The sequence below is a fragment of the Oryctolagus cuniculus genome, chromosome 3 (assembly GCF_964237555.1).
Source record: "Oryctolagus cuniculus chromosome 3, mOryCun1.1, whole genome shotgun sequence".
In the NCBI taxonomy this organism is placed as follows: domain Eukaryota; kingdom Metazoa; phylum Chordata; class Mammalia; order Lagomorpha; family Leporidae; genus Oryctolagus; species Oryctolagus cuniculus.
The window spans coordinates 40,161,253-40,305,431 of NC_091434.1; the positions used below are offsets into that span (position 1 = coordinate 40,161,253).

Below are 144,179 nucleotides of genomic sequence, written 5' to 3' on the forward strand. Positions count from 1 at the left end.
ATCCTGGCTTTCATCACTTACGAATGGCATGAATATAGGCTGGTTTATCAATCATGCTGTGCCTCAGTTTCCCTATCTGTGAAATGAAGATCATGATAGCACCTATTAAAGGGTTTTTGTAAACCCCAAGAATGGTGCTCCGTACCAGGAGGTGTGAGTTAAAGGATAGTTGCTGTTAATCTATGACAGTATTGCCTCCTGAGGACCAACGTAGTAGCATGGTAGTAGCATGGCATCTGAAGGCCTAACCCAGTGCTTCCCAGCAGTCCACAGTTTTGCCTCATACGGGACATTTGGCAATGTCTGGAGGTGTGGTTGTCGCGACTAGAAAAGCTTCTAATGAGTAGATTCCGGAGATATTGTTAAACATTTGATAAAGCGCGGTCAGTGCCCCTACACAAGAACTATACAGTCTGAAACTTCCCTAGTCTGAGGCTGAGAAACCCTGCCCTGAACTGAACACCCATGCAGAAGAGATTAGCTTTGCAGACATGACGAGGTGCCACAGTGAAACTCTACTGGGAGTGTAGGGCAGACAATAAACAAGAAATAGCTTGATTATAACAACAACTTGGAGACAAATGAAATCAGATGGTGGGATGCACCAGGAAGCTGGGTGGCCAGGAAAGTGTCCTTGTGGAAGTGGATCTTACACGGAAACCTGATTCACAGGAAGTGACCAGCGCTAGGGGCTTAGAGGGAAGAGCGTAGGTGGCGGAGAGAAGGGTTTCTATAAGAAGCCAAGACAGGGGCAACTTTGAAGTGATCGAGGAAGCAAACGCAATGGGAGGTGAGAGCGTAGGAGGACGGAAGGAGATGGGGAGTCAACTACAACTCCAAGGAGGCCCCCAGACGGCTTCCTCTGCACGAATGCTGCTTCTTAACAAAACCGCCTCAGAGTGCTCGACAATGAGTAAAATATGTGACTTGTGTGGGACAGTTTTAAATTGATTTTAGGGGTGTGGGTTTATTTATTTATTTATTTATTTTTTTGACAGGCAGAGTTAGACAGTGAGAGAGAGAGAGACAGAGAGAGAGAGTTATAGACAGTGAGAGAGAGACAGAGAGAAAGGTCTTCCATTGGTTCACTCCCCAAATGGCCCACTACGACTGGTGCTTCGCCGATCCGAAGCCAGGAGCCAGGTTCTTTTTCCTGGTCTCCCATGTGGGTTGCAGGGCCCAAGCACTTGGGCCATCCTCCACTGCACTCCTGGGCCACAGCAGAGAGCTAGACTGGAAGAGGGGCAACCAGGACTAGTATCCGGCGCCCCAACCGGGACTAGAACCTGGGGTGCCGGCACCGCAGTGGAGGATTAGCCAAGTGAGCCATGGCACCGGCCTATTTATTTATTTTTAAAGATTTTTTTAAAATTTTTATTTATTTGAAAGACAGAGTTGCAGAGAGAGGTAGAGACAGAGAGAAGGGCAGGGGGTCTTCCATCCTCTGATTCACATCCCAAATGGTTGCAATGGTTGGAGCTGGGCTGATCCGAAGCCAGAAGCCTAGCACTTCATCGGAGTCTACCACACGGGTGCAGGGGCCCAAGCACTCAGGCCATCTTCCACTGCTTTCCAAGGTGCATTGGCAGACAGCTGGATTGGAAGTAGCGCAGACGGTACTCAAACCAGCGCCTATATTGGATGTCAGTATGCCAGGACAGGGCTTTAACCCGCTGCACCACAGTGCCAGCTCCTATTTTTTTTTTTTTAAATCTTTTGTGATTTCTGCTTGTTTTCTTGAAGAAGCCACAACAAGGAGTCTCTTTCCTACCAGTGAATAGTTCACGAGGTCAATTATTGGATTTGGCTACGTGGATCTGAGATAAAACCACACTGTGACTTCCTGTGCTCTGGAGCACAGTGGGTCATTCTGATGTGGAGCTGTAAGAAGGAAGTTAAAAACAAAGGAGAGCAGAGCACAAGCCCATTTTGCACTGTTGAAGCATTTTAGCTGCCCTACGCATCATAAAACCAGGTTGCAGTGTGCTGGGGAGGGCAGGCAAGGTGTTCTCTTAAACCCAAACTGCTCTGCCCGTAGCTACCCTGCAGCCGCAAAGTCGGAGCAAAGGAACGAGTCATAAAAGAAACTGATTATCTAATTCTTCCACTGTTCCTAGTGGATTTCTCTACACTACACAAAGGTAAAAAGAATCACAGGCTACGTTGCCTACTTCTCCTGTAAGATAGCAGTCGTGAGATAGGAGGTAAACAGAGGATAACCACGCCTACATCCCACATAAAAGAGAGCTGGAGATGCAATTTATTAAGGAAGTAAATTTTTATGGAATGTCCAGTAGATTTACTGGTTTATAAAAGAGGAGGAGGTGGAGGAGGAGGCTTCTTATACACATGGTCCTCCAGGAAGGAACCTGTACATGGTATAAATAAGCCACAGGCTATGAACCTCAGGGTTCTGGACAATACCATTTAAAAAAAATCCTTAAATAGTTCTGGAGTCAAAAATTTTCTCTGGGTTCTCTATTCCACTTGAATTTTAAAAATTAGCTGTGCAGGGGCCAGCATTCTGGTGCAGCAGGTAATGCCACTGCAATGCCGGCATCCCATATGGGCACTGGTTCAAGTCTCAGCTGCTCCACTTCTGATCCAGCTCTCTGCTAATGTGCCTGGGAAAGCAGCGGAAGATGGCCCAACTGCTTGGGCCCCTGTACCCACCTGAGAGATCCAGGCTCCTGGCTTTGGATCGGCTCAGCTTCAGCCATTGCAGTCATTTGGGGAGTGAACCAATAGATAGAAGACATTTCTCTTTCTGCCTCTGCCTCTCTGTAATCTGCCTTTCAAATAAATAAACAAATCCTTTAAAAAACTAGCTGTGCAATATTGAGAACTATTGCCAGATTCCAGTTACAAACTAGCATGTGGTCTCTGAAAGTTGGTTCTCAGTCCAGCGAGGAAAAGCAGGTCTGTTTATCAAGGCCACACCGGCTCAGGACTCAAGAAACCAGCCCACTGAGGGAAATTGCTGGTTTCCTGTTCACTTCTCCTTAGTTTTAGATCCTCTAGTTTTATTTGAGGGCAACAGAATGTACCCAGCTATAAGAGTGACTCCAAGTCCCCCTTGCAGTTATGTGTGGTTATATGATGGATTCGAGGCCAATAAAATTAAGTGGATGTATGTTGTATGATTTCTAAGAAATCCTCTTAACAGACAGTTGATGTATACACCCTTTGCCCACCCTTCCCTTCCATCTGTTCTGATGCCTGGAGTATGGATATGATGGCTGGCATTCCGTCAACCACTTTGTACTATGAGAACAAGGGTCATACCCTAAGAAAAGCAGTTATGACTAGAAGGAGCCTGGATCCCTGGGATTCTGTAGAATGGGTATACCAGCCCAATACATTGTCTCTCTGGACTTGTGTTAGTGTAATTCAATAATCTACATTATCTAAGCCACTATTTTTTAAGGTTTCTGTTTCATGCATTCAGAACTAATCCTACTTGATACATATTTGCATAATTAAAGTCTGATTTTATCTAAGTTTCTGAAAATTATTTTGAGGGTGCTGGTGCTGTGGCTCAGTGGGTTAAAGCTGTGGCCTGCAGTGCCAGCAACTGTTATGGGCAACCAGTTCAAATCCAGGCTCCTCCACTTTTGATCCAGCTCCCTGTTACTGGCCTAGGAAAGTAGTGGGGGATGGCCCAAATCCTTGGGCCTTTGCACCCACATGGGAGACCCAGATCAAGCTCCTGGCTCCTGGCTTCCACCTGCCCCAGCCTGGGCCTTTGCATCCATTTGGGGAGTAAACCAGCAGATGAAAGACCTCTTTCTGTTTCTTCCTCTCTCTCTTTGTGACTCTGCATTTCAAATTTAAAAAAATTATCTTAAAGATGAACAGGTTATAATAAGGCTGATATTACATAAGGTTTTAGTTAACCAATGTTGACTTTATATAGTGTCCCCATTAATCTAAGGAATGTTTTAATTCACATTGGTATATCTCATCAAATGAAGACGGTGGAACTCAAGTTTTTCATTTAAAGTGAGTTTAAGACATCTGCAATCATTGGCATACAGTAAGAATCACATCTTCAGGGTACTGTAGTAACAGAGTCAATCATTCTCAGCTGGGGCTGGCACTGTGGTATAGTGGGTAAAGCCACCGCCTGCAGTACTGGAATTCCATATGGGCACCGGTTCAAGTCCCTGCTGCTCCTCTTCTGATCTGGGTCTTTGCTATGGCCTGACAAAGCAGTAGAAGATGGCCCAAGTCCTTGGGCTCCTGTTCCCATTCGGGAGACCCACAAGATGCTCCTGGCTCCTGGCTCCTGGCTTCAGACCAGCCCAGCTCCGGCCGTTTAGGCCATTTGGGGAACGACCCACAGCATGGAAGATCTTACTCTCTGTCTTTCCCCCTTGCTCTGTAACTCTTTCAAATAAAGAAATAAATAATAATTCTTAAAAAATATTCTCAGCCAGTAAAATATAACCAAAAAGTCTAGAAAGTTCTTCCTTCTGCCGAGTTTCCTGTAGCACATTCAGCCTGGCTCTAATGCAGCAGTTCCTAAGGTTAAAACAAGAGAAATGGTTACTCTTTATATGTGGTAATTGGTATTGCTATTAACCAAATACTTTTCACTGTGCTTTCCAGAAACATGGTAGAATCATTCTTCCTGGATTCTTGTGGTTAAGTAGGGATTCTGGCCAACAGGTTGTCTTCTAAATTCAGCAATAGTCGCTCCCAGGAGACCCTTCGGAGTTGCATTTCCCATTCGCTCTAGTTTCCTGTAGTGTCTTTCCATCTCCTGTGCCTAGGGAGGAAGATGAGCCGCCACTGAGCTGAGGCTTCATGCGTCCTTCATGTAGGATTAAAAAAATAAAAGCCATTTTGTTTTAATCTAGTGAAACTCAGAGGTTGTTCATTAGTGCAGCATAAACTGTATTTTTTTTTATTTGACAGGTAGAGATATAGACAGAGAGAGAGACAGAGAGAAAGGTCTTCCCTCTGCCGGTTCACTCCCCAAATGGCCGCCATGGCCAGCGCTGTACCGATCCGAAGCCAGGAGCCAGGTGCCTCCTCCTGGTCTCCATGCGAGTGCAGGAGCCCAAGCACCTGGCCATCCTCCACTGCCTTCCTGGGCCACAGCAGAGAGCTGGCCTGGAAGAGGAGCACCAGGACCAGATCCCAGAGCCCACATTGGATGCCGGCACCACAGGTGGAAGATTAACCAAGTGAGCCATGGTGCTGGCCCGCAGCATAAACTGTATTAACCTGAGTAATGCGCCACACAATCCAGGAAAAAAAAAAAAAAAAACTGTGAACAAAAAACCTATGGTTCCAGCAACAAAGGAGATATGGGCAAAAGTCTCTCCCAATTTGCCCTTTGCACATAAACCTTTAGTACCAGCCAATTATATTCCTAAAAACTTTTGTGGAGCAATTCCCATCAGCTACTTGCCTCTATGCAGGAAAATCTGTCAGTAAGCAAAGCCATCCTCCCATTCCTTAGTGACTTCATACCCTATCAAACTCACTGCCATGTCTGGTATTCAGATTCCACGCACAATAGCTCCACCGTGTGGTACTTAGAATAAATGACATTTATTATAGGACCAAAGAAGCATGATTACATAACCAATAACACCATACCTTGAGAGGAGGACTGTACGTGATAAAAATCACATCCAGCTTGCTAGAGTGTCAAGCCAAAAGCAAGAGAAAGAAACCTTTCTATCATGTGAACTAGAAAATTCAAGAGCAACGAGGCTCTCTGATTTATTTATACATTCAATTAATATTTACTGAGTTCCACTGTATATCAGACATTGTTTTAGACCTTGGGAATACAGCAGTGAACAAGAAAGACAAATTTCTATCTTAATTGAAAATATAGACAATGGGACAAATAAACAAAATGATATACATTAATATCAGGTGGTGGTAAGTGCTATAAAACACAATAGATGAGGACTGTGGCACACAGAGTGATGGAGGAGGGGTTATTTTAAACAGAATGGACAGAAGGAAAGGCAAAGAGCCCACACTGAACTCTCCCAAAATTCCTGTGGATAAATTTCCAAAATTCTCAAATACTCATAATCTAAAACATGAATACCCTCCTACAGACATGCAATGTGAAAACACCTCAAGATGCTCATATTGTGGTCTCTAAACTACTTTGCCCTGAGAAGAAATCAAGATGCCTTGGAGAAATGACTGATTCCAGGTGTGAGACATGAAGTGGACCAAGATCCTGGGATGAATTCTTACACTGGAAAATACAGAAGCAATCAAAGACCAACATCAGTTTGACACATGTCTGTAAGGTGTCTGGCGTATAACAGATCTTCCCAGGCAGATGAATCAGTTAATTCACAGGCTTTTATTGGGGTTCCGCTTCCGGGCGAGGTTCCCCGGTCCCAACAGAGCAACAGAGCGGGGGCTGGGGAAGTCGCACGTCAGAGATTGAGAGAGCCCCTTTTATAGATTCAGGGCATGGGGGTTAAAGGTTGAGGCGGGTCTGATCCTCATTGGTTGACCTTTAGGCACCCGCACGGACCTTGACAAGGACTTTTCTTCCCCGGAAGTAGGCCTCTCCATTCCCGGAAGTGTAGGTCTTCCCTCCTTGCGGATCCCAAAGCTACCAATGTCAAAGACCCTTGCTTATTGCTTCAGAATTAGTGTAGCCTCAGCTAATTTAGTTAAAAGCTCTTCAGATCGGGTACTAGGAACATCTTTAAATATGATAGTATTAGATGCAATACTGTTAAAATAGTTAATTAATTAGTTTGAGAGGCAGTGAGATAGAAAGCTCCCATTTGCTGATTCACTCTCCAAATGACCAAGGGTTGTCGGCTGGTACTGAAGCAGGGAGCCTGGAATTTAATCCAGGTCTCTGCTGTGGGCAGCAGGAACTCAAACCCTTGAGTCATCAATACCTACTGTCTCCCAATCCCTTTCTGGATTACCAGGAAGTTGGAGTCAGGAAATGCAGTTCAATTCTTATTCTGAACTGAAAATACCCAATGTTTTTCTACCAATTAATTAATCACAACACTGTTATTTTTTCTTTATTAGTTTAAAAGAAACTCTATTACCCTTACCAGACATAAAAGAAATTCGTGATAATCATTTCTGTAGTTCAAGAAGTGCCTATACTTATAATAGATCCTTTTTCTTTTTTGAATATTTATTTTATTTGAAAAGCAGAGTTACAGAGAAAGACGGAGAGACAAGAGATCTTCCATCTGCTAGTTCACTTCTCAAATGGCTGTAGTGGCTAGGGCTGGGCCAGGCCAAAGTCAGGAGCCAGGAGCTTTCTCTGAGTCTCCCACGTGGGTGCAGGGGCTCAAGGACTTTGGGCCATCTCCTGCTGCTTCCCCAGGCACACTAGCAAGGAGCTGGATGGGAAGTGGTGCCCATAAGGGATGCCTGCCCTACAGACGGTGGCTTTACCTGCCACACCACAGCACTGGCCCCATAATAATAGGTCTTTTAAATACCCCAAACCAAAGTCAGACTTAATATAGTTTGCTGAAATGTTTTATATTAATAATGAATAGGGAAAACATAAGGCCAGCTTTGCAAGTTGCAGTTACAGAGTTCAACTTCCTCCCAGATTCCATATAACAAAATGTTCCCATTTTAAATTGTTTGATGAGTCACAACTGAATAAATCCATAAATCCATATAACCACTACTGCAATCGACACTTATACAATTTGTCACCTCCCCAAACCTCCTTCATATAGCCTTGTAGTCCATGTCCGACCCCTCAACCCACCCTCTGCCTCAACTACAGGCACTTTGCTTCCTGATAGTTTTAGATTTCTAGAATTACACAGAAATAGAATTATGGATTAAGTAAAGTAAGTGCTCTTATATCTAGCTTCCTTGTTACTTGTATATCCACTCATTGACTGAACATTTGGGTCTTCCAAGTGGGAGTTGTTAAGAAAAAAAAATTGCTAGTAGTATCCAAGAACAAGGCTTTATGTGAATGTTTTCACTTCTTTTGGGCAAATACTTCGGAACAGAACTGCTGAGTCTTCTGGTACGTTTATAACTTTATAACAAACTGCACAACCATCTCCAAATGGCTGTAGCATTTTGCATGCCTACCAGCAATGTATGAATTCCAGTTGTTCAGTATCTTCATCAACAGTTGCTATTGGCAGTTCTCAGTGTTATTTAAACCATCCTAGTGGTCCTGTATCTTGTTGTTTTTGTTTTCCTAATGACTAATGGTGTTGATTGTCCTTGGTAATTCAAATGCTAAATAAAAATCTATTCAAATCTTCTGCCCGGTTGAGCTATTTGACTTCTCACTATTGAGCTGTAAGAATTATTTATATGTTCTGGATATAAGTGCTTTGCAGATACACGAATTGCCAATATTTTCTCCCAATATATAAACTGTCTTTCAATTCTCACACTGGTTTCTATGAAAGGGCAGTTTTAATAAATGCCAGTTTACAAGTTATTTCTTTCAAAGTTCACACTGTTAACATCCTAAAAAATCTTTTACTATCCCAAGCTAGCAAAGACTTTCTCTTTTAAGAATTTCTAGGTTTCACTTTTGGTGAAGTCTATGTCCCAATTCACAATCTAAATTTGTATTGAAATTGTGCATGGTGTAAACAGTTGAGGTGCACTTCCCAGATTAATGAAGTTAATCCATTTGTTCAAAAGACTATCTTCCTCATCGCATTACTTTGGGACCTTTGTTAAAAATATTGTCTACATATGCACAGGCCCATTTTTAAACTCTATACTGTCCATCAGTTAAAAAGCATGTCCTTTGGTAACAAATTCTCTCATTTATTCCCTGTTTGAAAAAGTTTTTTCCATCTTCACACCTGAAGGGTATTTTCTATGGAATATAGACTTCTAGGTCAACAGGTCATTTTTTTTTTTTTTAATCTTTCAACACTCTAAAAATGCCATTCTATAGATTAAGAAAGAAAAAAAAGGTCATCCATAGCTTGGTTCCTGTATACGGAATGTCTTTTTCTTTTTCTCCAGTTGCTTTTACATCTTGCTCCGGTTTTCAACAGTTCCATTATGATGTACCTTGATGAGATTTTGAAAAAATTTATCACTTTGCTTGTTGGATTACTTGCATTTGTGGGTTTATAGTTTTCATCAATCAGGAAAAATTTCAGCCATTATTTCTTAATATATTGTTTTTGTCCCAACCCCTACTTCCAGGACTCCAAATAGAAGTATCTTAGAATAGTTGTGGTTACCCTTCAGGTGTCAAGCATTGCTATATTTTTTTCCCTCTGTGCTTAAGTTTGTTTTAAGTTCACTGATCTTTAGTTCTGCAGAGACCAGTCTGCTATAACTGTCCACTCCTTCTCACCTGGGTAGAAACCAAAGAGGATCAAACAGCAGTAGTGAAATAAATCTTACATTAATGTTACAGATGCATTGAATACAAATAAAATAATTAAATATTGGTAACTCAGAAATGTGTAAGAGCTGGCATTGTGGTGTAGCAGTTAAGCTGCCACCTGCAATGCCAGCATCCGCTATGGGCGCCAGTTTGTGTCTCAGCTGCCCCATTTCCAATCCAGCTCCGTGCTAATGCACCTGGGAAAGCAGTGAAAGATGGCCCAAGTTCTTCGGCCTCTGCACCCAAGTGGGAGGCCTGGATAAAGCTCCTGGCTTTAGCCTGGATCAGCCCTGGCTGTTGTGGTCATTTGGGGAGTGAATCAGAGGATGGAAGATCTCTTTGTCTCTCTCTTTCTCTAACTCTGCCTTTCAAATAAATAAATAAATCATTTTTTTAAAGAAACGTGCAAGTAGCTTTTAAAATATCATCTTTATTATGACTATAAAAGTACAGATTGTGTGTGTTGTGTACATAATACTAGAAATGATATTAAAAATGACACCAACAATGTGTTGTTACTGTTTCTTTTACTTTGATCTCTTTTAAAGAAGGTAGTAACAGTATGTGGAAAATGCTTTACTGTATCATATCAATATACTGCAAGAAAGTATTTCACAATAATATAAAAGTAACCCACAGACTTAATTAAGTGAAGATCAAATGACCCAAATACTTTTCTTTCTCAGTTTTTCACAGCAATTGCTCAAAGTCCATTAGCTGGTTTTTCCAAGAAAGATTATTCCAATAATTTTGGGTGTTCAATCCGTGCAATGGTCCAGTTGGGCTTTACTCCTTGTGTAAATTCTCTCTGAAATCTAGGAGAAATATTATAAAGAAAACTTTACATCAGCCCAAATACTTCTTGATAACTATATAATTTGTAAGGTTAAAAGCAGCTTTTAGCAACAAACTAATGGTTAATGGCATATCAAAACAAAATAAAGTTTAACCAACCAATTCAATCACAAAAAATGTATCCACGAAATTGAAGTGCATTTTTAACTTAAATGAGTATTTTAATAAACTGATCTACATTCGATGTCTTCAAGCTTCTGGGAGAAACTTGAACATTATTTTGTTATTAAATACTGGGAATAGGGGCCGGTACTGTGGCATTGTGGCTAAATCTGCCGCCTGCGGTGCTGGCATCCTATTTGGGCGCCGGTTTGATTCCTGGCTGCTCCACTTCCGAACCAGCTCTCTGCTATGGCCTGGGAAAGCAGTAGAAGATGGGTGAAGTCCCTGGGCCCCTGCACCAACGTGGGGGACCCAGAAGAAGCCTCTGGCTCCTGGCTTCAGATCAACGCAGCTCTGGCCATTGCAGCCAGTTGCGGAATGAACCAGTGGAAGGAAGACCTCTCTCCTTGTCTCTCTCTCTCTCGGCCTCTCCTTCTCTCTCTGTGTAACTCTTTCAAATAAATAAATACATCTTTAAAATAAATAAATAAATAAATAAATACTGGGAATAACACATGCTTTATATGAGGAACAGTAAGTTGGACTATTGATGTAAACAGAACTTCAAATATATAATTTATAGAAGATACTGTTTTTCAAATAATACCAACTTAAGACTAAATAGTGGAATTTGATTTATATATACTTATTAATCTTGAAAAAATGTTTATGAGCTATCTATGGTCTTACTGGAAGATCAGAAGAGACTTAGTTTAGTATTACTGATAGTAATCATTAATTATGAACAAAGTACTAAAAAAAGAGAATTCAGGAATTTAAATTAAGTAAGTATTTATACAGACTATTTTGAGTAATTACAAATGAGGCAAAATTTTAAAAACACCCATACTTCTTTCAAGAAAACTGAAAAAAAAAATGAAGACATAATTCCCTTTTACTTTAGTGAGAATATATTTTCTTTTTTAGGTTATAAGGTTTTTTTTTCTTATAACCTAAGAAAGAAAATGGAATTTATTATTTTACAGAAAATCTATATAACCGGCATCATAACAATGGTATTGTCTTTTAAATAAATATTAATTACTTATCCACTGACTTTTCCAGTTGTTCACTTTTCCAAACTTTAATAGCACAAAAAATACAGCACAATGTCTCTTCTAAATAACCTGCTAACCTTCTACTAGACAGCATCTCCTCAAAGGCCATGTCCCTTCAGTTTTGTAACTGAACCTCGACTGGTATAAGGGAAATGTGTCTAAAGAATGAATGATCTACACGGTCATCACAGCAGACTGTAGTTTCCAAAGAAGGCCACAACCACATCTCCTATCCCAGGTGCTCTTAGGCAATGTGGCCTTGCCATATGTTGACCCAGAAGGTGGTGGAATCTCTCCACAGACTTTAAACTGTACAGGGCCTGTGACTACTTTGACCAATAGATCCCAGCAGAAATGAGGTTACTCTCATTCTGGGCAAAGCCCTTTACTGGTCTAGGAGCTTCCATTTTTTTGCTTGTTGGAATCCAACCATGTAAAAGATGCGACTAGTCTGAAACCACCAGGAGCCAAGCCAGAGAAACCGTGGAGAATGAGAGGTTGTGCAGAACCCTGTGGGCACCAAGGTGCCACACAGGAACGAAGACACCATCACGGAAATGAATCCTCCAGCTGATACCAGGTGGAGCAAAGCAAACCGCACAGCAGAGCCTTTCCAAAGCCCCTGAGCACTGCAACAGCAGGAAACACAATGGGTGTTTGAAGCCTCTGAGTTTTGGGGTAGCCTGTGATGGACAGCTGACAAACCATTTAAACTCAGCAATATTACCTCTTTCTAACTTCCCAATACTCCTGTTCATTTCCACTGTGTCTTTATGACCTTTTCTCTTTACAAATAATGTGTGCAGTTTCAATTCTTTTCTTCCTAAAGCTCCCTTTAATGATGAGCTCACACTATCTTCCATTTTCTAGACAGAGGAAGTAAGGAAATATAATTACACTTACTCATAGCTTGCACTAAGAAGTTGTTTAGTTTCCACATTCTGATCCCCCAACTTAACTTGGAATACACTGGCTCCACGTATAGTTTCATTGGGGACGTTGGCACTGGTTAGATACCAAAAGCACATCAGGATGTTAACAAACTTCCTTCCTTAGAGAAAAAACACACAGACACATGTACAAAGACAAATCATATTAGTCTATCATTCATATATACAAAATGAAATTGGTAATTGGTAGTGGCTATACAGTTATTACAGATAAAATTCTGTACTTATTCTGGTGTAACTTAAGATATCTGTAAATTTTTTACTTTTAGAAAATTCTCTTAGGGTTTATGGCATCAGTAATAAAGTTACTATTTACTAAGTACAGACTTTAACAAATTTTAATTTGTGGCATTTTCTAAAGTTACAATAATATAACTGATATCTATTGTCAAACCAAAATTGAGGAGGAAAAAAAATCTATTTTTTGCTGCTAAGTAATTAACTTAATCCAAGGGCCAGAAGGAAGAACTGCTCCTATTCTATTCTAATTCTTTTTGCTATGCCTGGTGATTCTGATTCTATCCTGTGAAAAAATCAGTTTGTGTGACGACCATGGTGTGGTCATGCAAATAAACATATTAGAGGAGGGGGCAGGAGGTTGGCCCACCAGGTAAGATGCCGCTTAGGAAGGCTGTCTGCGCCCCCTAATGGAAGGCCTTGGTTGAGTCCCAGCACTGGCTCCTGATATCCTGATAACAGTTGACTGCTAATCTAGACTCTGATGGCTGAGGTCCTCAGGTTCCTGCCACCCCTATGGGGGACCTGGACTCAGTTCCTGGCTCCCAGCTTCAGCCTGGGCCAGTCGTAGATGCCATGGGCATTTTGGGAATGAACCTGTAGATGGGGGCTTTCTAACTGTCTCTTTCTTTCTGTCTCTCTGCTTATCAAGTAAAAATAAATAAATGAAACATTAGAGGAAAAGAAACTATTTATTACTAAAAATATCTTTACAAATATTTCAAACTGATGTGTATAAATAATTTTTGGGGAGGATTTAAAAGCAGAAGTTTAATTTCTCCTGTATCTGGCACAGAAAACATTTGCAAATATGTGTAGAAGGAACAAGTCAAGGAATTTTTAGGAATGCTATAGGGAAATGTATGCACTGGACAACAGAACCAATTCCTTCCAACTTTTTTCATTATCTCCAAATAAGTTCAGCTTGGGAGTTCTGCAATTAGTCTAATTTTCATACCACTCTCTAGCTGATATAATCTTATTTCCTTTTACTCCCACTCTTTCCATCTAACAGGTAGCTGGTAATTTAAAATGCTCAATTGTTTCTTTCAAGTTAGAAAATATGAAACATTAACATTTTCAGTTTAAGACATAACAACAACTAGTCCTAAACAGACTATATTATTATCACTTTTAAGTAATGATGTTCTCTCTTGTGAATTACATAGTAGTAGGAAAAAGTTCTCGATATCGAGGTATTAGAGGAATGGGAGTTTGACAAGCCGTTACTGCATTCCTTATTGGAGTTCCTGGGTTTGAATCCCAACTCTGCTTCTGCTTCTAACTTTCTGCCAGTGTTGCCCCTGGGAGGCAGTGGATGATGGCTCAAGTACTTGGGTCCTTGCTACCCAATCAGGAAATCCAGACCAGTTCTGGGTTCCTGGTTGTAGCCTGGCCCAACTCCTGCTGTTGTAGCAATTTGGAGAGTAAACCAGTAGATGGGAGATTTTTCTCTCTCTGCCTTTCAAATAATAAATTAATTTGAAACTTAAAAAAATTTTTTTAAACAGGGAGGCATAAAAAACTATTTCCATATCTTAACTCTTTTGGACTTAGGTCTTTAAAGAATTACTATATAATTTATTCTAAATTCTCTAAGTATCAACTATATACTTGTAAGTACATACTTAGAGAACCTAACTATTTTGTGACTATCCTCTACTTTAGCTACACCAGCTAACTGTGGATCTTCTACAGAATGCTCCAGCATTACCTTTCTCATCATAGTAAATGGAGATGTCTCCTGTTGATGTATATACAATTTCATCTATGTCAGCAGCAAGGGCACTTTTATGGTTATCAGGTAGAGAAGTAACCTTTTCTTTCAATACATGTAGCACCTATATTTGGAAAAAGCAACCCATTAGTTCACCAATTCAATTCTTAAAATCTTTTCTGAAAGTGATCTTTATCATGAAATAAATTTTTCTAAGTATTTTAAAATTTACTACTGAATTTATTCATCGTCAGAAGCAAGGCTGACAGGCATCTAATCATTCAACTAGATGACTCCTAACAGAACATTCTATGTAAGAGGAACAGAAAAACATCACTTTTACTTACTTATATGCTAAGCAGCAGGAGTCATTTCACGGTTTTGTATGAACCAAGTTACCCATTGGACAGATACACTAAACAGACTACTTTGGCTGCTGGCACACAATTTTTAAGCACAAATATGGAAAATGCTTATTATTCTACTGCAAGAGTAATGCCTTTATTTTTAAAGGAAAATTAAAGTAATACTTTACCTCTTTGGCCACAAGTTCTTCCAAAAGATCAAATTTACACTGTGACAGCAACTTGGATACATAAGCAAAAGCCTTGAAAAAAAATAGTGGGAGGATGGTGGCAATTATTATTTCAAAATACCACAGGATACTCATACTTAAATGGTCAGGTTTCTCAGACTATTTTGTAGTATAGATGATAAACATCAAGTACTCGTATACCAATGTCAGGCATTCTTTCAAAATTGGCTAACTTTCCTTTTATGGCCTTCCCACATAGTAATAATTGAGCTGACTGCTAATTATTTATCTACTCTTAGAACCTGGGGAAGGGCTGGTGCTGTGGAATAGTGGGTAAAGCTGCCGCCCACAGTGCTGGCATCTTATGTGGGTGCTGGTTTGAGTCCTGGCTAATCCATTTCCAATCCAGCTCTCTGTTGATGCATCTGGAAAAGCAGTGGAAGATGGCGCAAGTGCTTGGGACCCTCACCCACATGGGAGACCCAGAATAAGCTCTTGTATCCTGGCTTCAGTCTGGCCCAGCTCTGGCCATTGCAGCCATTTGGGAGAGTGAACAAATGGATGGAGGATCTCTTTCTCTCTCTCTCTCTCTCTGTAACTCTGGCATTCAAACAAAAAGAAATAAATCTTAAAAAAAAAAAAAAAGAAACTGAGAAACCTGGTTGTAAACATGAGATGCCTCAATAAAACCCTCCTATAAAATGATGGTAAGCAGCTGACTGTTACATAACCCATGCGTAGATCGCAGTTGGGCAGCAGGACAGTCTAGACTGTACTGGAAATCTGGAGATGTGGGTTGTAGTCTGAGACTCATTAAGAGAGATAGGAGGGGCCGGTGACGTGGCTCACTTGGTTAATCCTCCACCTGCAGTGCGGCATCCCATGTGGGCGCTGGGTTCTAGTCCCGGTTGCTCCTCTTCCAGTCTAGCTCTTTGCTGTGGCCCAAGAGGGCAGTGGAGGATGGCCCAGGTGCTTGGGCCCCTGCACCCGCATGGGAGACCAGGAAGAAGTACCTGGCTCCTGGCTTCGGATCGGCGCAGCGCCGGCCGTGGCGGCCATTTGGGGAGTGAACCAATGGAAGAAAGACCTTACTCTCTGTCTCTATCTATAATTCTACCTGTCAAATTAAAAAAAAAAAAAAAAGAGAGAGAGAGAGAGGGAAAGTGGGAGGCAAGAGAAAAAAGTTTTTAGTCTAAAACTCTGTGGATCCCAACTTTGAAATATCAGTCTCATCTTAAGTTGGAGGGAGGACTAAACTACAATTCTCTACATTCCTAGCAATGGGAAACGAAAGTGTGAGTTAAGAGATAACTGGAAGTTTAACACTTAGAATGGGGAGGAATGCGATGATTCACGGGTACACAGCAGAAGCCTCTTCACCCGATCTGGGAGGACCACAGAGGACTTCCCAAAGGAAGGACTGGCAGGAGAAAGGAGATGCCGAGGCGCAGCAGTCATGTGTGTGTAACTGTTACAAGCTGAAGTGTGCTCTCCCGTTCACACGCAGAAGCCTTAGCCCCCAGCACCTCAGACTGTATTTGGAAACAGAGCTGTCAAAGAGATGATTAAATTGAAATGAGGTGGTGGGCTTTAGTCCAATCTGACTTGTGTCCGATAAAAGGAGGAAGTTTGGGCACACAAAAATAAACCAGGGGCAAGACTGTGCAGGGACACGGCAAGATGGCATTGGCAAGACATGGAGAGAGCTTCAGGAAAAACAGCCCTCTTGGCAACCTGACATTGAAATTTCTGTTGTTCAAGCCACTGAGTCTGTAGTCCTTTAATATGGCAGCTCCAACTAATAGAATTATGGAGTTGAGTTTTAAGAAAATGCACAAATCCGAATGGATTCAAGGATCCTTTGTACAAACACTTCAGAGCATTCAGGATTCAGATATGATGTTTTGGTAAGGCTTCATATATGGAAGATGGATGAATATTTGCACAAAAGAAACAAAGACGGTTAGATTCTCCTTTGCAGGGCCAACAAAGATCAACACCAAGTAAATTAGCCTAAAAGATGATTATGAATCATGAAGGGGCTGTCCCAGTAAGGCCTTGATGACTTAGGGGTGTCCAACTTCCAAAGACTTCCAAGAAGCAGCCTTCTTTTTGGTGGAAAAGGTTAAAATGTACAAGGAAGATAAAAGAAAACAAATAGAATATGGTTTGATGGTTACAGGGAAAATCTCACGTCATACACACCTATTACTTTCTGTAGCTAATAAACACCTGTACACATTAAATCACCCACTCCCCTCTCACATAACGAACAGAAGCTTGCCTGGAGTGCATTTAACTGTCTCAATCTCCGGTAATCTGGAGGACCAAGACTGCTCGTGGTGTGAATCACTGAACAGATCACTTCACCTGTCTGAAACGGATTCATTTGTAATCGAGGACTAAGCTATAGGTGTCTTTTCGGTTTTCAGGTTCAATGGCTAAAAATAAAAAATCTTGATGGATATGATCTAATTGATATTCACAGTCCAAGGTAACATCTGATGGCTGAGAGTAGCCTAAGGAGAAAGGGGAAGTGGAGTCGAATGAGAATAAACTAGTTGATGTTTTTACATGAGATTATTCCCAAGTCCTAGAATTATACCCACATGGGGGAAGGTACAGTTGTATCATGACAGGGAAGTTTTTGGCTGTGTCCTTTAATAAGGACATAGGTGTTTAAGAACTGATCTGCCTGATCTGAATGGCACATTCAAGTAACCGCTGTTTTAAGGGAATTGCTCAATATTTGCCATAGCTGACGTCATACAGAAGTCAGAATAGTTAACTGACCAAAAGTTGCCTTACACAAGCAGAAGTGCATATAGATTGGCAGATGGAATGGAGGCACTGCTTAATATCAAAGAGAGAGGCTAAAATAGGCAATAGCTGGAGAACCACTAGAATCAGAGAGTGACCTCCCAAAAGTCCCATGCTCCTCTGTTCAGAGCAAACAGGGAATGCGGTCTTCCTCCTGCTCAAGGTGTTGAGGTGATTTCCATTCCTTACTGACACAGAAATGAGCTGGTACAGTCACTTATGTGTTATGGGGTAGACAAACTCAAATGTCATCAGTGAACACTGGAGAACGGTAGGACCCCACCAATTTCCCTCCGCATGGATGAAAGATTTTGAGAACTGACATGAGTGGAAGTTTACCCCTTCGTTATGATGTTGGGTTGGACATTTTAAGCAAGCTTGCCCTTTGCTTTTAAATTTTTTTGTATAAAGTCATACAGGCGTCAACAGTCAACTCAAGGAAGCAGGAAGGTAACACCGACTACATCAAGTTGAAAACATTTCATTTACAACCAATAGGTCACATAAATACTCAGGGCTGTGATTACAAAAATAACCTGAAGTAACTTAAGAGTGAAAATATCAATGCTAGCATTGTGAAACGATCCCACAGATGGCATGCTCTTAGTGTAGGTGGAGGTATGAACTGGAAAATGCACAGTGGCTTCTACTGTTTATCAAAGCTCTGCAAAGTTTGGGAATGGCAAACTCTCTAAGAACGTCCAAAGAGATGGCCCCTCATGCTAGCCGAAATGCATGTACACGGCAAATAATATCAGGACCCACAGCGACCATTAACCTGGCACGAGGAAGACAGAGCAGCTGGCCATTCGGAAACAGGGACATAACTGGCAAAAGTCAGGGCTGCGAATTACCAAAGCCTGAGCTCTAGTTTGGTGACTCGGGGTCTCAGGAAGAAACCTCGGTGCTACGCACGTCTGCACGTGAGGCTGCAAGCGCATGCGGCGGGCGGGGCAACCACGGACATACCAACCTGCTTCGCCCCCTCCGAAAACTCTGCGATGCTGAACTCCTTGTCGAAATACGCCCAGATAAGGAAGGAGTAAATTCGAGTCCGAACCCAGTTGATGGGGTTGGAAAAGCCCAGAATGATCATCTTGGTCTTCTGGCGCGGCTGCGGCTGCTGCTCGGTGCTGTAGCTTCGCCCCGCGCGGGCAGGGAAAGCAGCCAGGGCTGCAGGGAGTCCCGGGGAGCTCGGGCAGGGCCGCCGGGGGCCCCGCGCGGGCAGGGCCGAGGCCAGCGAGGCCCGGGCGCTGCGAGGAAAGCGGGCCGCTCCCGTGCCGAGGCGGCGGCAGCAGAAGCAGCAGAGTCCGGGCAACGGCCACCTCACCTCGGCAGCGCCGGGAGTCCGGGAGCCGGCGGCCGCGCCCGGGAGCGAGCGCGAGACCAGCAAGCGGGGGAGGACGAGGCGAGCGGCTAGCGCCATGTTTCCGACCTCTCACCCCTCGGCCGGCCTGTGCTGGCTGAAAAGAAGGCCGGCTAGAACCCACCTCAGCCGAAGCGGACGGAGAGCGCCTGGAGACCCACGTGAGGCTGTTGCTGCCACTCCTGGTGAGTCCGCCCCATCCCGCGCCGCAGCACACAGCCCATGCGCCGGGCCCTTTTCTCCCCGGGTCGTGTTTCCGGGCGGAGCGCGCGCCGGGGAACGCGTTGGAGCATGGGAACTTCCCAAGCTTTGAAAGAGGGCAGGCGTGAGCGACCATGGCGGGCCAGCAAGTCCCGGTACCTCGGCTCGAGGGTGTCTCCGAGGAGCAGTTCTTGCGAGATCTCTACCCACAGGTGAGGCCCTCGCGCGAGGCCCGGGGAGACCCCATCCTTCCTTTGCAGGTGGGGGGGCTTCGAGACCTGTTAGGGTAGGGAAGAGGCGATGGGCCGCAGACGATGGATGGTTGTCGATTGAAAAATTCCAGAGGCAACATCTCCGGAGGAGAAGGAGGAGGATGGCCGTGGAGAGCTGAGTGCGCGAGGCCTTTTTGCCCAGGCTCTCTGCACGCTGCGGAGAGCCGTGCTGGGGAGGCTGTGCCGTAACTGCGGCAGCGATGCCCAAGTGTCCCCTTTGGCTCGCGTCCGCAGCTTCTGCCGAGTTTCTTGACATTTCGTTCAGGATTCGCGAACGTTACCTGTCGGTTTCCGGATTTGGAGACGCAACTTTGGACTCCGCCGAGCCAGCAGGGAAGACAACGGGAATCCCCCCCCCCCCCCACCCCGAAACTTCCACTGGTCTTGGATTTTCAGCTAACCTGGGTTCACATGTCGGAAACTTTTATGTGCAGTTCGAATCAGGTGGAAAAGGGAATTTTTATTTATCTCGCTTTGCAAGGGAGGAAAACAGACCTGCGGAAAACAGGAGGAGGCCAGCAGGTTTAAAGCAAGAAAAAACCAAAAACAAAAAAAACTACAGGACTACAGTTTATGGTAGAGAAAAAACCAGCAGTTTTCTTACGTGGTGTTTTTCCATCTGGGAGGGTGATCTGAGTGTTACGGAAGTCAAGGATGCAGTTTCTCTTTCTTTCAGTAATTAGCAGCCTACAGAAGATTCAGACCTTCTCTTATTTGCGGGCCTAGCGCTGAATGGGGTGTGCTTGACCGTCAGAGCCCCTGTCTCATGAGATGTTAGTCATAAAGTGTGTACTGGGCAGTTTTGTGAAGGTGGAGTGATATATGTGAAAGTGTTTAGCAAAAATATTTTCTGATTTGGGCCGGCGCCGTGGCTCAATAGGCTAATCCTCCACCTTGCGGCGCCGGCACACCGGGTTCTAGTCCCGGTTGGGGCGCCGGATTCTGTCCTGGTTGCCCCTCTTCCAGGCCAGCTCTCTGCTATGGCCAGGGAGTGCAGTGGAGGATGGCCCAGGTGCTTGGGCCCTGCACCCCATGGGAGACCAGGAAAAAAAGCACCTGGCTCCTGGCTCCTGCCAGGATCAGCGCGGTGCGCCGGCTGCAGCGGCGGCCATTGGAGGGTGAACCAGCGGCAAAAGGAAGACCTTTCTCTCTCTGTCTCTCTCTCACTGTCCACTCTGCCTGTCAAAAAAAAAAAAAAAAAAAAAAAAAAAAAAAAAAAAAAAATTTCTGATTTAATCTTCCCAAAGCATCACCAAGTTTCATAAAGTAGAGACTTACAAAACAATAGTCTTTGATCATAGTGCAATAAAATTAGAAATTAATAACAAAATGGTTTGAAAAAAATGCCTTCTACCTGGAAACATTAAAAAGAAAAGTGTGAAGGGGATAGGCCTATCAGGTTTTTTTTTTAACATGTTCTAATAACATAGTTAGCTCTATATGTGGTAAAGATTATGAATAGACCTAGAGAATAAAATAGAAGATCCATAAAAATGTCTCACAGTTGTATATGTGTGCATATCCAGAAACACATATATATGCATATCCAGAAATAAATTTCACACTATTTCGTATATAATGAACTTGACTTCAAAAACCACTGGGTCAGATATTGACCTTTTTAAGTAGACTGCTTTCAGAGCAGTTTTAGATCCACAGCTAAATTGAGCAGAAGATATAGAGACCTCTCATATACTTCCTGCCCTCACACATGCCTCCCCTACTGTGTTCTCAGTGTCACCCACGGGAGTGCTACCTTTGTTACAGTTGAAGAACCTACGTTGACACATGATTTTCACACAAAGCCTATAATTCATGTTAGCTTTTACTCTTGGTTTTGTGCATTCTGTGGGTTCAGAGACATTTATAATGGTATGTATCCACCAGTATAGTATATAGAGTAGTTTCACATTCCTAATGGTGCTGGGGCAACTGGATAGTCATTTTTGAAAATTATAAAATTAGATTTGTATGTCACACTATACATGAGAATAAACTCCAGTGGACCAGAAGTATGATAAGAAGCTATACAAGTACTAGAAGAAAATAATGGGTAAATTCCTCAATAATCTAGGTCTAAGGAAGTCCTCTTTTTTTTAAAGATTTATTTATTTACTTGAAAGGTGGTTTTACGGGGTGGGGGAGGGGAGAAGGACAGAGATCTTCCGTCCACTGGCTCACTGTCCAGATGGTCCCAACAGCTGGAGCTGGACCTGTGGGAAGCCAGGAGCCAAGAGTTTGCCAGGCCTCCCACACGGGTGGCAGGGGCCCAAACACTTGGGCCATCCTCTGTTGCTTTCCCGGGAGCATTAGCAGGGAGCTGGATTGGAAGTGGAGCAACCGGGACTTGAACCAAGCACCCATATGGGATGCCAGTGGCACAGGTGGCAGCTTTATGGGTTGCACCACGACTCTGGCCCTGGAATTTCTTTCTAACTGTGACTCAAATTCAGATATAATAGAAGATTTGCATGACAAAAACTGTCAACAAATTGGAAAGAAAAACAGAAATTGGAAAATATTCACAATATATATACAGAGAAGTAGAAATTCGCATACAAGAGTACATAGAACAAAAGGGTATCCTTTTAAGATTTTTTTAAAAGATTTTATTTATTCATTTGAGAAGTAGATTTACAGACAGTGAGAGGGAGAGACAGAGAGAAAGGTCCTCCCTTTTTGGTCACTCCCCAAATGGCCACAACAGCCGGAGCTGTGCCAATCCAAAGCCAGGAGCCCGGTGCTTCTTCCTAGTTTCCCACGTGGGTGCAGGGGCCCAAGCACTTGGGCCATCCTCTACTGCCCTCCCAGGCCACAGCAGAGAGCTGAATTGGAAGAGGAGCAGCCGGGACCAGAACCGGCATCCATATGATGCCTGCGCTGTAGGCGGAGGATTAACCTGTGCCATGGCACAGACCCCAAGATTTTTTAAAATAAGGAAAGAAAAAAAGAACAAGCCGATTCAGGACTGGAGAGAGGGTGTTTGATGATTTCCTATTCACTAGCAAAATTGCTTTTGTTTAATGAGCAGAATGAGTAGGAATATTGCTGTAATGAATGTTTGCTGAAGCTTTCTTTGGTATTCTACTAAAATTTTAGATAACTTTCTGAAAACCTTCTCAGAAACAAGCAGATTGTTATTTTCTTTCTCTCCCCTCCTCTGCTGTGTCTTTCTTCAGTCCTCCAGAAAATCAGACAAAATAGTTTTCTCCCCCCTCCCCTGCTGTGTCTTTCTTTAGTCTTCCAGAAAATCATCCCAAAAAACTGTTGCATACCACTTCTACCTCTTGGTAGCAATAGCTTTGGTTGTGCTTTGTCATAAGGATTATAATGATAAAGCCATGTTTCATCTTCTCTTCCAGCTCTTCCAAGAAATGTTTCAGGATCTTGATCCTATTCGTTAAAGATTTCTCTGCTTTTGTCTATAGCTGATTGGGATTCAACAGTGTAGGCACCTGTCAAGAATAAAGTTGACTGAACCTTAATTTTTCAGTCAGAATTGTGTAAACTGAACCAGTGGAGATTGTTAGCAGAAAAAACAAAGGCCCAGGCCACTTGTTACTTGAAAGTCAATACTCAAGAAATAAGCGTTCATGCAAAGAAATCAGTTTTATTCAAGAGGGTAGCAGATGGGGCAGGTGGACTTTCATTGCAAAGACCTTCCAAATTCTGAAATTAGTAGGAGGGCTTTTTCAAGAAGAAAAGGGGAGTTGAAGGTTAGGGAAGACAATGGGCTTAGTAGGCTATGGGCAGATTTCAATGGTCAGTTGAAGTAATTATTTGGAATTTTGCCAGGTAGTAATCTGTTATGGGCCTGATATTTACAGCTGGTGGTCATAAATCCTTTCCATATTTAAGGTCCTGCAACTTTAGGTGACTTCCCTGACATCAGTCTCTGGAATTCTTAAGCAGTATTATTTACCTGTGAAGTTAAACATTTAAATCTGATTAAATAGCAAAGTCAACTGTTAGATTTTGTTAAGCAGAAAATGGAGTCACTGGAATTCTGGATGCATCTTGTCTGTGGTATTGACTGTTTCTAGTTTGATCACCAGTCCTTTTCATTTGTGGCATGAAGTTTTTTTTTTCAAACAATTTGATGTAGATGGTTCGCTGCTTTGACCTTTACCTTCAAAATTATCTCATCCTTCGTCCCTTCTTGAAGTGAATTTTCCTTTTGTGAACTGCTGAGTTATTGGGGGCCTTGACCTCATAAACTTTTCATGAAGTATTAGTGATTTCACCATTCTTCCAACCAAGTTTTAATATAAAATTAATGTTTGTTCTTGCTTCAATTTTAGCAGAATTCATGGTGTTCTGAGAGGGACTATTTTCAAACTGATGTTTTATCCTTAATGCTTCAAACTATATCCTATTCAGACATGTTATTATGACTTAGTATGAATTTGTTTTGGTGCAAAAAAACCTTGACATCCATGTATAGTTTTTTTTCATAATTTTCATTTTCCATTACCTTTTATAAAGACCCCCCTCATAATATGAAGATATATATATATAATTTATCAATTCATATATAAATTTATAAAGGACGTGTGAGTGTGTACTCATATTTGGGGGGAGGTTGTGGACACATGCTTTCATATATTTCCCAGTTCTGCCCACTGAGAAGACAGAAATAATGATGTCCCTTTAATCCTTGCGAGAAGGAGGTAGTGCTACTTGAATAAATGACTAAATGCACGGCTGGGAAAGACAAAGTATAAAATGAAAGCACTGGATTGTGTTTTTTTTACCTTAAAGTAAGGAAGTACTCAGGTTACAAAGCCACAGGAACCAGGTTCTACAGGCCAAATATGGGATAATTTAAATATCAAAGTATTATTGCCTGATTATTACTCAGGGAATAAAATAAATTGTCTAGAAGTAGAGTTCACTTTGACATTATGATACCATATAGGCATCAGTTTGTGTCCTGCTGTTTCTCTTCTGATCCAGCTCTCTGCTAATGGCCTAGGAAAGCAGTAGAAGGCGGCTCAAGAACTTGGGCCCCTGAACCCGTATGGGAGACCTGAGGAAGCTCCTGGCTCCTGGCTTCAGATTGGTTTAGCTCCAGCTGTTGTGGCCATTTGGGAAATGAAGCAGCATATAGAAGACCTTTCTCTCTTGTCTTTCCCTCTCTGTTTGTAAATCTACCTCAACATTTTTTAAAGATTTACTTATTTATTTAAAAGGCAGAGATACAGAGAGGCAGAGAGAGAGAGAGATTCTTCCCATTTGCTGGTTCACTCTCCAAATTGCTGCAACAGCTGTAGTTGCGCCGATGCAAAACCAGAAGCTTCCTCCAGGTCTCCCATGTAGGTGCAGAGGCCCAGGGACTTGGGCCATCTTCCACTGGTTTCCCAGGCCACAGCAGAGAGCCAGATCAGAAGTAGAGCAACTGGGTCTTGACTGGCACCCATATGGGATGCCAGCATTGCAGGTGATGGCTTTACCCACTATGCCACAATACTGGCCCCTCAAATAAATAATTTAAAATATAAAAAAATTAATAATATGTTTCTCTATATTCACATAGTAAGAGTGACAGCAAGTGATAAAACAAATAGGCAAAATGTTAAATTAACAGTTGATGGATCAAGTTAAAGTGTATATGGGGGGCTGATGCTTTGGCATAGCAGGTAAAGCCACCACAGCAGTGCCGGCATCCCACATGGGTGCCGGTTTGAGTCCTGGCAACTCCACTTCTGATCCAGCTCTCTGCTCTGGCCTGGGAAAGCAGTAGAAGATAACCCAAGTCCTTGGGCCCCTGCGCCCATGTGGGAGACCTGGGAGAATCTCCTGGCTTCTGGGTTTGGATCGGTGCAGCTCTGGCCATTGTAACCAACTGGGGAGTGAACCAGTGGATGGAAGACCTCTCTCTGTATCTGCCTCTCCTCCTCTCTCTGTGTAACTCTGACTTTCAAATAAATAAGTAAATCTTTTTTTTAAGGGTATATGGAAATTCTTTGTAATTTTTAAGAAACTTTTTATGAGTTTGAAATAGTATCAGAATAAAAAGTTATAAGAAGTAATTGACTATAAAATACAAATTTAAGTTGTATCTACTTTTTTGAAAAGATTTATTTATTTGAAAGGCAAAGTTACAGAGAGGCAGAGGCAGAGACAGAGAGAAAGGTCTTGCGTCTGCTGGCTCACTCCCCAAATGGCCTGAATGGCTAGAGCTAGGCCAATCTGAAGCCAGGAGCCAGAAGATTCTTCCAGGTCTCCCACGTGGGTGCAGGGGCCCAAGGACTTGGACCATCTTCTGCTGCTTTCTGAGGCACATGAGCAGGGAGCTGGTTCGGAAGTAAGACACCTGGGACTCTAACCTGCACCTATGTGGGATGCTGGTACTGCAGATGGCTGCTTTGCTCACCATGCCACAGCGACAGCCCCAATTGTTTCCATTTTAGTCATGAAAATACTTTAGTATTCAGATTTCTCTTTTGTATTATTTATTGATGATACTGCTATTCTGTTTTATTTTCCTAACCTTAGAATTTTGTTCTCTGTATAATACGTAGGTCCTCTTCCTGTGTTAGTGACAGCATAAGCTATCAGAAGCTTTGAGTCTGATCATTTTGTAATCTAGACTCAAATCCTTTTATTTTCGTCCCTCTGTTGCAGAATGCAGCTCCTGATGTATTACCGGTTTTGATGAAATGTTTTCATTGTGTTTCCCCTACTTACAGAGAAAGCCCCTGGTGTTGGAAGGAATCGATCTGGGGCCCTGTACAAGCAAATGGACAGTGGATTACCTAAGCCAAGTCGGAGGGAAAAAAGATGTAAAGGTTCACGTTGCCGCAGTTGCACAGATGGACTTCATTAGTAAGAACTTTGTGTATAGGTATTTTCTTCTGAGGTTTATTCTGGGGATACAAATATTAAAAAAAATTTTTTTTGTATTATATAAAAACCATGAGGCATTTCTTCTTTTGGCTAGCTTGTGATATAATCAAGGAATAGCTTACTGATGTTTAGAGTAGCTTTTTTTTTTTTTTTTTTTTTTAAGGATTTATTTTATTTATTTGAAAGAGTTACAGAGAGAGGTAGAGACAGAGGGAGAGGTCTTCCATCTGCTGGTTCACTCCCCAGATGGCTGCAATGGCCGGAGCTGTGCTGATCCTAAGCCAGGAGCCAGGAGCTTCTTCTGGGTCTCCCACATGGGTATAGGGGCCCACAGACTTGGGCCATCTTCTACTGCTTTCCCAGGCCACAACAGAGAGCTGGATTGGAAGAGGAGCAGCTGGGACTAGAACCAGTGCCCATATGGGATGCCGGTGCTTCAGGCCAGGGCTTTAACCCACTGTGCCACAGCGCTGGCCCTTAGAGTGGCTTTTAAAAAATAAGAATTCTAAGTTTACATAATTATGCAAATGCAAAGACATTTCCAAGGACTATTCTTATTATTTATTTTTATTTTTATTTGAAAGGCAGAGAAACAGAGACAAAGATCTTCCATCTGCTGGTTCATTCCCAAAATGCCACAGTAGCCAGGGCTGAGCTCAGCCAAAGCCAGGAGCCTGGAACTCCATCCAGTTCTTCGATATGTTGGCAGGGACCAGCATTTGAGCCAGCACTGCTGCCTTCTAGGTGTCCATTAGCAGGAAGCCGGAATTGGAAGTGATCTGGGATGCAAACTCAGGTGCTGTGATAGGAAATGCTGGTAATCCCAAGTGGAGGTCTGACCTCTTACCACACACCTGACCCTTTGGGTTTAAATTTATTTATTTATTTTTTCATTTTCACTTGAAAGCAGACAGGGAAGAAAGTTAGTACCTTCTGAATTCATGAAAAGAAGACAACTTCTGAAGTGACTTAGATTATATCTGAAGTCAGGTATTCATTCAGTGCTTGATTAATTGAACATATCACATTAGTAACTTGCCTAGTGTAGGAAATTGTAAAAATCTCATGTTTTCTTTTTCTTCCTTCAGAAATTTAGGACAGATCTGGTTTGTCAAGCTTTTATCAACTTGAATAACTTTGAAAAAGAAGACAGTTTTCTCTTGATAAAATAAACCTAAATATCTTTAATTTTTCTCATGATAATCATTTAAAAGTATTATAAGAGATAATCAAAAGCTGCTAAATGGTGAAACTTGAAAGCTTTCAATGCTGTCATCTTGCAGATTTCGTATGCTGTTTGTTCCCACGAGTTTCATTAAAAAACAAACAGCTTTCAAATTCTTAGCACTTGCAGTTCCCAGCAAATTCAGTCTATTGAAAAACCCTGTAGTTCACAAAAGACTTCAGTGTAGAAATGATTTAAACAGAGCTTGTAATGTCTGGGGCCATTCTTTTCTCATTAATTTTCCAAGCCTATACAGCATCTGCCAAAGCATTTCTTAATTTTTGATCCTTTGGATAGTCACCATTATAGTTTTTGTTTTTAATAGGTCATGAATAGAATTTAATTGCTATAATTTTTCCAGGTATAAGGACTTTTCATTTTTTATTACATCAAGAAAGTATGAGTGCTAGAATGATGAGTGTTTTTCTTCCTGCAATTAATGATGTTTATTTTCTAGAGAGTCCAGTGCCATAACAAATGGGTACTGAAACTTCATCTTGAATTGCCCTGTGATATTTTTGACACATCATCTAAAGACTTGTTTTTAGAACACATGCATTATTATGTAATAGTTCCTATCCCAGCTTCCTCCAAACCGTTCAATAGAGCTACTAAAAAACTGCAAATATTTTTAATGCAAGGAAAAAATATTTTAGTTACTTTTTATGTTTACCAAGCAATAGGAAATAAGAGGTATGTTGAACAGACTAGAAACTGAGAAATCCTACATGCACATATAATTTTTTTTAAAGATTTATTTTATTTATTTGAAAGAGTTACAGAGAGAGAGAGGTCTTCCATCTGCTGGTTCACTCCCCAAATGGCCACAACAGCCGGAGCTGAGATGATCCAAATCCAGGAGCCAGGTGCTTCTCCCAGGCCTCCTATGTGGGTGCAGGAGCCCAAGGACTTGGGCCATCTTCTACTGCTTTCCCAGGCCATAGCAGAGAGCTGGATTGGAAGTGGAGCAGCCAGGACTTGAACTGGCACCCATATGGGATGCCAGCGCTGCAGGCCAGGGATTTAACCTGCTGCGCCACAGTGCCAGCCCCGTACATATAATGTTTTTATCAGTCTGGTGTTGCTTTTTTGCTTTATCTCATATCTGAAAATTGATGAATAAGTATTAACTTTGCTTATTTCTTGATAGCTCTCCCTGTTGATTCCAGAGTTAAGATTTATACAGTTAAGAGAACTTGTGTGGTGAAAGGATGTTGTTGGTATTCTTCTGGTCATAGATTTAATTGTTTTAAAAAAATGACACTCTGAATCTCATAAACATTTTTTTAAAAGATGAGGAAGAGATAGAGAAAAAAATCTTCCATCATCTGATTCACTCTCTAAATGGCTGCAACAGCCAGGACTGGGCCAGACCCAAGACAGGAGCCTGGAAATCTGTTGGGGTCTTCCATGTGGGTACAGGGGCCCAAGGACTTGGGCCATGCCTTCCCTGGGCATAGCAGGAAGCTTGATCAAAAGTGCAGCAATCAGGATGTGAACTAGTGCCCAGATGGGATGCTAGTGTTGCAGGCAGTGACTTAATGTGCTACCACAACCCCAGTCCCAGAATCTCATGAGCTTTGCTGCTTCTACCTATCCTGTTGTGTAATTCGTATCATCATCTGGCTCTCATATTTTCATTAAATGAGTCTTCACCTTGATTTTGTAAAATAACCTTTCCAGAATGGAAAGGACTGTAGAGCTTTTTTCCTACTTATTTTAAACATCATTGACTACGTGCATGCTGCTAAAGAGTACATTAACATTGTTGTGATCCTCACCATTTGTCCTTTACTGAACACTTATTGTATGTATACCAAACCCTGTGCCAAGCATTCTTGATTATATTACTCATTTAATCTTCAGTCTGCGAGGCAGATCTTATTTATGGTCATTTCAGTTATAAGAAAATAAAGTCCTAAAAATAGTTAGTAACATTGAAGCTCACATTAGTTAAAATGATGAAACTCAGAGTGTATACTTAAATTGCCTGACTCCCCAGAGTCCATGATCTTAACCCCTCTTTGATACTATCTCCTGTCGCTCCCCCTCTTCGTGGAGGAGCGACACTAGACCCTGCCTAGGTTTCCTATCCGAGTCACGGCACCATTATGCCTCCTAGGCTTCCTATCCGAGTCACGGCACCATTATGTCGCTCCCCGTCTTCGTGGAGGAATGACACAGGACCCTGCGTTGTTCTTTCGTCTGCTCGGCCCTTCCCGGGTTTGCTGCTGGTTCTTCCCGGGTTGGCTACCGACACTTCCACCTCCGTGGAAGGGCGGTTCCCCCTGCCACTTTCCCCACTTCCGCGGGGGAGCAGCACACCGCCGGCCGGCTCTCTCGGGGGCTGCTCAGGTGTTCCTTCAGATAGATGTTCCTGGTGCATGTTGTCTCTCTCCTCCTTTATAGTCCTCTTCCACCAGTCCCAACTCTGCTACCCACACACCAAGTACGCTGCTCTCCTCCAATCAGGAGCAGGATCAGCTCCTGCAGGTCATCACTCAAGTTGGCGAGAGACAGCTGCGTAGAAGCTGTTGACTCCTCTCCCAGCGCCATATTGTGGGAGAGCAGATGCATAGAATAAATCTTAATTCGAGTAACTTAGTCTAATCTGAGTTGTTCCCCACAATCTCCCTTACTGGTCTGAATGCCAAATGGTATTTTCATAGCAGATGTCCTACTTTTTGAAGCATGTGTAGGATATTTAAAACCTCAAGGCCAAGGAACTTCCCCTCCCCTGGGTCTAGCAGAAGCTCTGATAGGTATTAACACCTAGAGGAGAAGGTTGCTGACATCACCCCGGTTCTGCTACTCTGGACTGTCTCTACTCTTTGGGGATCACCATTCTGCCCTTTATTTGTAAAGGCCTTGAAGCATTCCTGTGTTCTCCCTGGTAGGAAAGCTAATGTGGGCAACTATAGCAGTGACAGAGGTAGCTGTGGACCAGAGAAGCTTCCCCACTGGCCCAAATTCTACAAAGATGGCTTGGTAGGAATGAAGGTATGTGATGAGGTCTGAGATGGAAAACGTTAAATATGAAGTTGCCAAGTAAATTATGTTGTATTACAGTTGTTCAGAAATGAAAGTGGTAGACTAACAGAACCCTGCATTAGTCTGCATAGTTAGCAGACTCCACCTTTCTCTCCTGCGGTGCTTACTCCACATAATTACAGTAGTGGCTCCACGTTCACGTTGACACTCAACACCCAGATTACATGCCTGTCCGCAACCTAGCACAGAGTCACTTAGCTTTGCAGGATACAAAGCAGGAAATAGCATTCTAGCAGGATAGTGTCTGTGGAAATCTTTATACAAATCCAAGGCCCATTTTTTGACTCACCAAGCCGCAGCTTTATTCTAAGAGAACAAGACTATGGATGTGGTACAGAAACCCCCTAGCTAAGGTAAGCCACATGATCCACAAAAACCAGTAGCTTGAAACAGTCCATGAACTTAGCTTCTAGGTTCCTTCAAGGACCATACTGAGTTCTGAGAGTTACACTGCACACAGGAAAGCCAAATCCTCTGCTTCCTAGCAAGTATTTAATAGTGCGCTCAGAGGCCTTCTGGTGCAAACATAGTTAACCAATCCAGGGTCATTTTAGGAATAAGGTTGCCTGATACAGTTGACATTCCTCATTTATCTACTAGGTGTACTTCTAAGAAAACTGGGAAAAGCATCTAGCCCAAGGTCACCTCATGGAGAAGGAGAAGCTAATTTTGCAGAATCTTTCTAGTTCCTCAGTACAGGTTTCAAGTAGGAAGATACTCGATAGGAAGACGGAAACCATTGCAGCTGTTACTCAGATGTTCAGAGGCTGGAGTGCAGTGGGGAGTAGATAGGAGGGACCTTTGACAGAAGCTTTTGAGTACTTCATGTTCTTGTTACTGATACAGTGTCCTCTGCATGTATATAATAGTACTTTTGTGTTCAGAGCTGAAGAGAGAAGATGGTACTTGGAGAAAAGATAGCCTTCTAGGCTCAAGAGTGGGATGTAAAGGAAAAAAAAAACCTTGCTTCTACATTGTCTAACACTGTTCTTTAGAATGGAAGGACACAGCTATTTGGGCAGAAATTTTGAAGAAAAAAAATTGGTCACTTTGCTGAAATTCTTTTGGGCTATTTTTCCTCAGAACTTTAAAATGACAGGGGATAATGTGGTTAGATGCGAGCCATATTGCTGGCTTCTGGGTTCTGGTGTTGCAGAGGCATGAATTGGTATAGAAAGATGAGAATATTGGAGGAAGGGGAGGGCAAAGGACAGTATTCATAGGGCTTTATCTTCACTGGGTCTTTTGCCCACTGTCTCTTCTGAAGTAGCATTGTTTGTCTCATTTATCACAAGATATGTTTTTGCCATGACACTTGAAAATAGGGAGCAATCAGAGCCTGAGAGTCTGTGTATTTCCAATGGTAATCAGATATCATAGGGAGATTTTTCTATCAATAGCTTGGAATAGAAGCGTATTGAGTCATAAGGACCCATTTGTACCATAGATTTAAAGCTCTTTATTTCCAAAACATCAGATAACTGAGGTCAAATAAATATACTGGTAAATGAATTTTAAAAATTTAGAAATCCACATAATAGATCATAATAAAAATTAGGATACTCTGAAACAAAAGTCATTTCCCACTCAACAAGCCTATATGTATAGCAATTAGATTAATACTAGTTTACCTGTTACTAAGTCCAGGTACTCTTTTTTGTTTATTTCAGAACATTACCTTTTGATGAGTTGGTCCAGAGAGCAGCTGAAGAAAAGCATAAAGAATTCTTTATTTCAGAGGTAATTGCTTTTACCAGTTTTTAAAAAAGTTTTATTTATTTATTTGGAAAGCAGAGTGACAGAGAGAGGGGAGCAACAGATCTTCCATCTGCTGATTCACTTCTCAAATGACTGGAATAGCTGGGACTGACAAGGAGCCAGGACCTCCATCCAGGTCTCCCATGTGGGTGACAAGAACTCAAATTCTTGGGCCATCGTCTGCTGCTTTAGCGGGAAGCTTAATCCAAGCAGAGATGGGACTCAATATTAGGTACCCCAATATGGAATGCAGTATCCCATGTGGCAGCTTAACCCATTGCGCCACAGTGACCGCCCCTTAAATAATTTTTTTAAAAAAGCATTATATGTGTATACTAAATAGATTTTTGTTTAAAATAATATTTTAATTTTTTTTACTTTTATTAATATAAAGAGAACAGATTTCATGTATTTCAAAGGTACAATTCTAAGAAGATAAGCATACTTCCTCTCTCCTTCCCTCAATCCCACTCCTTCCTTTTTTCTTTAATCTTTGCATATACATAATTTCAGTCCAATCTATAATCACAAGTTTAATGCATCACTATCCATAATACTCTAAAAGTAAAAAGAATAAAGACCACAGTTTCCCAGGAGTATACATAAGGGCTAAAAACAACTATCAAATCTAAAAGAAAGGCCGGTGCTGTGGCTCAATAGGCTAACGCTCCGCCTTGCGGCGCTGGCACACTGGGTTCTAGTCCTGGTTGGGCGCCGGATTCAGTCCCTGTTGCCCCTCTTCAGGCCAGCTCTCTGCTGTGGCCTGGGAGTGCAGTGGAGGATGGCCCAAGTGCTTGGGCCCTGCACCCCATGGGAGACCAGGATAAGCACCTGGCTCCTGGCTTCGGATCAGCGCGGTGCGCCTGCCGCAGCACGCCGGCCGCGGCGGCCATTGGAGGGTGAACCAACGGCAAAGGAAGACCTTTCTCTCTGTCTCTCTCTCTCACTGTCCACTCTGCCTGTCAAAAATTAAAAAAAAAAAAAATCTAAAAGAACATTTGATTTACAAGAGCCATTGCATTCTCTGATAGCCATTCGTAAGATTTGGTTGGATGCACCATAGGTTGTAGCTCTGTTGTTCAGAATTAGCTCTCAAACCTTTGCCAAATTATTTTTATGAGCCTCAGTATCTAGAAAATGAGGGTAATAATAGTACCTGTTTCATAAGGTTTTTATGAGAATTAAATAAAATCTGTGAAGTACTGCTGTGTGATATGTAGAAAATCATTAAACATTAGCAATTAACATTACATTCTTTGAACATGCTTAGTCTGATATGGCAAATTTAAATGCTATTGGAGAACTTTATTTTTACATATATGTCTTTTACTATTGGACTGCTTTCATAATGTTAGCTGTTAATAATGATTCCTACTATGTGTGTTGCTGTAACATTTGTTCAGTATTAAGTACAAAAGAATTCTAGTTATTTTACATTATAGTCCAGCTTTAAGTAATTTGGCTTACATACCTTGAGATAGGCCTTCAATATTATAGTTAAATACATTTTTAAAAAATATACTGTTGAGGCCAGCATTGGCATAGCAGGTTAAATCTGTGCCTGTGATGTGGGCAATGGACGCTGATTCGAGTCCCAGCTGCTCCACTTCTGATCCAGCTTCCTACTAGTGTAGCTGGGAAAGCAGCAGAGGATGGCCTAAGTGCTCGGGCTCCTGCACCCACATGGAAAACCCAGAAGAAGCTCTAGGCTCCTGGTTCCTGGTTTCAGGCCCAGCCCATTTGGGGAGTGAATAAATGGTCGAAGATCTCTCTCAGTAACTCTGACTTTCAAACAAATAAATAAATAAATCTTTTTTTTAAAGTGCACTATTTTACCTCAAATGCACATTTTAAAAATAAGCTGCTTTTTTCAGTAAAATTGTTTGCATTTGAGTCAGCTGGGCCTGAAAGTTTGGTTGTAAAAGGTGTTGCATTTTCACAGTTCTCGATAGGTAATGGTAATACTAGATTACTACCAAGATCACTATAAACTCTGTATGTCTATGATTTTGTATTACAACTAGAGTCTTTTTTTATGAAACTAATTTTAATCTGTTCCTTTTATTATGTCTTTATACAATTCCCCCTCTACTATATAATCTGATACAAAAGGAATTTAAAACCCATTCCATTTTTCCAAGTTAAAAAGACGTAGACATTTACCATCTATATTCTTTCTCTGAACTGATTCCATTAGCTGTGCTGGAGAACTGGATTTTGAACTCATAGCCATGCTTTGAACATTGTGTCTTCAGTGGCCCTTCAAGACTTTCCTAAGGGTAATGAGTGGACAGATTCCATGAAATAGGAAATGAAGCAAAAGAGACAGGTTGAAAGATTAAAGTTGAAAAAATATGGAAAGTATGTAAACAAGATGAAGATGGACCATCAGTTCAGTCCTCCAGGAAGCAGACACTGAGATGGAATTTAGAGTGCAGAACACTTCATAGAGTCATACCTGTGGAAGGAAAGGAGAAAAAGCTGCATCGGGCAGGCAGGAGCCCTCAGAAATACAGATCTGACAGTCTGCCAGGTCATTGTGGAACTCCTGAGCAAGACTGCTGGTCAGAGGAGCACTGCTTACGGTAGCAATGTCTAAGCCATTTACCATCTTACTCAGTTATTTGATGAGCCCACCCCAAGAACATGACCTGGGTTCAAATGCTAAGATGGAGCTGCAGAAGTTAACAGCTCGCAATTTTAAGTTAATCACACTCCTCTGACCAAATAGTGGGTCCTTTCTTCAAGGGGAGGCTGAGCAGTACATCTCTGTCTTTGTTTAAAAGGGGCAGAATTCATATTCTTGAATTGGATTCGCCTTTTATTGACCCAGTCTATCTGTGTTCTCTAATTCTTGTAGAAAATGCAGGCAACAGTGAATGTATTATAATTCAGTTTCCTATTTAGCTTTGAGTAAGGTACAAAAGCAGCAGTTTAAGTTTACGATGATGAAATGATATGTTTCTGATTTATACATGAGTTGACTTTTCAGTATTGGCATGAGAATTTATATGGTCAAGGATAGACTTAGCTGGGTAAAATGTGATGTTTCAGTTTAATACTTTGAGATCATATGTGCTATGCAGTTGTGAATTATTTTATTAAATGTTAAGATACTGTTAAGAAAATCTAAGTAATTTAGAGTATACAGTCAGTCATTGTGACTCTATATACAATTTGTGGATCTGGTTATTATAAGCATCATATGAGCATTTCTTCATATGGCCACCAGAGAGCATTAGTAGAAAGGGTAAAATAATTGAACTTTTTAGGAAACTAAGTAACTGGGTCATATTTTAAGAGTTATTTCCTTCCTACTTTATCTCCTAATATTTTTAAATGAATGCTGATGTTAATTTTTCTTTGCAATGTTTAAGGATGAGAAATACTACCTACGGTCACTTGGGGAAGATCCGAGAAAAGTAAGAATTCTGGATTTTAAATAGTTGCTTAAAACCTAAATAAGTATATACATTTTAATTGACACTGTAAGTTTTATACTTCTTGCCTGACATATAACCTGTTTTTTTTTTTTTTTTCATTCTTTTCTTGATGATTTGTACACCTGAAAAGCAGGATAATTTTTTTTAAAGATTTTAGTTATTTATTTGAGAGGTAGAGTTATACACAGTGAGAGGGAAAGAGAGAGAAAGGTCTTCCTTCCCTTGGTTCACTCCCCAAATGGCCGCAATGGCCAGAGCTGTTTCAATCTGAAGCCAGGAGCTTCTTCCAGGTCTCCCATGAAGGTGCAGGGGCCCAAGGACTTGGGCCATCTTCTACTGCTTTCCCAGGCCATAGCAGAGAGCTGAATTGGAAGAGGAGCAGCCGGGACTCGAACCGGCACCCATATGGGATGCCGGCACTGCAGGAGGAGGATTAACCTAGTGCGCCACAGTGCTGGCCCCAGAAGGATAATTTTTAAAAGTTGATTACTGGCTGGCGCTGTGGCTCACTACGCTAATCCTCTGCCTTGTGACGCTGGCACACCAGGTTCTAGTCCCGGTCGGGGTGCCGGATTCTGTCCTGGTTGCCCCTCTTCCAGGCCAGCTCTCTGCTGTGGCCAGGGAAGGCAGTGGAGGATGGCCCAAGTGCTTGGGCCCTGCACCCCATGGGAGACCAGGATAAGTACCTGGCTCCTGCCATCGGATCAGCGCGGTGCACCAGCCGCAGTGTGCCAGCCGTGGCAGCTATATTGGAGAAGGGAACCATCGGCAAAAAGAAGACCTTTCTCTCTGTCTCTCTCTCTCACTGTCCACTCGGCCTGTCAAAAAAAAAAAAAAAAAAAAGTTGATTACTTAGTTTACAAGAAGAATCATAGAATCTTAGTGTTAAAGGTAAACTAAACTCTACACAATAAGAAACCTCTTCCATTGTGTATTTCACAGATAACCATCCAGTTAATAAAATACTGATCTAAAATAATTTTTTAAAATCCTAAATATCTCATTGTACAAATTTTGACATCTATTCAAATTAAATGGCTGCAGTGTTCCTAAGGTGATCAAGAAAGATTGCATTTTTTTGCTTAAGTCACTATTTAGTTCTTTGCCCTCTTTTTTTTCTCCCTCAATAGAACCCATAGATTTTTACATAATTGATGAATTTCAAGGTATTGTCTCCTGAATTTTTAATACTTAGTATTAAAGTAAATAGCAGTTGTGTAATTGTTGCCTGAAGTGGAAAGAACCTTCATATTAATGAAGCACTTTGAGGTTAACAATAGTGATATTTTTATCACAATAGTGAATTTTTTTATTTTTTTATATATTTTTTAATTTAATTATTTTATTTTATTTTTATTTAGTAAATATAAATTTCCAAAGTACAGTTTATGGATTAAAATCCCCCCCCATAATTTCCCTCCCACTCGCGCCCCTCCCGTCTCCCGCTCCCTCTCCCATTCCATTCACATCAAGATTCATTTTCAATTATCTTTATATACAGAAGATCAGTTTAGCATATATTAAGTAAAGATTTCATCAGTTTGCACCCACACAGAAACACAAAGGGTAAAATACTGTTTCAGTACTAGTTATAGCATTACTTCACATTGGATAACACATTAAGGACAGATCCCACATGAGAAGTAAGTACACAGTGACTCCTGTTGTTGACTTAACAATTTGACACTCTTGTTTATGGCGTCAGTAATCTCCCCAGGCTCTAGTCATGAGTTGCCAAGGCTATGGAAGCCTTTTGAGTTCGCTGACTTTGATCTTATTCAGACAGGGTCATAGTCAAAGTGGAAGTTCTCTCCTCCCTTCAGAGAAAGGTACCTCCTTCTTTGATGGCCCGTTCTTTCCACTGGGATCTCACTCGCATAGATCTTTCATTTAGGTCTTTTTTCCCAGAGTGTCTTGGCTTTCCATGCCTAAAATACTCTCATGGGCTCTTCAGCCAGATCCGAATGCCTTAAGGGCTGATTCTGAGGCCAGAGAGCTATTCTATGAGTCTGCTGTATATCCCGCTTCTCATGTTGGATCGTTCTCTCCCTTTTTGATTCTATCAGCTAGTATTAGCAGACACTAGACTTGTTTGTGTGATCCCTTTGATTCTTAGACCTATCAGTGTGATCAATTGTGAACTGAAATTGATCACTTGGACTAGTGAGATGGCATTGGTACATGCCACCTTGATGGGATTGTATTGGAATCCCCTGGCACGTTTCTAACTCCACCATTTGGGGCAAGTCTGATTGAGCATGTCCCAAATTGTACATCTCCTCCCTCTCTTATTCCCACTATTATATTTAACAGGGATCACTTTTCTGTTAAAATTTAAACACCTAAGAATAATTGTGTGTTAATTACAGAGTTCAACCAATAGTACTAGAACAAAACAAAAAATACTAAAATGGATAAAGTATTACATTGTACATCAGCACAAGAGCTGATCAAGTCACTGTTTCTCATAGTGTCCATTTCACTTCAATAGGTTCCCCTTTGGTGCTCAGTTAGTTGTCACCGATCAGGGAGAACATATGATATTTGTCCCTTTGGGACTGGCTTAATTCACTCAGATAATGTTTTCCAGATTCCTCCATCTTGTTGCAAATGACCAGATTTCATTGTTTTTGACTGCTGTATAGTATTCTATAGAGTACATGTCCCATAATTTCTTTATCCAGTCTACTGTTGATGGGCATTTGGGTTGGTTCCAGGTCTTAGCTATTGTGAATTGAGCTGCAATAAACATTAATGTGCAGACAGCTTGTTTGTTTGCCAATTTCATTTCCTTTGTGTAAATTCCAAGGAGTGGGATGGCTGGGTTGAATGGTAGGGTTATATTCAGGTTTCTGAGGAATCTCCAGACTGAACTTCTATAGTGGCTTAACCAGTTTGCATTCCCACGAACAGTGGGTTAGTGTCCCCTTTTCCCCACATCCTCTCCAGCATCTATTGATGGTAGATTTCTGAATGTGAGCCATTCTAACCGGGGTGAGGTGAAACCTCATTGTGGTTTTGATTTGCATTTCCCTGATTGCTAGTGATCTTGAACATTTTTTCATGTGTCTGTTGGCCATTTGGATTTCCTCTTTTGAAAAATGTCTATTGAGGTCCTTGGCCCATCTCCTAAGTTTGTTGTTTGTTTATTGCTGAACCTGCAATCTTGTTATATAGTCTATTATTCCTTCATTATAAAGATCATGTGTTGGGGCTGGCACTGTGGCATAGTGGGTATAAAGCCACCGTCTGCAGTGCCAGCATCCCATATGGGTACGGGTTTAAGTCCTGGCTACTCCACTTCTGATCTAGGTCTCTGCTATTACCTGGGAAAGCAGTAGAAGATGGCCTACGTCCTTGGGCCCATGCACCTATGTGCAAGACCTGAAAGGAGCTCCTGACTCCTGGCTTTGGATTGGTCCAGCTCTGACTGTTGTGGCCATTTGGGGAGTGAACCAACAGATGGAAGACCTCTCTCTCTCTCTCTCTCTTTCTCTCTCTCTCTGCTTCTCTTTGTCTTCCAAATAAATAAATACATCTTTTAAAAAAAAGATTATGTGTTGGAAGATGATCACATCATAGTGTTTCTTTTTGTTTTTTTTTTGTTTTTGTTTTTTGAAAGAGTTACAGAGAGAGGTAGAGACAGAGAGAGAGGTCTACCATCTGCTGGTTCACTCTCCAGATGGCTGCAACGGCCGGAGCTGTGCCAATCAGGAGCCAGAAGCTTCTTCTAGGTCTCCCACATGGGTGCAGGGGCCCAAGGTCTTGGGCCATCTTCTGCTGTTTTCCCAGGCCTCAACAGAGAACTGGATTGGAAGAGGAGCAGCTGGGACTAGAACCGGCACCCATATGGGATGCGCTTCAGGCCAGGGCTTTAACCTGCTATGTCACAGCGCCAGCCTCCACATTATAGTATTTTAAAGCAGTAAACAAAAATTTTGCTTTATTTCTTCTCAATATCATGGTTTCTGTTGGCAGCCTTAGATAAAATACGTATTATGCCCATATTGTGTTTATCATCAAAATTATTTCCTGTTTTTTTTTACTCTAACCTTTTTCTTTTCTGTTTCTGTTAATGCAGGATGTTGCAGATATCAGAAAACAATTTCCTTTATTGGAAGCAGATATTAAGTTTCCAAATTTCTTTAAAAAGGATCAGTTCTTTTCCAGTGTTTTTCGAATTAGCTCATCAGGATTACAACTTTGGACTCACTATGACGTATGTTACACAAATGAAAAGTCTAAAGCTACGGTAGATTTTTAGCACTTATAGATTTAAAAATCATGGTTTCTGTTGGCTACCCTAAATAGATCTTTGCTGTGTAATTTGCTGAAGCATGAGTTTTAAAAATAGGTGTTCTGTAAGGCAGTGATCAAAGATGAATTATTTAGCAAAGTCTGGTTAGTTTTTCACATTTCTATTTCTGTGGTTTTATTCTTGATTCATTGCACACACACACACACACGCACACATAGACACACACATCAAGTTTTATGAAGTTTTTTTTTTTCCTTTTGCATGTGAGAAACAGATGATGGGGGAAATTTTTTAATTGGAGAAAGTGGTATGCTTGTGGGATGAGGACACATAAATGCTACACATGACTCTAGCCACCCAGAGTTTTGTTCTTTATGAGAAAGAAGCTTATAGAGTCATTTCCAATTGTAAGCAATTGAGGATATCAGAAGCTCTTAATATATCCATCCCTTGAGAACATCAAATGTCTGCTGTATTTATAGGGCAGTAAGATGTGTGGAATATTCATCTTGATTTATTTTATGGCATTATAATTGTTTTTGCTTAAGTATGTGAGTAGATACATAAGTATTTTTAAAATGTTTTAAAAAACTAGTATGTGATTTGGTGTTGGGAGATGGAGAAACATAGGAAGTTAAAGCAATACCTAATAGATTTCCAAAGATAATAGTATTTTTTAAAAACTTCTGAGTAAAATTATTATACTTTATACACATACTTTATAATTCAGTTGAAGACCCACTGAAGAGGAATTTTACATAGGAAATCTAATTAAATGAGATGGACTTGAAATCCTAGCATATTCTCTTTTTTAAGGATCTACATGAATGAAAATGGTGAGATACTGATATGATAATTTAAAATACATTTTTCACTAAATTCTGTGACTTTTAAATTTTCCTTGTTACAATTGAATATATAAAGCTGTTCTTAAAAAGTAAGTTAAAGAAATGCTAGTTTAATTCCATAGTTACAGTTTATACATATAAAGGAGAAATGCTTAGGTAGAAGTGATATGTAAATCATCATGAATGTGTCTTGCTTGGTGTATATCTCAATTTCTTCACTGAGAATCATGTGGCTCTACCATTTAACATTTTTCACAAACTGTACAAAGAAAGTGTATACTTGCATACATGGAAGAAGTTAAGATTGCTCCATTAATAGATATGTTAAGGAGCACGCATTGTGGGACAGCAGGGTAAGCTGCCACTTGGTATGCCTGCATCTCCTATTGCAGTGTCAGTTTGAGTCCCAGCTACTCTGCTTATGATCCAGCTTTCTGCTGATGCCTCCTTCCTGGGAGGCAGCAGATAATGGCTTAAGTACTTGGTTCCCTACCACCCACGTGGAAGACCTGGATGAAATTCCAAGCTCCTGCCCTCAGCCTGGCCCAGCCCTGGCTGTTGTGGGATTTTTGGAGGGTGTACCAATGGATTGTAGACATTTCTGTCTTCTCTCTCAATTTCGCTATGCCTTTCAAATAAAGTCTTAAAAAGGTAAATATTTAAAAATTATATTAAGAAAAATGTCCAAGTTATATTCCTGTACAAATTATTTGAAAACCAAGTTACCTATAACCAAATTATTATTGGACGTATATTAAGCACTTTGTATTTTCCTTACACCTGATGTTTCTAAGCGCTTTGACTTTTTGTCGAACGACAACTTTCTGTAATATTCGTTGACAGATAAACAAAATAAATATTTACCATTGGGGAGCCTCAAGGTTTAACTATCCTGTCAGTGGTGGGGAATAGGTAAATAGTTCCCTAATTTCATATTTCCTAATTTGTTAATTTTTTCCACTTTATGCCAGTACTGCAGAAATATCTCCAATAGATGCACAGTTATATGTGGGATACAAATATTTTCATTATTAGATTTGGGTGATTATGATAGTTTTAAGTAATATTAAGTCCCATTAAAGGATAGGGTTTACAGTTAACTGTTTAGAATGCCATTGGTTCTGTTTATTTGAATTTTAGATACTGCTTACCCATAAATGTACTATCTGGTTTTCAGGTAATGGATAACTTCTTAATACAAGTGACAGGAAAAAAGCGTGTGGTACTGTTCAGCCCTCGAGATGCACAGTATTTGTATTTATCAGGTATGGGTTTTTTTTTAGGTCTATATTTCTAGAGTCAATCTTTTTGAGCAACCTCTATTCTCATAAAAAAAAAACCTTTTAGGACTTCTTCCTAATTATGATGTATTGTATTTTCTATTATGTGTGTGTATACATGTAATGATATGCTATATGAAGAATAAGATTTTCAGATCCCCTTAATTATATAACATGGGTGTCAATGGTCATAATTAAAGAGTGGGTCATTGAAAATTGTCTTAGATTTCAAGAGAATGGTAATTATTCTCACAGTGTGGGTACAGGAATTCTATTGTACTAAAAAGAATAAATTTTCAAATTTATATTTGTAATTTAAAAAAAAATTCTAACAGCCCAGTCTATATAATCCCTTTTTGGAACTTTGCAGGTACTAAATCGGAAGTGCTGAATATAGATAATCCAGACTTGGCTAAATATCCACTCTTTTCCAAGGCCAGAAGGTATGAATGTTCCCTTAAAGCTGGTGATGTATTATTCATTCCTGGTAAGCTTTTTAGACTTCAGTAATGTGCTGTTTATAAAATTTATATTTTTTCATTCATTCTTTCTGTGATTTTTTAAGTACAAAAGTATATTTGTTATATGTATTCTGTCTTATATGATATTTTTATATATGTGTGTTCATGCATCTTTAAAGTATGCTTAGACAAACTCATAAATTTAACAGTCCTATTTTTAAAGGGCAACTTACAATAAATATAATATTGTACTGTAGATTATTTTAATAAATTATGTCATTAGACATTTTATATCTGGAAAAAGATTATTCCTGATTGTTTTTGCTAAAACATTTTTATTGTCACTTAAGTATTTACCAAGAAATGGTATGTTTCAAAGCCAAAATAGATTACAGAGTTTTTTAAATATCAAAAATATAATACTCTCAATACCTATGATGTCTTTTCTGTACATTATCTTTCTATATACAGTCTTAGTTTCACTGACTTTGTTTGAAAGTTCATTAAATTTCCATATTGTTAGTATGCACTGCAGTGTGTAATTAAATTTGTTCAAATGTTTAAAAGTGAACACTTGAAAATTATAAAAGTCACAATTAAAATGAAAGTGGCACATTAAGAAATTTTATTTTTATAGTTGTATTTCTCATATCTAAATTAATATATTGATTTTCAATCAGTAATGCCTCTCTTCGGTGACAGAATTAAGAAAAATATTAATGAGTTTTAAAATATGATTATCGCATTTGGAGCTAGATTAGAAATTCCTTAAAGACAAGGAATGTCTGTTGATCTTTGTATTCGTGAAAAGGCCTGATACAATGACTTTCATATAACTGGTCATCTGTAAGAATTAGATGCATTGACTTGTTATTCTTGCATTCATTAAAAACAGCCAGCACATTAATCTTTTTTTTTTTTTTTTTTTTTGGACAGGCAGAGTTAGACAGTGAGAGAGAGAGGTCTTCCTTCCATTGGTTCACCCCCCAGTGGCTGCCAAAGCCAGGAGCACATTAATCTTCAAATCCATTGCCATTTTAAAATTTCTATTTAACTTTAAAAATATTTTTATCTTTGGACCTTAGAGAACATGGTTAAAGGCTGAGTAGTTGTCCCTTTTTCTATATACAACTTTTTGAAAAGAAAATTAGAAATTCTTAACATATGCATTTTGAAACAAAAGCGAAAGCTCCATCTTTGGCATTGAATAAAATATTCTGAAAGTAAATCATATTTGAAAACTAGATCTGCAAATCAAAATATTTTTAAGCTTGTTTTTCCTTAAGCCCTCTTAAAATGTGTTTGTTTCTAAAATTTTAATTTCCTTTTTTCCAGTATTAAACATTTTTTATGTGATTAGTATTCCATCTTTGTCGTTTAATGGTATTGCTTTACTATTCCTATAGCACCTATATTTTAATACTGTCTAGACTCAACTGAAAACAAAGAAGTGGACTTCTAGAGAAAGTAAAAAAAATCAGTTCGGTATACCATGTGATAAAATTTACTCATCATCTCTACCACCATAATACATGCTTCCTTTCATATATTTACTATGAGGAGCTGCAAGAAATGTAATTGCATTAGAAATATGAACCTGAGGAAGCCACAATGAATGCAAACTTAAGCAAGTTAGAAAACTAAATTGCAGCTTGAACAGGAAGTCTTTAAGAACAAAAGTTCTGTACTGAATCAGAAAAGGTCAGAGTTATTCCTCAAATAATTGAAATGTTCTGTGTACAAAAAAAAAAACAAAAAACAAAAAACAAAATACCACTTTTGATGTGGTTATATGACTCAGGAAGTGTAAACAAGTAACACGAAACACAGTCCCAAATTAGACAGCTAAAAAACAAATATAATTTTATTATGTCTTTCAAGTTAAAAGGAAAAATTGCTATTTCTAAAGGTTTTAAAAGTAAGGGTTGTGCTATTGACACTTTAAATTTGTTGGCAATTCATAAAAGTTAAAATGATTCTGTTAAAAGCTGGGAGTGTGCTAACGAAGGGATCTGGTTACAAGAATTATTTCTTACATTGGCTATATGCAATTCGTGATATTTCACTGACATTTTGGGCTTTTTTTTAAACTGTAGGTTTTATTTTTAACTTGTTTTTTAAAACTTTATCCAGCTTTATGGTTCCATAATATAATTTCTGAAGAGTTTGGAGTGGGAGTGAATGTCTTTTGGAAGCACCTTCCATCTGAATGCTATGATAAAACAGATACCTATGGAAACAAAGATCCTACAGCAGCATCAAGAGCTGCACAAATTTTGGACAGAGCCTTAAAAACACTGGCTGAATTACCAGAGGAATACAAGGATTTCTATGCACGGCGAATGGTCCTACATATTCAAGACAAAGCCTACAGCAAGAACTTTGAGTAAAGAATGAAATGAATAGAAGGAATATAAACATTTTCATAAATTTAGCACAAATATTGGGAAACTATAATATATATTTTAAATTTTAGAGATTTATGCTTTGTTAAAATAGGGAAGATAAATCAATCTCACATTTCCAGATTAAATAAGTTAAAGGGATGTTTGCATGGTCTCTACTTGATACAGATGGTTATAAAAAATTCTGTTTTGGGACTCTTCTATAGTTCTCTGGTGCAAATAATGAAAAATTCAATTGTAGAAGTACTTAATACAAAAATGTATGTTTCACTTCATAATACATGAAGTCTACTGATAGTATAGGCTGCAGTGTTTCCAATCCAGTGATTCAGTAATGTCATCAAAAAACCTCAGGATTCACCCCCCCCCCCCATCTCCCCCTCACTCCCCTTTCAACCACAACATTGGCACCAACCTAAGGCTGGCTACCCTCGTGGTCATGGGATGATTGCCAGCCGCAGTTGGGGCTTTGTGCATCTTCATTTATATGCAATGGAAGAGGCAGGCTAGATGCCAAGGGCCCTGTGTTAATATGAGAAAGCTTTCCCAGAATTCACTACCAAATCTTGGGTCACTGCTCTAAAGTGACTCAGATTTGTCCATCACTGAGCCAGTTAGGTCTGTGGAGCTGGGAGTAGAATCCTATTCCTTTGAGGCACATGAATTGTGCAGCATACGGCTGGAGAATGGATAATTTGTTTAAATAAATGTACTGACAGGAAAAAAGGTATGCAAGCTGCAGTATATACCACATTTGCCTAGAATCAGAATCTTTTGAGGAACTTTGTTAAAAGATGCAGATGCCTAGTCTAGCCTTGTAGAGTTTGATTCAGTATGTTAGATTTGGTTTAAGTACCTAATGCACCTCACAGGGTTCTGGTGCATAATCAGCACTGAGAATCATTGGATTTGATGACAGTGATTTGGATTACTTTGTGATTTATTCTAAACATTTAATCTGATCCTGGTTTTTCTGCCACCCATTATGTCAGATGTGTCCCATTTTTTCATTTTCCAATCATAGAAAACAAATTAATACCTATATTTACACCTTAACCTAACTAAAAGCTTTTCCCCACTAAATTTTTTATATATCCCCTTTTAAAGAAAAAATTATTTTTAATTTTAAGGATGAATAAATGAGTGATCCTATAATGTTGTCATTTAAGAAATGACACTGAGAAAGATTTAAAAATATAAAAACCAAAGACATTGAGTCATTGAGAAAAAAACAAATATATTTACTAAAGACAAACGTACCCAAGTAGAGCAATTTCTGACATCAATTTGGTAGATTAATTAGAGATAATAATTTTCTCTAATGAAGATAATCTTATCCTCATGTACTATGGAGCTAGATTAATTTTAGGCATAAAAAACTGTAGTAAACTACAAAGGAAAAATAAATAAAAATTCTAAATTTCCTAAGCATCTTTGGGAAGATATGTTGAAGTTACTGAGGACAACAGAGGGGAAAAAAGTCTTGCAGTAAAGAAATTGTTTTAATATATTAGCCAGAGCTAATGATCAGATTTTGATCTTTGGTAACTTTTAGCCCAAGCAAAATATTTTATTTAGTGTTGCTTTTTCCATTACGAAATGAAAAAGACAAAACCACTTTCAGGTTGCACAGTATGTATATATATGTGTGTGTGTGTATTTACATATATATATATATAAAAATATGTATTTAACTTTTAATGAGCTTTGTTTTTCTCTTAACCAGTAAGAGAATCAGGGTAAAGTTCAAATCCAGAGTCACATAAGAACAAGTATACTTGGAAGTGAAATGGATTGCAATTTGCCCATTTTATTTTCACTTAATTTAATAAGGAAGCAAACTGGGTGACCTTAAGCAAACTAAATAACCTGTTTAATAAACTGTTTTACTAATTTTTAAAATAGTTGATCTATACTGTACTTCCTAGGGTTGCTATAAAAAATGCAGCTAATTCAAGGGTAGGTAACACAGTTGATGACTGCTAGTTACTCCATTTCTAGTCCCTTCTTACTGAAAGATTTGAAGTAACTCCTGCTGCACTATTAAATTACTACATTTAGGAATAGGTGTTTGGTTGCTGGTTGAGACACTGGTGCCTGACATCAGAGTACCTAAGTTCAACAGCCTGCTCCAGCTCATGATTCCAGCTTCTTGCTAATGCAGACTGTGGAAGGTAGCAAGGATGGCTCAAGTAATTGGGTTCTTGCCACCAGTGTGGAAGACCTAGATTGAGTTCCCAGCTTCTAACTTTCCCAGCCTAGTCTCTCCATTATGGGTATTTAGAATGACCCAGCAGTTAGAGGGCTTGCTCTGTCACTTTGCCTTTCAAATAAAAAAAATGTAAAATTAAATTACATTATTTAGAAAGCTGGAACTGGGAGGTTTTAAAGTTACTTTCCTGGTCATAATTGTAATGTTAGGGTCTGTTTATTTTAAATACATACTATTAATCTTTTTTGTCTGCTGAGTGAAGACCAAATGATATGTTTGCTTGTACTGTGTAAAATAACAGATTGTTAGTTGCAGCTTCTCAATTTTATTGTTGAAAAGATTTTGGAAACCACTTCATCAACCCAGATTGAATAGGTTGGTGTCCAGGCTTGCACAACTGTGAGTGACAGAAATGGGGATTACAGTTGAAGTTATTAGATCAGAAATTCTTCAATTTTTTTTTCCTTTATGTGCAGCACATCTCACAGATGCTTCTGAATACATAGCTCTTCTGTGGCTTAATAGTCTGGGGGCTTGACCCAACACAGAAAAGGAATTATTTCCTTCTTCCAGCAAATCACCTCACTACACTGCTTGCTATACAGACAAGGCTTCAAAGTAAAATTAATGAATACAAGTGGACATCAGTGTAATACAAAAATGGAATGTCACCCACAAAGAATGAGGCAGAGGAATATGTACTAGCATAGGATTTTCCCAATGTTATTACATGAAAAATAGGCTTGAAATTGGGCTGCCATTTGTTTAACAGGATGTGCTGTGTGTAAACATTTATATGCATATGCACAGAATTATATCTACAACAATACACGAGAAACCACTCATAGTGGTTGCCTCTAAAAGACTGAATAGCTAGGTGGGACAACTGGAATTTGCTATTTTTTTTTTATTGGAAGTTTCTTTCACATTAGTTGTTCAAAGTAATTTTCAAAATACTACGTATGGAGGGGGCCGGCGCCGTGGCTCACTTGGTTAATCTCCACCTGCGGCGCCGGCATCCTATATGGGCGCTGAGTTCTAGTCCTAGTTGCTCCTCTTCCAGTCCAGCTCTCTGCTGTGGCCTGGGAGTGCAGTGGAAGATGGCCCAAGTGCTTGGGCCCCTGCATTCGCATGGGAGACCAGGAGGAAGCACCTGGCTCCTGGCTTCAGATTGACATAGCTCTGGGTGTAGCAGCCATTTGGGGGGTGCATCAACTGAAAACCTTTCTCTCTCTCTCTCTCTCTCTGTAACTCTACCTGTCAAATAAATGGAAAAAAAAAACAACAGAAAAACCACGTGTGGAGAGTAATTATTAGCATTTCAAATTAGCAGTATTTATCTTGGTACATGAATACACTAGAATTATTTTTATTCAGGAGTCAATTTTAAACTTCTCAATTTCATGAAATATCAAAACAAGCAAAACAAAATGAATAAGGCTTGTATCCTTCATCCATTTGAACAACAGCTATATGAACATTTGGGAAGAACTTTAGTTAATAAGCCTTGCTCTCACCTATAAAAAGTTGCTAACAGACACTGAGGCTGAATTTAAAGAGTTGACCAAAAAAATACACAGGAAACTGGATGGCAGGTCTGATGGAATTGGAGCTGTGCTGTATGACTCCTTTCCCCACTGCTAAAAAGCAGAAGGAACTAACGTAGATTGGCAGTCACTTACACAGCTCCTGTGTTACCTTTCTCTTGTTTTGAGCACATAAGCTTAGGTGTCTTAAATACACCTAAGTTATATCCCGTTGTTGTTTTTTTTTTTTTTGTTTTTTTTTTTTTTAACAAAAACCAGGTTCACTAAATGGGATACTAAAAAGACCATTTTAAGTCATTGCCTGCCTCTTCAACCAAGAGCTTGCTAGGCCTCTGCCTTTTTAGAGAAACTCGAGTTTACAGATGAGGTCAGTCAACATCACATCCTCTGTTGCATATCTTAAAGGAGCTTAAATTTATGAATACCTCTTTTTGCTTCATATTTTACTTGAACCTTTAATCCATTACATATTTCATATTAATTAACATGCTGGGACTTTGTGCTGTACTGTCATGGTCTAAACCATGACAGGTACTGAGAGGTACTGAGATGCTACATGAATGAAGTAAAGAATAGATCACAGGACATTCTCCTTAAGAGCTAAAGAAATGCAGATACCTGAGTTCTCTAAGAAATTCAGCAGAATAAAAAGGATATAATGCAAATTCTATGGAGCAATTTAAAAGAGAAAAGAAATGAATTCATTTGGGAAAAAAAAAAACATGTAAAGTAACAAAAACATATGGACACCCAAACTGACAACATGGACACAAATCGCTTCCTTTCAAATAATGAGCTGAACTTTTTAACACTGCTAATAATATAAAACACATCCAAACAAATGTGGATTATTACTTTTAATACAATTATACATTCATGCTTTGGGGGTAACAACTTTCACAGCATTTGTAAGACTACTTTTCTCAACTGACTCACAACAAAGGCACAATTCAAAAGGATACACTAACAATTACAGTAACAATTTTAAACAAAGGTGGAGAAAGGACCAGTTTGAAATGTTAAGACTGAAAACATCTGAGTATTGATCAACTTGATATATATATATTTTTTATTTTTTTTTCCAGAAAATAATTTTACTTTCCCTTGTTTTCTTATTTTGAGATGATGGAAGTTCTGTATTCTCAGTGAGTTATTCTTAATATCCATTCAACATACAAAAATTGTAATTAAGCATTCACAGGACTGGATAGCTGAAGCACCCAGATTTTTAAATACCTGAAAATTTTTAAATGAATGTCCTCTGAAAGTCCTGCCTTTTCATTTGTTAATTCTATGAAAATAAATGTCCTTCCTTCCCCACTCCATAGAACAGTCAGTAACTCAGCTATTTTACATTAGAAAAAAGAACTTAACCTAGGATTATTAAATTGAAAAAAAGCCATCCAATCATAGTGCTTTGAAGGTACAATATGCTAAAATCAGGCTGACTTGATAGAAATATTTGGTCTCAAAAGAAACAGCAGGTATTTAAAGAAACTGAAGTAATACAAAACTATTTTATCTTAAAAAATACACTTCTGTAGTGTATAAAATTATTAAAACACCAAAAAGATTTTTAAGCATTTGGTAAGAATCTTATGAATCTCTGAATACTTGGAATGTATGTATAGAGTCATTAAGTGTAATTCTGAGAAGAAACCAAGAAGTTAACATTTTTGTTTTATGTTGTTTTGTAAATATAGGTCCTCTGGATTAAAAGTAAGCCTCAGTGTATTTTTTCTCAGTCCTAAAGCAGCATGTTACTTCCCTGCTTAGTTACCTCATGACTTGCAAAAGCTAATTATTAATAAACAACAAAAAAGTGACTGGTCACCTTTTATTGTAAACATACTACTGTTTCAAAGTAGGCTGAAATTCATTAGATCTTGGTTTCTCAAAATGTATTTATCTAGGTCAAGAAAAACGGGCAGAAGGAAACTTCCCCCAAATTATGTAGCAGTGTTAAGCAAATTCAGTTTTTGAGCCAAAACTAAATCATTTGTGTCTTCAAACTTTCCCTTATAACTTTTCTTATAGCAATATAATTTTGCATTTTGGCCAAAGAGAGCTATTTTCTTTTGGCAGACAAAATCATGCTTCTAGAGGAACATTGATTTAGGTCTGTGGAATCTGTCTCCTTTTCAATGGAGCACTAACAAATACAGCATTATATATTTACTTTACCAAAGTTGATCTCTTTCAAAAGATTGATATAATGAAAAATCTGAAATCTGCTCTGTAGTATATTTTTATCCAATATACATAATTATGCTCAATTTAAACCAGTTTTTCCAAAACAACTGGTTTTTGGCCAAGATTCAAGAAACCCCAAACTGTCTTATCCAAAATAATAAATTAAAAATTGTCAATTAAAAATTAAGCCATGGGGTCAGCAGCTGGCCTAGAGGTTAAGTCACTGATTGAGATATCTGTATCCCACATTGGAGTACCTGGGTTCAGTGCCTGGCTCCAGCTCCCACTTCTTCTTTCTACCAATTTAAACGCTGAGAGGCAGTGGTGGTGGCCCAAAAAATTGGGTTCTTGCCACCCACATGGGACACCCAGACCGAGTTCTGGGCTCGCAGCATCAGCCTGGTCTGGTTGCAGCAGCCCCACGCTTTTGGGTAGTGAGCCAGTGATAGGAGCTCTTTCCCTGTCTCTCAAATAAATATTTAAAAAGAAAAATTAAGCCACAGTACTGAGGTGTAATATTAAAAAAAAAAAAACCTTTACACTATTGCACATTCTTAGATATTTGTAATCAAATATATTTTGACTCTCAAGAAGAAAAAAACACAAAACACTTGGTGACACATTAAGACTGTGTCTTGAGTTAGGTAACGCAAGAGGCAGAATAGTTAATTCCAAAATGATGGGAAACTGTGCTTTGCTTTGTTTGAAGAGAAAGGAAATATTCTTAAGTTTCTGAGCTAATACTGTTTTAATGTCATCAAAATTAGCTGAAAGCGTTACTCAGAAAATCAACTAATTCCAACACAATGTTAGTTATCTTTTCAAGGGACTATTTAATAACTTTGTTTTATATTTCCTCAAAGGATTATCACAAACCACTTTTTTAGATTTCAAATTAACTAATTCTAACCCAATCCAAATTTAAAACTGCTCACATTCACAAGCAAAGAATACTATTGCACATAACACTCATATTTTAGGAATGTGTGCTTACCCCATCCCCAAAATGACAATGTACCTATTATCATTATCTGATTCAATGCATCTATATATTATATCTCATCTGAATCAATGCACTTATGAATTATATCTCATTATCTGAATTTTTAACACTGAAAGTGCTTATGTTCTTCCACTAAGTTGAGTACATGAGTGTACTCGAAGTCTCAAAATACTTCATGAACCCTAAAGTGATTTTCTATGGAAGGAGTTTCCTTTGCAAAATGAATTTGGCTAGTCACCTGCATACCAAAATCCTCAAGTATCTGAACAAATTTCTTGTGCTCTTTTCCAATCCAGGATCTCATGGGATCACGTACTTGGTAAGGTGTTACATGGGTGTGAACAATAATCCCTGTTTGTGCAAATTCTTTCAAGACTTCTGGATAAGTAACCCAAGTATTGCTTCCTCCAGAGTGACCACCATCCAACCAGTACATCATTCTTATGCTTCTGATGAAAGTATCTATATTCTTGTCTTTCTTGGCTTCTTTCAATTCAAAAAGCAACTGATTCAGAACAACACAACCTTTACTGAATCCAATCAAAGTAAAAGATGCACCATTTAGTGAAGGTGGATGAAAACTCATGGCAGACTCATCAAATTTTTCACAGGTCCTCTCTGTTTCTCCCTGGCAGCCATTAGTAGTAGTAGAACTGGATCTACAGTTAGATGTTTTGGAGTCCTTCTTCCAAACATTCACATTCTTCGATAATAAACTGTTATGACTTAAGTTAAAAGCATTAACTAATAAAGAATAGAGGTGTTTAAAAGCTCCAAAGTCAGTATTGTGTTCTGGAGCACCAAACATGTTGCTTTTCACAAAATTGTCATAGCAGCTGAATTTGTGCAAATGCATTCGGGAACATTTTATTACCCAAATGTAACTATTGGGGAATCGGTGGGCTAAAATGGTGGCAACATTTTCTAGACTCCAGTTTTCCCACTGGTAGTTCTCAGGATGATGAGTCATAATTTCATGATAATTCTGAAAGGCAAGAAAAATGAAACAGGCATTAAGTACACATTTACATAAAACTATTTCCACAAAATACCTTCACAATTTTATTGTAGGGAAACTTAGGGTGCTACTATGACCTATGGTTAAAGCACTAGAAATAAAAACTATAAATCTGTCATTATTTTATCAGATTTTAAAGAAATCACTTCTTTAGTTTAAGCCTCAAATCCAGCAACAGACAGGGTAAGACATCCACACAGAATAGTAAGAATTTTAAAAATAAAACAATCTGCAAAGATTATATATAGTCTTTTAAAAATGCTGTTTAGTATAAATATGATCAACTTTCCTATCAAGTGAAAATATAAATTTGGTTCATCAGACTTGTTGCCAAACAGAATTTTAAAATATTTCCCTTTTATTAAGCTGCCGTCCTGCTCTACTCCCTTTTAGATTCCTTCAGCAACCTGAACACTTTGATTTCAGTTTTAGTATTACAAACTAAAGCTACAATGAACAATATAGAAAAATCTTTGTATGCAATTGTGATTACATCTTTAAATGTAAACTCCTAGAAGTAGAATAACTAGGCCAAAGACTATTCATTATTTAATGGTAATGATATTTAATATAATACTGCCTTCAACAGAGCTATGTCTAAATTCTGTTAAATTTCATAGACAATAGGATAACATTGAAATATGGACTTACTGAAAATTAGAATAAAGTTGAAATTGTGTTCATTTATTAGCCATCTGGATTTCCACTCTCATCCAACTATATCCTTTGCCTTTTTGTATTTGGATCTTATTTATGGTAAAGAATTATATATATATATATATACACACACACACATACACATACATATATGTAAACTTTTTGTTTCGGTTCTAGGGCATACAAATTTTGTTGTTTTCATTTTTATCCATACTGCATTTTTTTAAAGGAACAATTCATTCAAATTTATGCTATCAAATTTACTGGATACTTCCTGATTGAGCAGGGAACAGGACAAATTAAATCTCTGCCCACATGAAGCTTACAATCTAGTGCAGAGATAAACAATAACTCTAGAAGTAAACACAGCAGCATTGTCCAACAGAAATATGAATCATACATAGAAGTTGTTAGGAGCTGCATTTAAGAAGTAAAATTTGAACAACTGAAACTATTTTAATAATATATTGAGCCCAATTGCCATTTTAATGGCTAATCAGTATAAAAAGTTACTGGGAGATTATTACATTCCTTTTTTCTTACTAAGTCTTTGAAATCCAGTGAGTGTTTTACACTTACAGCACAGCTCAATTTGGATGCTAAATCTTCATCGGAAATACTTGATCTGAATTTAGATTTCGTAAAATTTGCAGTTGAAAAAGCAGATTCGCATACCCAAGTTGTTCCAAATATACTAAGTTTTCCAGGAACTGAATTGAGTATCATTTTTAAAATTTAAATTGACTGAAATTAAATAGAATTAAAAATTGAGTTCCTCAGTTACGCTCACAACATTGCAAGTAGCCAATAGCACAAGTAGCTATTTTACTGGACAGTATAAAACATGAGATGGTTTTCAGTGCAAGCAGGGGAAGGGAGTGTAAGGTTTTGGAGAGGATGGGGAATTAGTATTTTAACATATAATGGTCAGGAAAGCCTTCTCCAATAAGGTGATAGTGAATACTGATGAAGGAATCAAGGAGTGAATCACGAATATGGAGGCAGAAGAAACTGCAACTGTAAAAGGCTCTCAGGTAGAAGCACACTAGACACCACCACAATGTAACAATGAGGCCAGTGAGGCTCTGGTGAAGTGAGCAGAAGCAAAGTGACCACCACCAGGGCAAAGAGATCACTGAGGACAGGAAGGCGCTATTAACTCTATAAGACACTATGAGGACTGCAGCTTTTGTCCTGAAAAGGGATGGAGCAGAGGGCTGACAAGATCTGTTCTGAGAGGATTACTCTGGCTCCTTGTAGGAAAGAGCAACAACAAAGGAGAGGACTGGTAAAAGGGAAGTGAAATACAATCCTGGTGATAGAAGAAGGTAGCTTAAACCAGGGTGGCAGTAAAGTGAGGTGCTAAGAAGCGGTCACATTCTGAACGTATGATGGAAGTAGATTAGCTGATGGATTGGATGCAGACTGTGAAAAAAAAGAAAAATGAATTTTCCTTGTTTCAAACAATTTACAGTATGTATCAGCTTTGCATGTATCTCTCTTTGACCTAGCAATTCCACTTCTAGGAATTTTATCTGATAGAGCTGCATATATGCATAGATAAATATGTATAAGGATATTTATTTTTGCTTCAGAAGAATGAGGCAGCTCTACAGGGATTCATATGTGTTGTAAAATAAGAACTAAAAAACTCTGTATGCTATGGTACCATATATGTATTTTTAAAAAATTGCATAAGCATAGAATGTCTAGAAATATACACACATACATATTAGTGACAATGGTAGCCTCAGGCAAGGGAAATGGGAGGGAACCTGGAGAGTATGGGGTAGATGAAAACTTACTTTTCAAAAATAGAAAAATTATCCACAAAACCACCAATTAGGAATCATCATTAGAGTGTTGGTGTCTAGCAGTACAGTTTTCTTTACATAAATATATATATATGTAAGTATTATATAAAGAACACTGTCCAAGAGGCAACAATAAGTTTATATGTACTTTTCACTTAATGTTACAGGCATGATTCCATAGTAGTATAGATTTGCATTCATTTCAGATATCAGTAAGATTAATACCAATTTAATTCCTACAAGTATACAAGAGTGCTTATTTTTCCTCATCCTTACAAATCCTTAATGTTAATGACCATTTGCACTTTTAAAAATCTTTGCTCCTATGATAAAATGATGTCTTACTTTTAATTTACATGCTGTTTCCTAATTAGCTTGAGCATTTTTTGTTTACTGGTGATTTGCATCTTTCTTTTAATTCTCTGTTCATGTTCTTTGATAATTTCCCCACTATGAAGCCCAATTCCTTACAGGTGTATTTCATTGGCATTAGAGGCTTGTCAGATTTTTTTTGTTAAATGACTATACCCAGAAGGTCCTCATTTGACTTTATGTGGAGCTGTTGCCTCTGCACATCCAGAATTTACACAAAATTATCCTAAAATCAGAGGCTTAACTCTTGAAGGGCTCATCTAAATCTTTTTTATACTTAAGAAACCTAATGTCTTTCTTTATATTAGTTATTTAGTTAATGAGCCAAAATGAACCCAGATTTTATGACTCTTAGTTTAGTTTCTACCACAATAGAAGATGCTCTAAACTCTAAGAATTTGGTGTTACCCTTAATTAGCCCATTAAATGATGGGGGGAGGAAGTGCTTATAACCAAAAAACTGTATTCTAAATGTAAAAATGAAATTGTTACTGTTGTGTCAAAGCCCAGATCTGAGTACTTCCATATTCTAAAAAGAGGCACCAAAGAGTCTTACAGGATTAGCCAAAACTTGTTCTGCACTATTATCCATGGCCAATCTACAGAAAAAACTTGACCCACACTATGATCCATGGCCAATCTACAGAAAAAGTGCAAGACTGCCAGAGAAGACTAAAGCTGTAACACACATACTATCCCTTCAAAGGACAATGGGTGAAGGCCTTGCTTCTGCTCAGCGAGGCAGGCAACAGTGCAATCTCCTGGAGATTAAGCAGCGCTACTCCTGTGAGGTGAGATGCTTGCTTGACCTGTAAAAATTTACAGGCCCACACTGTACAAAGGATTTCTAGGGAAATGTTACATATGTCATCAAGAGTTTGGAAACATTCACAATAAAGATTTAAGCTAGGTGGTCTACTCTTAAGAGTGGAGCACTGAGAGCCATTTTGGGGTATGAAATGCATTTTCATCAAAAATGGGGCAAAAAAAGATATCTTCTCTGAGCATAAAGTAGACATCCCAAGTAAGCAGGTTAGCATGACCAGAACAGCATTTGGCCTAAAAGGAGTTGCCAGATACAGCATGCGAAGCCCTGAGATTCATGACTCGTCCAAATTATTTAGAGTATGGTACAAATAAAAGTACACACACAAACATACAAATGACATATCCATAAATATAATAGTACTTGGTAATAAAAAGGAACAAAATTAAGGATGAATTTCAAAACCATTATTCTAAGCATAAGAAGCCTAACACAAAAGTCTACAAACTATATGATTCCAAATTAATGAAATTCCGGATGAGGCAAAACTATAATGAAACAAAGCAGGTCAGCAGTTGCCTGGGAAAAAAGTTGACTGCAAAGGGGCACAGGCACAAGGGTGCTTTTTAGGTTGCTGCTCTATAACATGATTGTAGTGGTTACACTTGTCAAAATTCATCAAATTAAACCCCCACACTTGCGCCAGTGCTGTGGTGTAGCAGGTAAAGCCGCTGCCTGCAGTGCTGGCATCCCATTTGGTACTGGTTTGAGACTCGGCTGCTCCTTTTCCAGTCCTGCTCTCTGCTGTGGCCTGGGAAAACAGTAGAAGATGGCCCAAGTCCTTGGGCCCCTGCACCCCCGTGGGAGACCCAAAAGAAGCTCCTGGCTCCAGATTGGTGCAGCACTGGCCATTGCAGCCATCTGGGGAGTGAAACAGCGGATGGAGGACCTCTCTCTCTTTCTGCCTCTCTATAACTCTGCCTTTCAAATGAATAAATAAAATATTTTTTAAAAATAAATAAACTACCACACTTTGAAAAAAGAGTTGTGTGTAATTCCATTCCCTTCAAAAAGTAAAATAACTCCAAATTAGAAAGCATCTACATAAAAATATTCCTGATCCCTCTCCGAAATCACTGATGGATAAGACAAATATGAAGTGCTACCTAAAGAAATAAGAATCTCAAGTTTTCCTGTCATTAAAATGATAAAAGTTGGGGCAGGCATTCTGCCCTAGCAGGTTAAACTGTCTGCAATGCTGGCATCCCATATGGGCGCCAGTCCCAGCTGCTCCACTTTGGATCCAGCTGCCTACTAATGTGCCTGGAAATGTGGCGGAAGATGGACCAAATTATTGGGCCCCTGCACCCACATGGGAGACCCAGAAGATGCTCCAGGCTCCTGGCTTTGGCCTGGCTCAGCCCCAGCCGTTATGACCAATTAGGGAAGTGAACCAGTGGATGAATAGAAGATATCTCTCTGTCTCTCCTCCTCTTTATTTAACTCTGCCTTTCAAAAATAAAAGATAAAGGGCAAGACAAGTATAGAGTTAAAAAGCAAAGGATAACAACAAAAGATAACTACACAAAAGGAATATTGAGAAAGTAATAGTAATTAGAGTTAAAATTATATGGACAACCATTCCACTTAATGACAAATAATGAATTAGTGTCAAGAGGAGGCAAGGCTGCTAATGTTGTTATTATTATTATTTTTTTTTTTTGACAGATAGAGTTAGACAGTGAGAGAGAGAGAGAGACAGAGGGAAAGGTCTTTCTTCCATTGGTTCACAACCCAAATGGCCGCTAAGGCTGGCGTGCTGCGCCGATCTGAAGCCAGGAGCCAGGTGCTTCCTCCTGGTCTCCCATGCGGGTGCAGGAGCCCAAGCACTTGGGACATCCTCCACTGCCCTCCTGGGCCACAGCAGAGAGCTGGAGTGGAAGAGGAGCAGCTCGGACTAGAACCCGGCGCCCATATGGAATGCCGGTGCCACAGGCAGAGGATTAACCAAGTGAGCCACGGGTGCCGGCCCCTGCTAATGTTCTTTCAAAGTTCTGTTTGGCCCTCATCTGTCCAATATTCATTCAAATAGAAAATACAAATATTAAAAAAATTTACTTAATCTACATGGTAGAAATAACCATTCCCAAAAAATCAACATAGTAGATAAACAGGTGGCATATAATAGATAAACTTTCATAAGGGTAAGTATTAGGTTCTAAAGAATCAGGTGCAAAAATACTTATAAGGAAATCTGACTAGCATTTTATATAATGCCAGTCAACACATATTAAGTACTTCACACACTGTTCAACTATGTAAGAGGGCAGTTCAAAATGTTCAGGGAAAATGGAATTAGAAGCATTGAAATCCATGCATATATGAGTCTTCTACATTTTCCTATGGACCCTTGAATTACCTTTGTATATGCATTCATGCAACAATTAGCATGAACACTTACTATGTGCCAATCATGAAGCTTCAGATGTATCAGTGCATGAACAGACAGGAGCTTACATTCCGACATTTTAGTGGCAGAAAACAAAGCCAAGAATGAAGCATAACTAATATAGTAAATGATATGGTTAAAAATAAAGGAAAAAAGTTGACAGGGAGCCTGTGTATGCATGTGATTATTAAGGGAGACTCTTGTGCAGACCTGAGAGAAGTAAGATAATAAAACTACAAATATCTACAGGAAGGCTGTTTGGGTAGTATGTGCAAATCTGTTTTAAAACTTTTTTTTAAATCATTTTATTTGAAAGGCAGAGAGACAGAGATCTCTCATTTGCTAGTTCATTCCACAATAGCTGGTGTGAGGCCAGGCTGAAGCCAGGAGCTGAGAACTCAACTTGAGTTTCCCACGTGGATGGCAGGGACTAAACTACTTGCACAACCATCACCTATTGCCTCCCAGGGTGAACATTAGCAGGCAGCTGGAATTAGGAATACAGTTAGGACTTGAACCCAGGCACTTCAATATGGGACACTATATGCATCCCAACTGGTGCCTTACACCTACACCAAAAGCCTGCCTTGTATCTGCAAATCTTCTGAAGTCAAGTGTGCCTGACTTATTTGAGCAACACCAAGATGGCCAGTGAGGCTGGACCAGAGTACAACAGAAAAAAGGAGACAAAGTCAGAGAGGTAACAGGATGTGGCAAATGTAGATGGCGAATGCCTTTCAGGCCCTCTTAAGGACTCTGGCTCTGACTCTGAGTGACACAGGAAGCTACTGGAGTTTTACATGTGGTATGGCATGATTTGATTTATACTTTTAAATAATTATTCTGATCATTTTAGATTCACTGAAGCCAGTGGAGTTTTTGATGGATTAGCTGTGAAGTGTGAAGGAGTGGCCAAAGGTATGACTTGACTTGAGCAACTGAAAAGGCAGTTTCCATGAACTGACAGAAGGAAAACTGCATAGGGATAACAATCCAGAGGATTTTAGATCTACTAAATATTCTAAAGGAAATAACTGTGCATATAACTGGTGCATGTGAAGTTTGGGAATACACTTAGGATAGATAAACAAATGTTAAGGGCTGTCAGGATATGGGGTAGTAAGCAAAGTCAAGAGATTGAAACAGATCACAGAGTGAAGGTAGAGGAAAAAGTTCAAGAATGTAATGCTAGGGGAAGCCAGTAATTGAAAAAGTCACTAGAAAGACAAGACGGAATCCGAACCTTTTGAGTATTCACATATTTAATTCCCATTGATACTCTAAATAAGCTATTACTCCCATTTTATAGTTGAGGTAGCTGCAATAAAGAGAAATATAACAACTGGCCAGAGATTTCATAGCTAAAAGTACAGAATCAGGGTTCAAACTTAAGCAATCTGGCCTCAAAGCCTCCTGATGTATTTTGTTCTATTTCTTCTCTAAAAGACCTAGGGTTTTTAAGAGTACTTCATTGGGCGGTGCCACGGCTCACTAGGCTAATCCTCTGCCTGCGGCACTGGCACATTGGGTTCTAGTCCTGGCTGGGGTGCCAGTTCTGTCCCGGTTGCTCCTCTTCCAGTCCAGCTCTCTGCTGTGGCCCGGGAAGCCACTGGAGGATGGCCCAAGTGCTTGGGCCCTGCACTCCCATGGGAGACCAGGAGGAAGCACCTGGCTCCTGGCTTTGGATCGTGCGCAGCGCCGGCCTTAGCAGCCATTTGGGGGGTGAACCAACGGAAGGAAGACCTTTCTCCCTGTCTCTCTCTCACTGTCTAACTCTGTCAAAAAAATAAAAATAAAAAAGTACTTCATATTCTGCATAAATCAACAGCATATCACTGTCCTAAAATGTAATAAATTCAAGAGCTCCTTAAAGCATTAGATGATCTAGGATCAAAAGGAGGTAATACAGGCTAAGTATCCCTTATCCAAAATGCTTGGGACTAATGTGTTTTGGAGTTTGGAATATTTGCATACACATAATGAGCTATCTTAGAGATGTGACCCAAGTCTAAAATATAATTCATTTATATTTCATATATATTTTATATACACAGAATGAGAATCATTTTGATAAAACATTGTTAATAATTTTGTATATGAAACAAAGTTTCATGATGTAGAATTTTCCACTGTGGTGTTACATTGGCCCTCAAAAAGTTCTGGGTTTATAGCATTTTGGTTTCAGATGCTCAATAAATGCTCTGGAATGCTCATTCTAAGGAATGCTCATCCTGGACTCAAAAAATAGGTAGAACATTATCGACTTCATCCAGAGACTTGTATCTGGCTGACTTTAAAAACACTTAGCTGCTGCTCAACAAATGTTACCAGCAGCAGGCATTGGCCAAATGGGTATGCTGTCTGTACCTCACATCAGAGTTCATGTGTTAGATTCCCTGCTCGGGCTCTTGGTTCCAGCATCCTTCCATCTGCTGCTGATGCAGACTCTAGGAGGCCCCAAGTGATGGCTCAAGTAGTTTGTTCCCTGCCACCCAAGTGGGAGACCTGGATAGAGTTCCTGGCTCTTGGCTCGTGCCCAGTCCCAGTCCTAACTATCGTAGGCATTTAGGGGAGTGACTCAGAAGACGGGAGAGCCTGGTATCTTTCTCTATCTCTCAAAAAAAAAAAAAAAAAAAAAAAGGAAAAAAGTTGTCATTACTATCATAATCGTTATTACATTATTACAGACATGCCTGTCATAGTCGATCCATAAATTCCCCAAAGTTATGGTCAGAAATTCTACACGCTGTTTTCCTAAGGTGAGCACAAGGGTACCAATGAAGTAATTAAGTTTCTTCCTTCAACCTAAGCACTATTTTTTTTTCATAGTTTTTATTAGCAGGCAACTAGGCCAGTTACTTTAAGTACAAGAAAAAACACAATATATTTATATTATTTGACCCTGTGAATTTATCATTTTAAAGCATCAACTTCAAAAACAGTAAACGAATATCGTTTCATGGGTAAGAAACACACCTAGCTACGTTCCAGTTTTAGCTTTAGTGCTAACTGAACTTCCTGTGACGACTGAAATGTTCTAAGTGCTGTCCAATACAGTACGCACAGCCATTTGCAGCTACTGAGCACTTAAAACGAAGCTAGTATGACTGAGAAACCAGGCTTTTAGTTTTATTTAGTTTTAATTCATTTAGATAGTCACATATGGTTAATGGTTACTGTATCAGACAATGCAGTCTTAGATTAAGAACCAGCTTCCGGGACAACCACTACCATGGAAATATGCCTGCAGCTATTAAATTGATAATAAAGAAAATCACACACAAAAACAAAGGTACAGAATTTGGGTGAGCATCAAAATATTGACAAGTTTAGTAATAACTGCCCCTTTTGTCCCACCTCCATTTTTTTTTTAGGGTTACAGAATAGCATACCTTTGCAATGGGTTTTTTTGTTGACTTTGCTTTTTAATCACGATCAGCATTTTCTGGACGCTACATGCTAAGTTAATTTAAAAGCCATTTCTCTATCCCCAGTCCAAAACACACACACGCAGTTCACTTAAAAGACCAAGCTACGGAACGAGTACGCATTGTATGCCTCATTCCCTGTCTCAAATCCCAGCCCCCGGAAGCCTGGACAGCTGGCCCCAAGCCGTGCCCGGACACTTTCCTCTCGGGGTTCTATGGGGAAAGAGTCAGGGCTTGGGATCTGGTGGAGGAACCGACAGGGCCACCGCCGTGAGCTGCACGGGTAGCTATGTCCAGGCGAGGCAAGGGACCGGCAGCAACCACAAGGGAAAGACCTAATGGAAGCGCACACGCACAAGTGGAGGGAACAGGTGCCCAGGCAGGCCTCGGGTTACCTGCACATCCCCGGGGAAGTAGAGGACGTGATGCTGGGGCGGCGGCTGCGGCTCCTCCTTCGCCGGGTCCCCTGGGAGGCCCCGCCGCTCCCGTCCCTCCCCCGCAGGCGCCAGCAGGAGCAGCTCATTGCTGCGCTGCGGCTCCGCTCCTGGCACCGTGGACAGCTGCAGGCACTGCCGGCGGCGCCCCTCGGCGGCCGGGGAGCATCGCGCGCCGCCGCCGCCGCCGCCGCTGCCGCCCGAGTTCATGGTTCCGGCCTGAGAGCAGGACGAGGCGTCTCCGATCCCGAGCTGCGGCAGCAAGAGCAGCAGCGGCGGCGACCGCAGGAGTCGTAACCCCCACATGGGTCGCCGCCGCCAGAGCGGTCCGGAGGCGGGGGTCCTGAGGGAGGGACTTCGGCGGCCCGGCCAACGGTCGGCGGGAGCGGCCCGGGCGGGAGCCGGCGCGGGGGCGACGGCGGCGTCAGAGGCCGACGTCCGCGCGCAGCGTGCGTCAAGGGAGGGCGGTGCGCGAAACTGGGCTCGGGTTCCCGGAGAGGGCGATGGGGGGGCGTGGCCCGGGGGAGGACGTTTGTGATTGGTGGGTTCTACTGCGACCGGGAAGTTCGAACGGAAGTCTGGGGAAAAGCCGGGGAAGAGCAGAGGAAGAAGAAACGGTGGAGAGCATGACTTCCAGCGCGAACTGGCGGCGGTTGTAGCGCATGCGCACCGGCGGGGGCGACGGGACGGTTGCTGCCCAATAGTCGGCAGCTGTGTAGAGTTTTGAGTAGACACTGCTGCTTGTTCCGAGAGATTAACCTTTCAGGTGAGGTTTATTTATTCCGAGTCTTAAAAAAGTCCCCAAGATGTAAGAATGATTCTACCCTGAAGAGAAGGCGGTGGGAAGGCTGCATTCCTTGGTTGAGGGGACTCTGTTCTCCTGCCCTGAGTTTCCTGAGGAGAACGGGGCAGCTACAGAAGCGTCCTACTCCGGGAGGAATTTGTGGTTAGACGGGGACTCTCCTCCCTCTCAGCCTGGTAGCAGGCAGCGGGGCTCAGGGCCTGCGACCGAAAGGGAACTCGGCCTCATTAGTTGACGCATGTTCTGCGAGGGGTGGTTGCAGCCAGGGGCGTTTGTTATTTTAGGGTTTTCAAGAGCCACTTTGAGCAGTCCAGTCTTTCTGTCTCACACCTTATTCTTGCAGTCAGCCGGTTCTGTAGGAAGATGTGTCAGAATGTATCCTGGAGACAGGGAAGGGGGGAATCTAGTATTTTAAATATTATGTGAGGCAAGGGACTGGAAGAGTGTCTGGAAATTATCGAGGATTACAAAAATTACACTAAGTAAACATTTTATATACAGCTATTCTGTTTATGCATGTGTGTGTGTTTAAGCAAACATGCCATTTTCTTTGCTCCACACAGGAACACAAATGAGCAAATGATAAAATATAATTTTCTTACATATACAGTTACTGGTTTCACAGAGATAAGATGTAATGTGCTAATGTTCTCTAAATAATTGGATTCCATTTGACATCATAGTATTGTAAGTAACCAAGAATTATTCAATTACAGTTACTAAGCAGTATTAGTAATTACAAAGAAATGTAGTTTGGGGCTGGCATTGTGGCATGGTGAGTTAACCACTGCCTGCAATGCCAGCATCCCACATGGGTGCTGGTTGGAGTCCTGGCTGCTTCACTTCCTATCCAGCTCCCTGCGGATGTGCCTGGGAAACAGTGGAGGATGGCCCAAGTGCTTGGGGCCCTGCACCCACATGGGAGACCTGGAAGAAGCTTCTGGTTCCTAGCTTGGGCCTGGTCCAGTCCTGACTGTTGTGGCCAATGGGGAGCAAAGCAGAGGATGGAAGATCTCTTTCTCTGTCTCTCTCTAACTCTGACTTTCAAATAAATAAATAAATCTTTTAAAAAAATAGAATTTGATTATATAACCATAGTTAAGCAGCCAGCCTTCATTCTGTTTTGCAAATTGCATACATGTTACTTTCCCTCTTTAGAGGATTCCTGATACATAACCTAAAAATCCAGACACATGCATATATTGCAAATGCAGTTTTTGATTTTTGTAGTCTGGTTTTTTAGGTTGACTTTTAAGTAAAATCTATCTCTGTTGAAAGGAATGCAAGCTCTTGTGTAATGCAAAGAAAACTATAGCAAATACTAAATACAAAGTTTTCTCAATATCTCTAAGGAAATTGAAGTCTTTCAGAAATGCCCATAAAGATTCAAAAGGGTACAGAAATAGACTAAAGAAAGCACACTTTTCTCCCCCCAATGAGGGATTTGTACAACCCTACAAAAGACACTTGGAAAGAGAGTCACAGCTCAAATCAGTTAAGGTGTTTATATCATTCATTGGAAGTCACTGACACTGTACTTCCTTTTTATAGATCTCTTGATATCATGGTGACATCTGTTTTCTTTGTCTAGCCCCTCTTCCTTACAGGAGAACAATTTTGTGAAGTACCGCTTTTCTAATAACCCTGGACACGATGACCCAGCACTTCACCTTCCACACCCCCCACCCCATCCAATTTTATTCTCTTTCAGAGCTGGACTTTCCATCCTAGCAAGAGGTCTTACATGTATAAAGTTACTGTAACTGGTGGTCTAAGTTTCCCCCTCTTTTCTGATAGTCCTGTAAGGTGATGAGAAATATTGTTATGCTGTTCAATATAATATAATATTTTGCAAAATTAGAAGGAATCATAGAAAGGCTAATTTACATTTGGAAGAACAGCATTAAAAGACAAAAGCTCCAGAATCTACAGAGGCTTTATGTGTATCACTAAAAGTATAATTTATTATATATATTACAATAGGGGGTAGGAAAGACTGGTGGACCATATTTATTTTCTCAATAAAAATACTCAGTTGGACAAGTCATATTTCAAAAAGGCAGTCACCGTTCACTATCAGTCAGTTGTAAAATTAATGGTAATAATCCTTCACCTAAATAAAAAACTTTTGATGTTTCAAAGGATACCAGTAAAAAGTGAAATGACAGTTCACAGGATGAGAGAAAATATTTGAAAATCACGTATCTGATAATGGACTTATAAAAAAGTATAAAGGATTATTACCATTTTATAAAAAGACAACCCAATTTTTTTAATGAACAAAGGATCTGAATAGAAAAAAAAAGACATACAAATGTACAATAAGCTCATGAGATAATGATCATCATGATTAGCCACTAAGGAAATACAAATTAGAATCAAAAGAGGAGGCTGGTGTTTTGACACAGCAGGTTAAGCTGCTGCCTATGATGCCAGCATCCCATTTGAATGCTGATTCTAGTTCCTGCTGCTCCACTTCCTTTCCAGCTCCCTGATTATGAACCTAAGAAGGCAGTGTTTAGACCCCTGCCACCCATGTGGAAGATCAGTATCCAGTTCCAGGCTCCTGGCTTTCTCCTGGCCCAACCTTAGCCTTGCAGCCGTTTGGGAAAAGGAAGTGCAGTGTCAGTGACTTCCAGTAAATGATATACAACTCAACTGATTTGAGCTGTGACTCTCTCTCCAAGTATCTCTTGTAGGGTTGTACAAATCCCTCATTGTGGGGAAAAAAGTGTGTTTTCTTTAGTCTGTTTCTGTACCCTTTTGAATCTTTATGGGCAAAGGATGGGAGATTCTCTTTCTCTCTCTGCCTCCATCTCTATCTCTCTCTCCAATTGTCATTCCTTCTCTGTAACTACCTTTCATAAAAAAATGAAATCTTTTAAAAAAATCACAAGAGATACTACATCATATTTGCTAAGAGGGTTATAGTTTAAAAAAAAAAAAACAACAAATGTTGACAATGATGTGGAGAAGTAGGAATCCTCATGTGTTGCTAGAAAGAATGGCATACCTGCTTTACAAAACAGTTTTTCAAGATGCTAAACATGGGTTTACCACGTGATCCATCAGTTCCACTCCTACCTGTATATTCAAGAGAAATGAAAGCTTATCTACACAGCAAGCTGTTCACAAATGTTCATAGTATCATTATTCAAAGTAACCAAAAAGTGAAAACAATCTAAATTTCCATAAACTAACAAATTGATAAATGTGATGAAATTATGCAATGTAATATCATTCAGTAATATAAGAAATGAAGTACTGATACATGCTAACACATGGATGAACCTTGAAAGTACACTAAGTGAGAGAAGCTAGCCATATATTGTAGGAGAGGTCCAGAATAGCTTATCTATAGAAAAATAAAGTAGATTAATAATTGCATAAAACTGGCATTGTATGAGACTAACCATAACATTTACCCTGAAAGAATTAGGGAGCCACTTAAGAATTTTAAGTAGGAAAACTCAAGGTTAGTTTTATAGCACTATGGAGAAGAAACTGAAGGAGGGGAAAATGTGCAAGGGAACCCAGTTAGACATATTTCTGTACTACATATGTGTGTGTATGTATATATATATATATTTATATATATGTATGTGTATATATAATATGAAGAGGAGGGAATATATATAGAAATAATTATCTATATATGTATCATATATATCATCTATTGAAATAACATGGTACAGCAAATTAACCTACTGGCCTATAATAATAGCATTTATGTTGCTCTTGAGTCTGCTAGTTACCTGGGCTGATATGCTAATTTGAGCCAGCCTCAGCTGATGTTGATTGATGTCTGTATTCCTCTAGACTAATGGCTGGGGGATGGCTCCTCTATGATAGCTTCAATTGCATATCTGGGGACTGGCTATTAACTAAGGCAACAGGGTTGACAAGGCTAAGTATCTCTTATCATCCAGGAGACTAGACTAGGCTTTTTGTCATGGTGACAGGGCCTAAGAAAGTGAGCAAAAGTAAGGCCTAGACAATGGAACTTGCACAATATTATTTCTAGCACATTCAAGTTGTCATGGGCAGGAAACAAATCCAGCCTAATTCAAGGGGTGGGGAAATAGATTCCAGCATTTAATGGAGAAAACTGCAAATTCACAAAGGACAGTGATATAGAGAGGGGTGAAATACAGCTATTTTTATAATCAACCATAGTCCACCCTCTGACCACAATTACTCATATCAAATGAATAAATAAATCTTAAAAAAAAAAAAGAATAAGGAAGACACCATGAACCCTTCCACAAAGGAACACAATGAAATTTCAATATTAGAATGTGAAGATGAAGAGATGGAGAAAATGCCAGAAATAGAATTCAAAAATTTAATAATAGGATTACTCAAAAGCAATTAAAAGCAAATCCACACACTAAAGAAAACCATACATGACATGAGTGGAAATGTTTCCCCTGAAATTGAAGCTTTAAAGAGAAATCCAAATGAAATATTGAAATGGAGAATTCAATAGATCAAATAAAAAAATGTGATGGAAAGCCTTAACAGCAGACTTGGCAAGGCAGAAGAAAGAATATCAAAACTAGAAGACAAATCTTTGGAAATACTAGAATCAGACCAAAAAAAAAAAAAAAAAAAAAAAAAAAAGAAGAAGAAGAAAATAGAAAAGTTAAAAACAATGTTGGAGATTTATGGACTACAAGGCCTATTTAGTGAACTAATTACAGAAAACTGCCCCAATTTGGAGAAACAAAAGGATATCCAAGTAGAGGAAACACATAGGACTTCTAACATACATGCCCAGAGAAGATCTTCATCACAACACTTTGTAGTCAAGCTTTCCACAGTAAAACATAAGATTCTAAAATGTGCACAAGAGAAATGCCGGATTATTTTCAGAGGACCTCCAATTAGATTCAGGGCTGACTTCTCATCAGAAACCCTATAGACTAGAAGGGAATGGTAAGATATAGTCTAAGACTTCAGGAAAAAAAAAAAACAAAACTGTCAACCCAAAATACTGTACCTTGCAAAGCTCTCATTTATGAATGAAGGTGGAATAAAGACTTTCCCTAACAAACAAATTGAAAGAATTTTTCACCACTCATCTAGTCTTAAAAAAGATGCTTAAGTATGTGCTACACATAGAAACACAGAAACATGCTCATCATTATGAAAGAAGGTGAAGACAAAAAAATCTCCCAGTAGAAGTACAAGAGAAATCCAACATAAACAGGGATATTTATGAAAAAATGGCAGGGCCAAATTTTTACTTTTCAGCAGTCACCTTGAATGTAAATGGCCTCAACTCTCCAGTTAAAAGATATGGGCTGCCTGAATGGATTAAAAAATGAGACCCATCTATTTGCTGCCTACAGGAAATGCATCTCACCAACAAAGATGCATGCAGACTGAAAGTGAAAGTGAAAGGATGGAAAAAAAAAAAATTCCATGCTAAGGGAGACCGAAAAAGGGCAGGTGTTACCATCATAATATCAGACAAAATAGAATTTAAAATAAAAACTGTTAAAAGAGACAAGGGCACTATGTAATGATTAAGGGACCAATTTGACAGGATATTGTGACTATAGTTAATAAATATGCACCCAATCACAGGACACCTGGCTATTTAAAAGAAATGTTAATAGATCTAAAGAGAGATGTAGACTCCAATGTAATAATAATGGGGGAGGCATTGTAGCACAGCTGGTGAAAGCCCTGGCCTGAAGTGCCAGCATCCCATATGGGCACCGGTTCTAGTCCTGGCTGTTCCTGCTTTCTATTATGGCCTGGAAAGGCAGTAGAAGATGGCCCAATTCTTTGGGCCCCTGCACCCACGTGGGAGACCCAGAAGAAGCTCCTGGTTCCTGGCTTCAGATGGGTGCCGCTGCAGCTGTAGCGGCCATCTGGGGGGTTAACCAATGGAAGGAAGACCTTTCTCTCTGTCTCTCTCTCTCTCTGTCTATAACTCTGTCAAAAAATATAGTAATGGGGGCTTCAACACCCCACTTTCATCAGTAGACAGATCTACTAGACAGAAAATCAGCAAACAACAAAGCTAATTACACTATAGACAAAATCAACTTAAGTAATATCTACAAAACTTTCACCCTACATTTAAAGAACACATGTTCTTCTCATCAGTGCATGGAACTTTCTCTCAGATAGACCATATGCTATGCCATAAAGCAAGTCTTAGCAAATTAAAAAAAAAAAAAAAGACATACTGTGCATCATCTCTGACCACAATGGAATGAAGCTGGAAATCAACAACTCAAGAATCTTCAGATCATATGGAAACACATGGAGACTGAACAGCATGTTCCTGAATGAACAGTGGATTCTAGCAGAAGTCAGAAATTTCTGGAAACAAATGAAAACAGCAGTACATCATATAAACACTTATAGAACACAACAAAAGCAGTGTTAAGAGGAAAGATTATAGCAATTTGGTGCCTATGTGAAAAAATTGGAAAGACACCAAATAAATGAGCTATCAATGCATCTCAAGAACCTAGAAACAACAAATCAAACTCCAAATCAGTAGGAGGAAAAATGTAAATAAATTAGAGAAGCAACAAACAAAATTTAAACAAAAAATACAAAAGATAAGTGAAATGAAGAGCTGGTTTTTTGAAAAAATAAAATTGATACAGCAATTGTCCAACTAACCAAAAACAAAAAAAAGAAAAAGAAAAAAAGAGGGAGAAGACTCAAATCATTACACTCAGATATGAAAAAGAAATGTAACCACAGATACCATAGAAATAAAAAGAATCATCAGGAATTACTACAATGAGCTGTATGCCAACAAATTGGGAAACCTAGGAGAAATGGGCAGATTCCTAGACACATGCAATATACCAAACTTGAGTGATGAAGACATAAAAAACCTGAACAGACCAATAACCCAAACAGAAATTCAATCACTAATAAAGACACTCCCGATAAAAGCCCAGGACCAGATGGCTTCACTATTGAATTTGACCAGACATTTAAAGAAGAATTAATTCCAAGCTATTCAAAATAATTGGAAGGGAGGGAATCCTCCCATATTCTTTCTATGAAGCCAATATCACCTTAATTCCTAAACCTGAAAAAGATACAACAGAGAAAGTGAGCTATAGACCAATATCCCTGATAAACATAGATGTAAAAATCCTCAACAAAATATTAGCTAATCAAATCCAGCAACACATCTGAAAGATCATTCACCCTGACCAAGTGGGATTTATCCATGGTATACAGGGATGTTTCAACGTTCACAAATCTATCAGTGTGTTATATCACATTAAGAAACTGAAGAACAAAAACCATATGGTTGTCGCAATAGATGCAGAAAAAACATTTGATAAAATACAACATCCTTTCATGATGAAAACCTTAAGCAAATTGGATATAGAAGGAATATTCCTCAACAGAAGGCAATTTATGAGAAAGCCATGGCCAACATCCTATTGAATGAGGAAGAGCTGGAAGCATTCCCCCTAAGATGCAGAACCAGACAAGGGTGCACACTCTAACCACTGCTATTTAATATAGTCCTTGGGGTTTTAGCCAGAGCCATTAAGTGAGAAAAAGAAATCAAAAGGATACAAATTGAGAAGGAGGAGGTCAAACTATCCCTATTTACAGATGACATGATTCTATGTATAAGGTATCCAAAAGACTCTACCGAGAGAATATTGGAAGCTATAAAAGAGTCTGTTTAAGTGGCAGGATATAAAATCAACGTGGAAAAATCAATAGTCTTTGTTTACATAGACCAAATCATGGTTGAGAAAGAACTTTTAAGATCAGTCCCATTCAAATAGTTCCAAAAAAAAAAAAATTTAAATAGCTTGGAATTGAAAAACAAATAATGTCAAAGACCTCAATGATGAAAATTACAAAACACTACAGAAAGATATAGAAAAAGACATTTAAAAAATGGAAAAAGCTTCCATGTTCATGGATTGGAAGAATCAGCGACATCAAAATATCCATATTACCAAAAGAAATTTGCAGGTTTATTGTGACCCCTCCAATCAAAATGCCAATGATATTCACAGATCTAGGAAAAAAAATGATTCTAAAATTCATATGGAAAAACTAGAGACCCTGAATAGCTAAAGCAGTCTAATACAACAACAAAGCTGGAGGCATCACAATACCAGATTTCAAGAGATGCTATGGGACAGTTATAATGAAAACTGGCACAAATACAGACTTGTAGATGAATGGAACAGAATAGAAAATCCAGAAATCAATCCATGCATTTACAACCAACTTATTTTTGACAAAGGCACTGAAATCAACCTCTGGAGCAAGGACAGTCTCTTTAACAAATGGTGCTGGGGAAACTGGATCTGCACATGCAGAAGTATGAAACTAGACCCATACCTTACCCCTTTCACACACACACACAAAAACACTCAAAATGGGTCAAAGTCCTAAATCTACAACCCATGGAATTACTAGAGAACATTGGAGAAACTCTGCAAGACCTTGGCATAGGCAAAGAGTTGTTGGAAAAGACCCCACAAGCAATCGAAGCCAAAATTGGCAAATGGGATTACATCAAACGTGCATCTGCACCACTAAAGGAACACTCAGCAAAGTGAAGCGGCATCTGACAAAATGGGAGAAAATATTTGCAAACTACACAACTAATAAAGGGTTAACATCCAGACTCTCTAAAGACCTCCAGAATTTCAACAAAACAAACTATCCAGTTAAGAAATGGGCAAAGGACTTGAACAGGTATTTTTAACAGAGGGAATTCTAATGGCCAACAGACACTTGAGAAAATGCTGAGGATCACTAGCCATCAGGGAAATGGAAATCAAAACCACAATGAGGTTTCCTCTCAATCCAGTTAGAATGGTTCTGTGGGTAAAAAGAAAGGTACCATGGTCCACTGTTGATGGGAATGTAAACTGGTGCAGCCACTGTGGAAGACAGTATGGAGATACCTTAGAAATAATTTAGATCTACCATATGATCCAGCCAACCCACTCCTGGGAATTTACCCATACCAAAAGGAATCATTATATGAGTCATCTGTACCTCCATGTTCATTGCAGCACAATTCACAATAGCAAAGATATGGAATCAACCCAGATGTCCATCAACTGTTGACTAGATAATGAAATTATGTTATATGTACACTATGGAATGCTACTCAGCTGTAAAAAAAAGAGAGAGAAAGAAAAAGAAATGAAATCCTGTCTTTTACAACAAATTGGATGCAATTGGAAACCATTATACTTAGTAAAATAAGCCAGTCCCCAAATGACAGATAACATGTTTTCACTGATCTGAGGTAACTACTAGAGTACTTGAAATGTAATTTATTGGAGGGGCCCATGCTGTGGCATAGCAGGTGGAGCCACCACCTGCAGTGCCAGCATCCCTTATTTAGGTACCAGTTCGAGTCCTGGCTGCTCTGCTTCCAATCCAGCTCTGTGCTGTGGCCTGCAAAGACAGTAGAAGATTGCCCAAGTCCTTATGCCCTTGCACCGTTGTGGGAGACCTAAAAAAATTCCTGGCTCCTGACTTCCGATGTCCCAGCTCCAGCCATTGCAGCCATTTGGGCAGTGAACCAGCAGATGGAAGACCTTTCTCTCTCTCACTCTCTCTGCCTCTCTGTAGCTCTGTCTTTCAAATAAAAGAATAAATAAAATAAAAAAGAAATGTAATGTATTGGAGTGAAATAGACATTTTCAGATTTGATGATTGTTTACAGCCCTGTCTCTTCCATTGAGGAACAGTTTATTTTTTCTCTTCATACTATTTATTGAGCTCTTTTACTTAATGTAGGGTTAACTGTATGTCATTAAGTAAACTGAGAAGAGTTCTTTTTAAAAACTAAGAGTGGGAATGTACGAGGGAAGAGAAGGAAGAGTTGGAGCATGAGTGGGAGGGAGATTGGGGGGGAAGTGTCACTATATTCCTAAATCTGTATATATGAAATACATGAAACTTGTATAACTTAAATAATATTAAAAAAAACACATGGATCAAAGACCTAAATGTAAGAACTAAACTATGAAATTACTAGAAGTAAACATAGTAAAACACTTCTAAACCTTATTGTAGGTCATGATTTTTTTTTTTTTCATAAGACCTCAAAATCAGGCAGGAAAACCAAAACTAGACAAATGGGATTTTATCAAATTCAGAAGCTTCTGCCTGGAAAAGTAAGCCATCAATAGAATGAAGAGACATCTTGAGGCCAGTGCTGTGGCGCAGTGGGTAAAGCCACCACCGACAGTGCCAGCATCCCATATTGGTGCCGGTTTGTGTCCCAGCTGCTCCACTTCTGATCCAGCTCTCTGCTATGGCCTGAGAAAGCAGTGGAAGAAAGCCCAAATCCTTGGGCCCCTGCATCCACGTGGGAGACCCGGAAGAAGCTCCTGGCTTCAGATCGATGCAACTGTGGCCATTGTGGCCAAATGAGAGGTGAAAAAGTGGATGGAAGACCTCTCTCTCTCTCTCTCTCTCTCTCTCTCTCTCTCTGCCTCTCCTTCTCTGTGTAACTCTGACTTTCAAATAAATAAATCAAAAAAATAATGAAGAGACATCCTACAAAATAGGAGAAAATATTTACAAGCAACTTATCTGACAGAAAATTAATATGCAGAATTTATCAGTAACCAAAAACCTCAACAACAACATAAAACCCAATCCAGGTAAGAAATGGGTGAAGGACCCGAATTGACAGTTCTCAAAAGAACAAATAAGAATGTCCAACAAATATATCAAAAAGTGGTTAAACTGTGGGGAAAATAATCTACAAGGAGGATTTTTGTGAGTGAGATCCCAGTGGAAGGAAGTAGCCATCAAAGAAGGATGTACTTCCCCTTTGCTTATGGCCTTGTCTAAATACTGATGGAGTTTATGGATCCAGAAGGTTTCCATAGCCTAGGCAGCTTATGTCAAGAGCCTTAGGTGGTCACTGATGTTCTACATAAGTGTGTTAATTGTTTAACAATAGGAGTCACTGTGCACTAACTCCCCATGCAGGACCTCCGTCCTCAGTGAGTTGTATTATAAGAGTTAACTGTGATACTTGTTCTCAACAGTTTGTGTGTGTGTGCTTGTGTGTGCAAATTGTTGAAATCTTAGTATAGAGTTGGTCTTCTATGTACAAAGTACTAGAAAGGGGAGAGGGAGGAGTTGGAAGGGTGGGAGTATGGGTGGGAGGGCTAGTATGATGGGTAGAATAACTAGTTCTTAAAATTGTACAATAAAATTTGTATTCCTTAAAAAATAATTAATTTAAAAAATTACCTAGAGCAGTGATATTTCTTATTTAGTTTAATCCTGCTGCAGAAAGGTAGAGATAGTCTACATTTTCCACAATTTAACATCTTTTTCTCAATAGACTTTTAAATACACTTGGACCTATGGACAATTGGGATTTATTTGAGATCAGTGTGTTCAATTTTAATCTATATTAAGTAAATATATATATAAAGAAATGGTGAAAAAAAGTGGTCAGTATCACTAGCCATCAGGGAAATGCAAATAAAACAACGAGATATCACCTCAACCCTGTTAAACTGGCATTATCATAAAGATAGAGAGTAACAAATGCTGTTGAGAGCATAGTGAAAAGGGAACTCTCATACACTACTTGGTGGCAATGTAAATTAGTGCAACTGCTATGGAAAACAGATGAGTTTTGTTTTTTTTAAAAAAAGCTAGACATGGAACAGCCATGTGATCCAGCAGTACAGCTACTTTATATATTATATATATACATATATATATATATATGTGTGTGTGTGTATGTGTATCCAAGAGACGTGAATTCATTTTATTGGAGATAACCTGCTCCACTATGTTTATAGCAGCACTGTTCACAAAAGCCAAAATACAATCAACTAAGGTGTTTATCATCAGGTGAACGTATTAACAAAAATTTATATATACAAAATGGAATACTATTCAGCTACAAATATGGAAATCTTATCATTTGAAGTAAAATGGATGAGCTGGCGGACATAATGTTGACTGAAATAAGTCAGACACAGAAAGACAAATACTGCAATGTTCTCTCTGTATATGAAGGTTAAAATTAAAAAAAAAAATTCAACCTGAGCACATAATGTTGACTGCCAGAGGCTGAGAGGAGTAAGAGGGCTAAAAAACACGAAACAAAATAGGGGAAGCTGATGTGGTTTATTAATTGTGACAAATACATTAATAGGGGAAGTTGGATGAGTAGTACATGAAAACTCTGTATTGCTACCTTACAACTTTTTGTTTTGTAAATTTAAAACTATTCTGAAATAGTGTTAAAAAAAGGAAAAAACTGCATGAATTTCAAAAATTTTTTACACCCAAAACTTAAATTTTAGATTTTTCATGAACTTTTTGAAGTCCTTTTATATATAATTAAATTTTATATATTTAAATTTGTTCTGTTTCTCTGGAGAATCCTAAACTTTTCAAGGGTTACTGTTTTCATTAATTTATTAAATAGTAGTCAATAATTTTGGTATAATATTCCATTTATAAATATCTGCTTTTTTATTTTTATTTTTTGACATGCAGAGTGGACAGTGAGAGAGAGAGACAGAGAGAAAGGTCTTCCTTTTTTCCGTTGGTTCACCCCCCCCAGTGGCCGCTCTTGCGGCGTGCTGCAGCCGGCATACTGTGCCCATCCAAAGCCAGGAGCCAGGTGCTTCTCCTGGTCTCCCATGTGGGTGCAGGGCCCAAGCACTTGGGCCATCCTTCACTGCACTCCTGGGCCACAGCAGAGAGCTGGACTGGAAGAGGAGCAACTGGGACAGAATCCGCCGCCCCAACCAGGACTAGAACCCAATGTGCCAGCGCAGCTGGCAGCAGATTAGCCTAGTGAGCCGTGGCACCGGCCCAATATCTGCTTTTATTTCAATAACTTTTTGGTTATATGCAACCTAGTTTTTCAATTGATGTAAAATTAGACTCTGCTGTATAAGTCAGTTAATCTTGCCAAACTGCAGATCTACATTTGTAGGGAAAAAGATGACAGCAGTAACATTCTTAACCTACAGTAAAACCTATAAACTCGGAAGATTATATTTAGATTAGTTTTCCTGTCTTACTGAGAAAAGTCTATAGCTAATTCTCTATTTTTCAACACTTGATTAATTAAAGAATTCAACATATAATTTGGTGATGCTGTAAGCAATCCTTCAGACTCTCAGATTCCCTACTCCTGAAGATTCACCTAAACAGTTACTATCTCACACCATTGAAAGAGGTGTCTTTTCCTTATCCATTGCATAAAATTACTAGGACCTGTCTTCCTCCTCTATCATTGTCCACTTTGCCCAGAGTGCCTCTACTGCCAAATAAACTCTGCAGGAACTTCTGCCTCATTACCAGAGATTCTGATGCTATTAGAAGATTTGCAGAAAAAAAAAAATAAACAAGAAAAACCTGCTTACATTGCTGAAGTTAAGAGAGATGTCCTTCCAAAATAAATGTTTGAATTCATTTTTTTCATAGAAACCATGTTCAAAGATAGGTGTTTAAGTACATCATGTGGTACATGGCTTTATTATGGTGTATTATAAGAATGCAAGACTGTTTATGATACTTCAATTACAAGTTCTAAACAAGCTTTTGTTAAAAAACTTGAAAATTACATTGGAGGCTTTTCATATACATTGGTGTTCTAAAGAGTAATGAAGAATTCACGTAAGTAAGAAGCAATATTTGATCATTGATATTATTTGGAATTAATGTCACATGATGACAAACATATTTTTAGTCTCTTCTTTGTTACTGCTTTTCAGTTTGATTACAGAAAATGCCCCTCTTGTTGCCAGCTCCAGAACTAATACATTTATTGTCCTCTCACCCCACTACTTGGCACATCACTACTTATAAATAAATTAGAAATTGGGAAATAGAGTTACACTGTAAAATAAGGAAGAATTTAAAAGGAAAAATGGACATGAATTCATTTCACCAACAAAATGATCCCAGGATGATGGTCACCCCCTTGAGCCTCAGTTTTGCCATCATTAAAATAGAGCTAAAATATTTATGTTTGTGTGACTAAATAATGTAATTTAAAGACCATGGAACATAGCATATACTCAACCAAAATTAATTAGATTCTGCAGTAACTATTTTATTATTTTCTGGCAATGCATGATGTTTTAAACATCTTTGTTATGTTTAGGGAATTTCCAATGTTAAGAGCTGCTTTCCTGAGGTAAACTCTGAAAATGTTTCCAGGCCCTCAAAGCTAGGGTACAGACATGTGACCTAGGTTTTTTATATTCAGCACATCTGTAGAGGACTTTTATTTGGAAGTTAGTCATTTCAGAGAGGAAGGAGTCTTTTTGAAAACCAATTTACGGCCGGCGCCATGGCTCACTAGGCTAGTCCTCTGCCTTGCGGCGCTGGCACACCGGGTTCTAGTCCTGGTCGGGGCGCTGGATTCTGTCCCGGTTGCCCCCTTCCAGGCCAGCTCTCTGCTGTGGCCCGGGAGTGCAGTGGAGGATGGCCCAAGTGCTTGGGCCCTGCACCCCATGGGAGACCAGGATAAGTCAGGATAAGTACCTGGCTCCTGCCATTGGATCAGCGCAGTGCGCTGGTTGTAGTGCGCCGGTCGCAGCGTGCCGGCCGCGGTGGCCATTGGAGGGTGAACCAACGACAAAAGGAAGACCTTTCTCTCTGTCTCTCTCTCTCACTGTCTACTCTGCCTGTCAAAAAATAAAAAAATAAAAATAAAAAAAAATAAGAAAACCAATTTACTAGTAAAGGCATCTGCCATTTGGAGTGGCCGTGTTTGTGAGATTGAACCCCTAGTTTAGTGAAGGCCTTTGAGGGCAGAGGTAGTTGCAGCAGTGACATTCAGTATTGAGTAGGATAGTAGTAAGTTGTGTCAGTGGCTTACTCACTGGGCCAGTTCTCCCTTCTCCTTTTTACAAATTTCTGAACTCATTCAGCCAGAATCAGCTTCTGTTACTTTGAGCAATGAGCCCTGACTGGTACACATTTCTTCATTTGAGGCATTATCACTTGTGAATAACTGGCTAAGAAAATACTGAGGTAATCTTCAGTCATCTGAAACAAAGGTATATAATACTGGGAAGTAAACCCTAGGAAAGTATAGCAGCTATTATTGAGTGGAGGTTGAGAAATATAGCTTTTAAGGAAATCACATATAATATTGAAATACTTAATGAGTTTCTCTTTCTCTATTACTATACAAATAGTTAAAAGATGTTAGACGTTCATGTTTCCCAAAAGAAATTATTTCTTTTTTTTTTTTTTTTTTTTTTTTTTTGACAGGCAGAGTGGACAGTGAGAGAGAGAGACAGAGAGAGAAAGGTCTTCCTTTGCCGTTGGATCACCCTCCAATGGCCGCCGCTGCAGCCGGCGCACCGCGCTGATCCGATGGCAGGAGCCAGGATCCAGGTGCTTTTCCTGGTCTCCCATGGGGTGCAGGGCCCAAGCACCTGGGCCATCCTCCACTGCACTCCCTGGCCATAGCAGAGAGCTGGCCTGGAAGAGGGGCAACCGGGACAGAATCCGGCGCCCCAACCGGGACTAGAACCCGGTGTGCCGGCGCCGCAAGGTGGAGGATTAGCCTATTGAGCCACGGCGCCGGCTCCTTTTTTTTTTTTTTTTTAAACTTTTATTTAATGCATATAATTTTCCAAAGTACGACTTATGGATTACAATGGCTTCCCCCCCATACCGTCCCTCCCACCCACAACCCTCCCCTTTCCCACTCCCTCTCCCCTTCCATTCACATCAAGATTCATTTTCGATTATCTTAATATACAGAAGATCAGCTTAGTATACATTAAGTATGGATTTCAACAGTTTGCTCCCACACAGAAACATAAAGTGAAAAATAATAGATGATTTTTTAAATGATGATGAAATCAGAGCAGACCTATTGTCATGTTTAATCCCAGTGAGAGTCAAGTTGGGAATTGATAATTTCTTTTTTTTTTTTTTTACAGAGGATCAGTTTAGTATGCATTAAGTAAGGATTTCAACAGTTTGCACCCCCATAGAAACACAAGGTGAACTATATTGTTTGAGTACTCGTTATAGCATTAAATCTCAATGTACAGCACATTAAGGATAGAGATCCTACATGAGGAGTAAGTGCACAGTGACTCCTGTTGTTGACTTTACCAATTGACACTCCTGTCTATGGCATCAGTAATCTCCCTATGCTCCAGTCATGAGTTTCCAAGGCTATGGAAGCCCTCTGAGTTCTCCGACTCTTATCTTGTTTAGACAAGGTCATAGTCAAAGTGGAGGTTCTCTCCTCCCTTCAGAGAAAGGTACCTCCTTCTTTGATGACCTGTTCTTTCCACTGGGATCTCACTCGCAGAGATCTTTTGCCAGAGTGTCTTGACTTTCCATGCCTGAAATACTCTCATGAGCTTTTCAGCCAGCTCCGAATGCCTTTAGGGCTGATTCTGAGGCCAGAGTGCTATTTAGGACATCTGCCATTCTATGAGTCTGCTGAGTATCTCACTTCCCATGTTGGATCACTCTCCCCTTTATTTACTCCATCAGTTAGCGTTAGCAGGTACTAGACTTGTCTATGTGCTCCCTTTGACTCCCAGTCCCTCCACCATGACCAACTGTGAACTGAAACTGATCACCTGGAACAGTGAGATGGCATTGGTACATGCCACCTTGATGGGATTGAATTGGAATCCCCTGGTATGCTTCCAACTCCACCACTTGGGGCAAGTCAGCCTGAGCATGTCCCAAATTATACATTTCTTCCCTCTCCCATTCCCACCACCATGTTCAACAGGGATCACATTTCAGTTAATTGTCAACACTTAAGAATAACTGTGCATCAATTACAGAAAAAAAGAGGTCTGCACCCTAATGTTTATTGCAGCTCAATTCACAATAGCTAAGACCTGGAACCAACCTAAATGCCCATCTACGATAGACTGGATAAAGAAATTATGGGATATGTACTCTTTAGAATACTATACCGCAGTAAGAAACAACGAAATCCAGTCATTTGCAACAAAATGGAGGAATCTGGAACACATCATGCTGAGTGAAATAAGCCAGTCCCAAAGGGACAAATACCATATGTTCTCCCTGATCGGTGACGACTGACTGAACACCAAGAGGGAAACCTGTTGGAGTGAGGTGGACACTATGGGAAACGGTGGCTTGATCAGCATAGCCCTGACTGTTAATGAACAACTTAATACATTATCCCTCTTAGTAGTTTTTTTATCTGTTCTACTTAATATGACTGGTTTAGACCAAAAGAAATTATTTCAAAAGCAATTTATAAAAAATTTTGAATTCTGTATATTGATTCTGTGCAGTAGTCTCTAGTAAGTTTATCAATTCAAATCAAAGCTAGCATCAAAATAAATCAGGCATTATATGGCATATTAAATTTTTGGATCTTAACTTGGCTTCTCTAATCTAGGCAGCAGCAACATAGTGGCAGCTCTTACTCATTGCAGTGGGGAAATAACAAAGCAAGAGTAAAATTGCCACTGCAAAATGAAGCACTTCACCACATTTCCATCTAATGCATTATACTTCATGAGTCTCCTAGGAGCCAGAAAAATATAGCAAAGTCTTTAAAAGTGAATCCAGATGTCAACCATCACCATAACAGTGCTTTAATTATCAAAAAAAAAACAAAGAAATGACTCCTTAGGTATATTCTAAGCAGGTGTTCTTTCACAAAAAACAGAATAGCTGAAGAAACAGCTGTGGCGTTATATCTGCTTCAAGACTAAGGAAGAAATAACAAAGACTACACAGAGGGAGCATAGAAAATACACAGTTCTTAAATTTTCCAAGTATTACTCTATACAGCATAATGACGATTAATATTAATTACTCCATTTTACAGATGGGAAAACTGAGCAATTTGTGTTACTTTTGTTTTTTTGTTTTTGGTTTTCTTTTTTCTAATTTGAAAGGCAGAAAGAGAGGGGAGATAGAGAAAGAAACAGACAAATTTCTCCCATCCATTGCTTCACTTCTCAGATGCACAGTGTCAGGGCTGGGCTGTGGCCAGAGCCAAAAACTGAGAATAGGTCTCCCATGAGAGTTAACTAGAACCCAATTAGTTGAATTATCATCTCTGCCTTCTGGCATTTTGAACCCAGGCACTCTAATGTGGGTTGGGGTTGTCTTAACTGCTAGGCTAAATGTCTCCTTCCTACAGTAATCTCTAATCTAATATCTGTCGATCTTTGACAACTTTACTACCTAATGAATTTACTGTGTAAGATCCTTTAAGCATAGCACATAGCATGGATTTTTTCAACACAATTCATTTTCATTTCAGAGAAATTATAAAATAACACAGACTAGCAAAAACAGAACTGCTAATCAGGGAATTTTAAATTTGGATCTCTGAATTTCTGAAATAAAACAAAAATTGAAAGTATAGTTTTTCTAGGAGTAAAGACCACACACTTTTCATAAGGTTCTAAAGGGTATATCATTCAAAGAGCTATCTGTATTCTCTGAACTTTACATATGTAACTAAAAGAACAGACTCAAACAGCCTGAGAAGACATTTGTCTAAAATATGCAATGAGCCCAAATCAGTAGTAATTTCTAAGATTTGGTTTGGCTGTTTTATAATGATCTTGAAAATTATGGAATATTAGAAAAATATTTCCTTCATTAAAAGTTTTGGTTTGGTTTTTGTTTTTATGCATGTGCAATCTGACAGTAACCTGCTGGACAAGAGACTGAATGAGAAGATTTGGCAATTCAAATTGATGGGAAGAGCTGGTACAAATAATGAAATATCTGCAAGAAGCAACAGAAGCATGATAGTGATATTGTGGGTGAATCATTAAAATCTGAATACTTACAGAGAAAGTAAGCTAGCTGAAACAGTGTGAGGAGGTAAATAAGGAAATCAGCAAACTGATGATGTCCCTTGGATACATAAAATATGCAAGAATAAGGATGTGGTAATGGAACATGTGAGGGAATTAGGGGACCAGCTTCCTTTGATGTTAATGAGAAAAGAGGAAAAAATTTCAGATACACCTTTGGTGAAAAACCATATATGGATGTGTCATTTGATACATTACATCATTCATTGAACAAACTCTCAGTAATAACTATATATAAAGCACTGTGGCTATAAACGTACAAGAAATAACTCTTGTATCAAGGAATTCACAGCATTTTGGGGAGATAAATAGAAACAATTTCTGCAAACTAGCAGAATCGCAGACAAGGAATTGTAATGCTTATGAGATGAAAGTGGTGGGAGTGATCAGAATAGGCATTAAAGGATAGCACTTGAAATGAATCTTCCAAATTGAAGATTGTTACCTTACAAACAAGGAGAGAAAGGATAATTCAGGAGAAGAGAGCAAGTACAAAGGCATGCTGGGGTGAGAAAGCATATCATGGATAGAAAGAGTGATGCAAATTGACATGGTGGGAAAACAAAGGACTTAGTTGATGTGGCCATGGCTAATAATGATGCTGGTTTCTGAAAACGCCCAAGGAAAAGAAAATGAGATCCCTAAGTAGGCAGCAACAGTGGGGAGAGGGTAGAGAGCTTTAAATAGAAATAGTGGGAAACTAAAATTTCGTTATTTAATCCATCTCAGGAAAACCAGTGTGAACCCTTGCCTCATTTCTGCATTTTTAGCAGACTAACATATTGATGACTTAAAGTTAGAACTAAAGTCTCACCTTCCTTTCAAAGACTATTAGAAACAGTTCTATCATATTTCACATCTCTGTTTATCTCTATTTGGGATAAGCTTCCTCAAAATACCCATTCTCATATTACTCCAATGATTGTCTCTAGTGTCTCATGTTGCAGTATTTAGGTATTGGTCCTTTGGGGACTGACTTATTTCACTAAGTTTTCCAGTTGCATCCATTTTGTTGCAAATGACAGGATTTCATTTGTTTTACTGCTGTGTAATATTCCATGATGTACATATCTCATAATTTCTTTTTCCAGTATTCAGTTGAATGACGTTTGGGTTCATTTCCTTATCTTAGCTATTGTGAATTGAGTTGCATCTTCCCTCTTCTAAGAATGGAGATTTTCTGCCTCTTCCCATTTGTGTTCCTGATTCTTCCTATCTCCACTCTCCTCCAGGGCTTCATCCTTTCAATTACCCCTTCTCTCTCCTATATCACCTCTCTCTCCTATCCACATAAATATGTGCAGATGTACATATGTATTATTATGGGTTGAGTAGGACTTCTATCTCCCAAACTCATCAGATATTTAAACTCATTTTAATGTTAATGATGAATGAATTAAGGGTGGAGACTTGATCTAAGTGTGGCAGCTATGAAGTAGGGCTGGTAGGAGGTCTTTAGGTCATTGAGGGCATGCCCTTGGAGCATCCTCCCTCATCAAAGGTTCTCATCAGAAGTTTTATTATTTCAATTAAAATTCTGCATAGCTGCTTGCTCTCTCTGCTTCTTGGTACACCATGTAATTGTTCCTCTGCACCTGCCATGATGAGCTATTACCAGACACTAAGCCATGGAGCCACCCAGTCCTAAAGTGTAGCCTCCAAACTGTAGGCTGAAATAAACCTTTTATGTCCCAAGAAGCTCTTCTCAGGTAAAAGTAACAGAAAGTAGAAATACATGCCTTCAGCATGTCATCCTGTAGCTACCATCATTTTGACTCCCTTCACAGTAAAACTTTTTTTTAAAGATTTATTTACTTATTTGAAATTCAGAGTTACACAGTGAGAAGAGGCAGAGAGAGAGAGAGAGAGAGAGAGAGAGTGTCTTCCATCTGCTCTGGTTCATTCCCGGTTGGTCGCCAGAGTTGCAGCAATCTGAAGCCAGGAGCCAGGAGCCTCTTCTGGGTCTCTCACATGGGTGCAGGAGCCCAAGGATTTGAACCATCTTCTACTGCTTTCCCAGGACATAGCAGAGAGCTGGATCGGAAGTGGAGCAGCCAGGACTCAAACCGGCACCCATATGGGATGCTGGCATTGCAGGCAGCAGCTTTACCAACTATGCCACAGTACTGGCTCCCACGGTAAAACTTTTTAAAAATTATCTTTATTTTTCACTTATTGATTCTTCAACTCAGTGCACTCTGGTTTCTACATTCATCAGTTTTTGGCACTGTTCTTGTCAGAGGCACCAAAGATGCCAGTGCTGCCAGAGATAAAAGATACTTCTCTGTCTTCATCAAGTTCAGGTTCTTTCCAACTTTTTTTTTTTTTAAGATTTATTTCATTTATTTGAAAGACAAGTTACAGAGAAAAGTAGAGACAGAGAGAAAGGTATTCCATCCGCTGGTTCACACCCCAAATGGCCACCGCAATGGCCAGAGCTGCACCGATTTGAAGCCAGGAGCCTGGAGCTTCTTCTGGGTCTCCCATGTGGGTGCAGAGGCCCAAGGACTTGGACCATCTTCCGATGCTTTCCCAGGCCATAGCACAGAGCTGGTTCAGAAGAGGAGTAGCCGGGACTGGGTCCAACGACCATACGGGATACTGGTACTTCAGGCCAGGGCTTAAACCTGCTGCACCACAGCAGTTTTTTTTTTTTTTAAGATTTATTTATTTATTTGAGTCAGAGTCACACAGAGAGAGAAGAGGAGTCAGAGAGAGAGAAAGGTCTTTCATCTGCTGGTTTACTCCCAAATTGGTTGCAACGACTGGAGCTGCTCCATTCCATAGCCAGGAGCCAGGAGATTTTCCAGGTCTCCCATGCACGTGCAGGAGCCCAAGGACTTGGGCTGTCTTCCACTGCTTTCTAGGCCATAGCAGAGAGCTGGATTGGAAGTGGAGCAGCCGGGGCTTTAACCAGTGTTTATATGGGATGCCGGCACAGGAGATGGCGACTTTACCCACTTTGCTACCTTTTGAAATACTTAAAATACCCTCTCCTTGAATATACTCCTCAGTCATCATAAATAATACCATGATCTCTTGATTTCTCAGCTTCATCACTAGCTATTTTGTCTCAGTATGTTTGCTGGTTTATCCTCCTTTACCTTCTCTCTAAATATTGAAGACTTATAGTACAGTGCTTGGCCCATTCTTATTTATACATTTTCTTCCTTAATAACTTCATCAATTTCCAGTGTTTTCACCTTTCATTCGCATTTGTAGATGATTTTGAAGCTTACATCTCCAATTCAGAATTTTTCTTAGGCATTGCACTATTTAAGTGGCGATATCATATGACCATTTAATTTGTGTTCTGACCATGAACTTTTTCCCTAACATATAATTTCACTTTGCTTTACCTGCTATATCCATGGCCTAAAGCATTATATAACCTGTGTGATGTCTGTATTTCCAGTGTCAACCTTTTCCATTTTCCCTTTGGCCCATGGTGTTCCAACCATACTGGCCTCTAATATTCTAGGACAACTCAACTCTGCAAATTCAGGCTTTTACTTTTCTCTGTCTGATTCACTCTTTCTTCTGTTCTTTTTCTGGCTAACTCATTTTGTCAGGTCTCAACTGGCACCTTACTCAAGTTTTCCCTTACTTTTCTATTTAAGGTGGGTCACTCTCCTGAATCATTTTTATCTCAGCTGCTTGTGGAATCCAACTTTGAATTGAATATGTTGACCTGGAACTCAAAAGGGAAGGTATGTACTAATTAGGGAAGAATGCATATGGGCATGTGGACATGGGTAAATTTGGGGAACAGATGCACAGGAAATTGAGAGTTATCTGTGAAAGAAACAGGGCATTCAATTGAGAATGAGAAAGTAGAGGCCCTGAGGAGAATAGTAGTTGTTGTAATCACTTCTTGGGTGGGAAGCAGCACAAGACAGGGTGTTTTCACATGTGACAGTGAAAGAGGATTCTTGAAAAGTATAAAGGCTCCAGCTAAGACCAATATGAATCTCTGTCCACAAGCTTAGGTCAGCCAGAAATACCATATTATTATTATTTTTAAAGCCAGCTGCAATTCAGTTCTGAACCTCAGGTTAATGAGGCGGGGATTCATTCATTATCAGTCATTATTGGAACTCACTAAGCTCCCAGAGTCCCTCTAGACACCCAGATTTAAGTTACTGGCTCATTCTGCTAGGTATTGGAAACCACTATTCCCAACCCTTGAACAGTTCTTTAAGTCAAGTAATTCTGCTGCCTGCCTGGAAAATAGAAATCCTTTGCTAGGTCGTATCTCTTCTTCCAGTCCTACATGTCTCTAATGTTTTACTACATCCTGATGCTAACACTGTAGGATCTGGAAAACTAAACTTTCCCCCAAAAATAAAAGTATAATGATAAAAATCTTCACTGGGGAGTCAGATAAAAGGCAAAATTTAAATTGTGTTATAACCCATATCGCAGGTAGTAGTGGAGAGTATTAAATGAATATTTGCTAAGTATTAGCTGTAACCTTGGTGGGAAGTACTGAATCTTATTTCCTCAAATGTCCTTAAGACATTTATAGTAAAAATTACTGATACATTTGAAAGGTGCTAGGAATGTATGATTTCCTGGGGAGCTAAATTTTAGCGGGTCAGCGTGAGTATAGTGTTGTCAGTTAACTTAACAAACAAAACTCAACTGCAGTGGATGAAAGATGGCTGCAATAGATTGACATCCCTGTCATATATGGAGAGATATAAATTCCTCAATCCTTGAATCTATATTGGATTTAGTGATTTGTTTGAACAGTGGACTAAGGTGGAAATATCTTGGAATTTATGACACTGTCATAAAAGCCTAGGGACTTTTGTTAAGGCCTCTTGAAACATTTCCTTTTTGAGCTCTGGATAGCCATGTAAGAGGTTTGGTTACTCTTCAGGAGAGTTTATAAGAAGAGATAACTACCTAAGCCCAACCTTTTAACAGTTCATATGAATACCCCAGAAAAGTGAGTTACACTGTTTTGAACCTTCCAGACCAGCCCCCAGTCATTAACTGAATACCACCAAACATCATTGTCAGAGCCATATGGAATGGAAGAATTATCTAGAAAATCTCTGCTTGAATTTCTAACAAAAAAATCATTAGGTATGATAAAATGATTATTGTTTTATGCCCAATTTAAGTTTTGGGGCAATTTATTATGCAGCAGAAACCTTGCACATTAATAGGGCCAGCAGAAGGCCCAATAAAGACTACATGGATTGTTTAAAATTTTTTTTTAATTTTTTTTTTTTTTTGACAGGCAGAGTGGACAGTGAAGAGAGAGACAGAGAGAAAGGTCTTCCTTTTGCCGTTGGTTCACCCTCCAATGGCCGCCACGGCCAGCGCGCTGCGGCAGGTGCACCGCACTGATCCGATGGCAGGAGCCAGGAGCCAGGTGCTTTTCCTGGTCTCCCATGGGGTGCAGGGCCCAAGCACCTGGGCCATCCTCCACTGCACTCCCGGGCCACAGCAGAGAGCTGGCCTGGAAGGGGGGCAGCCAGGACAGAATCCGGCGCCCCAACCGGGACTAGAACCCGGTGTGCCGGCGCCGCAAAGCGGGGGATTAGCCTAGTGAGCCGCGGTGCCGGCCCATGGATTGGTTTAGAACTTTGGCTAGAATGATCCTAGTGGTAAAATCCAGGATTGATTATGGACTCAAATCTCTTACCCATGAACTATAAAGCAGTTTAACATCTCTGAATTAGCTTGGCTGTGAATATATATACTGCAAGTTAGACAAGTCAATTTTTTTTTTAAATTCTTTTATTTTTTTTGACAGGCAGAGTGGACAGTGAAGAGAGAGACAGAGAGAAAGGTCTTCCTTTGCCGTTGGTTCACCCTCCAATGGCCGCCGTGGCCAGCGTGCTGCGGCTGGCGCACTGTGCTGATCCGATGGCAGGAGCCAGGTACTTATCCTGGTCTCCCATGGGGTGCAGGGCCCAAGCACTTAGACCATCCTCCACTGCACTCCCTGGCCACAGCAGAGAGCTGGCCTGGAAGAGGGGCAACCGGGACAGAATCCAGCGCCCCGACTGGGACTAGAACCCAGTGTGCCGGCGCCGCAAGGCGGAGGATTAGCCTAGTGAGCCACGGTGCCGGCGACAAGTCAATTTGTAATGATGAAGTAAATCAAACTCAAAATAATGGTGGATTAAGTTTGATATGAACTTTGTAAATGTTGCTATTATTTTGGTTATTTTCTGTATTTGAAAATTTAGAGAATTTTATCTGTTAGCCTTGATTTATATTTAAAAGCTTACAAGATACTTAAAATTCTTAACTTAAAATTCTTAACTGTCATAGAAAAATTATACATATTTTTGGCTACCATGTGATATCTCAATATGCTCATACAATCAGGGTAAACACACCTACTACTCAAAAATTAACATTTCCTTATGGCAGAAAAGTTTAAGGTAATTTTCGTTAGACTTAAGGTTTTAATTTGAGAAGTGTAGGAGAATTACTTAAATTTGTATAGTGCTTGAATATTTAAGAGAACCTTGATTTGATAAATGTATGCGTTTGACTCATTAGATTTATAATTGTTATAAAAACTAGATTTTGCTTGTTACATTGCGAGTCTGCCTTGTCAGTGGTTTGAAGTGCCCCAGATAATCATATATCTTAAATTTGTCAATATAGTTATAATACTCAAATTTATTTGTAAATGGGAGGTTAACTGTTTAAGGAATTTTAATGTGTTGAGTATATTAATTAATTGAACATTCATTAAAGAATTAATGAGATTTATAAAGCATATTTATCACCCAGTTGGTTGGTAATGATGAAAAGTCTAACTATACTGAGTGTTGAGGAGGATAATGACCACACTGCTTAAAGGAATATAAAATGATAGAATCCTTTGGAACATAATTAGGAATAGCTTACAACTCAATTCATAGGTATTTACCCTAAAAATATTATTACATGTATACACTAAGAGGTATGTTCAAGAATGTTTATAAAAGCCTTCTTTTGTAATAGCAAAAAAAGACAAAAAGTGTTTATTTATTTATTTGAAAGTCAGAGTTACACAGAAAGAGAAGGAACGGCAGAGAGAGAGAGAGAGAAGTCCTTCATCTGCTGATTCACTCTCCAATTGGCTGCAATGGCTGGAGCTATGCCAGTCTGAAGACAGGAGCCAGGAGCTTCCTCCGGGTCTTCCCACGAGGGTGCAGGGGCCTAAGGACTTGGGCCATCTTCTACTGCTTTCCCAGGCCACAGCAGAGAGCTCGTTCGGAAGTGGAACAGGCAGGGCTCAAACTGGTGGCCACATCGGTGCCTGCACTGCAGGTGGTGGCCTTACCTGCTGTGCCATAGCTCTGGCTCCCCTAAATGTCCATTGTCAGAAGATGGACATATATATTGTTAGTTATCCAAGTTGTAGAATATTATACTGCATTGCAAAATGGGTGAACTATAACCAGGCACAGTAACTTAGAAGAATCTTAAAAATACAATGTTGGATTTTTAAAAAAGGTAATTATGGACAAACATAAATTTTAATACCATTCAAGTTCAAAAACATGAAAAACTAAATAGTGTGGTTTAGGAATATATAAACACATATGTAGACAAAACTGTTGTGGAAAGCAAGGGTAATGCAAGCACAAATATAAAATAGGTTAGTTATTTCTGGAAGAGAAGTGGCAGAGAAAGGGTGTGATCAGGAATGGGCCTAGGGGTTTCAAAATTAACATTCCTATTCTTAAGTGGGTGGCTACCTGAGTATTTATTATCATTTCAACCCTATTTTATTTGTATTTTATGTATTACTATATATGTCCATATACACACGTAGGATGGTGCTTCAGAAAGTTCATAGAAATGGAATTAAAAGATAAGTTTATTTGGGTGCTAAAATGTTGGAAATCCATGTGTAATTTTTTAATAATATGCATTTTTCAAAAAATGTTTGAAGACTCTTGTATATATACATTTATTTTGTAAATGTGAACTATCTCATAACTTAGAAAATCTCAATAAAGTAAATTTCTTAGATTTCCAAGTTGTGTTTAATGAATTAAGAAAAGCTAGCTTTACATTCACTTGAATGAACTGGATGTTACTAAAGGCACAACTGTTGTTAAGTACTTGCAGTTCTGCAGTCCTTTCTACCTAGAAAAGCCCTTTAGAACATTTGAAAACCAACAGACATAGTTGGTGGCTCTCTTTCTGGCTTCCATTTCTCCCTTCTCAGTTGTGGACTCCTGCCATAGTATCTTTGAATAAATTTGGCTTTTACAAAAGATAAAAAGAGTATGTTGAGTATAAGCAGCTTTCACTTTTAAACTAAGCCAGCTACACAACTCTTCTGAAAATGGACATTTGAAAGCATGACTGCCTGTTTGGACCAGAGCAAGAAAAAAATTCAAGGAGGACAAATACAACCTATCTTAAATTAGCTTGCAAGAGATGTTTTGTACTTTAAAAAATTTTTTCACATTCATTTTTTTCCAGATTTTTATATGTTATATTATTTTCCTATCAGTTTATTATAAATGTGAAGAGTTTCAGAAACTTCATGAAAAATACAGATTATGAAAAAACTGTGCATGTATGGGTTTTAATTTTTTGCACTTATTGTTTAATTCCATTCTTCCATGAACTTTTTGAAGTACCTTCATAATATGTTCATTTAAAAACTCCATATTTTATTTTAATAACAGTAATAGTTTTTATTTCTTCACAAATGTTTTTTCCAAGTTTGTTTAAAATTGATTTATTCCTGAAAGCTGACCTTTCATTCTGGCATCTGAGTCAATGAAAAACCTAAAATCATCCCTAGTGACTTTATAATCAAATTTCCTTCAACAAAACTCCTTGTGTGCATAGTTACTGACTTAAAAAATCTCCCCCCTACAATTTGCCCTTTAGGTTCTGGATTCTGCGCTCTTCCCTTCAGAGATTCTGCTTAGTTTTTGTTCAGCAGAATTTTATTTTCTCATAGATCTTGAGGGAATAATTAGGTAAGATACAAATTCCAGAACCTCTTTGCCTTCCTTTTCCTGCATTTGACATTCAGTTTTCTACTCTTGTGTATTCATTCCTATTTTATTTTTGACTTTTGATACTTTTAACTCCTTCTCTTTTTTTGAGTATGTTCCTTCCCTACTTCCCAAAATAGGCACATGACATTGAGTATTCAGCAGCTTTTCTGCCCATATTTTTGCTGCATGTCTGTTTTGCTTGACTCTTGCCTTTTTCAGTTTGTTTGTACATACCTCACCTCATTTCAAACAGAATTTCATGATTTCATGCTTTTTACCAAACATATTTGCTCTTTGTTTTACTCCTTTTCAAATTTTGACTCTCTTGCTCTTTTTTCCCTTTCTTTCTCCCTTCCTTCCTTCCTTCCTTCCTTCCTTCCTTCCTTCCTTCCTTCCTTCCTTCCTTCCTTCCTTCCTTCCTTCTTTCCTTCCTTCTTTCCTTCCTTCTTTCCTTCCTTCCTTCCTTCCTTCCTTCCTTCCTTCCTTCCTTCCTTCCTTCCTTCGTTCTTTCTTGTAGGTCATGACTTCAAAAGTCTCACCTGGGACAAAAGCAATAGATTTGGTCACTGAATTTTCACTTAGTATTTTATAGCAAGGAAGAATTACTTACTATCTACATTTTACAAGTAGTTGAAGAAGGTATAGAAAAGAAAGTATCTTGCTTAGGATGATTTGTTAAATCTGTGAGAAAAGTAAACTAGAACGGAGAACTCCTGTCCCTACATCCACTACAACCAGGATGAGTTTTTCCTTAAAGAGGTACCCAGGGACAATGTGCATCAAGTCTTCCTGGGTACTTCCTTACTCTAGACACACAGATTTACAGATTCAGGAAATGGGCCAGAAGAATCTCCAACTTAAAACAATTCCTAAGGCTACTCATAAACATACTTTTTTTCTTTTTTAAAATTTTATTATTTATTTACTGTATTTGAAAGGCAGAGAAAGACACAGAGAGAGGGAGAGGGGGAGAGAAGGCAAGAGAGAGACAGAAAGGCAGAGAAAAAGAGATCTTCTATACACTGGTTCATCTGTAAATTCCCACAAAAGCCATGACTGGGCGAGCCAAAGCCAGAATGCTGTAGCTCATTCCTGATCTCCTATGTAGGTTGCAGGGCCCCAAATACCTGAGTCATCACCTGACTGCCTTCCAGGGTGTGAGGGAGCTGAATCAGAATTGGAGCTGGGACTCATGCCCAGGGATTCCAGTATGCCCTGTGGGTATCCCAAGCTGTGGACATAGTTGTTGTTTTTTGTTTTTCCAATTTAAAATTTAATTTCTCTTTAAAATATTTAGTAAGATTGAACATGGCCTTCCTTACATAGGAGTTCTACCATTTGTGTCCTTTGCCAATTTTTTTAAAAGCTTTTATTTAATGAATGCATATTTCATAGGTACAACTTGAGGAATATAGTGGTTCTTCCTCCAATACCCACCCTCCTACTCCCACTCTTGTCCCACCTACTCCCTCTCCCATCCTGTTCTTCATTAAGGTTCATTTTTAGTTTTACTTTTTATACAGAAGACCAACTCTATACTACATAGATTTCAACAGTTTGCACCCACACCCACACACACAATGTATAAAGTACTGTTTGAAAAGAAGTTTTGCAGTTAATTCTCATAGCAAAATTCATTAAGGACAGAGTTCCTACATGGGGAGTAAGTGCACAGTGACTTCTGTTGTTAATTTAATAATTAACACTCTTATCTATGATGTCAGTGATCAACTGTAGATACACTTTAAAAAAAAATAGTAAGCCACCAATCTAGCTCTGCTTTTTAAGATAATGAAGGTGTTCATCTTTGTGTTACACACACTAACACACTTTCTAATATTACAGTGTGTTACACACTATGGACAGCTACACACTAATATTGTACTTTATTTTATTCCTGCATATACATATATTAGTTGAATTAATCCTGTAAATATCCATCATAATGACTATTAATATATCCAAGTTCTATAACAAGAACTTGAGGTTTGAGTTAGAAAACTGCCCAAGGCTGGGCTGAGATTGTGTAGTGAGTTAAGCAGCTACTTGCATCACTGGCGTCCCATTTTGGAGCAGTTTGGAGTCCAGACTGCTCCACTTCCAATCTAGCTCCCTGCTAATGCACCTGAAAAGGCAGCAGAAGATGGTTCAATTACCTGGTCCCCTTACTGGGAAATCCAAATGGAGTTTTGTGCTCCTGGCTTTGGCCTGGCCTGACTCTGGCCATTGGGGAGTGATCCAGCAGATGAGAGATATCTTTCTCTCTCTCTCTCTCTCTCTCACTGTGCCTTTTAAAATAAGTAAGCAAATCTTCATAAAGAAAACTTCTTTAGGTCATTCATATAGTAACTAGGAGAGGCATCTAGAAGCCAGGAGCCTGGAATTCTGTCAGGGTCTCCCACGTTGGTGCAGAGGTCCAAACACTTGGGCCATCCCCCATTGCTTTCCCAGGCTTATTAGCAGGGAGCTGGATTGGAAGGGGAGCAGCCAGGACTTGAACAGGGCACCCATATGGGATGCTGCCACTGCACGCAGCAGCTTACACCACAGTGCCACTCCCTGATAGTGATTTAACTGATTTTTCTCCCCACCTCCCCATGAAGAGAAACTCCAGTTTATCCCTATTTGTAATTCATTTCAACATTTGTTTACTTCTTATGAACTGATTATAACATCTGCCTATTCGCTCATGAGAATGGAGTAAAATAAAATCCTTAATGTGTGTGTTTTTATATCTGCATGAGAGTGGTTTCTTTTTTTTTATCTTTTCATGAAAATTATCTTTTAACATTTTTGGAGGTTCCACCAAGATGAATTCACCTACTAGAGCCAAGTACATTTTGTCACCAAGGAAGTGCACCTCAAGGGCCAATTAGGCCCATATTTTCCTGGCTCCCAGAGGTAAATCCAAACCTGCAAGGGAACTTTATTACTTTCTGTTTTTCTTATTTGAATTTTGACTAGGTTGACTTTGGTTTGAGCTTGTTTATAACCATTAAGTTATTCCCCATTGGGAATTTGGTTTTATACTCAGATTATTTGTTGAGTTTTGTGAACAAATTTAAAGTTTATAGAGATCTCATCTCTATTGGCAAAGGATGACAGAACATCTGGTTTGTTAGTCTTTCCAACTATCTATTTTAAACTCAAATCAACAAATTATACCCATTGGGAAAAGAATAGCATTTTGATACAAATTAGCGAGTTTTATAATTCTATGTTCACTCTTAACCATTACTGAAATTTTAGAATGGAAGTTATAAGCTCTATTTGCATCTATTTGCTGTATTTGTATCTATATCAGAAGGGCTTTTATTTCTTTTTGTATTAAAATATAATAATATAGCTTATAAATTTTGAATAAAAGAACTCTTTTGATTGGATTGTACAGATAAATTCTTATATAAATTGGCTATTCCTAAAATCCCAGAAAATAATAAAATTGGACCTCTAATATTTCAATATGCTAGATTTGAAAAGTATTCTCAATGGAAACGAACTGTGAATTTTTTTTAAGAATTCAAGTTCACAAAATTTGTATAAATCTTCAATAAGCAAAACATTTAATTTTTTAATAAAAAACAACTGCTTATTCTATGACTTATGAGTGTTAAATACAAGCAGTTTTTTACTTGGGTATATTCTCTAAACTTAAATTTACTGATCAAAGAAGCTAGCATTATTTAATGCTTAAGGTTATGAAAAATGTAAATTTTTATTTAACTAAATTGATTCATTATCCTAACTAAATTTTATTTCAAAGTAATTATGTTTCTTAGTATGTCAACTTTGAGATAATTTCCTTGAACTGATGTTAAATTGAGTTTATTAATGGGTATTTATTGGATGTCCAGGTCATTTCTAAGTAAGACTGAATAGTGAAACATTGATTATTAAGCATGTTTTAAAATTTCCCATTTGCTTCTTATTTTTATATGCTATAGGGAAACAATATGTTGGAACCTGTTAACATTTATTTTTGCCACCTTGCACAGTTGTATAAAGTATGGCTATATAAAAAATTTTTTTATGTTCATGACCTCTAAAGGACTGCAAGATTGCTGATGTCTAGTCCTTCATGGTTGACCATCTCTCTCACTGTCTCCCTCCTCCCAGTTATCTTTGTGAAATAGAAGTTACTTCAGTTAAAATTTATAACTAACATATGTAAATGACACTACTTAGGGGCTGTAATTTCAGAGAAATACAACTTGTCCTGCTGTTTTTCAAGGAAAAAGAGAACAGTTTTGTTCTAAAGGAATAGGGTGGGTTCTCTCCCCCCCAACTTCATTTCCCAGACTCATTTTCTATTTTCAAGCTTATGTATGTTGATTTTATTATGTTTTATATTACTTAAGAAAATAAGGGTTTCTCACTGTGTAAAGAGTTAAGCTTATTTTTTATAATCATCTTACTGTTTATTTTTTTAACTTTTATTTCGTAAATATAAATTTCCGAAATACAGTTTATGGATTACAATGGCTCCCCCCCCATAATTTCCCTCCCACTCGCACCCCTCCCATCTCCTGCTCCCTCTCCCACTCCATTCACATCAAGATTCATTTTCAATTATCTTTATATACAGAAGATCGATTCAGTATATATTAAGTAAAGATTTCATCATTTGCACCCACACAGAAACACAAAGGGTAAAATACTGTTTCAGTACTAGTTATAGCATTACTTCACATTGGACAATACATTAAGGACAGATCCCACATGAGAAGTAAGTACACAGTGACTCCTGTTGTTGACTTAACAATTTGACACTCTTGTTTATGGCGTCAGTAATCTTCCTAGGCTCTAGTCATGAGTTGCCAAGGCTATGGAAGCCTTTTGAGTTCGCTGACTTTGATCTTATTCCGACAGAGTCATAGTCAAAGTGGAAGTTCTCTCCTCCCTTCAGAGAAAGGTACCTCCTTCTTCGATGGCCCGTTCTTTCCACTGGAATCTCACTCGCAGAGATCTTTCATTTAGGTCTTCTTTTTCCCAGAGTGTCTTGGCTTTCCATGCCTAAAATACTCTCATGGGCTCTTCAGCCAGATCCGAATGACTTAAGGGCTGATTCTGAGGCCAGAGTGCTATTTAGGACATCTGCCATTCTATGAGTCTGCTGTATATCCCGCTTCCCATGTTGGATCGTTCTCTCCCTTTTTGATTTTATCAGTTAGTATTCGCAGACACTAGTCTTGTTTGTGTGATCCCTTTGATTCTTAGACCTATCAGTGTGATCAATTGTGAACTGAAATTGATCACTTGGACTAGTGAGATGGCATTGGTACATGCCACCTTGATGGGATTGTGTTGGAATCCGCTGGCACGTTTCTAACTCCACCATTTGGGGCAAGTCCGATTGAGCATGTCGCAAATTGTACATCTCCTCCCTCTCTTATTCCCACTGTTATATTTAACAGGGATCACTTTTCTGTTAAAATTTCAACACCTAAGAATAATTGTGTGTTAATTACAGAGTTCAACCAATAGTACTAGAACAAAACAAAAAATACTAAAATGGATAAAATATTACATTGTACATCAGCCGTCAGGACAAGAGCTGATCAAGTCACTGTTTCTCATAGTGTCCATTTCACTTCAACAGGTTCCCCTTTGGTGCTCAGTTAGTTGTCGCTGATCAGGTAGAACATATAATATTTGTCCTTTGGGACTGGCTTAATTCACTCAGCATTATATTTTCCAGATTCCTCCATCTTGTTGCAAATGACTGGGTTTCATTGTTTTTGACTGCTGTATAGTATTCTATAGAGTACATGTCCCATAATTTCTTTATCCAATCTACTGTTGATGGGCATTTGGGTTGGTTCCAGTCTTAGCTATTGTGAATTGAGCTGCAATAAACATTAATGTGCAGACAGCTTTTTTTGTTTGCTAATTTAATTTCCTTTGGGTAAATTCCAAGGAGTGGGATGGCTGGGTTGAATGGTAGGGTTATATTCAGGTTTCTGAGGAATCTCCAGACTGACTTCCATAGTGGCTTAACCAGTTTGCATTCCCACCAACAGTGGGTTAGTGTCCCCTTTTCCCCACATCCTCTCCAGCATCTATTGATGGTAGATTTCTGAATGTGAGCCATTCTAACCGGGGTGAGGTGAAACCTCATTGTGGTTTTGATTTGCATTTCCCTGATTGCTAGTGATCTTGATTTTTCATGTGTCTGTTGGACATTTAGATTTCCTCTTTTGAAAAATGTCTATTGAGGTCCTTGGCCCATCTCTTAAGTGGGTTGTTTGTTTTGATGTTGTGGAGTTTCTTGATTTCTTTGTAGATTCTGGTGATCAACCCTTTATCTGTTGCATAGTTTGCAAGTATTTTTTCCCATTCTGTCGGTTGCCTCTTCACTTTCCTGACTGTATCTTTTGCAGTACAGAAACTTCTTAATTTGATGCAATCCCAAATGTTAATTTTGGCTTTGACTGCCTGTGCTTCTGGGGTCTTTTCCAAGAAGTCTTTGTCGGTACCTATATCTTGCAGGGTTTCTCCAATGCTCTCTAATAATTTGATGGTGTCGGGTCATAGATTGAAGTCTTTAATCCATGTTGAGTGTATTTTTGTGTAAGGTGAAAGGTAGGGGTCTTGCTTCATGATTCTGCACGTGGAAATCCAGTTTTCCCAGCACCATTTATTAAATAGACTGTCCTTACTCCAGGGATTGGTTTTGGATCCTTGATCAAATATAAGTTGGCTGTAGATGTTTGGATTGATTTCTGGTGTTTCTGTTTTGTTCCATTGGTCTATCCATCTGTTTCTGTACCAGTACCATGCTTTTTTGATAACAACTATGCTGCAGCATGTCCTGAAATCTGGTATTGTGATGCCTCCAGCTTTGTTTTTGTTGTACAAGATTGCTTTAGCTATTCGAGGTCTCCTGTGTTTCCATATGAATTTAAGCATTATTTTTTCCAGATCTGAGAAGAAGGTCTTTGGTATCTTGATTGGTATTGCATTGAATCTATAAATTGCTTTTGGGAGAATGGACATTTTGATGATATTGATTCTTCCAATCCATGAGCATGGAAGATTTTTCCATTTTTTGGTATCCTCTTCTATTTCTTTCTTTAAGGTTTTGTAATTTTCATCGTAGAGATCTTTAACATCGTTGGTTAAGTTTATTCCAAGGTATTTGATTGTTTTTGTAGCTATTGTGAATGGGATTGATCTTAGAAGTTCTTCCTCAGCCGTGGCATTGCCTGTGTATACAAAGGCTGTTGATTTTTGTGCATTGATTTTATACCCTGCTACTTTGCCAAATTCTTCTATGAGTTCCAATAGTCTCTTAGTAGAGTTCTTTGGATCCCCTAAAAAGAATAATATCATCTGCAAAGAGGGATAGTTTAACTTCTTCCTTCCCAATTCGTATCCCTTTAATTTCTTTTTCTTGTCTAATAGCTCTGGCTAAAACTTTGAGAACTATATTGAATAGCAGTGTTGAGAGTGGGCATCCCTGTCTGGTACCAGATCTCAGTGGAAATGCTTCCAACTTTTCCCCATTCAATAGGATGTTGGCCATAGTTTTTCATAAATTGGTTTGATTATATCGAGGAATGTTCCTTCCATTCCCAGTTTCCTAAGAGTTTTCATCATGAAAGGGTGTTGTATTTTATCAAATGCTTTCTCAGCATCTATTGAGATAATCATATGGTTTTTCTTCTGCAGTCTGTTAATGTGGTGTATCACATTGATTGTTTTGCGCACATTGAACCATCCCTGCATGCCAGAGATAAATCCCACTTGGTCTGGATGGATGATCTCTCTGATGTGTTGTTGCATTCTATTGGCCAGAATTTTATTGAGGATTTTTGCATCTATGTTCATCAGGGATATTGGTCTATAATTCTCTTTCTCTGCTGCATCTTTTTCCAGCTTAGGAATTAAGGTGATGCTGGCTTCATAGAAAGAATTTGGGAGGATTCCCTCTTTTTCGATTGTTCTGAATAGTTTGAGAAGAATTGGAGTTAGTTCTTCTTTAAATGTCTGGTAGAATTCAGCAGTGAATCCATCTGGTCCTGGGCTTTTCTTTGTTGGGAGGGCCTTTATTACTGTTTCAATTTCTGTCTCAGTTATGGGTCTGTTTAGGTTTTCTATGTCTTCCTGGTTCAATTTAGGTAGGTTGCACATGTCCAGGAATCTATCCATTTCTGATAGGTTTCCCTGTTTCCTGGCATACAATTCCTTGTAGTAATTTCTGATGATTCTTTTTATTTCTGTGGTGTCTGTTGTTATGTTTCCTTTTTCATCTCTGATTTTATTGATTTGGGTCTTTTCTCTTTTTTTAGTTAGTTGGGCCAATGGGGTGTCAATTTTGTTTATTTTTTCAAAAAACCAGCTCCTCGTTTGGCTGATTTTTTGTAATGTTTTTCTTGATTCAATCCTGTTGATTTCTTCTCTGATTTTAATTATTTCTCTTCTCCTACTAGATTTGGGTCTGGTTTGCTGCAGATTTTCTAGATCCTTGAGATGCATCGAAAGCGCATCTATTTGGTGCCTTTCCAATTTCTTGATGTAGGCACCTATTGATATAAACTTTCCTCTTAACACTGCTTTTGCTGTATCCCACAAGTTTTGGTATGTTGTGTTGTTATCCTCATTTACTTCCGGAAAATTTTTGATTTCTCTTTTGATTTCTTCTATGACCCATTGTTCATTCAGCAGCATGTTGTTCAATCTCCATGTGTTTGCATATGCTCTAGGGATTCCTGAGTTGGTAATTTCCAACTTCATTCCTTTATGGTCTGAGAAGCTGCATGGTATGATTCTAATTCTTTTGAATTTGCTGAGACTTGCTTTATGGCCTAGTATGTGGTCAGTCCTAGAGAAGGTTCCATGTACTGCTGAGAAGAATGTAGATACTTTCTGTGTAGGATGAAAAGTTCTGTAGATATCTGTTAGATCCATTTGGGCTATAGTGTTGTTTAAATCTACTGTCTCCTTGTTGATCTTCTGTCCTGTTGATCTGTCTATTTCTGAGAGTGGAGTATTGAAGTCCCCCAGTACTATTGTATTGGGGTCTAAGTCTCCCTTTAAGTCCGTTAACAAATTTTTTGATAAGCTGGTGCCCTGTAGTTAGGTGCATATACATTGATAATCGTTATATCTTCCTGTTGAATTGATCCCTTAATCATTATATAGTGCCCCTCTTTGTCTCTCCTAACAGTTTTTGTGGTAAAGTTTATGTTGTTCGATATTAAGATGGCTACGCCCGCTCTTTTTTCATTTCTGTTGGCATGGTATATCTTTTTCCAGCCTTTCACTTTCAGTCTGTATGGATCTTTGTTGGAAAGATGTGTTTCTTGTAAGCAGCAAATAGATGGGTTTTGTTCCTCAACCCAGTCAGCCAATCAGTGTCTTTTAACTGGACAGTTCAGGCCATGATCTTTGTTGGAAAGATGTGTTTCTTGTAAGCAGCAAATAGATGGGTTTTGTTCCTCAACCCAGTCAGCCAATTGGTGTCTTTTAACTGGACAGTTCAGGCCATTAACGTTCAATGTGACTATTGATAAGTAGTAACTTTGCCCTGCCATTTGCCAAAGATATTTTCTAATATATGCTTTGAACTTCCTGTGATCTTTTGCTGTGAGGTTTCCTTCCTTTACCTTCTTTCATATTGATGACCGTGTTTCTGTGTTTCTTTGTGTAACACATCTTTAAGCATGTTTTGCAGGGCTGGATGAGTGGCGACAAATTCTTTCAATTTCTGTTTGCTATGAAAGGTCTTTATTTCACCTTCATTCATAAATGAGAGCTTTGCAGGATATAATATTCTGGGCTGGCCTTTTTCTCTCTTAGTACCTGGGCTATGTCTTGCCATTCCCTCCTAGCTTGTAGGGTTTCTGATGAGAAGTCAGCTGTGAGTCTAATTGGACATCCTCTGAGAGTAATCTGACATTTCTCTCTTGCACATTTTAGGATCTTTTCTTTACGTTTCACTGTGGTGAGTTTATTTACAACGTGTTAGGGTGAGGATCTCTTTAGGTCATGTTTGTTAGGGGTTCTATGAGCTTCCTGTACTCGGATGTCTCTGTCCTTCTCCAAACCAGGGAAATTTTCTGCTAATATCTCACTAAAAAAGCCTTCTAATCCTTTCTCCCTCTCCACGCCTTCAGGAACTCCTAGAACCTGAATGTTGGGTTTTTAAATAGTATCCTGTAGATTCCCGACAATTTTTTTAGATTTCTAATTTTCTCTTCTTTTCTTTGGTTTGACTGTATACTTTCCTGTTCTCTGTCTTCTAAGTCTGATATTCTCTCTTCTGCTTCACCCATTCTGTTTTTAAGGCTCTCTAATGTGTTTGTCATTTGATCTATTGAATTCTTCATTTCATTATGATTTCTCATCACTATCACAGTTTCATGTTCTACTAGTTGTTTCATTTCATTTTGATTCCTCCTTAATATTTCATTTTTGCGAGAGAGATTTTCTCTTGTCCATTAAGGATTTCTGTAGTTCAAGAATTTGTTTTTGAGAACTTCTTAATGTTCTTATCAATTTTTTGAGATCTGCTTCTTGCATTTCTCCTATCTCATCATCTTCATAATCTTGAATTGTGGTGTCTTTTTCATTTGGGGGCGTCATAGTGTCTTCCTTGTTACCTCGGTTTTTGTGTTTGTTGTTTGGCATATTGGAGATATTCTTTGGTTTCTTTGCTGTGGTGTTTTTTCTTGTTATACTATGACTCTAGATTAAGTGGACTGTCTGCTTTTGATGGATCCTTAGAGGCTGTGATGGGTGTGGCCAGTGAGCTCTGGTTCTTCAGGGTTAAGGGTGTGTCAAAGGTGACTCACCCAGGTTGTTCTCTCTCTAGCTCTCTCTCTCTCTCTCTCTCTTTTTTTTTTTTTTGACTCAGAAGGGAATTAATTCTGCACAGCTGAGTGGAATTGAGGGTAGTTGATGTATGAAATCTGGCCCCTGTGGGTATTCGACTGCTCTCTCTACCCCAGGGACCACACAAAGGGTTTATGCAGCCCTCTGTGTGATCTCAAATTTCATGGCAGTCTCTCACCCTGTTGCCAAGGTTACCGAGTTTGTGTACTCGGTGAGTTCTCTCACCCCCCCTCAGATTTTCACAGTCTCAGTTCATTAGCTCCACACTTTTACTAGGTCCTAACCTCCTGTTATTTCTCCCCACAAGAGTCAGGTTTTTCTGCTTGGCTGATGGCGGGCGCCGCTTTATGTATGTTCAAAATGGCGCGGGCTCTTTGTCTTGCTTGGCTTGTAAGGTGAGTGGAGAGAGAGGCTAGTGTCCGTGCCGGTTCCCCTTATTTATTCGTTTTTTTCTCTCCTTCAGTCAGCGTGGTGAGCTTTCCCCAGTGGGGCTTTCGTTCCCTCTAGGCTCTTTCTGCCTTTCCCCGCCAATGTCTCGGGTTACCGAGGTTTTTGTCTCACCTCCCCTTCCAGTGCTGGCGCGCAGACTCCACGGCTGTCCTCCGCACCATGGATGTCCTTGCTCTCCCTGTAGGTCCTCCGTGTCACATCCACTAGATCCGGGAGAGTTTCCTCTGCAATTTTTTCCCAAGCCTTTTCCTGAGACTACAGTAACTCCACTGTTATTAAACTATCTTTTCCTGGACTATCAGTGCGCGTCCTCACTATTCCGCCATCTTGGCTCCGCCCCAATATGTTTGGTTTTAAACTTGATTTTTAGTTAGACAATGATAGTTCTTTGTTCCTACAAATAGAAAATACTCAAAGTCTCATTACTTCTCTTTTCTCTTCTAATTTTCTGTAAAAATGATTTCACTACTTACTGTTTATTTTTCTAATGATTTACTGTCACTTTGAAAATGAGGAGCCAAGTAGTTCTTAAGTACCCATGATCTGATTAGAATCTTGTGATGTTCTTTTATTTTGACATTCCCAAAGTTGAATCGTACAGGTAAAATGAAATGAAATAAAACTTTCATGATTTATTTTACATCTGAAACTACCTTTGAAATTTTCCAGAAAGACTCCTGGAAAAAAAAATATGAAGGATTGTTCTTTCATCTTGTAAAGAGAAGTGCTAGAAATAATTAAATTTATTTGACATGTTATTGTTGATGAGCTATGTGTAAAAAGTTGTCATCACAGAAGAGTTACTTAGTATCCCTGGGTTAGATTTGTATGGATAAAATGACATTAATATAAACATTTCATAATAGCTTCATATAAGGTTTTTAGGGATTTGTTAATGTCCCCACTGTGTTTTTATCTTCAGTTTCCTCATGCTGCTTTGCCTGGTATTAGATAGCATGGGCTATCAACCATATTTTCAATTGTGTTTAAATGTTTAACCTTTAATTTCAATCCAGTATTTTCTAGGCCAGTAGTTTTCAATTAAGAATCCAGATAACTTGTCTATAGATAGTATTAATATACAGATGTCTGGGAACTACTCCAGATTTACTGAATCTTTTTACTTTATATTATTATATATTATTCTATGCTCTTGACAAATTAATGATGTTTTAGGTGCCAGAATTTTTCTCTGTTAAGATTATGCTCATCCATTTTTATAAATTAAATGTAATGGTTACTGTTTTCTTTAAAAATAGTCCTAATTATTATGCTTATAAATTTTTTGGCTAAAACTTTTTTTGGATTGACTGATTTTGCATGCTATAGAAATAATCAAATTACTTGGTTGTATTATTCTTGTAATAAACTCTCATCAGACTTTTTACTTTTGAAAATTATAAGCATGTTAAATCTTTTATTGTCTGTGTTTCTGTTGTGTGTTGCTTTGTTTTTTGCTTGTATGCTTTTTTTTTTCTCTTACACTTCCCTGAAAGCTCTTGTAGTCAATTTCAGTCCACAGTACTTCATCTTCGATAAAAGATCTCAGAGTCCTATGTAAAAAGACTGCCAGGTACTTTGGGGCACAGGCTTCTGGTGGCATTTTTTAAAATTTATTTTTATTTTAATTTATTTATTTATTTGAAAGGTAGAGTTACAGAGAGGCAGAGGCAGAGAGAGAGAGAGAGAGGTTTTCCATCTGCTGGTTCACTCTCCAGATGGCTGCAGTGGCCAGAACTGCGCCGTTCTGAAGCCAGGAGACAGGAGCTTCCTCCAAGTCTCCCATGTGGGTGCAGGGATCCGGTGACGGGGCATCTTCCACTGCTTTCCCAGGCCTTAGCAGAGAGCTGGATTGAAGTGGAGCAGCCGGGACTCTAACCAGTGCCCATATGGGATGCCGGCACTGCAGTTGGCGGCTTTACCTGCTCACCACCTTGCCAGCCCCTTCATTGTTTAAGTAAATTTGAAACCATCCCAGTGAACTACATCATGATTTACAAGGCTTTGGTCAAGAAGGTGATGGGTTCATGGGACTGCTAACTGAAGATCCAATGGAACAAGAATTAATTACGTAAGACTGAGTGAACTGATGAGGGAAGATGACAGCTTTATTCTGGAATATTGCTGATGCTGTCTTCATGTTCTACGAGGGTATTTCAAAACACTTCTGAAAAATGAAATTAAAGGATAAGTTTATTTTGGCAAAAGTTTTTTGAATACATGCACAGTATGTATTTTTATAAGATGTATTTTCCATAACTTTTTTTGGAAGAATCCTCATTTGCATGCATACACAAGAGGGAACTCAATAATTAGTAACTCAAAGAGGGGTGATTAGAGCTTAGGATTTATATAGTATTTCAATAAAGAATAAGTTGTTAGAGAAGTGACAAGAGGGGCCGGCGCTGTGGCACAGCAGGTTAACACCCTGGCCTGAAACGCCGGCATCCCATATGGGCGCCGGTTCTAGTCCTGGCCGCTTCTCTTCCGATCCAGCTCCCTGCTATGGTCTGGGAAAGCAGTAGAAGATGGCCCAAGTCCTTGGGCCCCTACACCCATGTGGGAGACCCAAAAGAAGCTCCTGGCTCCTTGCTTTGGATTGGCGCAGTTCCGGTTGTTGTGGCCATCTGGGGAGTGAACCAGCAGATGGAAGACCTCTCTCTCTGTCTCTACCTCTCTCTGTAACTCTGTCTTTCAAATAAATAAAATCTTTTTTAAAAAAGAGAAGTGACAAGAAAAAAAAAAGAAAAGAACTTTGAGCTTCCAGGGGCAGCAGATTATGGGAAGGCAAATATTTGGGAAATTACGGATAAGGCTTCCTTGAATGACTCTTACTCAGTGCACTTTTGTCACTTCCTGGTCCAGGAAGTAGAATTTATCTTCTGCTTCAGGCAGATGAGAAAGCAGAATGCTCATCCTGTGTCTACTTTTTCTCAGTTGCCTTTATCTCAAAATGGTCTTTATTTCATGAGTGGCGTATTTGGGGGCAGCCTATGCTGAATGCTTTCATTCTTCTATTTGAAAATTAAAGAAGTCTCATATATTAAAGTTGAGTTAGTAGCTGCAGATAGAAATTTGAGTAAAAATATACCCCTGTCATTCTGTTAATTTTTTTTCTGGTTGTTTTGTATATATTCTCTTCTTTCCTCTCTTGTTCATCTTTGTGATTTGGTGGTGTTCTGTACTGCAGTGATTTGATTGTCTTCTCTTTTGTGTATCTGTTCTGCTGTTGAGATTTGTACTTTTTGTACTTCTGTATGTTTTGATGACAGTAGTTATCAACCTTCTAATGTAGAACTCCATTACGTATTTCTTACAGGACAGACCTAGTGGTGATGAATTCACTTTTTCTTTTGTCATGAAAAGTCTTTTTTTGTTCATTTCTAGAGGATAGCTGTGCTGGATATATAATATTCTTGGCTGGCAATTTTTGTCCAGAACTTTGATATTTCATCCAAATCTCCCCAAGGGCAATATTGATTCTGCCAAGTCTGCCTTAATCTAATGGGAATTTCCTTATAAATGACATGATGCTTTTCTCTTGCTCTTGTAGGGGTTCTTTTTGTCTGGTATTTTTGAAGTTTGAGCATAATTTTCCTCAGAATCTTTTTTGGTCAGATATAATGGTCCTTTGAGCTTTCTGGATCTGGAAGCATGTATCTTTCCCAATGTTTAGAAAGTTTTCAGCAATTATTGCATTGAGTAGGTATTTCATGCCTTTCTCCTTTTCTTCTCCTTCTGGAAAACTCATAGTGCAATTGTTTACTTGCTTAATGGTGTCTTGTAAGTCTTGAAGGCTTGCTTTATTGTTTTAAAAATTTTTTTTTTGTCTAACTGAGTTATCTCAAGGGATAATCTTCAAAATTCATTCTTCTAGAAATTTATTCTCACTCAATTTTACTCCAAGCCTGTCAACTCTATTTTTAATTTCATTTAGTGAGTTCATTAGCTCCAAAGTTTTTAACTGGTTCTATTGCTTTTTGTTGGTGATATCTCTTTGCCAAATTTCTCTTTCATATCATGAATTAGCTTTCTAACATTGAATTGTCTTTCTGTTTCCTCTTATCTCATTAAGTTTCCTTAAAAATCATTCTTTTGAATTTTTTCTCAATTAACTTCTATTTTGTATTTTTTTTTGCCAAAGAGTTATTGTGTTCTTTTGGAGGTATTCTGTATAATTTTTTTCATGCTTTTTGTGCCCCTTTGTGCATCTACCAAATTTTTAGGCTACCTTTCATAATAAAAGACTTTTTGCTGTTGGTCAGATATGATGCCCTGGTTTTGGTTCTAGATGGGGACTTTAGTGTACCATTCTTGTAGTTTCTTCAACTGTAATCAACATTAGGTATGTCTTTGGTGTCTCAGTGGCCTAGGCTGCAAGAGTTCTGTGATTGTGCCACCACCAGTTGAGATATAGCTCCCTTACGCACGGCAGGTTGGCTGGTAGCTCTGAGAGTAGTGCACCTGGTTACACATATCAGGTACTTGCTGGTTTCTGTGAGTTGTGTGAGCTTAGGATCACCCCTTTGGGGCCCAGGTGAGTGTGGTACAGATGTCAGTAGTGAGGAATACTGTCTGTCAATGACTGAGGGCTGCAAGGGGGGCTCGTCTATCCCCCTGTGTCTAGAACACCTGTAATTCTCTGATAGATGCCTGAGTAACTTCATGGAACTTCCAGGAACTGACCTGCTTAGGCAGGTCTGGCTGTCTGTTTCCTAGGGCTGAGAGTGGGTGGGCATGACTGAGCATCTACTTCTCAGGGCCTCCTTGGGCCAAGCTAAACTTGTCTTGGGGCCATGTGAGGGTGGGAAGACCTGCCCTGTTGCTTCTTAGGGGCTTCAGGAGGCCAAGTCAATCAAGAAAGTCTGCTTGGCTGCTTCCCCAGGCCATGAGGCAGTGGACGAGGCTGCTTGTCTGCTTCCCAGGCTTCTGTGGGCTGAAGCACTAGCCCAGTTGTCTCCCAGGGCAGGGTCACCTTGCAGTTTTAGAGCAGGCACATGAACAGCAATACCTTGTTGATTCCTGGAGAAAAGAGTAGGTGGTTGAGGCTTGCCTAGGTGTTTCCAGTGTAGGATGACGGTGGGCAGGATTGTGTGACTATTTTCTGGGGGCATGTATGCTGAGCTGCTCAGGGTGTGGTGCCTGAGTTCTTCCTGGGGCCATGAGTAGGTGGGGCCTCTTGGGTATTTCACAAAGCTGAGTCAATAGTGCTGCTGCTAACAGCTGTCCAGTTGCTTCATATGACCCCAGGTAGGCATGATCTCAAGATGACTCCATGAAGCAAAAGCCTAAATAGAGGAGGGCACAACATGGGCTGGGCTGTTTCTTCAGGGCAGTGTAATGGTGTGGTAACCCAAGTGGGCTCAGAGCCTGAAAAGGCCATAGAATTCTTAGTTTCCTTCTTTATAAGGCTATCAAGTATTTCTGTTCTGCAGTTTCTAATCCTCACTTTCCTGTTCAACTCCACAGTGGACAGACTCTTTCTCTTCATCGCTTTGATATTGGAGGAGGCAGTCTTTTGGCTGGCTAGCAAACATGCTTCCAGAAGCTCAGTCTGTGGATTCTGGCTGGGAATAGGAGCTGTGTGGGGCACTCAGTTAATTCCCTCTTGCCACCTCAAGCAGGAGGCATTTCTCTCCACACTGTGTTGCTTGAAGTTGGGATGTAACATGGACAATTCTCCCAACATCTTCAGTGGGTATTTTTATAGCTATACTAAAACAGGTACTGTGGGCTCTCACCTGGCTACCTTACTCTTGTAAAGGTTGACTGGTGCATGAGTAGTTATTCAAATTGGTGTCTCTGTGGGGAGATAATCGGTGAAAGATCTCACTTCTCTGGATTCTGTATGAGAAAAAAAACCATGTATAAATTAAACCCTATAATTTGGGGTTTTCTGTCCCTTACAAGTTGACCTAATCCTAAACAATAATTACTTCTAATGTTCTAGTGATAAATAATAATGATTTTCAAATTATTTATTTATTTATTTGAGGGACAGAGAGATGGAGATGGATGGATGGATAGATAGACCTACAGAGGGAACTCCAACAGGCTAGTTAACTTCCCAAATGCCCACATTTGGGACCAGGCTGAAGCTGGAAGCTGGGAACTTAATCCACGTCTCCCATATGGGTGCCGTGAACCCAATTACTTGAGCCATCAAAACTGCCTCCCAGGACTTAAAGCACGAAGCTAGAGTCAGGTACCAGAGCTGGGTATCAAACCTGAGTAATGATTGTGAAAGCTCATAAAACTATCTGGCATCATTTCAGAAACCTAAGTAAGCAATAAGGATGTAGAATTTTAATGACAGTTAATAAATATGTTGCTATTTTTGTTTGTACTCTATTACAATTATTAAAAGTATATTTTTATGGTTAGTCATCCTACATAAAAATTTCTCAAATGTAAAATAAAAAATACCAACTTAAACTAAATGAAAATAACCTGGGTCCATTACTAAAATAATTATTTCTGACTCTTTGGTAATCTTTTAAAGACAGCTTCTCTGTGTCAAAAATAAAATAAAAATGTTAAGAATGAGTAATACTTTGAGACATTAAGGGACTCTGTCTTTTCCTGAAGTTTCCAACCTGGACTTTATTGCACCAAGACAAATGTCCACATCCTTATAAAGTATTCTGGTGGTTTAAAGTTGGAATGCAAAAATTATGTTGTAATATGCATAAAACTGGGGCTAATGGGAAGAAATGACCTTTTGGAGAAAGTTCAAGCATCAACTAAAAGTGTCATCGGATTAGTTTATCATATCTATTAGTTTATCTAGTATCATTATAATGGACACTTAGAAGTCTGTCTTCTGAAGAATGAAGGTAAAAATTCTGCATTTTCTGTTTTAGAACTTGACATTTTGACCTAGTTTTAAAAAGTTTTTCACATGTATTTAACATGAACTTTTTTTGTGAAAAAACTATGCATGGATTTCAAAAAAATGTCTAGCAAAATAAACTACCTTTAATTCAGTTTTCCCACAAACACTTTGAAGTACTCTTTTCTGTTTAAGGAGTAGGGAAGTAAAAGAGAGTTGTATTAGGGAACCAATAAAGAACCAAAGAGAATTTGGTTTTTAAAAGGAAAATTTAATGTGGTAAAGCTAAGATAACAAATTTTAAGGAACTCCTTTCCTCCTTGCTATTATTTTTGAATGTGAGATGCATTGAAGAGGCCCAGGTAAGAAATTGACAACTGGACATCAGTGGAGTAAATGCAAGATTACATTTTTGTTATTTAGGATAGACACTACCTATATTTTCCTAAATATATATGTATTTTAAAAATATAAATATAAGTTTAGTTTTATGAACTTAATAAGTATATTTCCTGCCCTTATTTAGCATAAATTCACCTGGGAATCTTGAGGTACTCTCTAAAGCCATTAGAGCTACTGCAAACAATCACACAAGGATTTCATTTTAAGATCTTCCCGAGGGGACAAATTTAGTGAAAGCACAATTTCTAATTTTCCTTCTGTATAATGCCAGAAGACCAAACTGACCCTGTCGAGATTTGATCCTTTACTCAGTGATTTTTCACCTGAGATTTGGACCATTTAATGGTGCTTTAAGTACTTTAGCAAGGACATTCTTACACTGCATTTCTAATCAAGGAAACATAAAACAAGATCTGTCCTTAAGCTGTTTTACTTTGCCTCATAACGGTCTCCATTTCCTTTCATGCAGCATTATCTTGATAAATTGCTGTTTTTAAAGATCACTCTTTTGCTCGGAAGGAATGCAATAAAACAGACACTAAGGGTTATTGTAGAGGTTGAGAATTTGGCTAAATTTTGTATAAACCCATTGTATGCTATATTAATATTTTACACTATTCCTGATTTTACCCTTTCTAATTTTTGTACTAGGTAATTTAGCATATTAAGACTGGTTGGATTCTCCTAAAACTAAAACATACACTTCAGCTAAACTAGGACTAAAAAGCATGCAAGAATATTAACATGCTCAGAAAAGAGCATAAAACTGAAACTGAGGAGAGAGAGAGAGAAGGAAAGGAAGGAAGAGAGAATGGGAAGGAAGGGAAGAACCCTTTAAGTCAGATCACAGAACTTGAATTCACGTGTTAATTATTCCCAGTGAAAATTATCGTGGTAACTGATTTATATCAGTATGTTAGAATTTGAATCACTTACCTACATTCATCTCTAGAAATCTAGCAGTAGTTTAAAGAAAACTTACATGGTAATTTGTCTCTACTTAATACACTTGGAGGAACACTTCAAAAACACTACATATAAACAAAATACAAAGGCGCATCCCTGAAGAATGCAAGTTTCTTAGAGTGGCAATAACAATTAGTATAAAAAGAGCAGCTTTGGATCCAGTGGGTACTACCGTTTCCTCAAAAGCAAAGGAGCAATTTGAAGGAAAGCTATCGAAATTATTCACCTTATCAATGAGTTGGTAGTTAAATAATACCCCACACTGATTTTGAAATAACAGCGGGTATAGCAATGCTACTACATAGGGCAAGTATAAAACATTTCTGACTTCATTTATATTTACCTAATCTTTTCTTCTTGTCAAGTTTTTTTTTTTTACCATCAAGAAGAACACACCTGTCCCTTTGTTAGTTCATTTTTACAGCATTAGATTTGTATTTCTACTAGAGGATTTTAAAACTGCTTTGTAATTACAAAGAGAAAAATGATGAATTCTTATTTAAAAATAAAGTTAATGTCATTCCCAAAATCATGGAGAAATTTAGAAGTGGTGTTTAAAATAGAAATTTAGACTACTGACTTGAAATCCCATGCTCTGACCACTAGACCACACGCCTGCCCAAGGATACTTAAAATTTTTACTGAGTTATTCTTCCTTGTAATTAGATGCAGTGATTAGAGTGTCTTTTGCATTACTCTGCATTTTTCTTTTAAGTCAGGGTTGTAAGCCACATAGGGCACTGTCCCTTACAAAACTAAACAAGGGATTTTCAGTTTTGTAATACAATCTCCTGATATTTGTTTATAGGTTTCACACATCAAAAAACAATGAAATCTGTAATTTTTCAAATTACAATATTCTCATTCTCTAAGTTATGTGCCTAGGAGAATTTGCAGATCTTTTGAAGAGAATGTAATCATTATGCTTGCAAAATGTAGGCTTTCATATTTGGGTACAATTACAAATCAAGGCCTTTCCCCTCATAATAATAAGTTTCTCAAAATTGTGGGTTTTCCTCATTTGAAAATAAATTAATGGGAATTTTAAAATATAATTCATCTAGCTATTAAATCTTTTGAATATTTAAAATTAGAAAGCACTTCTATTCTCAGTCTCCAAAGAAGCAATGACAAAAAATGCTTTATATTATGTCATATCATAATTGAATTTTTTGATTGGGGGATAAAAATAAAAAGCTAAAATGAGTTGAATTTAAATTGAAAGAAACCTTTTATGTTTTACACAAAATATTTTAATTATTTTCTTTCTTTTCATTACAGATATATAGTGTGTGACTCAAATGTTGAATTTATTTCTATCAAGTACCTGTCAGGAAAGAGAATCAATTTTGAAGCAACAAATTTCAAAGAGCTGCAGATGGCTTTCAAAAGGAATTTGAATTAAATAGCATTCAATGTTTCAAAAGCAGTGATACCTTTTATAGCTATAAACATCAGTTCTTAAATTAGAGATTGATCTATGTGGGAGATAATTTTGCACTATCATTATTCATTTTCAGATAATACATGATAGTTATTAAATTATATAGTGGTTTTCTGCAGAGATTTATGCATTTTTTAGTGCTGTCATCCAATTAGAAATTTCATTCTTAAAACCATGGGTTATGGACATGTTTTTTTTTCCCCTCTATTAATACCATATTTTGAGATGAAAATTTGGTTATTCACATTTTCTCATACCTACTTACAGTAATCTGCAGGGTGGGGAAGTGGGATGTAAGGGAGTGAGGGTGGCAATAGGTACATATAAAACTTATTAACTCCCATATAAAGTGTGGGCTTTTATAATTTTTTGATTTTTTTAAAACCATTCATCATTGCTTCACATATTTACTTAGTCACTAATACAGTTTTTTGTGTGTGTGTGTGTGAGCATATAAAATGTTTCCCAGGCAGAAAATAAAGTGAAATCAGGAACAACAATGCCCATTCAAAGAGGTGGTCTTCCAAGTAATGTCACACTGCCTCCTCGTCACAACTCCAGTAAATAAGCTGAAGTCAGGCAGGGTCATATCTAATTTCCTCAGTACTGTTCCATACTAGGGCAACAAATGAAGGAGGGAATGAATAGAATAATGGTCACTTTTTAAGCCAATTTGCCAAACTCATAGTCACAGGTACAGTGAAGGTAACACCACTGATTAGTGAGTGATGCAGGAAGTACATACATGAACCTATTTGGGAAAATGGAGCCTTGCTGGGATCAGGGAATCCTGAGGCCAAATTCTTTAATAGTAAAGAGTTGGGTAAGCCAACCTATTCCTAAACAGGCTTAAGTCATGGAAAGACCAGTGACCTATTCATAAAATATCCACTTTAATTCATGATTAAATGTCATTAATATGATAGCTGGGCTTCCATTTTAAAAATCATAGTCTGAAGGGCAGGTGGAGGAGATAGGAAAAATAGAGTACAGATGAAATAAAAGTGGGTACATGTTAATTGATGAAGTTCATTATACTCATCTCTACTTTTATGTATGAAATTTTCAGTAATAAGTCAACAAGCATAAACCACTGGAGTGACAATAAACATGTATATACTTGGTATGTAGATATAGTCTGCTCTTAGAAAGCCCTTCTTATGATATGAATATCAAGAAAATTAATTTTAAAAGTTTGTCTTCATGGGAAAAATCACTTAGTTCTAGTAAAACAAATTATGATGGAAATTCATACTTTATCAGTGATGGCATACTTTTAATGATATTGGGGAAAAACTACGGAGCTTACATATTACTTAGCATTGTGAAAAGCTTAAATGGTCCTCAGCACATCTTTATACTCACTTGGACAAGGGCCAAGGAGGCCAAGGAGAGTTACTGGAAAGTGACCAAATAGCCAGTGTATACATCAATTACCCACCTGTTGCTGACCATCTGCCAAAAGGACGTCTGTGCAGCTCTCTCATCAAGTGGTAGAATTTATCAGTTTATAATGTTCTTATGTGATTCTCATTGCTTGACCATGAGTCAGATTTACTTATCAAGTAGTTAATATTAGATTCTGGATAACAACCTTTTAATGATTTTCTAATTCTTGTAATGTATAATTCCTTAATATTGGATACTTTCCTACTGTCTTAAGAGGACTTTTTCAGCTCAGTGATTTGTGACTTCATAAATAGACATTAGATTAATGTACTTTAAGTAATCAATGTGAAATGAGTTTGAATTCGCAGTTTATCTTTAGACACCATCATAAGCAAAGTGACACATTCAAGTAAGAGTTGATTACACAGAGTAAAAGGAGATGATTTTTCTAGCCCAGCCCCTCAAAGTATAACTTAAGACTGATTTGTGACTATTTGACATGGAAGCTTTAAAAAACAGATATATATTATATGGTCCTAAAGGCCAGGAATTCTCCCTTTATGAATACATTTTTTTTTTTTTTGACAGGCAGAGTGGACAGTGAGAGAGACAGACAGAGAGAAAGGTCTTCCTTTGCCGTTGGTTCACCCTCCAATGGCCGCCACGGCCGGCGCACCGTGCTGATCCGATGGCAGGAGCCAGGTACTTCTCCTGGTCTCCCATGGGGTGCAGGGCCCAAGTACTTGGGCCGTCCTCCACTGCACTCCCTGGCCACAGCAAAGAGCTGGCCTGGAAGAAGGGCAACCGGGACAGAATCCGGCGCCCTGACCAGGACTAGAACCCAGTGTGCCGGTGCCACAAGGTGGAGGATTAGCCTAGTGAGCCGCGGCGCCAGCCTTGAATACATTTTCATTTTCTCTTAGCACCTAGTAATTAATTCTGCCACATAGTAGACCCCAACTTTTTAAAATTAATTTACTTGAAAGGTAGAGTTACAAAGAGAGAGAAGCAGAGACAGAGAAGTGATCTTCCAACCACTGGTTCATTCCCCAAATGGCCACAACAGTTCTAAGATGGGACCAGGATGAAGCCAAAAGCCAGAAGCTTCTTCTGGGTCTCCCATGTGAGTACAGGAACACACGCACCTGGGCTGTCCTCCACTGCATTCCCAGGTGCATTAGTGGGGAGCTAGGTCAGAAGTGGAGCAGCCAGGATCCTTACTGGTGCCCATATGGGATGCTGGTGCTGCAGGCCACAGCTTTAACCAGCTGAGCCACAGTGCCCTGCCCGACCCCAACATCCTTCTTTGCAATTATTATCTCTACCACACACAACTGATGTTAAAAGTAAGCAGTCCCAACCTTTAAGGTGTTAATCTGAAAATGTTAAGACCAATATTTTTATTGAATTAAGAAAATATAAAATAACATCAGTGCTAAGACCAAGAAAAAAATCAAAACAAAACAAAAAATCCTTTATTGTATCAGAATAAGGTCAAAATTAAGGTCCAATTTACTTAAAAGTATACTTTAGTATTCACACAGTATATTTTATAGTTTATAGCTGATGTCCATCCCACTCTAGCTACTCACAGAAAGAGAAGTTTCTAATTTAAATGTTATAGGAAGAGGAAATCTAATTTTGACCTTGAGTCAAATTGATGCCAAAGGGGAGTTTATGGTTTTTACTTTATAAGCTATAATTGCAAATACAGTTTCCTTCATCTAAAAAAAACCATTCCACCCTGAAATTTTCAAACAAAAATAGTTTACAGAACCGTTGGCAAAAGACATCTTCAAAGGAAACTAGCTTGAATTAAAAGGAAAAGGAGGAGAACAATGGTGGATACTTTTATATTTTTCAATATAATATTTTGTGTAGAAGGTATCTTGTTCCTACATTTTAAAAACACTTTTCACTCAAAAATTTAAAAGTAGAATAGCTATTTGATTATAAACAGATTAAAAGCAAGAATTGCATAGGTCACTTAGAAAAAAATGTGAAAATCCTGTCTTTAAATAATTTGTAGAAATATTTATTTGAAAGGAGAGAGAGAGAGAGAAACATGATCCCATTTATTGGTTCACTCCCCAAATGCCTGCAATCACCAGTGATGGGCAGAGGAGGAAACTGGGAAATCAGTCTAGGTTTCCTATGTGGATGGCAGAAATTCAATAACTGGAGCTATCACTGCTGCCTTCCATGATCTGCATTAGCAAGAAACTGGGGTCAGGATCCAGAGTCAGGTATGGAACTCCGGTACTCTGGGCACTCTGATGTGGTACACAGGCATCATAACTGGTGTCTTAAACACTAGGCTAAATTTAAATAGTAAAGAGAAACAAAGTTATCATCAGTTAATGCCAAGAAATACTAAAATATATGGGTCCATATTAAGGAAGTAATAAATATATACTAATGGTATGAAATCCAGTTACTGAAAGTATTTTGGCTGATTGTTTTCATGATAATATTTGATGATAGATCTTCCTGTTTGATTCCAATAAATTATGTTGTCTGCCTCCAAAACTGTTTATTACACTACATTCCATAGGTTAAATGTAATCTCATGGTTAACTTTGAGATTAACTGTCTTTGCCACAAATATTGGCAAATGTTCAATACAGACACATCAGTATTCCAGTTATACTAAATTAGTATACCAGAAGGTGAGAGGTTAGGGTACAGCAAGAGGTCAGCATTCAGTGGAGATGCCATCCTTTCCCATTCCATTTACAACAGGTGCTAATCTTTGCAGTGATTAGTGCTAATCTTTACAGTGATCAGCTTACACTCAACCACTTTTGATTCCAGTGATTATTGATTCTAGGCTTTCATTACTAAAACCTTGTCTGAGCAAGGTAGCACAGGGATCCCATTAAATTTGTCTCAAAATGTCTTTACTTTTGAATTAAATGTATTAAATATTGAAAATGATAACTGCAATAATGAAAACAGGAGATGCTTGAATCTTTGAGAGCACTTAATTATTGGACTTAAGTAGTTCATTTACTTGTTAAATGGGTGTCCTAATGTTCAAGGTTTTTTTACTTGTTTCTAGGAGAAAGTAATTAAATACAATAAAAACACAATACCTGAGGAAGCATAAAAGCCTTCCAGGAAAAGCTTCTATGTCAGGACCATCTAAAACAGTAGGTCTAGAAAAGTAAAGCTATTTCCTGAAGGAGTAGTCCTGCTAAATCCTGCCAAAAAGAAATTGACTAATCAAACTAAACAAAAACCAAAAACAATCAAAAAATAAAGGTAAAAATGGCTTTCAGAATTGTTAAAATTGTAATAGTTACTGTGGACAGCCCAGAAAACAATATACCATGTAGCAAGACCCAAAGTTATTTTGATTTGTGGAACAACACTAAAGGGATAAATGTTCTACAGGCCATTTTTTGGGAAAGAATTATTAAAGGATATATGATTACAGTCTGTATTATATGAAAATTTCAGAGAATTAGAACCGCGATTTTGGAACAGTAAATTTGGAGATATCCTCTGAAATTCTGAAAGAATTATTTTCAAGTAAAATGAAATATTTCTGAGTTGATATATATGGAAAATAAATGGTATCAAGAAAAGTTTAAAAACTTAACAGACGGTACTTTTAACCATCATTGGAGGGGGAGGTTGGAAGTGGTCTTGTCAGATCCATAAACTGTGAAGAACAGCACCATTCAAACCACCCACTGGTGCCACTCTTTGAAAGGGAATATTAAAGTTGAGCTCTGCTCCTACCCAACAGAACAGTTCATAGACTCTTACCCAGTAAGCTTGAAAGGACACCTAGTCCAGCTCCCTCCTTTTATATATGGTAATTGAAGCACACAGACGTTGAGTCCTATGCACTTGGTGACAATCTAGAGTAGAAATCTGGCATTTTGATTTCTGCTCCAGAGTTCTTCCACTACTCAATAGTGACTACTCAGGGGCATCTTTTGTTCACTCAAATCTGAAAAAAGTTATACATAGTGTTGATTGCCTTCTTACAGAGTCAGTGTAGATTAAATGCCATTACAACTAGTGTTGTGGTTATTGATCTTGCTGACTTGACCCATTTGCTGGGGATCTATTTTCAACCACATAGGCAGGCAAAGTAGTCTGCTGTGCTGTAACATGAAGTAGCTACTTTGAGGGCAAAACAATCAGGAGAAAGTTTCTGCAATAAAAGTTTTTTTTTTTTTTTTAACTTTTGTTCTAACTTCCCGAAGTCATTGTATCTTATCTTACAGATAGGACTTAGATACCCAAATGCCCTAGGCTGAACCCACTGGCAATTCTTGATGTTTCCTGTGAAGAAAGGGACTCATTAAGGAACCAATTCTTAGAGCAGGACTTTGCCACATTTAACTCATGAAGAAAAGGAGATTGTCTATTGAGAAAATCAAGAATTTCAATCCATTAAACATTTTGCCTATACAATTAGATTTTAATTACATCTGTTAATAAGAAATTGTTCTTCCACGTCAGTAATCCTATGCAGGTTTCCTGTACTACCGTTGGCCTTTGATTTTCCTGTTATATTACACTAAATATTTTCCCTCAAGTCTGAAAGGAAAAATTCTGGCTGAATACCAAAACTGAAGTCAAAATTCACTATGTCCCTCATTTAGAGTTTGATAGAACATTTCAATAAGCAGATTTTTAAAAAGACTATTCCCTTTTCTTCTTCTGTAGAAATTACTAGACATTTTAAAGTAAAATCAGCAAGTCCCACTAAGATCCACAAGATGGTGCTATGAAGCGACATTTAGAAAATTCAAACAGACTTCTAGGAGCAAATTTTTAGGCAGAATTGACTAAGTATTGTTTAATAATAGCAACTACAGATAAACACTGTTTTGAAAAGATCATGCTAAGTGATACCAGAAAGGCTTACCTTGACACTCTAATGTTGCATTTAAATACTATGTCCTATAAATTATACTTCTGTTAACTGTGTTTGGATCTCAGAATTCAATTTGGATTTCAGCAGGGCTAAGTCATAAAAATACTGGACTGAAACAGAAACCAGATTTTTAACCCCTGCCTTCCACATGAATTGCTGTACACAGTCTTTCCATCTATTCCAGTGGTTCTCAATCAAGAGCAGTTTTGCCTCTGAGGGCTGTTTGGCAATGTATGGAGACATTCCTGGTGTGGGGTGAAGCTATTGTTAGTGGGTAGAGGTCAGGGATGCTGCTAACATCTTACAATGCACAGGACAGCCCTCCACAGAAGAATTACCCTGCCCAAGTTCTCAATAGTGTTAAGTAGGACTGAGAAATTTGACCTATTCACTTCCTTGTTGGTTTGTTGGTTCATTAATTTATCACACATTCATTCATGTTTACAAGTACTTTTCCACTCATCAGTCCTCTAATTTGTTTCTTCAGTGGATTTTTACAAAGTATGTGCCGGGTTTCAAAACTAGACTAAGCTCTAGCGATAAAAAGAAAAGAATTATCCTAGTCCTATTCATTCTCACAGGAGACAGAGGTGCTTCTGACATAATATAACAATAATATGATTTGATCAAGGTTTCATTCCTAAGTGTAAAAGGTTCTGGAAATTATATAATATCCTAAGAAAGAGGGTATAATTCAGGGAGTCTTTATAGAGGCGGGGACTGTTTATTGGGTGGGTGGGTGAGGTCATAGAAAGAAATTTTAAGCAAAGCACAAAGCCAGAGACATGCAATAGTCAAAAATATGTTGGTGGACATGTACTGTTAGAGTATGAAATTAGCATGAGGAAGGGTGTTAGGAAAATAAATGGAGAAAATAAAAAAAATAAAAAAAAAAGAAAAGATCCCTTCAGAGTAGGGCCTCGGACTTCATCTTCCAGGCATTTAGAATTTAGAAGCGTGATTTTGGACATGTAGCAATCACTAAACATTGTTAGGCCTGGGTTGCACATCTAGAAAGTATCTGATGAGATACATATGAGATTCCTCTTTAGATTTAAAACTTCTTTGTAATTATAATGCCAATACACTAGACATATTAAGTACTGTGTATCATTAGACTTATATTACAACTATCAGTAAAGATCACATCTATAAAAAAATTAACTTTTTGTAAAAAATTGTGTTGCCATTTACTTATTTCCATGAAAAAGAACAAAAGCTATCTTCCTATTAATATATTTTGTGTTTGTTTTAGAGCTGGCTCTTATTAGTTTAAAATGTTTTTAGAATTTGAATAATTCAAAAGTGTTAGAGAAAAAAACTGGGAGTTCTTTATGGCTTATATTGATAAATAAAGGAAACATAAAGACTAACAGTTGTGAATTTAGAGTGAAATTAGCAGCAGTAAAATGAACATCCATTATAATTTTATTCTGATTAACAAAATGTATTTTCATTACATATTTTTGGCACATAATTTTCTATTTGCACTTTAAATTTGGCTTTAAAGTATGGGTGGCTGAACTGCTATTGCAGACAGTTTGGTAATCCTTGAGAATGTAAGATTCTAGATCAAATGGCAAAACATAATATGTAGGTAAAAAACAAAAATCAGATAGAGATGCTGAAAAGAAGAATGGGCCTCATATCTAAAAGAAATACAGAAACCTTGAAATCTCCTACAAGGAATACTTGTCATACTTCGCCTAAAATAGAGAAATGAAAATCCTGATGTTAGAAGTGCTGGAGGCACTGGGAGGGGCAGTGCTGTATTGCAGTCTTCTGAGCTGGTTAGTGACACAGTAACTAAGCCACTTTCATCCTTGCCTGTTGTCTGAACTATAATTGTCTATTTGATTGCATCCTTTTGAATTCTTCCTCCATCCTCAAAATCTTTATCCTTCTGGGTTCTGTGCTACATTTCCTAGAGTATTAATTAAAGACTTTGGTGGATCATTTCATATTTGAATAACTATTCATATTCATTTTCTTCCCCAGAAATTATTATTAAAACCCGTCCAATAATTTACAAGGTAATGTGGATTTTCTGCAGCATTTTCATTTTGGAGCCACATTGTGAACCTTATTTCAAGATAGAGGGTTAATTTTTAAAGGCTGAGAACTTCCTATGAAGTGATAAAAAAAGGTATCACACCTAAGAAAAAAGGGTTTGACAAGTCCATGTTTGTCTTTTCTTCCTTCCCGCCCTTCTTTTTCTTTTCTTTTCTTTTCTTTTCTTTTTCTTTTTCTTTTTTTTTTTTTTTGAGTCTATAGCTTTCAAAGGTACCTTAGGGCTCAAGGAGAGGTCCTGGAAACAGTGGGGACTGGGGATCAAAGTGTAGGACTACATGGGCTGTCCATTGTGCCCCCTAGTTCCATCAGATGCTCTGCTTCCATCTCTGTTGCCTTGTTCCATGTTAGACATCTTTTGAAGAAAAAATTATGAGAAGGCACCAGACTACCTCCAAGGTCCCCTCTGCCCTGAGGGCTTATGAATTTCATTTTTAAATCTTTTCCACTAGCATAGCCCTTCAAGCTAAAAGAGTAGCATAATAACTAAAAGGCACAAGGAAAGATAAAGAAATTAAAAACAACACCAAAAAACTCAAGTTATCTACTTTTCCCAGAGACATTAGACATTTTCAAACTTTAATGAAAAGGTAAAGGTTGGATTCCTTTTGATACTGAGATATTTGGTAAAAGACAAACAAACCAGCAGGAAAGCCTTAATTTAACCTTTAGTTTGAATGTCCTGCAGAGACAGGGCTTGGCAATCTTCCCAAGAGCAGGAGAATTGGTCTCTCCAGAATGGGTCCTTTTCAAATAAGGGATGTCTCTGAACCCTTGAATTAAGGCATGGCAAATACCACATGCATACTTCTGTCCAGGGACTCTGGTTCCTGTGCATACTGGAGTTGGCCCTTCTTGGTATCTGAACAGTTGACATTCATTTGTATATACACAGGGACATTAAACCACAACAGATTATTGACAGTAATATAGAAGTGGCTCCAAGTGCACCTGCTGGACTTCCACTGCTATATCGTCTAAAGAAGTGTCATCTTGGGGGCTGGAGCTGTGGTGTGGAAGGGTAAGCCTCCGCCTGCATCGCTAGCATCCCATATGGGTGCTGGTTCATATCTAGTCTGCTCCTCTTTTGATCCAGCTCACTGCTTGTAGCCTGAGGAAGCAGTGGAAGGTGACCCAAGTGCTTGGGCCTCTGCACCACATGAGAGACCTGGAGGAAGCTCCTGGCTCCTGGCTTCGGATCGGCCCAATTCTGGCTGTCGCGGCCATTTAGGGAGTGAACCAATGGATGCAAGACCTTTCTGTCTGTCTCTCCCCCTCTCTGTAACTCTACTTCTCAAAATAAAATCTTTTTTTTAAAAAAAGTGTTATCTTTCTTAATGAGTGTTGACAGTCACCACCCAGTGGTTGGAATTTTTAAGTATATATTTATTGATAAAATCTGGTAACAGCAAAAATTTCTGTAATGTAAAGGAAAATGTCTTTAAACATTGGAGCATTTTTCTGACTAGACATTCTGTGAATTATAATAGCTCTAGAAATGATGTAGTCCCATAAGTTAAAATAAGTTTTCAGTAAAAATTCAAACTCTACTGTAGGGATGGTTTTTCAACTGAAATACAACAAATAGCTATGAAAAAACAGCTTTGGAGAGAAGCTCCAAGAACACTTCACTTCATCCTATGCTTGGGTTCCATAATAAAGGAGAGCACAACTAATACTGAGGGTAAACAAAGGCAAAGGATTAAGGAGCCAGCAGTGAGCGAGGGACCACAGACTTCTGACTTTTGGCAATTACACGAGATATTCCGGCTGGGAATGAACAGGATTCACAATAACTGATTCCAATTTCAGCTAATAACAATGCTTACATTCGAGTCTACTGGTTTTTCATGCTAAAGAGAGCAGCAGGATAAAGAGCAAGAACATAATCCGTAACGTGTAAAGGGAAAGATACTTCTAAAGTATTAAGGTGAAAAAATTGTTTTAGAAATTTTGTGGAATGTTTGCTTTCCTCCGTGCTTAAGATAAAAGTGGTTAGAGATCATTTAATATAACTAAGGCACAGATACATGGAAGTGCTTCTGCCACTTGCTGTGGCTGTTTTCTGGATATCAAGTTCCTTTTCTTTATTTAAAATAAGTTAATAGCATAGCTTCCACCACTCTAAACATGGCAGCAGAGAAACCTGTTGGTATTTTAGAAAATGACTAACATAACACATATTTCATAATATCACATGAAACAATTTAAAATTCAGAAGTCATTAAAACATTTCTTCACTCATCCTGAAATGACAATGAAGCTCACTTTTTAAAGCCCTCACTTATCAATCCCCATTTATAGGAAAGAAGAAAAAAATCTTTTGCATGTTCTACAAGGAGGAAAGAAGGCAGAATGAAATCTGACCTAGTGCAAAAATGTGGTGAAAGTGAAATCTTCAAAGAAAAAATGCTGCATTAGGAATTAGACTTCCATCCTTCTCAGGGTAATTCTCTATTCACTTCTTCCCTGAATACAGATTAATGCTAGAATATGAAAATAAAAAATATAGTATTGATTAAAATATTGTTTAAGACATTTCCAAATGTCACAGCACAACAGGAAACCTAACTAGCATAATTCTGAAAAATATCAGGTAAGTAGAGTTGATATTTTTATTATTGTTCTAATAAGGGTTTGCCTTCTTTTGAAATATAGTCAGCCAAATTTCCCATATAAGGAAGTCTAGAAACTCTTGAATAGACTATAAATTACATGTCTTTGCTGGCCTGGAAATTTCTACCCTTGACATTCCTGGTTTTGTTGCCCAGCTCCAGGGCCAGCAGAGAGGATGCAGGCAGAGTGCAGTGGCACAGTTTCCTGTCAGCCCTGCAATCAGGACCAGGCTGTCACAAAGGGAAGGGGGAACCACAGCGCTGGGACCAGGGTGAGGCTTAATCAAGGGGCAAGTGCAGGCTGGGATCCTGTCTTCATGTAAAAGCCGGGGATTTCGTTTGCCACACATTTCTTATTTCACATTAATTACAATTTTTAAAAAGACTGCATCCCGGAATTTTTTGGCACCCAAATAAATTTTATCTATGGGGCAAATGCCTCCATTGCTGCACCCTAGCCCTGGTCCTGCTCAACCAGCACCCAGGCTGCAGGCACACATCTGTGGAGCATTAGTAGTAGAGCCCAACCTTCCCCCTTTTACCTCCCTCAGCTCAGATGGGCCAGGAGAGGCTCCTAGAAGAACTAAGTTCTCCCTGTTTGCAAAAATGAAAACGAAGGGCAAAGAAAAGTTTCCCCCATCCACTAGGGAAACCAATGAGAGTACTAGCAAACAGCAGGTGTCACAGACAGAACTGACACTCGGGGGTTTTAGCTGTTCTCTATTCCAATGCTTAACTATTTCTGGACAGGAACCCTAAGAACAGGAGGATCCATGCCCAGAAGGTGAACTTAGCAGGAAAAACAAGGAGGCTAAATACTACATTAATTCACAAAGTAGGAAAATTCCTTTCAAAGAATGCGGTCAAATAAAAATTAGATCCTTGATATGCTCGCAGCATAAATATGACACGAAGCTCTCTGACATAATGAAAGGGGCAGGATTGCATGTGGTTGGGTCAAACTAACCAGTGGTACCTTTTCCCCGTTGAAGAGAACAAACTAATACTTCAGTCTTACTGCTAAACTTCTCATGGGACCTGTTGGATCTGACGTCCTCGTATTTTCCAAAACACACATGCTTACAGCCCGCCGGCAGGGGTGGAGCTGCCCTCCACAAAAAACACTGGCACGCTGTTTTCTCTCCTTCCGTTGGAAGTGAGTAGGGTGGAGAAAAGGACCCTTGCAGAAATGTTATCTTAACACCCTGGTAGCCCTGTCAGAGGGAGACTCTCACAGAGAAGACTGGGAGACAAGGTCAAGGTTTCCTTCCGACAGCTTCTACAGCTGGAGTCATTCCGAAGGCCTGGGAGTCACACCGTCTCCTCTGCAGGGCCGTGCTAAGGCTGGTTGTAATGTTATCACGCTGTCTCATTTTCCAGAGTCGCGTCATTGTTTGGAAAGCTGAAACACGGGCTTCAATTCTGTGTCCCACCATGGAAGAACCTTTGGACTTCGCAGTCCTTTTGGAAGCTAACGCTAAAGGCAGTAAAAACTCCTAAGCAAAGAGGGAGAAAGGTGAATCTGGTTAAAAAGCTCTGAAGATGATCTGGTGAATGCTGACATTGGAAGGGTTTGGGACTTTAGGCAGCAACATGGGTATTTATCTATTTGATGCATTTCTATGTGGATTTAGCATTAAAAAATGCCTAAATATATTCTTTATTGCACAGGATCCCAAAGCACTTTGAGGATTTAAACTGATAAGCCAACCTCAAAGGGACTGATTCTTGCAACTAAAACACAGACACCTCTGGGGTGAAATGTGGCAACAGTTTGACAGGCATAGCAGTAGCTTAGGCCAGAAAGGATTTATCCAATTAAAATTATGGGATGAATTTTGGCTGGCAGAATGTAATTACCAGCCTTGGAACGGATCCAGGATCCTGAGGTTAACACCCCTCCTCTTGCCAACAACCCTCCTACCTGCCAACACTCGGAGATGGAGAAGGCTGGATCTGACATAATCGCACATAATACTGTTGTGACATCTAAGTACAATGATGATGATGTGAGAAGCATCATGAACCTGATTTTTTTTAACACTCATTATGTTACTTATTTTTATGCCACATTAGGCTAGAAACCAAATGTCCACATAAATGTTAATTTCCTCAAAGCTGTGTTTAAAAATTATAATTAGAAAATTAAAAAAAAAGATTTAAAAATTAATTTATTCTGTCAAAGTAGTTATTTAGTGATTATTTCACTTTTGGATCAGAATGGATGACATTTAATCCTTGCTACATTAAAAAAAAAAAGAAGAAAAACAAAAACAAAAACGCCAAGAAAAACAGGCATTGCTTTTTGGAAGAGAAACGCACTCTGAAGGTTGACCGGCCTAGAAAGAAAGGAAGTGCGTGGGCCTGGCTCACACCCTCATAAGTGCTCTCAGCCGCTCTGCCCGAACCCTGCTTTTGTCCTGGGGTAGGTCCACATCCTAGTCTCAGCACCGGCGAGCTGCGTTTCAGCAGGGAATTTACTGGAAAGGGGTGTGCGCGCGCGTCCCTCCCAGCGGCACCGGCGAAGAGCCCCCTGCTGGTTGGTGTACGATCAATGGGTAGAAGCCCTATCATTAGATCCTGGTGCTTTTTTTAAAAGCCAGTCATTTACGATAGAATTGCCCCGAGTTCCAGGCTCGAGAAGAACATGCAAAAGGCGACTGTGCCAACCAGGCAGCGCCCGGGGCGCCGGGTCAGGAGCCCAGGCCGCGGGGCTGGACGCGCCCCAGCGCGCCCGGGAGGCGGAGTCGGCCGTGGGCTGCGTGCGGGGGCTGCGCGCCGCTGCCGCGCGGCGACTCCGGCTCGGCGGCCTCGCGCTCCGTCCCGCTTCCCCTCGGCGCGCGCGCGGGTCGGTGTCTTTTCCAAAGTGCGGGCCAGCAGGCGCTGCCTTTGGCTCGAAAGCCCGACGGGGGACAGCGCTGCCGGCGGCCGCTCCTCGCTCGCAGGCCGCGGAGCCCGTACCTCTGGCGCTCGCCCCGCACGCCCGCCACCCGCCGCCGCTCGCCCCCGCGGGCCTCGGGGGTTAGCCGTGGGTCCACGTGGCCCTGGGATACTTCGCACCACGAGGGAGACGCGAGTGGCCGAGGGTTCGGGCGGCGGACGCTGGTGGCGAGCACGCATCCCCGCCTCCCGCGAGCCTGTGCTCCCGGGGTGCGTGCGCCCGAGGCAGGGAAGCAGGTGATGTGGCCCAGCCGTGGCGAGCCGCCTTGCTGCGCACTGGCCCTGCGCGTTCCTCCTGGGCTGTGATTTGCTAGAGAGCACCGGAAGTCTTCAGAAGGTGGTAGCAGGGATAGGCGGACTGGGGCTCCCTGTCCGAAACCAGTGTTACGGGGCTGGGGCTTGCGTTTGGTCACTTTCTCAGATGGTACTCCCGTGCATTTCAGCATTTGCTGTGAAGGTAGATTTTCCTAACACCATCTTTGCGTGATTTAGCTGTCCACAGGGAATCAGAATGTGGAACGAGAGGATGAAACTAATCCTTTCTTTTGCACTGTTAGGGGTTGCCATAAACACCATTTGTTAAAAAGCATAATTATGTTGGGAAAGTGCCTGATGAGACAATTAAGCTACATAAACACACTGAAAACAAATGAAAACCAGAAGACGCCCACACCCCTTGTGTAAAGCAATTTTTTGTTTACATAGAAACGAGAGCGGTCTGAGCTGCTTTATTACAACAGCGTTATTAATGTCTAGAAGAACCTAATGGTTGCGTTGATATGGCTTCTCAATGATGACATGATGGCCACAATGTGCAAACTTGCCTGAATGTGCAAACCGAAACCGGCCAGGAGGCCCTGCACTCGCTGTAGGTTCAAATGATTGGGCCGGCAGAGAGGCCCAGGGAACAGAAGCCAGTGGCTCAGTTCACCAACAGCATCATTATTTGCACCAGAGCTCTCTCTGCTTAAAGTCTTTAAGTCTAAAGACTGTCTCCTATTTGGACACCTTTCCCTGCAGTATCCCCCACATGGAGAACGTTTGCCAACACAGAATTATCCCTCCTCAAATGTTTGCTGAGTGAACCCATGAAGGCCACACTCAGTTTTAGTTATGCGATTTTAAAGAGTCCAAAATTATGATGACCCGATCTTAGAAAGGAATCATTGTCGTAGTATTTTGAGGTGTTTCCGTTCCTTAGGTCGCGCTGTCCTTGGAGGTATAGACAGATGGATGAGTCGACAAATGCTGTTTGAGAGTTCGAAAAGGAGGCAAAAACAACCTCCAAAACGTGTTCAATGAATTCATTTTGAACAAAAGAATCAGTCATGTTTTGGGCCATACTGAGAACCATACCATAGTGTGTGCCATCTTTCAGTTCGAGGCACAGAGGCCTGTGCAAAGATGTTACACTGATATAGAAGGTTAAAGTACAGAGGGGGAACTTAGCCAAACCATAGTCATTTAAACACCCACATGGGGCTCTTTTATTTGTGCCTGTGATTTCCTTGGCATGGCCTGGCCTCTGGAGATAATAAGATATTTTCCCTAAGAATATTTTTAATATTAAGTAATCATCGTCATCCCCCTTGTTTTCCTTTCCTCATTAAGTGTGGTTTAAAGTTTAACACCTGGAAACGGGGAGAAACTGAGGAAGAACATGCTTAAAATGGAACAGCGTACTTGAATGAAGATGGTTCACTTAGGTGATTGGGTACAGGCGGTAACTTGCCAGGGATTTTCCAGTGCTTACTATGTTCACATGTTCACGTGTGCGTGGCCACATACACTTGGTTTCCAGATTGAGTCTGTCTGAGGATTTTATTCTGTAGGTGTTTCCTGTGATTGAAATAGCGATCTCTTCATATGGCTGCCTGGGTTCCAAAGTTATGATGCTTATGGCTAATGAACATGAAAGCATGAATGAAATACAGAGACAATTAATGATTTTTTTTCTCTTGCATTCTAGAAAAGTCATGTCATTCTATAGACTGGGACTCTGGCTGCATGTTTACTAAATGTTTCAGAAGCCGGAAGAAGACATTGGTGAGAACAGAGCAAAAACAGCTCCTCTTGGAAGCGGTGGTAGGAACAACTGACAACCAAAGTGGAGGCTGCAGAGTGTGGCTGAGACAGTGCTTCTGGAACTCTGCAAGGCCAGGTCTGTGGAACACTTTCCTTCTTCCAGATTCTCCCTTGCTCTTGGGCTGCCGTAGCTGCTGTGCACAATTCCAGGATACCGCCATGGATCCGTTACTCAGATGTGCACATTTGCTCTTTCCGAAATGCCTGCATGCACTCAGCAGCGCAGATCTTCACATGGGCATGTGAGTCGCCCAGAGCACATTGCTCAAGATACTGACAGGCTCCTGAGGAGGCTACACTTACGTAGTTTAAAATTTCCCTCATGGGCCATTTATTTGATCATTAATAGAATGAGCATAATCGTACATTATGCTGCTTATTCAGCAGGTTACATGAAAAATAGACTTGCCAAACACCAACCACTTTTCAAAGCACTCCTGCCAGCAAAACCCATGCCATCATTAAAGTATTGTTATTTCTACTCTATTTTCTCTGTGTAGGCTCTTAAGCAGTTGCGTTTAAGTGATGTGTGTAAGATCACTCGGCAATTCAGTAAGAGAACACTGGAACTCAAGCCTCCTTACTGCTTGGCAGGATCCCTATGAGAGATCCCACTGCTCTTGTTTTCACCCTGCTTAGAATGTCCATGTGATGCCATGTGATGTAGATGTCATTTGTTTTCACTTGCACACACATACACATGCACACACACACACACACCACAGTGTGTTTTCAGGCTTGTAATCATTTCGATAGAAACATTTTGTTATTAAGTCAATGGCCTTTTTGGCAACAGGTGGGCATTAGGATCACAGCTCTAAAACATTTGAGACAGATTTTGATGTCATTTTTGCTGTGGTTATTAGTTTTTGTGAGAAAGAAGTGTAGCTGTGAGTACATTTAAGTTCCAGTCTTGCAGCTTTGCGGGAACTGGCAATGTCTATGGAAATTCCTGATAGTTGCTGATAAGAAAAGTCCTTTGGAATCAGAATGCAGCTGTGTTTTTGCCTGCTCGTAGTGGGAAGAGCCAGCTTGGGCTCCTCATTGTCAGAAACAGGATATCTAATGGGATTGGGTTACCTGTGTCTGTGATGAAGTGACTGTGCAGAGACATTTGTGGGAGACACACACTGATGGATGCCTGGGTCTCAGCTCTCCGTTTTTATCAGCTTATTAGTGGCAGCAGCTCAAATGGAATTACAGCTATTATACTCCATTACAAATACCAAACAATTTACTTCCGCTGAGATTCACTCTAACAGCTCCTCCTGCCAGCAGTAATTTTTTGCTATATGCATGCTTAAGAAATTGCAGGAGAGAGTGTTTTATTCTTTCAGCATTTGATTCAATTGAATCATATGAAACTGAGAATAAAAGCTTTTCAGAACCAGATTTAGGATGAAAAAAAAAAAAGAATAAATCATATCTTTTTTTTTTCTACCAGGAGCTAGAGTGTGTTGAAGTACCACATAAAATAAGAGGTTACGTGATCTGGTTTTTGCTTCATTTTTTCATAGTTTTAAAAATGTAAAGGAGATAGCACTAGTTAAGAAAATGAACCTGTTGTTTTACAAATAATTTGAAGGAGTTTATTTTTAAGTGAGTGGAATAAGACTATATAAGCTATATATTTTTTCTAATTAAGCAATGTGAACAGGTTTAAATGGCCTTAAAAGATCTTAGGCAAAGGAACCCAAGTTATAAATGTTAGACCTACAACAGGCCAGGGTTCCATAGAGGCTCTTTTGAATATGAGTGAGTGACATATGTTTATCTTCTCACATGATTAAAATTAATAGCATAGAGTGGCTGTAAGCTCTGCAGTTCCTGGGTGTAACTCATTTTTTCTTTCCACTGAAAAGATTAATTGTTAAGCTGCCAGGGGACAGTGGGACAAGGTATAATAGCATAGCTAAGGGTTTAATTACTGCCTGAAAACTTTAGTCCTTCACTTTGAATTTGCTTTTGTAAGCTTAAGGGGGACTTTTAAGGAGTCTGGGCCAGGCTTGTAAACTTCAAAAATAACTTTGGGGTTATTATGGCTGCCATTCAAGAGTATGACAGCTTTCTCCTCCAGGTCACACATTCGAGTAAGTCACAAACCGCCCAAAGCTGGAAGTCGTTAACATCTGAAGGTTGTTTGTTGGTGGCCTCCAAAAAAGAGATGGAGGAGTCAGAAATTTCTAATGGACAGGTGCAGGAGCCCTGGAAACCTCTGCTCAAGCACTAATTGGCCTATCCTAGTTTTTCCAGATGTCAGATCTTGAATCAGTTTTATTTCTGGGTTTTGGAGGGAAATATTGACAAGGCCTAGGAAATGAGATTGATCTTCATCAAGATAATGTGGAATGACATAATTTGGACATTTAAAAAGGGAGCTACATACTATCTTAGGCTGAGTTGAGATAACCTTGGCCAATCTGGTAGCAGGTCTACCAGAAGGTCCCTCCTGGCCATCACGTCAAGGTTGCATGCCTGAGCTGAGCTACCTGGCTGTGTGGCAGCAATTCTATAGGAGGTGGAGATTGCCACTCACACACTTCGTACTGAGCCAATACCACTCCCAAAGGGTACATCCCAGAATTTCTCCTTCAAAACTCTAATTCTGTCAGAAAAAATAAACTATTAAATTTTCATTGCAGGCCGGCGCCGCGGCTCACTAGGCTAATCCTCCGCCTAGCGGCGCCGGCACAGCGGGTTCTAGTCCCGGTTGGGGCGCCGGATTCTGTCCCGGTTGCCCCTCTTCCAGGCCAGCTCTCTGCTGTGGCCCGGGAGTGCAGTGGAGGATGGCCCAGGTTCTTGGGCCCTGCACCCCATGGGAGACCAGGAAAAGCACCTGGCTCCTGGCTCCTGCCATCGGATCAGCGCGGTGCACCGGCCGCGGCAGCCATTGGAGGGTGAACCAAAGGCAAAGGAAGACCTTTCTCTCTGTCTCTCTCTCTCACTGTCCACTCTGCCTGTCAAAAAAAAAAAAAAAAAATTTCATTGCAAGAAAAAGAAAACTTGCCTTTTTGTCTTACCTTCTCTTCAGAAAAGAAACAGACTGACTTGTCAATGTTTAATATGTTTTCTAATCAAGACTGCAACAGATCAGTCATTGCCATTAGCAGCTTCTATGGATCAGTTGGGTAAGATTCCAGCTCTTTTTTTTTTTTTTAATGAAAGGTCAGCTTTGAGAGAGACCTGAATATTCTTTGCTCTGTTTCCCATGTAAAGCTGAATACTCCTCTCCTTTCAGTAAAGGACCCCCCACAAAACTGCATTTCCTCACTTTTCTGAACATGAAAATCTTCAATAGTACCCATTTCCTCTTTCCTTTGAAGAATTTATTTTATTTATTCAAAAAGCAGAGTTAGGGAGAAACAGAGAGATATCCCATCTGCTGATTCACTCCCCAAATGGCCACAATGTCCAGGTATGGGCCAGGCCAAAGCCAGGAGCCAGGAGCTTCATCCAGTTCCCCCATATAGGTACAGGGGTCCAAAGACTTGGGCATCTTCTACTGCTTTCCCAGGTGCATTAAAGGGAGCTGGACTGGAAGTGGAGCAGCTGGGACTCCAGCCATGCCCATTTGGGATGCAGACACCACAGACAGTAGCTTTACCCACCATGCCACAATGCCAGCCCCCCCCACTCCCATTTGCTCTTCATTAAAGTTAACCCTAGGGTTAAGATTTAGTAACAGTCTCTTGCTAAAAATAATTATATATCCTTTGTGGCTAAGAAAAGCATCTTCAGGTTTTAACCTCTAAGGTAATAGTGTTACCATCAGCCTTGGCTTCACTGATAACCTGGCATGGTATGAAACATGCTAAGTGGTTTTGTTTAGAATTGGAGCCATGGATGGAAATGCACTGGATTCCATGGGTGCCCACTGTTTGGTTGTCAGGAGGTCCAGTAGGATAACTTGAATTTGAAAAATTGCAATTGTTTAAACAAAAACTTGTATTATTTTTTAATGCTTAATAAAGGATTCAACATCTTTTCCAATAAACTTGTTTTCAACCTGCCAGATTGTCATTTTTTTCAAAGATAGGTTTGCTTGGAAAGCAAAGAGCTATTTTCACTGTCAGCAAGCACAGGACAGGTCATCTAGACTTTCAATCGTGAAGTATAAAGTCTGATCTGATGTTTATTGCTTCATGGTCATCCTGTGCTGCTAATGAAAACTCAAGAGTAATTGCATAAAACTTTAGGTGTCTGTAGCATGGATTTAATTTTAATAACTCAATGAAAAATTTAATTGCTGGATAAGAGCAAAACTTCTGGGTATGCTTTTATTTCTTTATTTTTCACCTTATTTGAAAGGCAGAGAGACACACAGAAAGAAACAGACACACAGAGCAAGGTCTCCCATCGGCTGGTTCACACCCTAAATGCCCACAACAGCTAGGTCTGGGCCAGGCTGAAGCTTTCAGCCAGGAACTCAATGTAGGTCTCCCACGTGACAGGTACTTGAGCCATCATCTACCGCTTCCCTTGCTGCACATTAGCAGGAAGCTGGAATCAGAAATGGAGCTGGGGTCCAAATACAGATACTTGGATATGGGATGGGGGCACCCCACTCAGCATCTTAACTACTGTGCCAATTGCCTGCCCCTTTGAATGCTTTTAAAAATTTGTGTTTGTATGAATATTTAAATACAGTTAATTATCAAGCATTCTGAAAAAATAACAGAGTACTATGAGATAAATTGGAGAATACTGAAAAAATTTCAATCAGTCAACTATAAAACAATAAGATTAAAACCAAGGAACATTGCATAATTCCTCTTCTTTGGGATGGAAGATGCTGGAAGAAATGTGCAGTTTTATGACTGTTGGGAAGTATTTTATTTGATGTTATTTTACATGAAAAAACAATTTATACAGATTACTACAGAAAGAAATACCAACAGAAGATGGCCCACGCCACTATATGAAGACCCAGATGGAGTTCCAGGCTCTTGGCTTAGACCTGGCCTAGCCCTGGCTGTTGCAACAATCTGGAGAGTGAACTGGTGGATGAAACATATTATTCTCTCTCTCCCTCTCTCTCTCTCTCACTCTGTCTCTCCCCCTCTCTCTGCAACTCTACCTTTAATATAAGTAAATTTTTGAAAAGTAAAAAACTATAGCTGCTTCTTTGGAGAAAATGGAAAGTTTAAAAGCTGTGTTTCATGATTTTACATGGTTAGGCAGTTCAGTTCTGGCTGTCTACTCAGAGGCAGTAGTTTCTGATGAATTCCTTGGATCCTTGGGACAGCGCGATGGTCTCTTTTGCCCATCTGTGCCCTATTTTCTTGAACAGGGGGATTGATGAGGTTGCAAAAACCACTTACACATTAATGCTTATGCTTTTTCCTTCTGATTTATTTTTTTCCTTTTTCCCTGTGCACAACTCTTTCTAAGATTTTGCTTAGCGCTGATCTGTCACATGCATGATTTCAACTCCAGGGGTAAGTCTAATATGGAAAATTTGAGCTATGCCACTTGAGGTGTTTTTGAATTAGGCCAATAGGGAGAAAAAGACATTTTGCCTGGAATTCTGAGATGCAGAGGCTCATGACCTTAACGGAAGTCTGCCATGGGATACTTGCATTCTTCTCCATCTGACCTCAGAAATCCCTCCATGACGTTGCTTCATTTTTATTTAATAGTGAATTGTCTAACATTTGCGATGTAGATTTGGACTTTAGCTGAACTACATCAAGCACTAGAAATAGGAAATGAGACTTGTTTCCAAAGTGCACTTGGAAAAGTATTGCATTTTAATGTGACCTGACAGTTGAGGGGTTATTTCCCAAGGCAATCTTGGCCCAGTGTGCTTTACTTTTTGTAATCCAAGAAAGAGTTAAAATTCAGCATGGGGGAAAATATGTTTCACACACAAAAAATGAAGAGTTCAGAATTGTCCAGATCAGAATAATGATTTTAATTGTCTTCAAAACAATTATGGACAATTACATTAAATCTCAAATTAGCTAGTACACAAAGTTCCTCATTACATCAGGACAAGTCCACCCCAGATGTTCGTCCTGGGTAGGAGACAGTGGAGAGTCAGGGGGTCTGGACACGGCGTTTGTCCCCTCCCCCATCCTTTTGCTTCATTGGCAGCTACTGTACCTCATGATTTAAACATGGACATTTCTAATTAAATGAGAGCTCAGCTGCATTCTTGAACGAATTTATAACATTTGATTTGAAATGTAATAGCTTCAATCTTCATCTGATTAAAAACAGTCATATACTGTACATGGTTACTATTTTGATGCTCCAACATGCAGTTTTTATTTTTACATTCCCCTTTCTACACAGCTGTTCATCTAATATCATCCAAATTTTTTTTAAGATTTTTTTTTTCAGTGACAGCATGCTCAGACATTCTTATGAGGCAGAAGTATTCACATTCTAGGATCCTGCTGTTCTTAGAACAGTGAAGGGATGTTTTGCACTGGAGTAACCCCTTATCAGCAAAATCAATATTGAGGTAGTAATTAACTGTCTTTGGGATGAAGGGTGAAGTGGAACGTCCTGGTGACATAAGATATAGTTAGTACTGGTATGTGTCATTCACATGCGCTTTATGTGCAAAAAATGTGCAACTTTTTGATGCTAGCTATAAACTTGCTTATAGCTTAAGGAAAGGGTTCTTCAAGCAGGTCATCCACATTGGGTTACAAGCAAGTAGTAAATATTACCAGCAATATGTGTAATTTTTGATGCCTATGCATTTAAGTATCACAGAATTTCGTGTATAACTTCAGTCTGGAATAAAGGGAATAGCAATGCTGAGTGCAGGGGTGAGAGCAGCCTGAACTTGAGGCCTGAAAAGGACTTCAGTGTGGTTGGCCAGAACTTAGGGGTGGGCTAAGATGGGAAAGGCACTCCTGGGGATATTAAGAAATGAGGCTCAGGCTGGTGCTGTGGTGTAGTGGGTAAAGCCTCTGCCTGTGGTGCCAGCATCCGACATGGGCGCTGGTTCGAGTCCCAGCTTCTCCATTTCCAATCCAATTCCCTGCTAATGTGCCTGGAAAAGCAGCAGAGGATGGCCAAAGTGATTGGGCCCCTGCACTCACATGGGAGACCTGGAAGAAGCTCCTGGCTCCTGGCTTTGGATCAGCCCAGCTCCAGCGGTTGCAACCCTTTGGGAGTGAACCAGCGGATGGAAGATCTCACTCTCTTTCTATCTCTGCCTCCCTCTCTCTCTGTAATTCTGCCTTTCAAATAAATAAGTAAATCTTTTTTTTTTTTTTTTGACAGGCAGAGTGGACAGTGAGAGAGAGAGACAGAGAGAAAGGTCTTCCTTTGCCGTTGGGTCACTCTCCAATGGCCGCCGCGGCTGGCGCACTGCAGCCGGCGCACTGCGCTGATCCGATGGCAGGAGCCAGGAGCCAAGTGCTTTTCCTGGTCTCCCATGGGGTGCAGGGCCCAAGCACCTGGGCCATCCTCCACTGCACTCCCTGGCCACAGCAGAGAGCTGGCCTGGAAGAGGGGCAACCGGGACAGAATCCGGCGCCCTGACCAGGACTAGAACCTGGTGTGCCGGCGCCGCTAGGCGGAGGATTAGCCTAGTGAGCTGCGGCGCTGGCCTTAAATCTTAAAAATAAATAAATAAATAAATAAAAAGAAACAAGCCTCAAGAGTTCCTCAGAGATCAGATTTTGAAGTTCTAGATGCCAGTTTGAGGAGTTCAAGCCTAGTCCTAAAGGTGATGGGGGAACCATTGAACATGTCAAACAAGAAAATGGTATGATAGACTTGGAAGTTCAGAAAGATCACTCTGCCTGCATGATAGAGTTTCGGAAGATGATAGTGGCCAAAGGTAACAGTGAATGGCAGACTCCGTGATATTGTGGTGGGGGAACAAAGGAGTGGGATGATACTATCATCAGTCAAATAGTTATATTTAGTGGTTATGTTATTGCAACTATGTATGCTTCTTCACAATGAATCATTTAGAATGTTACTACTTTACAATTTCTGCATACATTTTTTTCCTGAAGTTGAATATTTATTTATTTATTTGACAGGCAGAGAGACAAGAGAGAGAGATCTTCTGGTCCACTGGTTAACTCCCCAAATGCCCATGATAGCTAGTGCTGGGCCAGATAGAAGTCAGGAGTCAGAAACCCAATCTGGTATCCCACATGGGTGTTGGGGACCCATGAAGTTGAACCATCACCTGCTGCCTCCCAAGATGTGCATTTGCAGGAAACTGGAATTGGGAACAGATCCAGGTCTTGAACCCAGGCACTCTGATATGGGATGCGAGTGCCCAAGTGGTGACTTAACTGTTGCACCAACCACCTGACCCAAGATCTTTTCTTTTTTGTGATTGTTTGCTTAGTATTTTATTTGCAGTAATGTACTGCATAATGATGTTTCATTACACAATGAGCTACACATATGATGGCGTATACCATGTAGCCTAGCTGTGTGGTTAACTTACCATCTAGGTATCCGTAATTACACTCTCTGATATTCACACTGTGATGACCATACAATGATGGCATCACCTTTCTAAGAATGTATCTCCAATGTTAAGCGATATATGCATTTTCACTTTTTAAACCCCAAATTCTCTGTCAATAACTGCATCTCTCCATGTATTCTGATAGACTACTCCATGCATTGAGAGTTCTATCAATTTCTCCTTATTAAAAAAAACCCTCCTAGAACTTTGTGACCTGTTCTGATTAAGACTGATTGTCACCAGTGTTTTGGGGATAACTGTCACCCTTTGCTGTCTTGAGTGTTCTCTTCCTCTTTCTCCATGTTGGATCCAAAGGTTTCTGAACCTGAAAATCCCATTTCTACTCTCTCTCTGTTTCTTTGTTTATGTCCTTGTAGTAGTGGAACATAACCTTGAATTGCTTTCTGGAAAAGAAATGAAGTACATTTTTGAAATCTTGCATGTCTGAAGATGCCATGATTCTACCTCCACACTTAATTGTTACTTTGGCTAGGTATAGAATTCTAGGTTATAAATATTTTTTTTCATTTTAAAGAGACTGTGCCATGGGACTCCTTTTTTTTAAGTGTCAGAAATGATCATTTAATTATTTGTGTGTTTTAAACTTCTAAATTTCAGAATAGTTTTTAATTTATAAAACCAAAATTGTAAAGTTGATAAAGAGTTCCCATATACTCCAGACACAGCTTGCCTTATTATTGACATTTTGTATTAATATAATGTAATTGTCATAATTTATAAACCATAACCAGATTGCCCTATTATTAAAATCTCATGTCAGTATAACATGTTTATCATGAATACTTAATCATACACAGCTTCTTGGTTTTTCTGTCCGAATTCCCTTTCCTTCAATTCCTCCTTTTCCTCTCAGTCTATCATAGTAAACAACATTCTGTGTTCTGATTTTTTTCTTTTAGCTTTGACATAAGAGATAGGTCATGTAGTATTTTTTATATGTCTGACTTACTTAACATGATGTCCTCCAGTTATATCCATTTTGCTGCAAATGATAGGATTTAATTCTTTTTTTTAGCTGTGTAATATTCCATTGTATATGTACCACATTTTCTTTATCCATTCATTTGATGATGTACACCTTGGTTGATTCCATATCTTGGCTATTGTGAATAATGATGAAATAAAACATGGTGAAATCATTGATAGAATGATTTGATGACTTGTTGATACATACCCAGTAGTGGAATTGCTGGATCGTATGTTGTTTTTTTTTTCTATTAATTTTTCCCCCAGTAATCTCTGTACCATTTTCCGTAGTGGCTGTATGAATATACAGTCCTACAAACAGTGTGTATAACTTCCCCTTTCTGCACATGCTCACAAGCACTTACTGCTTTCAATCTTTTTGATAATAGCCATCTTAACAGGGCTAAGGCTATGTTTTCAACTTGTGTTTCTGTGATGGCTAGTGATACCAAGCATTTTTTTCATCTATTTGTTGGTCAGTTGTATTTTCTTCTTTTGAGAGCAGTCGTATTCAGGTCTTTTTCCCATTTCTTAAGTGGATTGGTTGTTTTATATTATTGAGTTTTTTGAGTTTCAGACATATTCTGGATATTAATCCTTTGTCTTTTAAGTAGCTTGCAAATATATTCTCCCATTCTATCACATTTCTTCACTCTATTGTTTCCTTTTGCTGTTCAGAAGCTTCTGAGTTTCACAAAACTCTGTTCAGTTTTGAATTTGTTGCTTGTGCTTTGGTGGTCTTATCCAAGAAATCATTGCCTATGCAAACATCTTGAATTGTTTCTCCTCTGTTTTCTTGTAACAATTTATAATTACAAGTGTTAGATTTAGGCCTCTTTTTAAAAGAGAGTTATTTATTTGAAAGTTAAGAGTTACAGAGAGAGGTAGAGACAGACAGACAGACAGACAGACAGAACTTACGTCTATTGGTTCATTCCCCAGCTGGCCACAGTGGCTTGGGCTGAGCCAGGCCAAATCCAGGAGCCAGGAGCTTTATCCAGATCTCACACATGTGCAGTAAGGCCCAAACACTTGGACCATCCTCTGCTGCTTTTCACAGGCAACTAGCAGGGAGTAGGATGGATATGACCTGCCACCCACATGGGATGCCATCATCACAGGTGGCAACTTTACCTGCTATGCCACAATGCCAGCTTCCTACATTTACGTTTTTGATCCATCTTGAATTCATTTTTATGTGTGGTGATGGACAGAGATCCAATTTCACTCTTGTAGATGTAAGTGTCCGGTTTTCCCCGCACCATTTACTGGAAAGATTATCCCTTCTCCAATATATGTTTATGACACTTTTGCTAAACATCAGTTGGCTGTATTTATGTGGGTTAATTTCTCTGTTTCTGTTATGTCCCATTGAACTACATGCCAGTTTTTATGCCAATATTATACCATTTTAATTATTATGGCTTTGTTTTTTTTCACCAGGATTGCTTTGGCTGGAAGCTTGTGAATTTGTCACTGTGTTACCAATGTTCTGAAATTTCTGTGACATGCCTTTGTATAGGTCTGTTTTCACCCATGTTCTGGATACTTGGTGGGTTCTTTTAATCCTTGGAATGGTTGTTCTCTAGTGCTGGGCAGTTCTCGTGCATTACTTCATTGATGATTTCTTCCATTTTCTCCTTTTTTATGCAAGCCTTATTGTTTGGATATTATGACTCTTCTGCTGATTTCCTACATATATTTTATTTTTTCTCTTATTTTTATCCATTTCTATTTATATACCATTTCTGGAAAATTTCCTCTACTTTATATTTCAAGCCTTCTATACATTTTTTATTTCTTCTATATTAGTTTCCAATTAGTTTTTAATAATCTGAGTGTTCCCTTTTCTTTGCTAAAATACAATCCTGTTTTTTAAACTTTATTTATTTATTTATTTATTAAAGATTTATTTATTTGAAAGTCAGAGTTACACAGAGAAAAGCAGGAGAGGCAGAAAGAGAGAGAGAGAGAGAGAGAGAGAGAGAGAGAAAGAGAGAGGTCTTTCATCTGCTGGTTCACTCTCCAGTTGGCTGCAATGGCCAGAGCCGCACCGATCCGAAGTCAGGAGCCAGAAGCTTCCTCCAGGTCTCCCATGTGGGTGCAGGGCCCCAAGGACTTGGGCCCTCTTCTGTTGCTTTCCCAGACCACACCAGAGAGCTGGATCAGAAGTGGAGCAGCCAGGACTTGAAACGGTGCCCATATGGGATGCTGGCACTGCAGGCGGTGGCTTTACCTGCTATGCCACAGCGCTGGCCCAAAAATCCTGGTATTACATCACACGGTATCAAGTGATGATTCTGGCACTTTTTTCTTCCGACACAGTGTCTACCCACTCCCCAGACCTCCCCACAGTGGGTTTTTTCCCATTTATTTTAAAGTCTTTCCTTGGATGTCTGATGTTTCCTGGCATGCTGCTTATTCTGAGTAAACAGTAAGTGGCTGAATGGATACTCTGAGTATGTAAACAGGATTTACAAGAGATAGGGTGACTTGGCTGCGGTTGGTTCTTTAGGAAACCCCTGTGTCAGTATTTTTTTAATCTTTCCTCTGGACTCTTCAAGTCCCCAAAGAAGGATCTTCCAGTCTTCAGCCTGGAGTGTAGAGGCAGTTGCCAGTGTTTTAGGGGCTGAGTCCCAGAAGAGGGCTGAAACATTCTCAGCATTGTCTGTAAATGTTCTTTCTTTTCATTAACCAGCCCTGCCTTCAGCTCTGCCTGTCCCCAAGTGCAGACACTTTGTGTTTTACAAACCCTTCTGTCTTTGCCAGGCAAAGGGCAGGGAAGTTCACTGTCTTCATGCAGGCAGTTAGGGAGGAATCTGATGTTTTTTTTTTTTTAAAGATTTATTTATTTATTCGAGAGGCAGAGTCACAGAGAGGAGAGAGAGAGAGAGAGAGAGAGAGAGAGAGCACCTCAGCCTCCATCTGCTGGTCCACTTCCCAGATGAGTGCAGTGACCATGGTTGGGCCAAGCTGAAGCCAGAAGCCAGGATCCAGGAGCTTCATCTGGGTCTTCCATGTGGATGCAGGAGCCCAAGGACTAGGGGCATCCTCTACTGCTTTCACAGGTGCATTAGCAGGGAGCTGGATCATAAGTGGAGTAGCTGGGACTTGAATGCCTAGGCACCCATGTGGGATGGCAGCACTGCTATGTTACAACGTCAGCCCCTTGACTGCCTTTTTTTTTTTTTTTTTTTTTTGACAGATAGAGTTAGACAGTGAGAGAGAAAGGTCTTCCTTCCATTGGTTCACTCCCCAAATGCCGCTACGGCTGGAGCTATGCTGATCCAAAGCCAGGAGACAGGTGCTTCCTGTTGGTCTCCCATGTGGGTGCAGGGGCCCAGCACTTGGGCCATCCTCCACTGTCTCCCTGGGCCACAGCAGAGAGCTGGACTGGAAGAGGAGCAGCTGGGACTAGAACCCAGCACCCATATTGGATGCCGGCGCTGCAGGCGGAGGATTAACCAAGTGAGCCATGGCGCTGGTCCCCCTGACTGCTCTTAAAGAGACTTTCCCCAGGAGTCTTGTTTGGGTCTTGCCCTTTTCCTTCCCTCCCTGAGTGAGGCCATTTCTGACCCTTTACAGGTGTCTGCCATATAGATCAGGTTGCTTCTCTGTTGTCCCTCTTCCACCTTGGCCTGCTAAATTGCCTACACTGATATGCAACTTCCAGTGTTATTGCCCTCTCTTTCATTTATGTTTGAGTTTATGCTTTAAAAAAACCTTATCTTTTTCTTGGAGTTTTGGGAAGAAGGAAAAGTCAGCATACAGATCCACATTCCCATCTTTTCCCGAAAGGCCCTACTTCCCTAATTCTCCTTGACAACTTTTAATTATTCTGGATCCTTCAAGAATAGGAAATTCACTTCATGGGAATCAGAGGTGAATTTTATGGGGGACATTCTTCTTTTGTCTGACTTCTAACTCAAGATGGAAGATTTTTAGTCTGAGTTTCTGGACTTCTATGATTTTTTATAGACAGTTCCTCTGCAGGATTCCTGTGGACCATAGTGTTTCTTGTGCGTCTTCCACATCTCCCTTACTCACTGTTTTCATAGTCCAATGTTACAATGTTTGTAACGTTACCCTGTGGTCCACACAAAAACTTGAATGAGAATGATTGAGTGGAGATGGAGGAAGGGGATCAGGGCAGCAGCGCTTAGACAAATTCTCCCAATGATTTGCCAGTGAAACTGGACTTACCTAGTGTTCATCTTTAAAAGTTTGGAACATAGCTGTGAATTTTTAAATGATATGAAACCTTGTGTTTTATTTTATGTCATTGCTCAGATGGAATAATTTGTGGTTATTACTTAGAGATAAGAAACAAAGTGAAGTAAGTTATATGAATAAAGAAATGGCTCTTGCATGATTGATTTTTTAATTTTTCTAAAAATATATAAAACATTAATGAATTTGATTAGGATTATCAGTCTTGTAGATGTTTTTCAAGTATTTTTATGACTTGGAGAATGTGCCATGATAAATTCACACAGCGTCAACACTTATGTGGTAGTCTTGAGACCCTATGATTACCTTATTACACATTGTCAAAACATGGGCTGATCTGGCAAATCAGGAACAACTTTTCACTTTAAGAATTTTCTACTCTGATTTTTCAGTTGCTATGGAGATTGTCTCATAAAACAGTGTTGGATTTGGTTGAGATTAATCAGTTTAGATGTTGGGTCCTGATACAGTTCTCACCACTATCGGTATCACTCTCATTGTCACAGCACAAAAACAGTAGTTGATTTTATAAGCATATGTAAGCATATTTAGAACATAGCATTTAGTTTGAGAATTAGAGGATACTGCCACCATATAGAAAGCTGAAAAAAAAAATGGATTCTGCATTGGAAAAGTACTTGAAATATTAAGATTGACCTACAGTGAATTTAATAATTTTAACTGCAAAGGAGAGTTACCAGGTTGTTAATAAATGCACATTGCTGCAGGCTTACTAATTACAAGAGGATTGTCTCTTCTGCTATAAAACAGGTACTTTGAGAAAGGAGAGGCCAAGTGGGAGACTTGGGATAAAATAGCCTAACTTTCCATGACTAGCGAGTGTGGATGAAGCCAACCATACATTAAAAAACTGCCTTCTTTTCTCTCACTTTGGCTGTGCTACAGCCTGAAGTGCCACCGAGTTAACAACATCCCAGGCAACCCTGGGCCAGTGGGGAGACTGCAACTAGGAGACAGATGCTCTCCCCTTGTGTTCCTGAGATGGACAATTCTGAGGCCCATCCCAGAAGGACCAGAGCCCAGGTGCTTGTAGCCATGACCACTTGAAAAGGTGCTCTTGGACTGGCCTTCCCTCCTTCCCTGGCCACTCTTGATTTACGTTGAATAGAGTTTACAGGAATCTTGCCGAGAATAAATGTCCTGTAAGAATCTCCTAATTGGGATGAATAGGTGGAGTACATGAAATCTTTGCTGCCTAAATGTATACTTTGTGTAAATGTTTCCTGGTCGTGAAGTCACATGTAAGGTTATATTTAAAAACTGGAGGCCTCTCTATCCCCACCTGAGACAAGGGTCTCTTGAGGGGGGGATGCTATGGCAGATAAAGCTACTGCCTGCAGTGCCGGCATACCATATGGGCGCCAGTTCAAGTCCCAGCTACTCCACTTCAGCTCTCTGCTATGGCCTGGGGAAACAGTAGAAGATGGCCCGAGTCCTTGGGCCCCTGCACCCACATGGGAGACCTGGAAGAAACTCCTGGCTCCTGGCTTCGGATTGGTGCAGCTCCGGTTGTTGTGGCCAATTGGGGAGTGAACCAGTGGATAAAAGACCTCTCTCTCTGCCTCTACTTCTCTCTCTCTCTGTAACTCTAATTTTCAAATAAATTTTTTTTTAAATGAAAAGGGTCTCTTGGACTACTCAGGCTTGAGCCATGGGTCAGCATGTAAACATTTACTCCCTACTAGCAAAGAAGTCCTGGGAAACTACGAAGTTTAGGGGAGGGGCTTTGGGTTTTCTGTTTTCAGTAGATAGCTATAGCTGTCAATGACTGCTGATGGTGTTTGAGAGAAGGTACATCTATAACAGGTGACTGAATACCAAGATTACTCTTTGGGCCCAGGTATGCTAGCTTTGGAGGTGGTTTTCCTGAATTCCTGTTCCTTTTTATCCCCACTTCCTAGCATCTAGAGTGATCTCCAGTGTTGGCCACTGGGATTAAGACAGTCTAAAGGAATGACCTAGTTATGTCAGTGGTATTGATGGGTTTGTAAGA

At 39.4% G+C, this 144,179-nt stretch overlaps 3 protein-coding genes and 1 long non-coding RNA gene across 9 annotated transcripts; 2 read left to right on the forward strand and 2 right to left on the reverse strand.

The window, feature by feature from the left end:
* Positions 1-9,768: 9,768 nt before the first annotated feature.
* MAIP1 (matrix AAA peptidase interacting protein 1) lies at positions 9,769-19,058 on the reverse strand. Of its 3 annotated transcripts, none has more exons than XR_007920323.2 (5): positions 18,606-19,058; positions 14,813-14,884; positions 14,275-14,401; positions 12,277-12,420; positions 9,769-10,173 (listed from the first exon to the last, which is right to left on the reverse strand). XR_007920323.2 is itself a non-coding variant. In XM_051848327.2 (5 exons), exons 1-5 carry the CDS (start codon positions 19,056-19,058, stop codon positions 10,145-10,147), a joined length of 783 nt encoding a protein of 260 aa, XP_051704287.1. In that variant the 3' UTR covers positions 9,769-10,144. The 3 variants fall into 3 exon arrangements, 2 of the variants coding, with proteins under 2 accessions (XP_051704287.1, XP_002712422.1); XM_051848327.2 differs by having other exon boundaries at positions 12,277-12,378; XM_002712376.5 differs by having other exon boundaries at positions 12,277-12,424.
* A 139-nt stretch (positions 19,059-19,197) lies between these two features.
* Positions 19,198-45,190, forward strand: TYW5 (tRNA-yW synthesizing protein 5). 4 transcript variants are annotated; one of them, XM_051848323.2, is made up of 8 exons: positions 19,198-19,411; positions 26,164-26,318; positions 32,267-32,336; positions 35,732-35,776; positions 39,879-40,016; positions 42,081-42,168; positions 42,554-42,670; positions 44,778-45,190. In XM_051848323.2, exons 1-8 carry the CDS (start codon positions 19,334-19,336, stop codon positions 45,032-45,034), a joined length of 948 nt encoding a protein of 315 aa, XP_051704283.2. In that variant the 5' UTR covers positions 19,198-19,333; the 3' UTR covers positions 45,035-45,190. The 4 variants fall into 4 exon arrangements, with proteins under 4 accessions (XP_051704283.2, XP_051704285.2, XP_051704284.2 ...); XM_051848325.2 differs by lacking the exon at positions 35,732-35,776; XM_051848324.2 differs by lacking the exon at positions 26,164-26,318 and having other exon boundaries at positions 19,221-19,411.
* Positions 45,191-49,650: 4,460 nt separating this feature from the next.
* Positions 49,651-63,385, reverse strand: C3H2orf69 (chromosome 3 C2orf69 homolog). The gene is made up of 2 exons (XM_002712374.5): positions 62,904-63,385; positions 49,651-52,989 (listed from the first exon to the last, which is right to left on the reverse strand). The coding sequence occupies exons 1-2, from the start codon at positions 63,246-63,248 to the stop codon at positions 52,168-52,170; spliced, it is 1,167 nt and encodes a 388-aa protein (XP_002712420.2). The 5' UTR covers positions 63,249-63,385; the 3' UTR covers positions 49,651-52,167.
* Positions 63,386-63,505: 120 nt separating this feature from the next.
* On the forward strand, positions 63,506-112,479 carry LOC103348812 (uncharacterized). Its single transcript, XR_517115.4, has 4 exons — positions 63,506-63,708; positions 82,412-82,590; positions 86,204-86,293; positions 112,335-112,479. It is a non-coding gene; the product is annotated as an uncharacterized lncRNA (long non-coding RNA).
* The last annotated feature ends 31,700 nt before the right edge of the window (positions 112,480-144,179 follow it).

Excerpts from the sequence above, each read along its gene's own strand:
- MAIP1 (XM_002712376.5), bottom strand. The coding sequence starts at position 19,058 with ATGGCGCTAGCCGCTCGCCTCGTCCTCCCCCGCTTGCTGGTCTCGCGC. Across the intron at positions 12,425-14,274 it reads CATTTACTATGATGAGAAAG|GAAGGAAGTTTGTTAACATC; the intron begins GTAATGCTGGAG and ends TTTTTCTCTAAG. Across the intron at positions 10,174-12,276 it reads CTTCTTAGTGCAAGCTATGA|ATTTCAGAGAGAATTTACAC; the intron begins GTAAGTGTAATT and ends TATTTCTCCTAG.
- TYW5 (XM_051848323.2), top strand. The coding sequence starts at position 19,334 with ATGGCGGGCCAGCAAGTCCCGGTACCTCGGCTCGAGGGTGTCTCCGAG. Across the intron at positions 35,777-39,878 it reads TTGGGGAAGATCCGAGAAAA|GATGTTGCAGATATCAGAAA; the intron begins GTAAGAATTCTG and ends CTGTTAATGCAG. Across the intron at positions 42,671-44,777 it reads TGATGTATTATTCATTCCTG|CTTTATGGTTCCATAATATA; the intron begins GTAAGCTTTTTA and ends AACTTTATCCAG.
- C3H2orf69 (XM_002712374.5), bottom strand. The coding sequence starts at position 63,248 with ATGTGGGGGTTACGACTCCTGCGGTCGCCGCCGCTGCTGCTCTTGCTG. Across the intron at positions 52,990-62,903 it reads ACTTCCCCGGGGATGTGCAG|AATTATCATGAAATTATGAC; the intron begins GTAACCCGAGGC and ends CTTGCCTTTCAG.